This window comes from Gouania willdenowi, chromosome 3, assembly GCF_900634775.1.
Source record: "Gouania willdenowi chromosome 3, fGouWil2.1, whole genome shotgun sequence".
Taxonomy (NCBI): Eukaryota; Metazoa; Chordata; class Actinopteri; order Blenniiformes; family Gobiesocidae; genus Gouania; species Gouania willdenowi.
Window position 1 is genome coordinate 11453250 of NC_041046.1, and position 122120 is coordinate 11575369.

At 38.9% G+C, this 122120-nt stretch overlaps 1 protein-coding gene and 2 long non-coding RNA genes across 4 annotated transcripts; 1 reads left to right on the forward strand and 2 right to left on the reverse strand.

The window, feature by feature from the left end:
- Positions 1-32535: 32535 nt before the first annotated feature.
- minar1 (membrane integral NOTCH2 associated receptor 1) lies at positions 32536-82876 on the reverse strand. 2 transcript variants are annotated; one of them, XM_028438460.1, is made up of 5 exons: positions 82547-82876; positions 81487-82371; positions 73689-75134; positions 48416-48679; positions 32536-34303 (listed from the first exon to the last, which is right to left on the reverse strand). In XM_028438460.1, exons 2-5 carry the CDS (start codon positions 82315-82317, stop codon positions 34106-34108), a joined length of 2739 nt encoding a protein of 912 aa, XP_028294261.1. In that variant the 5' UTR covers positions 82318-82371; positions 82547-82876; the 3' UTR covers positions 32536-34105. The 2 variants fall into 2 exon arrangements, with proteins under 2 accessions (XP_028294261.1, XP_028294270.1); XM_028438469.1 differs by lacking the exons at positions 32536-34303; positions 48416-48679 and adding an exon at positions 60121-60218.
- LOC114456612 (uncharacterized) lies at positions 71095-84622 on the forward strand. Its single transcript, XR_003672855.1, has 3 exons — positions 71095-71107; positions 76313-76318; positions 84489-84622. It is a non-coding gene; the product is annotated as an uncharacterized LOC114456612 (long non-coding RNA).
- Positions 84623-111533: 26911 nt separating this feature from the next.
- Positions 111534-113432, reverse strand: LOC114481135 (uncharacterized). The gene is made up of 3 exons (XR_003676214.1): positions 113398-113432; positions 112701-112753; positions 111534-111612 (listed from the first exon to the last, which is right to left on the reverse strand). It is a non-coding gene; the product is annotated as an uncharacterized LOC114481135 (long non-coding RNA).
- Between the last annotated feature and the right edge of the window lie 8688 nt (positions 113433-122120).

Below are 122120 nucleotides of genomic sequence, written 5' to 3' on the forward strand. Positions count from 1 at the left end.
CTGATGCTACTATGATAGAACATGTTTTCATTCATCAAAAGACAGTGATGGAAAAATATGAAATTTGTTTTGAGATTAAAAATGTTCTAAGAACCATATGCATTTTCTATTTCTTGGTGCATTGTTGTACTGATTTCAGGATAATGTGCATCAATGTGATGACTTTGTATGTGATTAAAGAGCAGTGTTTGTTTAGATCACAGGTAAGTCGGTTTGAGGTAAAAGTGTCATTTTGCACAAGATGTCAGAGGTTTTGAAAATAGTGCTTGAAGCTGAGGTTTTGTGTTGTTTTCAGAAAAGGGAGCAAGGTTTCAGAAATAGTGTTTTAGGAATTGAGAAAAACTGTAAATTGTTTAGCACTAGTGACATTAGTTTGCCTTCATCAATACGAAACAAAAGCACCGATGTAGGTTTTTACTGGTTACCAAATGTTATCATTCGTGATGATGTACAGCAGAATCAATATTGTGTAATGTGAGAAAGAGTAGACTAAAACAGTTATGAAAAGTTAACAAAATAAAAGAGAACACATCTCTTCTGCCACATACTACTATTACTGCCGTATGAAGCTTGGTTTGAATTTAAGATTTCAACAGAATAAGTGTTGTGTGCGGTGTGTTGTGAGTTTTGTTGGTGTGAAACTGCTGAAAAAATAGAGGTGATGAAATAAAGGAGCAGCTGTGAGAGCAGGTGTGAAGAAAGTGCTTCAAAAATTCAAAGATAAAGATAAAAGATTATTTTAATTCAGAATAGAAAGAAAAAAAACCCTTTCCTTCCAAGATGTAGTTCAGTTTGATGAAGTTTTGTGTCACAGTATGTTTTAACATTAAAAAAAATGTGTTGGATTAGCATAATTAGCTTCTGTGGAGTTTTAAAGATTAGATAAAACTTGGTCCTAAGTCGTCTGAGAAACAGCAAGAGATTCTAAACTCCATTATTTCTATAAAGGACACCTTTAGTGGAAACATAATCCCTCATTTTGACTTTTTTCCATTTTCTGTGCCATATGCAGAGAATTCTGGCTGTACTTGTGGCTATATAATCACTAAGAAACACAACAACAATAATAATAATAATAATAATAATAACTTCAACTTCAACTTTTTTGAAGATATCAAATCAACCACATTGCTTAACTTTCAATATCTACCAGGGTTGGGGTCAATTATAATTATAATCACGTAATTGGTAATTCATTACAATTATGAGGTCATTAAAATAAAAATTTTAATGGAAAAAAAATATGTTGCCGTTGTAATTGTAATTGGGTTCACATACTTGACTTTGTAATTGTAACTGGCTTGAATGTTCTATAGAAACTCTCAGTTACTCTCAATGCAATTACAATGCAACTGTGGAACCATGTTGAAGTTCTTTGTTTCACACTTAGACCTATATAGCAAACCATGATTAAAATATGTTTCATATCAAATTTACCTGTTTGTTCTCTTGAGGACACCATTTTTTTTAAAAAAGTTGAAATCTAGGGGTATACTGACAAAAAAAAGGGTCAAACGCCGACAATTAAAATGGTAAAACCAATAGTTTCATTGATAAGAAAGCCTAACAATGTAACCAAGAGATGAGAAACAAATCATATGATGGATAATATATTTTAGTGTATTTTACAGCTGATTTAAAACATGCGCCAAAAGTGACCTGTTATCATAAGAGATGCTAACTGAAAGCTAACACAAGAGGAAGGTTAATTTTTATGGGCTTATTTATTAAAGGCTCAGTAATTGTGATTCGTTGTAATTGAACTTTAGTCATTTAGGATGGACTTAACTGATTTCAGGGGGAAAATCACTATAATTCTAATTGGAATTGGAAAAATGCTGGTCAAAGTAATGGTCATTGAACATGGATAATTGAATATGTAATTGTAATTTAAAAATCTAATTGACCCCAACACTGAGATCTACCCAGTTTTATACCTTTTTTTCCCCAACAGTGTGTATTAGATCTACAAGAAGAATTCTGAATGACACTGGGATACACCAACAAAGGGCTAAGAACCTGTGTGACTTCAGCTTCCAGACTGAAAAACAGCTGCAGGGTCACCAAGTGGACATAGTGATGGTTGAAAAACACCAGAAGACAGTGGTCATAGTTGTGGACATAGTTATGCTGGGAAACCCAAAATACAGGACTATGGTGGCTCGCCGCCGATTTTTTTTAATATGGACTTGTTTTGGAATAGAATAGACTTTATTGTCATACAGTGTTATGGCAATTATTATATTCATCATCATATCATCAAATGTGTGTTCATGTGTACAATTTGTCATGTTTTAATACATGATGACTGCATTACTCTTTGCACTTTTGAACAGCTGAATCAGAACTCAAATACACCTCACGGTGATACTTGGACACGTCATCAGTGATGAACCTGGGGTCATAGGGTGTTTCGGGTCTTTAATCATCAGACACCCTCGCCTGGGCGACCCAGCCGGGGGTGATCAGACCACAGCCTGTGTCCAAGTGGTTCACCACGGATCCCCCCTACTAATCCACAGCCACCTGGAGGCCTTTTCTGTGGCCTCATCGATGTTCTTGGTGGCTTTTCTCAACTGCTGTCCTCTAATGCCTAGGAGTTTGAACACTCGCTGTAGTGAGTGACCTGCAAAACCCCTGCACCCGATTTTGATTGGTTCACAGTGGGCTCTCCAGCCATTGCTCCGGCACTCTGTGGTGAGCGCACAGTATTTGGCCCTCTTTCGCTCATTGGCTTTGTCAATCCGGTCCTCCCAGGGGACCTTCAGCTCCAGTAGCACCACTTGCTTGGTTGAATCAGATGTTAACACCATGTCTGGGCGGAGTGAAGTGGGGACGATATTTGCGGTGAACTTGAGTTTCGTTCCCAGGTCAACTTGGAGCTGCCAGTCACGAGCGGTGGCGAGGAGCCCTCCTGAGGAGCTCGGCTGGTGGTTTGCTTTCTGTCCTTCTCTAATGAAGGTGATTGATTGCTTAGGGGTGACCTGGACCTGAATCATGTTAACACACAGATAAGAACCCCGGCCTGAAACTTCAAGGCCGAACTCACTCACATTCACATTACACACACACCAACTGACGCAAGCACACTATCAAGGACAGATACCAGTGATGCAGGCCTTCCTCATAACATACACGTCTTCATCATCCTCCATCCCTTGGGCATCTGACCCCCTCCTTCTCCTCTCTTCAGGGTTGGGACTTTTTCTCATATCTGTATAAAGCTTAAACTGTGAAACTGTTGGTCAGTCCTGTATATCCTGAGCAGGGGACAAGACCTTTTGGACCATCCTGCTTAGTACCTGGCCGCCTTTCCTTCCCACAGGATGGGACTCTCTTTTTTGTATTCCTTTTCATTTAGTTTTATAATAAATCATTTTTTTTTATAAAATCATCAAGCTTTGACTGGACATCATTCAACACAGAGCATAATTCATGTCACCAAATGAGGTCAACCGCAAATTTGCCGTGAGAACAGTATATGTACAGTTACACAAACAAAATTTGTTCTCAGCATTTACCCGATCCCTGAGGAGCAGTGTGCTGCCACAGTTAGGGTTAAGGGACTTGCTCGACATTCCACAGTGATGTCCCAGGTGAGATTCAAACCAGCGACCCTCCGATTACAAGCCCGCTTCCTTAACCACTAGGTCACCACTGGGTGCTTTCCACGCACCCACGTGAGAAGCCCAGGGCAGGGAGAGTATTCCCTTTCCCTCCATGAGCCCTCATAGAATGTCTGAAGCAAGGAGCTGTCGTCAAGACCCCTGAGAGACAGAACTATGCTGGCTGGCAGCTGAGCAATATTAATAGCTATGGGTCCCCCTAAACCAAGTAGAGCAGAGTACTCTTTGATTTTCCACATTTTCCCTGTCCCTGAAAAGCTGAGGAACGTAGGACTTGATGACTAGAGACCCCTCGCCTTGACCTCTGTGGTCATGTCAGCGCCGCGGTTTTGCTCAGTCAACCTCCACCTGGCTCACAAGGCACGCTACGCTGCCTCGTGAGCCAGGTGTATTCACGCGACACCACGTGATCCCGCAATAAAACATCAACAAACAGCTTACTTTGATTATCCGACGTGGAAGAACTGTTTATCTGGCTCAGATATCCAAGTTTCCGCTACTAACATGAGTATGTTCTTCTGCCGCTTCTTTTTCTTCTTCTTCTTTGTGGGTGTGTTAAGGCGGCGACCAATCTAACTCTGCTTTCTTCCTCATATTACATTTTCTGTCCATACCTAGTAGGATGCCAGGCATCACAGGACTAAGTCAAAGGAATGCAGTCATAATTATTATATTGTAACGGACTGAGACCCAATGTACTTTATTCAACGAGTACTGTGGTTTCCCATTGGCATCATTATTACGTGCAGCTTTCTCTGCCAATGTTCATCTTTGTTTACATGTGTTCTGCGTGTTGATTGGCTGGGTGGCTGGAAAAGGGCGGGCGTAAGCAGAGCACGGAAGAACATTTGGTTCCCATGGGTGTTGAGATAAATGATTGAGCAAGACGTTTCAGTTTGTGTTTTGTTTATTTTGACTTCGGCGGGCCGGATTAAAAAGACCAACAGGCCGGATGTGGCCCGCAGGCCGTAGTTTGCCCACCTATGATTTAGTGCATGGGACATGTAAGTAAGCCGCTGGGCTCAAGAGGGAAGCTGTTGGAGGGAGCTGAAGCGGTTCAAAGGCTTGGATGTGAGAGCTGATGCTGGACAGAGCAGACTGAATGTTACCCAGGGTCCAGAAGACGGGGCATCAGCTGAGACCCGAGTTGTTGGCCAGCTGCGTGTCGAGCACCGTGCATGTTTAGCCAAAGCACCTGGTGTTTGGGGCTCGTACTGCAGAAAGATGCTTCATTTTCTCCACAGCTTTCCTGTGGAGAATTGTTGTGTTAGTTTGGGCGATGATTGAGCGAATACTTGCTTGGCGAGCACCTCCTTTTTTCGGGGAACAGTATGCTTGCAGATGGCTTCATTTGCTTCAGAGTCCTCTGTTTGGTCTGCCATGGAGCTTCGTCATGGCCTAGGATCTTCTGATGAGCAGCAAGGTAAACTGAATGATGCATCTGATGATCTGAGCGATATCATCCGAGATGCTTGCTGAGGAGGTATGAGGCAGCTGTCATGGTTTAAGTAGTGCCTCCTGTATGCTTTGGCCAATGGGAAGCCAATCTGGGCTGTTGGTTGATTGAAGGTGTGGCTGGCTTGACGTCCGCGGCCTGCCTGAACTTCTGCGGCCTGCCTGAAATTACATGACACATGAAATACAATGCTGACACTAGAGCAAGAGAATTACTTATAGTAAACTTTGGAGCATGTTAATACATAAAACATTTACTTCAGGTGGCACTTTTTTCTAATAGAAATGATAATTGTTACTATGTTGTGTACGTAACCTTTGTAGCTATAACTATAGAACTAGTTTGAACTGACATATCACTTTCAGGTGGCTTTTTTAGTTTTACTTATATATGACAAAACTGTAACAATAACATTTATTATATACTGTACAATACAATAGTCATTATAGTATGGTCTGTGATCTAGGTCAATGGTTCAACTGAATTGTTCATAATTAATGAGTAAATTGATTGACAATCTTTCAACACCTTATTTATTTAAACTACTATAATTTATCTCAGTCTGTGTTAAACTAAAACATTTCCTTTTAAACTGATATCCGGAATTTCTGAGAGGACTTCTCAATGCCCCACCCTCAACAGCCTTATTTCCTCCCCCTGCCTCTGCGATCTACCAGAAGCCACGCCTTTACTTTTCTGCATGCACATCGTGGAACATAACAAGGTTGCATTGGGTCGCATTGATCTATGATCAAGGGATCAGGTAAGAGTCAAAATCACTTTGATTGGCAGTCACGAAAACAAAAGTCGGAGCCTATTGGCTGGTCGCGCTTGGCGATCGTTTCCATTGTATAGGGGTCTATAGGACAAAGGAGGGAAGTTAATGTATATGAATGACCACCGGCAGTAGACCATAGTAAAAGTTAGGGATTTTTTTTTCTCATTTCAAAAGACTCAAACATAAACATAGTGTGACGAAGGACTCAATGTATGTGTCTTTAATAGTTTGATTGACTGTTGTTATGTAGCCAATCACAAGCTAGAGAGTAGCAAGTTTGGTAGTAAGCTCTACGTCTGCAGCGCGTCCTTGGGTTTTAGGCAGCCAATTACAAGTCAGGCTGTAGCAAGTTCGGTTGTAATCGCTACGTTTGCAGAGAGTTAGTTTCTCTTTAGTTATCGGGTGTGGAGCGGACCTTGTGGTTGTGTACGTGTGCGTAAATGATAACCGTAAGTATTGGTGAGAAATCAAGAGTACACCCACCTCAGATTAGCTCTATACTGCTTCAACAGCATGCACAAATGATACATATTATACATAGATTTCTCAGAAACTTGGGATATCAGCTTTAATGTAGTGTGACTGTAAAAGGCAGTGACGTGCCGTCAGGGTAGGCAAGGTAGGCAGTGCCTACCCAAGGGTCAATTGATATTTTGATTATTTGTTTTAATTATAATATAAATGAATTATTTATTTTTCCATTTCCAATAGCCTACAGTACCTATAAGTTTGAAAGTGTCCGCATTTTGTGCGTTTCATGGCCAAAATTACTAAACAGCGCTATTTCCTGGAACAGATGCACAGTCTCACTCCACTGTAAGGCAGAGGGAGGCCACGCCCCCTCCCAAAGGCACGTTGCTCCTGTGCCTTCCTTCCCATTGCGTGTTTTTAGGTGTTTGCGCATGCGCAGTCAGGTCCCCAAGATGACAACCATTGTCCAACGGCAGCGTAGAGAGCTGCCTTTGGACGTAACCGCGCTATGCTAAATGCTATACTTAAGTTCACAGTACATTAGTGAATAGATGCCATGTGACCGCTGCTGCTACATTCTCTAGCTAGTGGGCGGGATAACACTACAAGCAGGATGACAGCGCCAGAGATGATAGAAAAACTTTTCTTTGAGGAAAAACGACAGCTTTTAAAAGATGGGAGACCAACACCTGAGCTACCAGAGCTTTAGCAACGGTAAGGTCAGAAAATGTTTCATACTTTCCACAGTGAATGGTGCAAAAGGAAGGATTGGATTTGTGGATGCTCCTCACTGAGGTTGTTCTGAGTTGTTGTTGTTGTCTTTTTCTCCGTGTTTCTGTGTTTCCAACACAAACAACAGATGCGCTGCCGTGTCATGAGATATATATTGTTGGGAGAGTATGGAAGTTATATTGAATAGTGGTTTATGTTTCTTAAATGGTGTTTCACAATGTTGATTTTGTTAGATGGCTAAATGCTTATTGCTCAGTAAGTTACTGATTCCATTTTTAACAGGTAACTTGTAAATGTATTGGATTACCTTTTTTAAAGTAAACCTCCTAACCCTGTTGATAAGATAGTAAGGAAATGAAATAAAGCAAAATTATAATCAAGAACTTTGTGGGGAACAACGGCTAAGTTCAGTTGAGAGTTGTGCAAGAAATCTACAATGTATTGAACCTTTTTTTTATCTAAAGGCACATTTGAAAACCTTCGACAAAGGCCATCCTCCTACCTGTCATTACTTCTGCTACAATTACAGATATCTGCAATATCAATTTGCCGAGTCAAAACTCTCATTCAAGATATCTGTAGTTGCATTTTGACTAGCTATACTTAAAGTTAAAGACATCTCGAATTGAAGATATTGCTAACCACAATTCATTTAAATATATCTCTAACTCAATAATCAATATCTGCAACTAAATCATGACTATCTATAACATTATGTTGACTAGTTAAAATGTCAATAAAGATATAAGATATCTTGATTTGGAGTTATGAATAGTCATACTTTAGTTGCAGATATCCTTATCTCACATTACGCCTATCCATAACTGAATTAAAGATGTCTGTAATGTAACCCCATACCCCAATGGGGAAAGTGACGCCATTTGTCCTAGGAATTACGTTGTGGATATCTGACATTAAAATTGTGGATAGGAAGAATGTCATTGTAGAAATCTGAAATGTTAATTTTGACTTGGCTTAATTAAATTGTGGATATCTGTATTACATATCCAGACAAGCTATTAAATATTAAAAGGGCTTGCCATAGGTGCAACTAGTACTACCACTGTCACTGTCAAAGTAAAGAAATGAATAGCCCTACTATGAGCTGACTGAACAGTGACTATTAAAAATGTATCGCTTGTAACATGACTAAGTCATTTGTTGCAGCAATACTGAGTCATCTTCTGTGATGTAATTAACTCTTGATTTTACTGCTTTTGTTCTTTCCACAACTAAAGAAAATCTCAAATGAAATAAATGTGTATCAATTGTAAATTAAACTCTATTTGCATACTTCAGGAGGAACGTGTTGTATGGTGGAAGAGAACAAACGGCAAACGCATGTAACACCCGTCCCAGGTAACCACTGTTTTAATTCTATTTAAGGTGGTGGTAGACAATAGGCGGGGTCCTGGGTACTCTTACTTTGTAATGAATAAATAAAATAGTAAACAGGAGATACAAAAAAAAGAACCCAAAGAAATAGTCCTAAAGCTACTAAATATTTTTTAAAGAAGGTGCCTCCACTCAGCAAAAAAAAAAAAAAAAACAGTTAACTATACAGTTTTAATTTTTACTAAGAAAAATCTATATTAAAGTATAAACATTTAACTATCGATCTAATTAAATCTAAAATACCAAAAAATAAACCACACACTTACGGGAAATTAAATTGCAAAAACAATTTAAGTTTAGTACAAAAAAATAAAATGACAACATGAATAAAACAATGGTTCATGTATTTTGTTCAGTTTTACAATCACTGCTTGAATACTCCCCTAGTATTTCTGTGTTTAACCAAATGGATCTCGGTTCAGTTCGTTTGTTGCAGGCCTGATGTTGCTTGTGATCGTTGTGGCCTTACAAACATAAAAATGGCCTCTTCACTTGCCAAGCAAGCTTTTGAAAAAAATAAAATAATAGCAAGTGCACCTTGTGTACTCACAAAACAGCTGCACGAGGCCCAAACCTTGATAATGGCGGTGTTGAGTTCAGCTAACAGGCTTTCACCTGAGCAGCAGGCCTTCATTGAAACAGCAGGGCCTCACCGGAGCAACAGGGCAGATCCAGCAATGTACGAACTACTTTATACTTCACAGTAGGGTCCAAAGAGGGTGTCTCTGGTCCATTCACAGGTATCCACAAAATCCAACCCAAACTGGTAGACTCTGCATCCACTGGATTAAACAGTGTTTTTTTTACCAGACTGGTTCACTCACATCTGCTTTGCTTCAGTGCTTAATGCTGAGTGACTGGAGGACTACTTTTTCTCCTACTTTCCAGGTATGGCTCCGCCCATCTATCTCCTGTTGGTTGTTATAGGTACACGTTCAATAAAATAAAAATAAAACAAAAGCCTTAACCTAAATTAGGTGCATTGAACATAACAAATTTATCAAATAATATAGATATTTAAAAAAAAAAAAAAACATTGCTTACGCAATTTAGCTTTTATCAACAACCACTATAACATTTGTTTAACCGTTTTTTAATTATTTAACTGTCCTTATTCAGGTAGGTTTTACAAAATTTCAACCACATTGCATACTTTTTAATACATTTTAATATCCAAATTAATTAATTAACATTTTAGTCAGCTTAGTCTAAAGTGCCATTATTATACTGGGCTACACGCAAATGAAAAACCTGACAAGGTATCGAAGAAAATACAAAGATTCATAGCGTACGTGCAAAGTGTCAATGCATTTAATCTAAAGGCAAGTCTCCATTCTAGTTTTGCAATATAAAATTAAAAAAAATGGAAAAGAAGAATTAGAAAAGAAAACATAGATGTTGTTGCACAGGGATGACTCTAACAGTTCCCCATCACTCACTGAGCATCATCTGGTCTAGAGCAGTGGTTCTCAAACTTTCTTGGCTCAAGTACCCCCTTTCTTTTATTTATTAATCCAAGTGCAACCTTTGTCCGATTACAACATTTTGCTTGGAAAGCAAACAGCTATATAGCATAATGATCTAATGAGCTAGTGATAACAAACATTTTAAAGAATATCATTTTATAAATAATTGGAATGAAACCGTATTTAGTGTAACTGTAGTTTTTTTAGTCATCTCCCTCCTGATATGGGACTTAGACTGATCCTTATATTTTCAGTTCATGTTCTAATCAAGATCATTTTCATCATCAATACTATGATTATTATTTTTAACTCAAAATAAACATTATGGATCTCAATATATTTAATGCTTTAATTTGTTAATTTATCACTTTATTTCTCTCAAGTCTCACTCTTGCTTAGAAAACTATTTAAAACAACTATAGAGCATCATGAACTAGTGAAAACACACATTTTAAAGGATCTCAGCAGTGGTTCTAAACCTTTTCGGATCGTGACCCCATTTTGATATCAATAATTTCTGGTGACCCCAAAGACATTTTCTCTCTAGAATTAGTTTTTGATCATGTCTGAACTCAGATATTCAGATTTTCTTTCTTTTTTCTTTTTTTTCACTGCATTTTAGTTTAGTAGATTTATATTTCAAAAAGTGAAAGTATAGAAATACAGATTGTGTTTATTTTAATTCCAAAAAAGAGTAATAATTTAAAAAAAATTCGTAGCTCCTGAATTGATTTGTATTTATAGTTTTTTATCATTTCCTGTCATCTCACGCCTGGGGTGGGACCAAGACTGACTCTTTGTTTGTTAATTTTCCTCTCTCTCTCTCTATGTACCCCATTTGAGACACACCGGTCTAGATAACCAACACCATCACCTTTTAGTCGTCTTTGAAAGGTCAGTCTATTTCCTGCATGATCACAGAAATCAATCTGACAGCAGGAACAACTCTGGCCTCACACATTCCAGTGGTGATAGACAGCCTGCTGTCTGCAGGCACTTCAATCAGAACACACACAGAGTGACAGAGTGAGGCAAAAAAAATCTCCTCATATAACACCTTCGCTGTGAAGTTTGGCTGCTTACCAGTAGAAATTGGCCTTGGAGGCAAACTGGGTTTCATTATGAAGTGGTCCCAGTGCTCTCGCTCTTTTCTTTACTCAGCACTGCTCTGCAAGACCAGCTCCATTTTCTTTAGGATTCTACAGAATGTCCTTGAAATGAAAAACTCAAGCAGTTTCACTTTTCCTGCCAGGATTCGCAGTGAGTCTGCTGTAGCTTCCCACAGTGCTGAAAAAATCACTGTGTCACTCGTTGAGCAAACCATTTTTCACCTTTTAACTGCTACAACAGTTCTCCATGATAGTCTGGTTACCTGATTGGAATTGTACTCAAGTACAAGTAAGCCATACATAAAATACCCAAGGAAAACTTTAACCGAGCTCAGATAAATAGTACTCTAAGTTAAAGTTACTAGTTACTTTCACCCCCCATGTTTATTTATGGTATTAAATCCTGCCATGGTTCCTTTGCATACAGTAAACATCTTATGTATAAACTTAAAAAGGAAGAGAGGAAATCGGTTACTTCTCCGGTGGTTTGGGGCGCTGTCGATCGCCTGGTGGGTCTGTCTTGCTATCTGCGGGCCGATGGGTGGGTCCGAGCGCCTGGGGCTACTATACCACACCAGGTGTGTGCCATTGGGGTGCCTCATTCTTGCGGTGGCAGTTGTCGGTCGGTCGCGGGCCGGTGCTTGTGCGGCCGGGCCTGGACTGCTGTCCTTGAGCTGTCTGGGGCTGTGCATTTCTGCTGAATGTTGGCTGGTTCGTGGGCTGGGGGGGGGGAGGGGGTGGTTTTCCCGGGTGCTGTGCCACCCGCTTTAATTTCTCCACACTTGTCCTCAAACTGGCTGAACTGAATACACAGCAGAATATGCACAACTATAACATCACGTCTCACTCTCACTTTAAAACAGACTCTTTCCCACCCCTTCAATTACCTACCTTGACTCCCTCTTCCCTGTTCCCTTCCCCCTCACCTAGGTGTAACAGTGCCCTCTCTTTTTATACTCTCCCTTTAATAATGTATTTCTTACTCTTTCTTAGGGAATGCTGGTGATGGTCACAATTATGCAATAAAATTAATTAATGTATTTAATTGCAATAAGAAAACATGCATTGCTGTCTTAACTCACTCACTGCCATTGATGTAAATATACGTCATTTCAAATCCAAACGCTTGCTGTCAGTATATAAGTCAATTGTGTTTTTCAACTGGGGTTGCTAGGAGACACTGTGGCAGAGTTTTCTCATGAATATCAGCCTTATACTATGAAGTAGTGACCGACTGGTGCCATGTAGGTGGTAGCAGTGCACCTTTGGATGAGCGATTAGCCGTGATGAGCAGAGCACAGAGGAAGAGGAAAAGAGTTGATCAGCGAGAAAATGGCGCATCAAGGGAAGTCAGTGAAGCACACAGCACCTCACAGCAGTGCACACAATCAAAGCATGTGTGGACCTGAGTGAACTATTGACTAATTGATCCACAAACCGGGTCAAACGGGTCAATTCGGCATGTCGGGAGGAGGAGGAAGTTGCGTGTGTGGGATGAGGGGATGTGTTTTAATTCAGAATTAATTATTCAGAAGTAAAGTATTAAAGTATTCTGCTTCATGTATATAATAATTCTGAATTTTGGTTTACAAAGATAACGCCTTCATTCAATTCTACTATAGGTCTGGGTGGGTTAGGAAGGGTTCTGATTGGACAGGGGGCAAATGCGACACATTCACATCCATTGCAAGAAAACAAACTCCAGGTCCCTCTTGTTTTCTTTTTGGCTCCAACATGGAAGACCACATAATAACAACTATTTTCACTTTAATTGTGATTGTAGTTTCAAAGCAGCTCGACAATAACATACTGTTTCACTTTGGTCAGCTGAGCAGGAGAAGGAGATAGAAGGCTTGGTTAGTGCAACAGCTGTTCTACCTCCACTATACGGAATTTTAATCATTTTAAAGAAGATATAATTTTTATTCTGAATTACTCATGTAAATGTATAACCAAAATCAAATAATTTTAAAGTGAACTCATATCTGTGATATATTGCTTTGATATTGTAGGGTGCCATACAAACTGGATGGAAGTGCAAACTAGGGCATCCCGCTGCCCACTTGAGAGCTAACTCCTTTGTATTGGCTCCTGAACTAAATCGGGTCTGACACTCCTGGTCTTGGCAGTTCTGAGGTGAGAACGAGAAGCTATCACTGTGGATATCTCAACTGTACAGGTGACAGTGACACTGATTTATTCACCTTGTCATTCACATGTAGACTTGTAGTAAAAGCACAACACATGTAAGGCAAAGCAAGGCAAATTTATTTGTATTGCACATTTCATACACAAGGCAACTAAATGTGCTTGAAATGATTGAAAAATGCAACAGAAAAAAATTAACAGTTTAAAAATCATGAAGAACATTATAATCAGCAGTAAAAACTTTTAAAATCTCCCTCTCAGTCATACGCAGTAGAGAAAAAGTGTTCCCATGTGATGCTGACTTCAGCTCTGCTGCAGTTTGTGCCACTTCTTTGCAGCATAACAACTAAAAGCAGCGTCACCATGTTTACTGTGAGCTCTGGGCTCCACTATCTGACCTGTGTCCATAGATCTGAGAGACCTGCTGGGTTCATACCTGACTAACATGTCACTGATGTATTCTGGACCAAACCCATTCACAGATTTATACACCAGCAGCAGAACTTTAAAGTCTATTCTGAGGCTGATGGGAGCCAGTGTAATGACTTTAACACTTGACTAATGACCTCTGACCTCTATGTTCTAAACCAGATGTAGATGTTGATGAAGACCATTACAATAGTCCAGTCTACTGGAGATAAAAGCATGGACCAGTTTCTCCTGATCTTTCTGAGCCATTAAACCTTTCACTCTGGAGATGTTCTTTAGGTGGTAGAAGCTGTTTTTGTGATAGATTTGATCTGACTGCTGAATGTAAGATCTGAGTCAATCAGAACACCAAGGTTTTTGACTTGGTCTTTAGCTTTTAAAGATCGAGACTCAAGATACTTGCTGACAGCAGTCCTCTTTTCCTTGTTACCAAAGACAATCACCTCCATCTTGTTATGGTTTAGTTGAAGGAAGTTTTCACTCATCCAGAAGTTTACTTTTTCTAAACAGTCACACAACACCTCAATTGGACCATAGTCACTGTGTTCAGTGATAGATATAGTTGTGTGTCATCTACTTAGCTCTGATAATCAACCTTATAATTCTGTAAAATTTGTCTTAAAGGGAGCATATAAAGGCTATACAGAAGGGGTGCAGGAACAAAACCCTGAGGAACCCCACAGGACATTGCTAATATGTCAGATTCAAAGTTTCCAAAGCTTACAAAATAACTTCGCTCCTCAAAGTAGGAGTTAAACCATTGCATTACTTTTCCATTTAGTCCAACGCACATTTGCAAACTTTGCAACAAAATGTTCTGGTCCATAATGTCAAATGCAGCACTGAGATCCAATAGAATGAGAACAGACACTTTTCCTAAGTACTATACTGTATAACAGGCTATTTGGATATAAAATAATTCGTTTTTCAAACTGTAAGATGATTGTATATATTAACAATGAAAAGTTGTCTGAAATAGCTTCACGTATTGTGTGCTGGGTAATGTCCTGTCCCTGATCCTGGTTCTGATCCTGGTTCTGATCCTGGTTCTGCCTGCATATGAGCAAAGTTAAGACAGACCTTGTTGACAGTAGTTTTAGCCTCCTTTTAAACGTGTTTATTATTCATAAATCTGATAGAGTGTATTACAGTCTTATCTCTACCCCGAAGCTCCAAAATAAGCCCATTGAGCATCCTTCAGCTTTGCATGTTCACTGTGACAGCCAGTATTATTTCAGGCAACAACAAACTATCTATTTTGATTAAAAAAAAAGTAAATAAATAAATAAAAACATTGTCCCTAAACAGCAACCTGAAATCTGTATGCAACAGCAGGTGTGCATGCCCTGCACCTGCCTCCAGTACAGGAGCCCGAAATAAGCTCCTCCGTCGAATCCTCATGGCCCGTACACAGCACACAACATGGAAACATCCATCACACCTTACCACAGGGTCACTGCATGGTCAGCATTGTTGCCTCTCAATGCAGGGATTGTGGGTTCAACACGAGTCTTTCCACACAATGACTGTGCTGGTTGATTGTACAGCACAAGCTCAAAACATGAAGAAAAAAAGAAAGATTCACTTTGTCTGCAGAACTCAATGAATCCATTTATATAAGCCGTCATCATTAGAGTGATAGAAATAGATAGAGGGTGATTTGATGCTTTGTTCTGAAATGTGGTGGCTTTATCTTGTTTATCCATGATTCTTATTCAAATACAGACTATATATAGCTACTGGGGAATGTATTTGTACAGTTGGAGCCACAGTGGCTGAAACTCTCAACATACAACAATCAAATCATGTATTTTTAACCTCATGTCATTAGATATCACAGCTCACCTTTAGAGACATAATGTCAGTAGAGGTCTGTACGGTGGCTGGGAAGTGTCAGATGAATGCATTTACAGAAACGAACACAAATGCAAACAGGTCACAACACGAATGCAAACCGGCCACAACGGAAGTGTTTCCGACGGACCGGTATTACACTTACTTTCATACGTATTTCGGTCTTCTTCTTGTTCTTCTCTGTTCTGGTGAGTTAAAAACATCTGCCAGAAACGTGTCCGTCTGTAATACCGGTCCGTCGGAAACACTTCCGTTGCGGAAACCCGGTGGCCAGGAAGTGTCAGGTGAATGCATTTAAAGAAATAAACACAAATGCAAAAAGGTCACAACACGAATGCAAAATGGCCACAACGGAAGTGTTTCCGACGGACCGGTAAGGCTCACAAAGTCAACACAGACACAAAAAAGGATTATCCCAATGCGCTTATTTTGATAAGCCCATTGAGAGGACTTTGTTGTAAATTGTGCTATACAAATAAAGTTCAATTGAATTGAAGTGAATTAAAGCTTTAATTCCCCTTTTATTCAGAATAAAAGTTAAATCCTCTTTAAACTGACCTTGTAAACACTTAATTCCGAATGAAAAAGGCCATTTTGTATTAAACCTAAATCCAAATTAAGTGGCTGCTTTATTCTGATTTTAATTCTGTATGGAATAATTCCTCGATCTTGTATACATTAATTCCGCTTTAAATTAATTGTGGTCGCTCTGCGCATGCTCGTCCTGTCCTGATGACGCGTTGGTGACGACATAATCCAAGATGGCCGCCCGTAGTAAGAGCGGAACTCAAGCTGAGATTATTTATTTTGATAAGAGCCATAGAAGACATACAGTAGATATACTGAAAATAGTGAATGGAGGGGAACATAAAAATGCGTACTGACACAGAATTATTACACACACATGGACATCAGCAAACAAAACAGGTTTCATCTCTGACATGGGGTTATCATCAAGTTCTCCTTCCACTCAAAATCCTGTTTAGTGGAGGTAGAGCAGCTGTTGCATTAACCACTGGCTTTGATTGGCCAAAGTATGTATTCTATTCCCTCAGCTGACCAAAATGAAACAGTATGTTATTGTCTAGCTGCTGCTTCAAAACTACAATCAACATAAAAATGGAAATTGTTCCGATTACAGTATGTGGTCTTCTGTGGTGTAGCTGAAAATAAAGGGTTTGTTGTGTGTTTTTTCTCGATAGACGTGATACGTTTTGTTCAACCCCTGTCCAATAAATAATCAATAAATAATAGATCAATAAAGTATATAAAAAAATCAATCAGAACCCTTCCCAACCCCTAGACCTAAAGGTGAATTGAATAAACCTCAATTCGGAATTACTCTTTCCATGTAAACACGAAGAATAACACTTTGATTCCGAATAATTAAATTAAAAACATCACGTACCCAAGGCCATTTTGGATCAGAGATCAACACTGAATCCTAAACTCAAGTTAAAAATAGAGCTAACTTGAGTTAATAACTTCCTTCCTGCTGGTAATGAACTAATTACCAATCACACACAAGTTGTTGAGCAAAGACAACAGCCCCAGATTAAAAGTGTTGATTGTTGTTACAATTATAGCACAGAATCAGATTGGGTGAATCTGATGGAGGTGTCATCATACAGCTTTGTAGAAAGGCTGAGAAGAAGCCACTAAATAAAGCTGCATTATGTAAAATTGTGAGACTGGATTGGAAACAACTACGCTCCCCCCTCCCCTCTCTGTTTTGATTTTACATTATTTTTACATTGCTTTGCTGTATACATTATATTCCTGCTGGAATGTCCACCATTGCACCTTCATTATCTACAGGAGGTGAACGTGCACCTTTTGTCAAGCAGCCAATTGTAACACCCTAAAGAGTTCATTAAGCACTCTGTTTGTAAAAAAAATTCTGATTGGCTGTAAACGAGCATAACGCTCCTTGTTTTCTAAAGCTCAAATACAAAGCCAACAGTGTTGTGGATGTTTAGATGAAGTAGATGGAGTCAAGCTTTACCCCCAATTTCCACCAGATCCGTGACTGCTCCAAAACAACTGCGTAATCGCCTGGTGTTAGCTGATAGAATTCCATTAACGTCAATGTGCCAATTTCCACCGCATGTGAATCTGCTCGAGCACTGCTCCGTAACTGCTGCAGCATGCTGGAGCCCTCTGCAGCAAATACGCACTACTTCCAGAAATAAGAATCAGAATAAAATAGCACTTTTTAAAAAAATCAATGGGATAAGCCCTATCAAAGCTGGATGGCTTTGTGCGTCTCTTTGTATTGACAACAACTCGCGATTACATGTGAATTAGCTGGATTTCCTTAGTCCTCGCTGGAATAGATACGCAGCAAAACTGGAGGCGGGTATGATGGAAATTGCAAATGCAAATTGCGCTGCAGTTTTGCAGTGCAGCAGTTTCTGAGCTGTTACGGATCCAGTGGAAATCCTGTTAGGTTTGCTGGTCAGATGCAGACACAGGGTTCACTATGTCAAAGAGTTTTGAGGAACAGATCTCAGAGGTTAACCAGCTTTCAGTGTGTGCATACCTGTCAAGTATCCCGTTTTGCCCGGGAAACTCCCGTATTTTACCCCTCTTTCCCACCATCTTCCCGTGAATATCCCGTGTTTTAATGTAGTAATAATTCAAAGATGCCTTACTGAACTGAATGGCGTCACTAGCCTCGCGAGAACTGCCTCTTGAAATGGCCTGAGTGACAGCTCTCGCGAGATTAGTGCTGACAGCGGCAACAAACCCAGAAACAACTCAGAACAGAGATGATGGATGAAGACGTTCCGGCGAAAAAAACAAAGAACTGGTGTAAATACGTTGTAAAATGTGACAGAGAGTTTATCTTCCTAAAGAGCAGCAGGATGTGACACAGTTACACCTTCTGTTAGATTAATAACTGAGATTTTAGCGTCTACCACAGCGGAAGGAACACGTAAGTCACCATGAAAAATCAGCCAATTACAAGCACCACAAATATACACTGCTTTAAAAAAGTGTTAAAGAATGTAAAGTCTGCAACAAATGTGTCTAATAAGTCATTAGTGAATACCAGAGAACCACATGAGTGAGCATGAGAAATTAAAAGAAAACATGTAATAAAATAAAATGTTAATGTCTAACTTAAAGACAAGCAACGTGAAATTAACAGTAAATATGCAACGTGTTGACTTGTATAAACTGTAAATATATTAAATAAACACATGTGCTTCATATACACATTAATGTTTTTATTTAGGCTGTTTTATAATTTAGGAAGTAGGGCTGGGCGATATATCGAGATTCAAGATGTATCGGGTTTTCTATTTTGGTGATATAGCAAACTATAATATTTCATATATCAATATATATATATATATATATATATATATATATATATATATAGCTTATTATGTATCAAAATACTAGTTTTAGGAGTCGCTGCTTTTACTTCTCAGAACAACATGTAAAGCTCAGTTAGATGGATTAATGAGTGTCACATATTGTGCAGCTGTTTGTTAATAAATGTCCCTGTGTGGCATTTTGCATCAGCAAATTTAACCCAAAATTGTTTTTCTGGTCAGACTTTATTTAATAAAATTATCTAGATTTATATCATATTTCACCATTTTGAGAAAATATATTAATATATGAGTTTTGGTCCATATTGCCCAGCCCTAGTAGGAATGTTCACAGCATTTAAATGTTAATAAATGTCGACCTACCAGATTCTAATCACATAATTGTATTTAGTAAGTGGTTGATAAGTGGGTATTTTAGATTTCTTGTACACCTATCTTAAAATATAAGGGATAGTGGAGCTTGGTTGGGCGGGTGGGACGGCTGGTAGTGGGCGCCAGAAAATTTCCCTTATTTTCAAATCCAAAACTTGACAGGTATGAGTGTGTGTGCCTCAGTGAGTCTGCTGCTGCTCAGTGCTCTCAGTGTTATGTATGTTGTACCAAAATGACCTTATGGAACTCCATAAGGTCATTTCATTCTGTACATGCTCACATGCACATGAATGACAAAAACAACCCTTGAATTGAGTCAGCCTAACTCAGGGCAGCATGTGATTATGTGTGAGAAACAGCAGCTGAAAATAGGACAGAACACGACTGTGCACCCTCAGCCATATGTTGATTGTGTTGTTGTTGTTAATAATTTAGTAATGATGCATGCAGGGCCACTGGAGTTAGTAATGATTTAGTTTAGCATCATTAAGTTGAGGAAGACTGACTTGGGCTAATTATAAACAGAGAATAACATGTACTACATTAAGAGGATTTTCCTCAAACTCTCAGGGCTAATAGTGAGGAGGCAGCAGCACTATTTCATTAACTGAAGCCGATTATTACCTGCATCCATGCTGCCTAAAAAGCACATTCAAGGTAATTAATCCCCACTTATGGATCCCAGTGGTCACTTCCAAAGTGGTGTGTTGTGGGATGTCTTTACACAGGAGTCAGCAAAAACACAACTTCATCCACATCCTTACTTATAGAATAGCCCAGCTTTAAATGCAAAAGTTTAGGGCTGGGACCAGAGGTGATAGTAACAAATTGAGTTGCTTTTATGGATACTTGTAGTTTTTCAAGTACATTTTTAATTCAGTTATTAGGGTCCGAAGGCGTAAAGGCTGTAGGAACCTATTGTTCTTGCATTTATGTACTATTACAGTAGTCCCTCTCGGGATCGCGGTTCACCTTTCGCAGCCTCTGTGTTTCGCTGAATTTTTTACAGTGCAATTTTGGATGCATTTTTTTTACAGTGGTATGAACGCTCATTGTGTTCTGCGTTCTGATTGGCTAATGCTGCATTCACCCAGCCTGCTGAAGTGAGGAGCTGCGCTCCTTTTTCTCCTCTCATAAACATAAACAACTAGGGATGTAATAATTAATCGTAAGGCAGTTAAAAATCGATTCATAGGTATCATGGTTCATATCAATACTCTGAAAATTGAATCGCAGTACTTTTTTTAAACAGCAGAGGGCACTATCTATTTATCCTTCTCTTGTCCAGAAGTGAAGGCAACGATCGAAATCTGCTATTACTCTCTTTCTGGCTGCCTACTACTCTTAAACATGTTCATAAATGATTTCTTACCCCTTTAGCACCAAAAGAATAGCTGTAATATTACGTGAATATCTGTAAAAGTTGCGGTTTTCTATTAGCTCTGTCTGCTAGCGCATAGCATCTCTTCTTCACTACAAGAATATATGCATACCAACCGACCACTGGGTTACCAGCGCCCTCTGCTGGTCTAAACAAATATCTGACGTAAATACAGTGAAATCACTGTTTTTTTTTCCAATTGTTAAGGCACAAAATACATTTTCAGTTGCACTTTTAAAAAGAAAAAGAACTATTATGCAGTTTTGCATTGTTACTATAGAACCAGAATTTAAATTTTCTTTATTTGTATTATTCCTTTATTTATTTCATTCAAGATTTATTTTTAGTTAAATTGCATTGTTTTTGAATAGTTTATCAAGCGATTCTTTTGACAATGAAAAATAAAAGGAAAATAATACAGCATTTTCTAGTTTTTTTCCGAAAAAAATGAAAGAATATTTTTCAGTCATCATTTGTCTACAGTCCCATTTTGTAAAATAAATCGTGAGAGAATCGTATCGTGAACCCAGTATCATGAATCGAATTGTATCGGGAGTTGAGTGAATCGTTACATCCCTTTAAACCACCAATGAAAAAAGCCAGTGTGATTAGCGGCTAATGCTATGCTAGATCAGTGCTAGAGAGAGAACTTTTACCTGCTACTACCACCTCATCTCTGATTCTCCTTCAAGCCAAATCCATCCTAGTCCGGTCCCGGTTATAAACGCCATGTCCTGCAGCTCCAGGTGGTCACACACAGCTTCTACTCCATGGTTGAATGGGTGAACAGACCAGTGTCCGTGTTGATGGCCTGACGTCATCGTCAACAAAGACTCTGATTGCGTTCAGCATCAATGTCTGATCACTAACAGTGTGACTCTGAAGTGCTGTACGTTTGAAAACAGGTTTATGTTTTAAAATCTACAAAGGTTTGAACTTTGAGAGTGTTTAAATAAGAGAGAAATGTGGTTTTACAGCCTTAAAGCATGTATAATAATACTAAAAAATAAAGCTGACTACTTCACAGATTTTGCCTATTGCGGATTTTTTTAGAACGTATCCCACGCGATAAACGAGGGACTACTGTATTATTATTCCACACCTGCTTACCCCCTTAGGATGCCCAAAGTCTTGCCAGGCCTGTCTCAGTCTCAGGCCTGCTGAAAAACGAGATAATTTGGCGCAATGAAAAAAATTGCTTAAAAAATGGCTGCACGTCGGGCATTATAGACGCCAAAAATGCGATGGAACCACACAACCAGCAGTTTGCCTGATTCATACGAATTTTGCCACATGTTTTCAGCCATCTTGAGTCAAAGGTCAAAAATGGCGAAACGCATTTTTTGTCGAACGAGTCTGAGGCGCTCCATCCCATCCACCAAGTCAAATACCACCAAGTCAAATTCCTTGTACTGTCCTCAAAACTGTACATGGCAAATAAAACATTTCTGATTCTGATTCTGATTCTGATTCGCTTCAAACTCAGCCAGAACACTTAGGACCCACTAAATATTAAAAATCCTCGAAACAATGAACTCTAACTGTTTGGTCATGGCGCCGCCGCAAATTTGCAATGCTAATTTCTGAAGCCTTCTTTTATATGGCCTAATTTTGCATTGGCATGTTTTCATGTGCAAGCCTTCAATAATTATGATCAAAGTAATTTACAGTTTACGCCTCTGTTATTTAAAGGAAATGTGTTTTGTCTATTTTGTTGCATTTGTGATTTATAAATGTAGGCTACTTGCATGGATAGGACCATGTTGTTACGTTTTTAGAGGGTAACTGGCTTTAGGGTGCTCGGCCTCATTGGGAGGCTATTGTGGTGCCAGTGCAATTTCTTTTTGATGTGTAGTCTTTCATGAATATTTCTTTTTTTTTTTTTAACCAGGAAAAAAATCCCATTGAGATTAAAAACCTCTTTTTCAAGGGAGTCCTGGAGGCAGCAAAGTTACAACACACTGAACAGAAATACATTTACATTACATTAAAATGACAGGATAACATAAGAATCAAATAAAACAATTACAGACAACTGAGGCAGTCTCAAATTCTCTCAGTTTCGTTTTAAAGGCATTCAAGGATAACAACTCCGTCAGCTTCCAGTCTCTTTGCAGCATGTTCCAAGCACAAGGAGCTGCATGTACAAAGGCTTTTTTCCCCAGCTTTGTGCGGGCAAAAGGAACCGTGAGCAACAGCTGATCATTGGATCTCAGCGCATAAGTGTTCGTACTTCTCTTTGTAAGTAATGTACAGATGTAAGAGGGCAGTAATCCAAGAAGAGCCTTATAAATAAAAGTAAACCAATGACACTGCCTCCTAGTGTACAGGGAAGGCCATCCCACCCGAGAGTACAGCTCACAGTGATGTGTCATGGCTCTACAGTTTGTGATGAACCTCAGAGCAGAACGATAAACAGAATCCACCATCAGAAGACATGTACAAGAAGCATTCATATAAAAAAGGTCACCATAATCTAACACAGATAAGAATGTGGCAGAGACAAGGCGCTTCTTTACACCAAAAGAAAAACATGTCTTATTGTGGAAGAAGAAACCCAATTTAAGTTTTAATTTCCTCATAAGTTTGTCAATGAAAAGTTTAAAAGTGAGGGAATCATCAATTGCGACACCAAGGAATTTATATTCATGTACCACTTCAATGACATTTCCTTCAAGAGTGGACACGACCGGGGGAGTTAGAGGCACCTTCTTATGCTTAGAAAACAACATTAGCTTGGTCTTCTCAGCATTGAGAACCAGTTTTAGATTAATCAGCGAATGCTGGACAGAAACAAAGGCTTTCTGCAGGGAATTAACAGCCTGTTCAAGAGATGATCCGAAGCAATAAATAATTGTATCATCGGCATAAAAATGCATATTAGCATCAGAAACATTTTGTTCAACATTATTGATGTACAAGATAAATAAGAGGGGCCCCAAAACAGATCCCTGCGGCACCCCCTTGTGAACAGTAACAAATTCAGAACAATGGCCCTCATATTTAATACACTGGGTCCTGTTTTCTAAATAATTTGAAAACCAAGTGACAGTGTGCTCTGACAGTCCAATGAGATGTAGCCTGTGTTTTAAAATAGCATGGTCTACAGTGTCAAAAGCTTTAGAGAGATCAATAAAGAGTGAAGCACAGTACTGTTTTTTATCAATTTCAAGCAGCATATCCATGTGTTGAGTCAGTGTTTGGTCTTTCAGGCCGAAAGTGTAATTCGGCCCCCTGAGGTCTCGCTTGAAAAATAATTGGCCCCCTGACCAATTTCACCCTGGCATTACTGATTTAGAGCAACCAAAAGCAGTACAAATTGGCATTTTGGCTGAAAAAGCTGCTAAATGATCTAAAAAGAAGGCTGAATGTTTCACTCTAAATAGCAAACAATGAGATGTTAAGTGTTTTTTGTTGTTTTTGTTTTATTCTCCTTTAACATCACAGCAGAATTTCAGCCTTGGAAAGATGTTTCTTGTTTAAAGCTGCTTGAGACAGTATCTCTACATAGTCCTCATAGATAGTGTTGTAGTAGTCAAGACCGGTCTTGATCTCGAGACCAAATTTTAAAGGTCTCGGTCTCGTCTCGGACTCGGAAGCATTTTGACTCGGTCTTGTCTCGGACTCGGAAATTTCCGTCAAGACCGTTGGAGACCAGCACTAATTCCTGCTATTTTTAAACTTTTTTATAATGTGATAATAACACGGAGAAGAACGGGATAAAACAATCCTTTATTCATTATTTAATCCACCTCGTATAATGACCACAACCTTCCTTAGTGTGACTCTAGTGACGTGTGTGTGCGTATGTGTGTGCGTGTGTGTGTGTGTGCGTGTGTGTGTGTGTGTGTGTGGCTAAGGTTTCAGTTTGGACCGCGGAGCGGAAGGGAGATAGAAACTAATCACCGGTAAAAAGCCTGCCATCTGGTGAAGCCTGTTCCGTTTACCGTGGTCCGTGTGTGTTTAATAAATCTGTGTGTGTCCGTGTGAAAGTCTGCATGTTTATGCCTCTGTCCACCCACTCTTTTCATTATATCCATGTCTTTTAAGGCTTTATTACATAGTGTCGACTGTAGTCCGGGCCGCCGCCATCTTGGATTATGTCACCATCGCCGCAAGTCGTGCAAGCGCAGAATGACTCAAATAACTGTAAAGACGTTTTATATTAGTCTATTTTCTTTTTAAAGTGGTGTTTTTTGTGGCTTTAGACTCCAATGACATATTTGTATATAATATCTTCCCTACAATATAAATAGGTTCACAATATAACTATTTTTTATAGTTTCTGTATCCAGAATAGTTATAGTCATTCTCAACAAGAACAGTTGATTGATTTGTCACATGACTGTTCCAGGGTTTGAGTTTGTTTTATTTAGTTTCACTATGTTATTTCTCTGAGCAGAAATACTTTTAAACACTTGCAGGCACCTTTTTTCTCCGTCAAATGTATTTAAAAGAAACTAAAATTAAAGAGAAAATGTTATTTAACTGTCATACCTTGTCATAATTTTATTTATTTATATATATTTTCTAAATTAAAAAAAACAAAGTTTATGGTCTCGGTCTCGGCTTGTCTCGGTCTTGGTCTTGACTCGGTCTCGGCTCCCGGAAGCCTTGGTCTTGTCTTGGTCTCGGTGCATTCTGGTCTCGGGCAAGTCTTGGTCTCGGATAGTGTGGTCTTGAACACAACACTACTCATAGATCAATAAATCAAGGATCCTTTGCTTTCGTAAAAGAAGTAAAAGGTTGAAATTGTTGCCCGAAAGTTTGTTTCGTATTGATATTGTCAGAAAAGTTTGGTGCATTGCATTGTGGAATGTGGAGTTCCGTAGATGATGGATAGAAGTGTTTTTTTTTACTTCATTCTTACTGTGATTTCTTGTGTTTCTTTACCAGACAAAGAGGACAGTGATTGACTTGACACCATTTTTGTTGCAGTTTGTTATTCTCCGTGATAACACATCACTCTACCAGACATTCAATTTCATCCAGATTCTGATCTTTCCGTGTAAACACCACAGTAAACATCCGCCTTTGTTTAGCTGTGAACTTCAGTCTGTGAAAAAAATGTGTTGGAAAGTCACTTTGACAAAGTTTTTGGAGGCAAACACGAGAACTCACAGGAAGAATGAAGTCAAAACACTTCTATGCAGAAAGAAGCAAAACTAACGATCACCAGCATGCCACATTAATTATTTCCGGGAGGACGTTAAAGAGAAGGATGAATGAACAACTGTGTTTTTCTGAGAAATTATTATTTTTACTCACTCAAGGCCTTTCGCTTAACAACCCCATTATAGCTGGGAAACCATTCCATCAGCTGTGTGGGGAGAGAAAGTGATCTCTGATGAGCCATAAAACAGGCTCAGAGCAAAGTCTAAATGCTGTAGGAAAGGTCACAACCTTTAGTTTGTAATATATAAGAGGCGAGGGAGGAGGAGAGGGAAGAGGATGTGAGTGGCAGCTCTACAGGAGGGCCACGATGGTGGAAAGACAGATGACTAAAGATGGAGTCATTCACTTATGAGAGCCTGCATAGAAATGCCAGGGGGGCGCAGACCTTTCACAGCATGTTGCATTTAGATTGAATAGCTTCACTAACAGAGATGTGGAAGGAAGATTAAGAGAAAACCAAAAATGGATAGAGCATAAAGAGCATATTTCTCTGGGATGGAAAAAAAAACATCCCTGGCACCCCTTATCGTTAACATTTCTTTAAAGCTACTGGAGGCAATACTTTTTTTATTATCCGAAGACAAAGTGTAGGCCTTATAGATCAATACATTGAAGAGCATTTGTGTCAAAGAAAAAGATGTAAATTTTCCTCTCATGATGTTTGTTTTCATCTCCACTGTTAACACCCTAATGCAGACATTGTTGAAAGAGTTTAATGCATTGCATTGTGGGATGTGGAGTCCTGTAGATGGATGCATTGAAGTGTTTTTATTTCATTCTTACAGTGATTTCTTGTGTTTGCCACAAAACTGCCAAAGTGACTTCCCAACACATTTTTGGTGTTTTTATGGACAAAAATAATGATGGATGTTTATGGCCGAAATTGAATGTCTGATGGAGTCTGGTGAGACTAGGGAAGTAGTGGGAACAAACCAGAACAACAATAATGTCAAACGAATCACTGTCCTTGACTGGAGCTAAAAACACAAGAGATCACAGTCAGAATGAAGTAAAAACACTTCTATGCATCCGTCCACATTGCTCTACGTCCCAAAATGCAATGCATAAAACTTTTCAGACAATGGCTATGTTAGAGCTGTCACACTAACATACTATACATTACAAACTCATTGAGTATATACTGTCTACTATACACTATTAGTATTATTAGAATGATGAGCGTTCCCACTGAAGTATACTGTACTTCCAAGTTTCCCAAGATGCATTTCAAACATACAACGACAAAAACCTGAAACACACTGAGGCTTTGATACATGGATTATGTAAATAGATCCGATGAGTCTCTTGCGTGCGCTGCTCCTGTTTGTTACCAGTGCGCTGATCTGATGTTGACATTAACAGTTGTTTGTTAATAAAATTGGTTCTTACCACTAAAACAGACTAAATGTGTAATTTCTTTGAGATAAACAACGAGGTTCTCACTGTCGGGTCGGACTCGAACGAGAAAATACTGCCCGAGCCGCGCTCCAACTGTGACACGGTTATTTATTTACTTGCGGTTAATGTGACTGTTTACTGTAAGACCTGTGCACATGCCTCTCTCTGCATGCATCTGTGGAACCACACAGTAGTTTAGTCCACTGTGCTTGTCTTCTTTCAGTCTCCAAGCCATCATCTTCTCATTCTCTCTTTTTTATTTCCAGTATTAGGCCACCTCTCCAAGACATCGAGAATGTGCACCAGCATCATTTGAATTCATGTCCGCATCGCTGGAAATTCACACCCAGAACAGCAGTACAAAGTATATCACAATCTTTCCAAAGCAATAGGCAGAAATGTGTGTGGGCTCATTCTCTTTGGTTTAGGGCGCTTCATCATTATTAGCATTAAAAAAAAAACCCATAAAATTAATGTTTATTTTTTCTCAAATCCTTCCCTGTGCTCCTTTCAGGGAGAAAGTGACCAAGTAGAATATCAGCATGTGCTCATTTGATCCATAAAACTCACGTATACACATTTCATGCTGACATTTCAGAGACCTTCCATTGTGCTACTGACTAAACTTCCTGTTAACCTCAAAACAAGAGCCCTATTTACAAAAGCGTTATAATAGAAGACAAGAAGAGATGCTTTTGTTTTGAAAAGGATATTTTTGATTTTTAGCTTGAAGCTGGTCCCAGGACAATTTTACATTCCGCTCGCAATGCATCATGGGAGGGTTAAGTATGACACTAGTGTGCCCACCGTCCATACTTCCCATATATTATACATCCGGGTATTTCTTGCATTCTCAATCTTTTAATAATATCTAATGCAGCAATTCTCAACTGGTGGGTCAAGACCCAAAAGTACTGGGTGGGTCCTAGATAGCTGGTCAAAAATAAATAATGTCTCTCATGTTGGACTGTTCTTTTTATTTTGACAGGCATGCTGTGAAATGCATGTTGCACAGGAAAATATATAGTTTTATGTTTGGTTGGTGGGTCGCAATTTAATCAACGTGGCAAAATGTGGGTCCCACGGTGAAACCAGTTGAGAACCCCCTGATCTAATGTGAACGCACTGCATACTAATTATGACATCAAACTTAGTATGAGCAGTACGCTAGTATGACATTTGCAACATGGCTAATGTCAATAAGACTATTTACAGTAGAGATAAAAACAAACTTTCGAGTGACAATTTCAGTCGTTTCCATCTTTTTAATCAAGCAATCTTATCTAAATTGTAATCCATATTTTAACCTACAAGTCTTAGAGATTATTACAATTTGATGCTTTATATGACCGTGGAGGACAAGTTACTGAAGAAACAATGTACAGAAGACGAAATAATAATCATAAAAAGAAGCAATCTCAAAAGTGAGAACATTCTCACTAAAGCCACAGAATAAAGAAAAGTCGCAGGTTTCCAAAAGTGAAGATAAAATTGAAACAAACTCAGAAGTTTTCATTTGTCAGAACAAAAGTTTATTGAAGTGTATTCCAGTTACAAGCCTCAAATCTGAGACTATTTACAATGCGCTGCATCACAAATCTCCAGTGCTGTGGCCGATCTAACGCAGTGTCTACAATCTAACCTGCAACACAATTCTTGCAACATCATCGATGGAGAGGAAAGGCAAAAAAGAGGTGAAGATGGGAAACAGTAGAGCTTGTTCGTAGTATAAACCTCAACCAAACATGAGCACCAAAACAATACTTGTTTATCCATTGTAGACTTAGCCCCTACGGTATATTTAATCTGGCTAAAATTCATGTCATTGAAGAACTTCAATTGTACTTTTCTCTAAATAACTATTGGACATTCAGTGCAAATATCTCTTATTAAAAAATAAAAATAAATCCTAAACTGCTAAAGAAAAAAACTGGTGCATTGCCATTTTATGAATAATATCCTGGATGATAATAATATCCTGGATGCATATGCATATCTATTAACATTACACTACACATTCTTTTTATCTATCTAGACATTCTATTGACAGATCTGCATCAGTAAAACATTCAGGTGAGGATAAAAAGATGATCTCTGAAACGTTAGATGATGTGATTTTATTCTGAATGGTACAGGATGTTGTATGCTCACATCTCTCCTATGTTCATCTTGTGCAAAGTTATGATTGCATTCATCAATAAGCCACAACATTACAACGACCAGGCTGATGTGTAGGTCCATGTTTTGCCTGTGATTACATTTTCGAGGCCACATCAACACCTCCGTTGGGTTTTTGCGTTTCTAAAATGATTCCTTGATTTCTGTTGCTGTTCAATAAGTTGAATTATCCGCGACATAAATAATTGCGGTTCCTGTTTCTAACAAAGTTTGTAGTTGTACATTAGGCATCTCAAATATAATTCTCAATGTGACAGTTTTATGTATTTTGGATGTCTATGTGCTTAAACAAATCACAATTCAATCTCTAATGTTCCAGATGGCTCAGGGGCCACATGCAGCCTTAGGTCTAACTTTGTGCGGACCCCAAAATGCACAAAATAACTCCAAAAACACACATTGAGACAGAAAGTTACATAAAAAGAGAACAAAAAAAAAAAAAACACAACCGAAAAACTATATTTTCTGTATTAAAGCTCAGATTGGTCATTATTCTAGGAGACGACCTTTTGTTGTAATTGGCGCTATGCAAATAAAGATGAATTAAATTGGCCCCCACAGTGATAAAAGTTGCCCATCTTAGATCTAAATTTACAGAGAGCTACTGTGATATATGTTCCTAATAAGCAAAGCAAACCTCATTATCCTCAATATGCTAAAAAAAAATCAATGAACAAAAAACTAAAAAATAACTTCATAGAACCGTCCACCGTCCATTGTGGAAACTACTGGTCAGTTCTGATGTTAAATTATTGTTTTGTTCACACGCCTACATGTTTATTGATTGTAAATGTCCACCTATGACACCACCACAGAAAAATGTTGTTTATTTTACCTGTTGGTGTCAAAAATAGCTCTTCTATCAAAAAATGAAAAACTGCAAGAAAACAAAAACACAGTCCAGTTTTCAAACACATTAAGATATTAGTCTGAAGGACTTTCCAGGGTTCAGTTTTCTTCTAAAGAACCAACAAATAGGCAATTTAAGCTTCTATATGTATATATATATATATATATATATATATTTATATATATATATATATATATATATTTATATATATATATATATATATATATTTATTTATCAGAAATAAGACAAAAGTGCAGATTTACTAAAGGTTTACACCAGTAACAACGTGTGCAAACAACAGTACGTGTGCTGATAAAACTGCATTGTGTATGTCAAGCACGCAACATAGCACGCACAATTAATTTAGTACGTCTGGGACCCAATGGATCAGGTCAGGTTAGGGCAGATATTACAGATATTAACAGCTGGTCATGTTTGGTAAGACAGTGTCTTTGCGTGAAACGTTCTTTCCATTCCTAGCAGCAGCAGCAGCAGCAGCAGCGAGCAAACTTCTGCGCTGCAGGCAGGATCATGGAGCAGAGGAGGACAGCCTGGAAGCCATCCACCACTGATACATTCCTTTTTCTGCACAAGAACATGGATTGTGCTTATCTTTGATACATGGATTATGTAAATAGATCCACTGGGTCTCTGTTTGTGTTTGACGTTAGCTTGTTACCTTGTACGCTGATTAGTTCTGTTGATGATAACAGTTGTTTGTTAACAAATGCGGGTCGGGCTCGGACAAAAAAATGAGGCCCGATCCCCAGGAGCAGATCACCTCAGCGCACTCCATGCACCAATTTGTGCTGTGTTTGTAATAAATGAGGAGATAGTGCTTCCAAAGTATTTAAGCACTCAAGCAATTTGGCACCCTTTTTGAATTTCTTTTTTTTTAGATCGGTGTAAATCTGCCCCATAGCGTAGACCTCATATATTTTTAAATCAAAGGTCTTTGCTAAAAAAAAAAAAAAAAAAGATATAAAAAGTTTAAACTGCTGCTGGAACATTTGTTTTATTTCCACTGTAAAACATTCGGAAAAATTTGGTGCATTGCATTATGGGATGTGGAGTTTCGTAGACGGATGCATAGAAGCGTTTTTTATTTCATTCTTGCTGGGATTTCTTGTGTTTGCCCCAAAAACTGTGCAAAAAAGTGACTTCCCAACACATTTTTTCTGTTTTCACTGACAGTTGTGGCAAAACAATGACGGATGTTTATTTTGGGGTGGTTTACAAATAGAAAGATCATAATCCAGCCAAAATGTATTGTCTGGCGAAGTGAGGAGATATCACGGAGAATACAGAGAACAAACCCGAACAAAAATCATATCAAATAAGTCACTGTCCTCCTTGTCTGGAGTAAAAACCCAATAAATCATGGTAGCAATTAAATAAAAATGCTTCTATGCATCAATCTATGGGAATCCACATCCCACAATGTAATGCACCAAACTTTTCCACTGCAGCAGCAATTTCAACTTTTTATGTCTTTCCTTTTTAGCAAAGGTCTTTGATTTATTAATATATGAGGCCAACCAAACTTCTCTGACAATGTCAATAAACCGAGTATTTACAGCAGAGATCAAAACAGACTTTTTAGCCTTGAACATCTTTTTGTTGTGCAAATGCTCTTTGATGTATTAATCCACGAGGCCTACACTGTCTTTTTCTGATAAAAATAATATATCAAAACTATATTGGTTACAACTGTGTAAAATCACTTCACAAATGGATCAGGTGAGCCAGGCTAGTTGTCATGGTTATGCAAAACATTTTCCCACTTTGAACAAATGGAGCTAGGGTTAGGGGCAGGGTTGGGGTCAATAATAATTGTAATCGCGTAATTGATAATTAATTACAATTACGGTGTAATTGTAATTGTAATTTGAATAATCTGTTGCTGTCGTAATCATAATTAAATTGTAATTGTGTTTAGATAATTGATTTTGTAATTGTAATTGCCATGAAAACTCTATAAAAATTGTCAATTAAAATTTAACGCAACCATGTCACAGTTGTACAGTTCTGCACAGCTTTCCCACATTTTACTATTTAAAAAATTGAAATCTAGGAGTATACTGACACAAAAAGTCTCAGATGCCATAACCAAAAATATTAAAACCTATATTTTCATTGATTAGGAAGCCTAACAAAGTAACCAATAGATAAGAAAGAACTTAGAATATACTGTGGATATTTGTGTTTAGTGTATTTTACAGCTGATTTAAAACCTGAGATGCTAACAGAAAGCTAACACAAGAGGAGGAAGGTTACATTTTATGGGGTTATTTGTAAAGGTCCTATATCATGGAAACTTTTTTGAGCTTTTAGTCTTGTTAAAATGTTTATTCCTTATCAAAAACACCCCCAAAGTATTATTGGGATTCCTTCCTGCATCTCTGAAAAATCCTCAATAATCTCTCTTCTGAAAAACGAGTGGTTCAAATTCTAGTGACGTCACTAGAATTCGGAAGTGTCTGCTGCTGGTGCCGCGCCTCCACAGTGAACATACACGCCCATTCTCTCTGGTGCTAGAGGCATGCGAGCGGCCAAAGAACATGTTTGGATGGTCATAGTCCTTTCTTATCCAGTCTGCACAGGGAAAAGAAACAGTCTTTGTTTTTGTACCAAATGATAAAGTCTGGTAACCGAATATGCGTGTTTAACCGCAAAAGTCCTCAGAATGTGTTCAGTCTTCCTAAAGAAGAGTCTACTCGCCAGAAGTGGTTGGGATTTATCTCTGGGAGCACGTGACACACCATCCAGCATCTGTTAGTCTGTGACCGTCACTTTACAGAAGACTGACTGCTTGGTGAACCTTGGCCAGTTCCAAAGTGGATTGTCCAGTAAATTACGTCTTCAAAATAAAACCCACTGATGGAGAGGCCACAGCCGTACGTACAATAAACCTCTAGCCAAATGTTAGTCATACTCACATTCTCTGGAACTATTTACAAAGCTGCCGGGGCTCTAGGGCTACATCATGAAATGGGAGGCACACATGGGGAGAGGCAGCGCTCCGCGGAACCGTGAGTCTCAACTTCAAATATTACCCATATGTGGCTGTAGTTGATTTGGGAAGGTCTTAATATAGCATCATATAGGACCTTTAAAGGCTCAGTAATTGTGATTAATTGTAATTCATCTTTAGTAATTGAGAATGTAATTGTAACTGACTTACTGAGGATAAAAAACAATTGTAATTTAATTGTAACTGGGAAAATGCTGGCCATTTAAATTGTAATAGAATTGTAATTGAACATGGATAATTGACAAAGTAATTGTAACTGAAAAATGTAATTGATCCCAACCCTGGTTAGGGTTAGAATGCAGAATGTTGGGCATTTCACATTCACTAAAAGAGAAAAGACAGGCAGGACTCCAACATTCAAATGAGAGAGAAGACCAACACTTTGGCTGTACACTCATCTCCTGTACACTTGGTCGACTTCAGTGAAAGGATCCATAATATATTTGTTATAGAAAAATGTGGCACAGTTGTTATTATTACTCCAAATTCTAGCTGTTATCAATAAAAGACAACTCTCACATTCAAACAGATTATTCATCAAAAATAACTTTGATCAAAATAGAGAGTATTACTTACTGTACAGTAAATATACGAAAAATAAAAAATATTCAGGGTATTACATACAATATTACCAATAATAACAAACTCAGTTTAATTCTAGAGTTAAAACATTCAGTTTACCCAAAAACCTTCAAACTGTTCCAACTGTTACGGTGAACAGTAGAGTTCAATGGGCAGGTACGCATGAGATACAAGGTGTTTCTAATGCATACGATGGCTATTCTAAACATATTACACAGAAGAGAGAACCACAGAAGAACTGAAGCCTAACATGTTAGGTTCGTAGGTGACCGCCCTGCACTCACCTACCTACCTACGCTAGCTGCAAACCTCCATCCTCTCATGTTTTCATGATTTCATGGTGCATATTGGAACTACAATGACGAGGATCACAGTGCACGTCGCAGCCATAATCAGTGCTCCGATCTTACACGCCTTGGCCCTGCGGAATTCTGCTTCCTTCTTCTTCAGCAAGGAGTCGTAGCCTGGTGTGTAGATGTCCTCCATCCAGTACTCAAGGTTATTGGGGTTCAGGGACTCCTGAGCCTGAAGAGGCAGAGGTGTTAACAAAGGGTTAACAGAATTATCTTTAAGGAAACACATAGATTTAAAAGGGTTCCTTCACTGTTTTTAGAAAAGTGAAGATCTATTCCTAACAAAATGCATTATTTTGCACCATACTTGTTTTAACTTGTGTTTTAACTTAAAGTGGGACTATTTTACAGATTTAGAGCCTGAGTTTCTCCATCTTGAAATGACGTGATTGATGATGTCACACAGCCCCACTGCTTGTAAACATCCCTTTGTTTTCTATTGGAGTGAAACTTTTTAGATCATTTAACAGCTTTTTCAGTCAAAATGGAAACTCGTGCTGCTTTTGGTTGCTTTAAATGATGAGGAAAAGTTAAAGATGTTGATGTAAACCTCTTTTGTTTACCGAAAGAAAACAAAAACAGTGATGACCCGAAAAAATAATCTATGACCACAGGGGGTGACAGTTCCCACTCTGTGGTTTGGTAGGAGACAATGAAGCAGAGAAGAAGAGCTCCCCTAAGGGACCTTTACTCTCCCTTAAACAGTGCACGGCTGACGCTCTGGTTGTTGAGGTTAGCGAGTAAATGACGGACTATTGAAGGACTCCCACCCAAAAGAACTTCTATCCTCAGGGTTTTCTTTCAGTTTCCTGATTATTTAGAGCAACCAAAAAGCATAAGTTGGTATCTTGACTGAAAAGCTGCTAAATGATCTAAAAAGCTGCTAAATGATCTAAAAAGCTGCTAAATGATCTAAAAAGCTGCTAAATGATCTAAAAAGCAGGCTGAATGCTTCACTCCAATAAAAACATGTTGCATGTTTACAGGCAGTGGGGCCGTGTGACATCATTAATCACGTGATTTTAAGATGATGCTACTCAGGCTCTAAAACTGTAAAGTAGTCCCATTTTTAACAGGCATGTGAGGGCTGACTCCACCCACACACTGGAAAGCTGTCACTCATTCAGCTCCTGGATGTAACTTCCAGGCTCCACCCCTATGGCCTGAACCATGGCAGGCCATGAGGGGAGATCTGGGATGTCAATTTAAGTTGATACTATTTACAGTTTATACATAGTTTGCTAATATTATTATTTGTCAATGTAATTTACTTGCTAAATCTTATTTGCTTATTATTTAGATTTAGCTAATATACTAAACACTTTCCTACTTTGATCCTCGGTCCCTGACAAGGCAATTAAACAAATATGGTAAATAATAGTGTGTTTTCTTAGGCATAGGTCTTCTAATAAGTAAATTTCAGGTTTTAGGCCACATTTATAAAAAACAGTGGAGGATCCCTTTAAGATGCAAAGCTAGATCATTGATTGGTTGAATGCGGTGCGTCCAAGCCTTATTTGTCTCATGTCCCCCCTGAGCCTCTTTTCAATTTACGAGTACCTGCTCATCACGACACTAGTACCTCTTGTTTTATTAAACATGTTTACATGATGGCTCCTCTTCTGCAGCTTAAACAAAAATAGTAACTCATACATGTCCACAAATACATTTACCCTTTAGGTTCTAGTTATTTCCAGTGAGTACAAGCATATGGTGAATTGCTACCACGGTCTGACTTTTAAAGAGATTTATTTTGTTTTTTTTAAATTTATTTTTACCTTGTCTGCACATGCTGTCGAATGTCAAAACTACATGTAGTGCAATCTTTTTACGACAGCAACTGTATGCATGTTTTATTATTGCAATGAAATAAATCCAATTGTTTGATTGCATATTTGTGGCCATCACCAGCCCTCTGAGAGTCCAGTGTGATGCTACAATTGTGTGTATTGTGCAAATAGTGTTGTGGGGTGTAATCAATTAAGTCAGTCTGGTGACAAATGTGGAAAATGTATTTTGTTCAAAATATTGTTAGAAACAGTTTTATTGTTTTTACACAACGGCTGCACAATTTGAGCATCATTATCGCAATGTCCGTGTGCGCCAAGGTAAATTGTTTAGCGTTTTTCCATTAATTTTAGTTCTAATTGACTTTTTATTACTAAATTCAGTTAATGTGTAGTAGTTTTTAGAGCGGTTTTACTCGTTTTTATGTTTTCTGAAAGTGCTTGGTTTTGGTTTAGTTTCTATTAGTTACAGGCTGTGAATGTCATACTGTATTACTTGTACTAAGTCTGACGTCAAAATCAGTATGTAGTGCTTTCACATTAGACAGTATGAAAAGACTGAGTATGTGAGAAATACCTGGATGTATACTATAGGCAGTGGTTCTTAAAGTTTTAAGGCTCAAGTACCCCCTTTGTCCAACACCGATTACAATATATAGAGCATAATGATGGATAAATGCGTAAGAAAAAACACATTTTAAAGAATCTTGTTTTGTAAATAAGTAAAATGGAAAAGCATTTAGTGCCTCTTGAATATTATTAATTTAATAGTTTTTATCATTTCCCGTCACCTTCCGCCTGATGTTGGACCAAGACTGACCTTTGTATTTTCAGTTCATGTTCTAATAAACATATTTTTTATAATTTTATATATATACATTTCTTTTGTAACTCTTTTGTAAATAGGGCTCTTGTTTTGAAGTTAACCGGAAGTTTAGTTAATGGTTAATCTCCGAAATGCAATGTGTTTCTGTGAGGTTCGTTAGTAAATGTTGATATTCTACTTGGTCACTTTCTCATTAAAAATGTTTTCAGAACTTTCAAAGGTGGAGAATCAACTGAGATATTTAGCCTCAGTGTACTGTGTTTTTGTCGTTGTAGGTTCCAACTGCATCTTGGGAAACTTGGAAGTATAATTCAGTAGAAACAGTCATTATCCTAATCCTAGCCATATAATTTATAGTAGACAGTATATACTCACTGAGTTTGTAGTGTATAGTACCAAAGTATGCCATTTGGAACAAAGCCTTAGTGTTAGTTTTCGGTTGGTTTTTGTAAATTGGGATATTTATTGCATATGATACTCCAAATCGTCAAAACATATGATGTACAGCTTTCCAAAAATCAAGTGCAACAGTCCACAAGACAGCAGCCTAAAGTAAAAAAGCTTAGTAACTGGAAAAATTGCCCCTTAAACTGCTTACCAACGGAAAAGACATGCAGACATTGCTTTAGCACAAAGAAAGAAGGTTAACAAACCTGACCTGTAATGCGAGGTCAGGTGGGGAAACCCACGCAGTATTATTTTCCACAAATAAGTAGCACCGTAACACCATAAATAAAGTCAGTAACACAAATCTGTTTTGTAATATTTGTGAACAAACAGATCCGCTGTCAGCCGATATTCCATTTTATGACAATTATTGTCCAATAACATGGCCTATCCCTTTTACTAACCATAGTAAATAACAGAATGTGAATAATGTGGCACCTCTAGTGTGAACTGTGCTCAGTTTGATTGGTATTCTTTTTATCAGCATGAATCAATAGACACATTGTAACTCTTAGTCTAAAACAACCCCCTGAGATTTCAGACTTCTCAACATTAACACTGAAGCTAATCCCAGTCCTGACAAGAGATGCTTGATATTTTAGGAGCAGATCGATGGAATACTACAGAATCTTGTCTTTCCTGGCCTCGTATCCTATGAGACCCTAGAAAAAGCAAAAGGGGATAGATGTCCAGGCGTCATAGTGGCTGCCTCTGTAACGGTGTGTTTTTGATTGCTTTGGAATAAGACTCCTAAATGAAACGAGGCTGACTCATTGATCAAACTCCTAACAGAGAGAAAAGCTAATGGCTCAGCGGTGCCTGCAGGCTCAGGAGAAGAAGCTTTACCATGGAGCTCAGCTGTATTACTGTCTTATAATAGATACTCTGAGTAAGCTAGTAACCTAGCAGAGTATAAAAGCATTCCCCACTTAACTGACTAAAATAAAACCTTGGTTTATTAGCTATCTATCCTCAAGGTTGCTAACTGCTGCTAAAGGAAGATTTTTTTTCACTGAAAGTTCAAATTCTCTAAAAAATTTAAATAAGGTCTTCCAAATGATTCCATGACCATTGGTGTATAAAATGAAGCAGTTAGGCATGCAGGCTCCTTTCACAAAGGCAGTTGAGCCTGATATAGTTTTAGTTAAGGGTGTCGAAATCCAATATTAATATTAGATATCAGTATGATATCAGCAAAAAAACTAAAATTATATATTGTTGTGTATCTAGAATCTGTGATATAAATAAACACTATCCTATACAAGCAGTTCATTCCAGACTCTAACAGACTTCTATCATCTTCTATCTTGTTGTTTGATATGATTTGATTTGGCATTTTTTCTTACTTATTTATTTATTTACTTACTTACTATATATATATATAATTTTTTTTCAGGTATAATATATATATGTGAGGTTAAAATGTGTTAAACCCATTGGTTCATTCATAATAACATTCCACACTATGGAATAAGTAGGACTGGGACTTTAAGGGGTCAATTGTGATTCATTAATTACAAAAAAATAATGCACTAAAAAAAACAACACAGTTAATGGGTTTTTTTTGTTTTTGTTTTGTTTTTACTCCAACCAGCTTGGAACCTTTCTCATTTCATGACTTCCCGAACTACGGTAGATCTCAAGGAGAAGTTGTTGCTGTGGTTCGTGGACGCTGATTTAGTTCTAATAAAAACACCAGATGGAAACAAAAGCCCAGTTGTGTGCAAATTGTGAAAGAGAGAGCGTGTCAATCACCGAAGCTCTTCTAGTCATCGCTACCACCTCAGTGCTAAACATGTAGCAGCTAGCACCTCAATGATAAACATGTAGCAGCTAGCACCTCATTGCTAAACATGTAGCAGCAAGCACCTCGATGCTAAACATGTAGCAGCTACCACCTCAATGCTAAACATGTAGCAGCAAGCACCTCAATGCTAAACATGTAGCAGCGAGCACAGACACTGATTGACAAATGAACAAAAGTCAGTGGATAAATGATTGTAGTGGACAGTCGACCACTCTCGGTGGTAAAGGATGTGGGTGAGGCTAGAAGCGCTGCCACAGATAGCATCGTCTGACCCAACTTATAAACTGCTATGTAGAAAGTCTATTTCAAACTAAATTCATAACATTCATCAGTTTATTTCATGTCACAGATATTCTAATGATTTTGCACTGTTCAGTTTCCACTTCTCTGGAATGCTCTGTACTAAGTTTAATACACAAAAACGCATTTGCTTTAGAAAGTTTACAAAAAATCCATAAAAGCATGAATATAGCTTACTAAGATTAATCGAGATAAATTAACTACAAATCTGTAATTAATTAGATTTTAATTATTATTCTTTTTAATCGAGTCCCACCACTAAAAATAAGTAATAAAATTGGATAGGCATCGGCACAATATTGGTATCGTATCGGAAGTGATAAAATATTATCGGGACACCCCGAGTTTTCATTTCAGTGAGGAAAGCATTAGTAAAAACCCAGCTTTTGCTGATCAATTATTACGTGTAGTTACCTGACTTGACATATCAGTATAAACCGACATGTTTTTAATTCTGAAATGCTGAAGGTTTCACACACATTGTGTTGATTGCACTATTTTCTGTGTGTTTCTGTATGGCTGATGCTTGCGTACATAGTTCACACACTCCATGCACACACTGCTATTCCATAACTGGTATCTGAGGGACAGTTATTGTCATTGTGCATGAGTCTTTGTGGTAGCCTCACTGTCAGTGAGTGGGACAACTGCCAGCGTCACCTGTGTGGACGGGAGTGACGAAGTGAGCTGTCCTGATAGGCCGTGAGCCAAGTGCCATCGGTTTAAGATCTATGCTCTAAAACTTTATTCATGCCCCTTCATTTAGAGGTGTAAAGATTACTAATATATCGTACTCAAGCAGAAGTACTGTTACTTGATTGAAATGGAACTCAAGTACAAGTAAGTTATACATAAAATACTCAAGTACAAGTCAAAAGTTGCTCAATTTAATAGTACTCGAAGTAATAGTTACTAGTTACTTTTACCCCCATGTTTATTTTTGGTAATAAATCTTGCCACATTTCCTTACATACAGTAAACATCTGTATAAAGTTAAAAAGTAAGAGACCAAATCTTACACAATTGTACCTTAATTTATTTTCCACAAAGGCATCTGTATAAAATAAAAGGTTTGTCATAAAGTACATTTTTTTTTTTTTTGAAATAAAATAAGACCAATAAATTTGATTTAAAAAAAAGTAAATCCTCAGGCTCTAAGTATAGATACATTTATGAAACTAAAACTGAGAAAATAACCTCCATTCAATGCTGTTTTGGCACGGTGCATTACTTTTAATCTGATTGGTCGAATAAGATGTGATGCATTTGATTGTTGTCTGGTTATTTAATTTTTTGTTGTTTCACAATGTCTGTTGATCTTTTTAAAACAGAAATAATAATTTACTCAGTAACGGTTGGCTGTAGAAATGTAATTAATTACTTTACTTTCTTTAAAACGTACTTAAAGGGGAGGTATGATGAAAAAAAATCACTTTCTAATGGTTTTGCTACAGTGATATACATCCCTTTAGCCTGACTCAGAGGGACAAAGTTGAAAAGTTGTTTCCTCCTCTCTTGTTATTCCACATTTTGTCAAAAGTCAGCTCCAAATGGGCGAGTTCGATGTTGTAGTTTTTTGCAGTTGACGTCACCTGCCAAAACTCCTCCTACTGACAATCCTCCCTACTCCTAACATGGACATAATACAAGCTAATAGCTAAAACAATCACTGCGGTTTAATTTAGAATATATATTATACTTTATTGCCATAAATGTAAATGCAAACTGCACTACTAGACGCCCAAACTGCACTACTTTTTCTGCTGCCGATCGTGTTGGGAGTCACTGCTTGGAGCCACGGACCCATTGTTTACACACGTCAGCTGTTAGCACTCTGTGCTAATGCTACACCAGCCTCTGCAGCAAGACCTGGTGTAGTGTAAGGAGGGAATGATGGGGATGTTTACAGATTTGTGCCTCACAGCGCTAACAACGGACTCGGTTGTGGAATTGGACGGCTTCCAACTTTTACGTGGTGACGGACGACGGAGAGCAGTAAGGAGAGAGTCTGGCTGTGTTTGTGTGCAGAAAGGAGGAGCTGCTGCTGCTCTGGTTCTGCAGCAACGCGCACACACTTTTCTGACTCAAAATCACAATAGCTGCTGAAATAGCCATGTGTTTTACTACAATGTGCAGTTGTTTGGCTGAAAACAATAACAAGAGTGTGTGTATAGACACACCTACTCATGAATATGCATAAGTAGGCAGTGAATCAGCCCGTTTTGAGAATTGCTCTGAAAGTGGTTTTTCAGAGGGCTAAAACTCCAGAAAACAGGTGAGTTTGGGGGAAAAAAACTGAAATACTATGTTGTTGGTGTTCTTAGAACAAATGGAAAAAAGCATAACACTAGACCTTTAAGTACAAGTAAAATTACTGATTTGGAAATATACTCAAAAAAGTACAAGTACCCATAAAAGCAACTCAATTACAGTAACAAGAGTAGTTGTAATCCACTATAAAAGAATGTAAAATAGTGTAACCAAATTGATTAGTTTGGATTATTAAAATAATTTCACAAATTAAGGGAGCTTCCACGTGCCTCAACTAAGTCACAAACCACTGACCTAATAAAGCACATACAGTTTTCAATGCTGGCAAACATTCTGGAGTCTTTTCTGAGCTCTTCTATGCATTTAATGTGTAAAATTGAGTTTAATTAACCTTTCCCACTAACTCCAACCAGTCCAGGCAGATCATTTCCACATCTGAGCCTTTTTCAGCACTGGAGCTGGCAAATTAAATATTGTCTTGTGTTTGGCACTTTACAGATAGATCATTTGAATAATATGGATAATTAAGTCACTAAAATGATATACATCGTCTACATAATTAGACTCGGTAGCGGAAAGACCCACGGCTGGAAATGTGCCTTCAGCATGAGGTGATTTATTTCAGTGATTGAACTTAAGCTTACTAGAGAGTAGCCCTGTTTAATGATGAGAAATAGCACATTAAAGGCATCTGAGCCTTTGTGCTATTTTTAATTTAGTACAATTTGACTTTCTGGCCAACTTCTCTCTGTGTGTCCCTCGCCCTCCTCTTTCTAACGGACATCCACACTGGCACACGTTCATAGAGCGCTGACATTATTGAACGGATTGTGAGGGATAATAGACTTACAGACTCATATCTGCATCTCTAATTCTAAAAACTGCATTCAGTGACTCAGACCTGCCATATAAGTAGACACACTACATAATTAATTCACACAATCTGAACTAATAAGATAATTAATAAAAGGGCATCTGCGGCATTTTTCAAAAGCAACTTTGTCTCTGTTTTTTTTTTTCTTGTAAAACTATTTTTTTGGGGGAAAAAACATCACAAGTTTATATCGTCTCGCTATTTTAAGTAAAAATATTGAGATGTGAATTTTCGTCCCTATTTGCTCACTAAAGGAACACATCTATAACACTGCAGGCTGATTTCTAACTCTGATATGTGAAGACATTGAATTATCAGGGAGCTTAAGCCCAAAAAATAGGTCTTTGACTTCAACTCATGATACAAAAGTCTCCTTTGGTATGGAAGTACATTAGGGTCATTCAGATAAATGTATCCTAAAACACCAAGTGAGATCACACTTTGTATTAGAACTAAACACATTTTTAAAAATGTTTTTTTTAAAAATGGCCACCAATTTGCCAATCTGCCTATATCTTTGCCTTTGTTATAGCTATAACAAATTTGGTGTCAAAATGTATTTTTCAAGGGTCAAGGAATCCAATAAAATAGGTTTCAAGTTAAAAAAAACAAACAAACAAACAAACAAACAATAGTTTTCCCCTCACTATGACAAAGTAAGGGTGCGCGAGGCACACATCAGTCCCTCCCCCCCCGGATCACCACCTACATGAAGACATTACCTATATATATATTTATATTCATCATATTTATCCTTTATTCTCTATCTATACTTTATTTATCCCTCATCCTTTATATTCATCATTATTGTTATTATTGTTGCTGGCTTGTTTCTTTGTTTTTTGTTCCGCGCACCGACCACCAAGTCAAATTCCTTGTGCTGTCTTAAAAACTGTACTTGGCCAATAAAACATTTCTGATTCTGATTCCGATATGCACATTTCACATAAAAGTCCTGTCATCAGAGACTTTACTTATCTTTTCATTATCCCCACAGCTTCAAAAACGTTTGTACACTACGGTCATACTTAAAGCTGCAGTATGTACATTCGTGAGACTGGAATGGAAACAACCACTCCCCCCTCCCTTCCCTGTTTCGAATCCACCACCATACTCATGAACACACACGATTGTGGATTTTTGTAGTGACTGTCTCTATCTACGACTTTTTCTTGTGTTATTGGAGAGGTTTTTTGTTTTGTTTTTTCAATGTTTTAAAACTATAACATGAAAACATGTATGATTCTGTAGTGACTGCCAACGCCCCCCGCCCCCCTCCCAAAGTGCTCATACAAAACGTGAATGCGCATAGACTTCTGTTGAGCAGCCAAAAAAGCTCATGGAGCACTTTGTAATAGAAAGGTCTCTGATTGGCTGTAAAAGAGTGTCACCCTCCTTGTTTTCTAAAGCTTAACTACAGAGCCAAATGATGCAAAAAAAAAAAACAAACGCACATACTGCAGCCTTAACGTACCAGTGTGCACATTCTTGTTTCATTGTTTTTACAAATCGCAAACTTTGCATGGGAAGGGTAATGCATGTGCAACGGTTCTGTTCCTGTAGGGGGCAGTGTTATGCACATTTGCCTGTGCTGATAGGTAATTAAACATTGCATTCCACAACTGCAGAACATAGGAAACATGAATGCAGTTTCTTATTACTAAAACACACTCTTAAAGAACACATTTTCCCCTCTAAAACTACATAAAAAATAGAAAAAAAAAAACCTTTTCCAAAAACAGTCTTAGTTTAAGGTTGAAAATGAGCACTTATCGCATACATTAGGACATTAGGAAATCAACATCAATTTGAAGGAACATAACATTTCTTTCTTGTGATAAATCTCATGTAAAATTAGGTGCTACTTGAAACGAAACAAAAGCTGAAATCCTTGGGAATCGAACTCGCATTCGGCCCAGTGAATCACAGCAACAGTGAAGTGATGGAAGTAAATGGAAACCTTTGAAAAACATACTCATACTGCAGCAATTCTTAGCGCTCAAGGCTATTCTGCAGCTACAAGTTTATGATGCCTCTAAGACATTGAAAGAAGTCGTCCTGGTGCTATCATAAATTTCATGGCAAAAAGGTTTCTTGATAGCAAAGCATCAAAGCACAGCAGATGGGAAAGGAGCAAAGTGTGCCTGCTTTTCACACCCACACAAAGGTGTCTCATAGTACAAGTAAGCATTGCATGCTAATTAGGGGGAGGAGAAAAACTAATTCCTGCTTGAGTGGATTTGTTGTATAACTGGAGACTTTTAGGAACTAAAGCAGGTACAGAAACAACTTCCAAACCACGTCTGCATCTGTGCACATGTAAGTCCTATCTTCATTAAAGAAAAACAAAACCCATGAACCACTTTTTTTCTGCCGAAAACAAATGTATTTTGGTATGAAGTAGTGCTGTTGGCCGATTCTAGTCCAACTCTTTACATTTTATTCTTCTATTGGCTGAGAATGGTGGTTTGTGATGTCACCAACCACCACTGTTGGCTCCGCCCCTACTATAGAAAATACCACCTGTGAATTCTGCAACTTGTGGCAAGTAGTTTGGATCAAGACAATTGTGATTAGAGAGGTATAGTGAGTATTGAGATGGTAGTTAGCATAGAGTAGATTATTCTTTGGTTTTATAGCATAGACTGGGCTTGTCTTAACTAATCAAAAAGCCCCGCCCATAATCAAGGCATTTTTTTTTATTTCCAGCCTAAACCTCAGAGTTTAGTTACACTTAAAATTTTCTATTTTTGCCATCAACCTTACATTAACCCCCCTCTAAAACAACAAACAAGCCTTGTTTAAAACCCTTTCAGGTTACTGCCTCTTCCTGGGGCCTCATCATCATCATCATCATCATCATCATCATCATCATCATCATCATCATCATCATCATCCCTGTTTACTTCCTTAACATCTGACTGTCAGTGTCCAGTCTTGTTAAGGATGATTCTGTGTCAGGCTCAGAGAGACTTGGGTTTGCTCGAATAGTCGCTAATATTTCTGACATTCTCAAGTATACTTGCCCTGAAATGTGGGTGTTCCCATTCAAATCTGGCTTTAGGAGCATTCTCTGGTGTGCGTACGTCCCTTTCCTGTCACGCGCTTCTAACCCTGGAATAAGTGCAGCACCCCGATAAGGTGAAACATTATATTGCACTAGAAATATGGACTTTTAAAGCCACACGGACTCGTGCGTCGTACAGCAGCAGCTGTGATCATTCAGCTGCTGCTGCTTGATTAATTAAAACTCTGACAGATGCAGACTTCTGTCCACGTTGGTCACAGTGATTCAGCTATTTTGATACTATGTCCAACGTAAAGTCAGAGTTTGATCCACTACTAAGTGAAACACGCTGTCATATGTGGATGAGGATGGAACACAAACTGTTCCCACACATATAATAATGAAGCTCAGCTCAGGTCGTTTTAAACAATTTATATTTAAAACTGCGTATTATGGAAGCCAATAGTTCTGTTTCACTGTAAACATCCCTCTGTATTAAAGCAGGACGATATGTGGCCATGTTATTTTCTCATATCTCTAGCGCATTTAACTCAGTCATGCTTTACAGCGATGATGATGATGATGATGATGATGATGATCAAGGAGAGAGATTTTAACTGTGAATCAAACAGAATGCGGCAGATCCTCAGTCACACTGTAATAATCTGATCAAATCAACCTGTTATATTGTTTATCAAATTAAAAGTGAATTTTATCATTTTCACAGATTTCAATGACATTTACAAGTGTTGGGAAAACTCCATGTTTTGTGATTTCTAGACAGCCCAAAAAAATTACATCACCGCCTCCTTTCCTTCAGCCCGCCTTCATTCACACATACGCGCTTTTTGGCTCCTTACGCGCGGTAGGCGTGTCGGCAGCCTGGACCCCAGAATACGCGTAGGAGAGAAGTGCGGAACTGCAGGTGCGCAAGAAAGCGCTTAAGTCCAGATGGGAGAATAGACCCCAAAGAGAGCTATGTGCTAACAATTTACAATTAACAATTGAATAATAACTGTTTTCATTTGTTTTTATCTGTATATGCATTTATCTTGTGAATACGAATTGCATCTATGTTTTTTTTAAATGGACTACTGAGTTTGAAATACAGGATGATGATGATAAATTAAATACATTTTTCTTCTTCCCACTCCCTTTTGAGCAGACGTATTATTACTATTATATATATATATATTTTTGAACATCTCTGTTTTTCTCTGTTGGAGTTTAATTTTACACAAAGAGGTTTTTTGTTCCTTTTGTTTTTTTGTCTCTGCTCGGAAAAAAAACAAAACAAATAAATGAAAATGAAATGATGATTAATTCACAGTTTCTTACATTTCAATCACTAAAATAAAATGCTGTTGTTTATCGTTTATTATCAGTGTTTGTCTGCAGTTAGGGTTTATTGTGCTTTGTTTGATGTAGTTTGTTTGTTTTGTTTTAGGATGTGTTGTTTTTGTTTTGTTGTTTGCTTATTTGTGTATTGTAAGTGTTGTGTGGCTTATTATAATAATAAAAAAAACCTAAAACTACCAAAAGAAAAAAGAAAAAAAATAAGAAAAATTACGATGCTAATTGTTTTTTGCCTCCCAGGAAACAAAATAACCTTGTTCCAAAAAGAGATATCTCTAATAAAATTTATTTTTACTAAGTAATATATTATATACAGGTCTAATGTCCTGATGAAACAATATTATCACCACATCCCATCTCAACAATTTCAATCTGGATTCCGCACCAAACACAGCACTGAAACAGCCCTCCTCAAGGTCACCAACGACCTCCTCCTCTCATCTGACTCCGGCCTACTCTCAATTCTCGTTCTTCTTGATCTCACTGCTGCTTTCGACACCATCAACCATTCCATCCTACTTTCCCGCTTAAAATCCCTCCTCAATATCACTGGCGATGCCCTCACCTGGTTACAGTCCTACCTCACTAACAGAAAGCAATTTATCTTCATCAACAACTGCTCCTCCTCCACTGCCCCCCCGTCCCAAGAAGTTCCCCAGGGCTCTGTGCTTGGTCCTCTCCTCTTCACCATCTACCTCCTCCCCCTCGGTCAAATCATTTGTCGTCATGGTCTCCGTTTTCACTGTTACGCCGACGACGTCCGATTATACATCTCCACCAAGTCTATCACCTCAAAAACATCCTTCACTTTCCTTCCCCGCCGCTGAAACTCTAATTCACGCCTTTATCACATCCCGCCTTGACTACTGCAATAGCATCCTCTTTGGTACAACCTCCACACTCCTAAATAAACTCCAATACATCCAAAACACAGCTGCCCGCCTCCTCAGCCACACCCGCTCCCGTGACCACATCACCCCTGTCCTCCAAAACCTCCACTGGCTCCCCGTTCCTCAGCGCATCAAATTTAAACTCCTCCTTCTCACCTATAAATCCCTTAAGAATCAGGCCCCCTCCTACTTCACAGATCTGCTCCACCCCTACACTCCCTCCCACAGCCTCCTCTCCGATGCAAACCTCTTCACTGTCCCCAGGACCAAGCACAGAACCTGGGGTGACAGAGCTTTCTCTGTAGCTGCCCCCACCCTATGGAATTCCCTACCAAGCCACATCCGCACAGACCTCCCATCCTTCAAATCACTTCTAAAAACTCATCTGTTTCACTCAGCTTTTAATGCTTAACCACCCACCCACTCACTCACTTGTTGTCACATTTTCTTCTATCAATGCTCTTGTTGTTTTGAGGCTGTAAAGTGTCTTTGAGTGTCTCGAAAAGCGCTTTTAAATAAAATGTATTATTATTATTATATTATTGTCTTTCATGCATTACAGCTTGCTACATAGTGGCACCTATTGACATGGAGGCCTATTCAATTATGCTGCTTACAAATGCTGAATGCATTTTATATCAGTATTGGTATTTAGTATTTAGAACAAATTCACTAGAGATAGACCCATTTACTCACATCAGGTGAAGGGAGTTTATTACCTTTAGTTCTAGAGTGGTCAGCTGCTTTCCCTTCTCTCCAGCGTGGCGTTTATAGTCCTTGCTGGTCCAAGGCGGTTGGATGCGCTTTCCATCAGATAAGTTAGTTGGTCTGAGATCAGTGTAGAGAGGGCTGCCTTTCACATGGGTTTTAATGGTAGGAGTGAACGGATGTGGGGAGAACACCTGTTCAATCAGATACGTCTCCTTTGGAGGTTTGGGAGGCCGATGAGCCTGGGGAAACTCATACTGACGATCTCGCTCTGCCTGAAGGGGGAGGAGAGAAATAAAAATCATTTTTCATTCAAAGCTAAAAGATATGGTAGATGATGTTTGGAAAATATCACACTTTTATATCAACATTATTTATTTATTTTTTTTACAGAATTTTCAATTTCACTCTCATGCTAATAATTGTAGTTAAAACAAAGATGGCATTTTTAAACACCAGTTTTTCAACATATGGAGCCAACATCTCCGTACTGTCTGATTTTTGTCTTAATAACGATGTTTGAAATCTGCCTTAAAACACGAGTGCCTGCTGTTTCGGCCCATCAACAGCCTAATTCCCTGATATATGATTATTCATGAAGCTTAATATTGAATAAATCATCTGTTTTTTTTAGTCATAATACCTAATATTTGAAGAGCTTTACAAGCCTCATCTGAGCATAGGCTTCTTTACTGTTCTGAGATAAGCAAGAAACACACATCTGAAGGTACTGTAAATCACAGAATCATCATGTTTTTTGTTAGGTTTATCTTCAATAATTTACTTGTTTAATTTTTTTTGTTAGCTTTTGGAACTACGTATGGGCAAACTAAATGATCTTGTCTGTATCTGTATATTATTTCACAGAATATGTTTTTTATTTCAAAGGAATCTGGTTTAATAACCATGGAAGCCCAAAAGAGTCATAATTAAATAAATGAACACAACATTTTGAAATAAATATTATTTTGATAAATAACAGACAAATATATAATATGGCCAATAAATTGTTAAATAAGGTCATATTATTATGAAACACGTTTTATTATTCTTAAATATCTATTTCCACAATGGTCTTTTTTATTTCATAATGTCGTTTTTCAGCAGAATGACTTCGGTCTGTCAATCAAAGCTAGTGGGTTGGACCTCAGCTTGATCCTTTAAGATCGATTAGTTTTCCTGGACATCGGTCATGGCCGTTCTTTGACCGACACAGTGGTAGCAATGGGAGGGAATATAAATACAATTATTATTAATAAAAAAAATAAAAAATAAAGCAGGAAAAGTGCAGTGAGATGTGTCTAGCTTGAATGTATTCATTTTGAGTGAGGGAGCAGGTGCATGCGCGTTGCCGATGCGCACGTGTGTGTGTGTGTTAAGACCTGGGTTCAGTCCAACACGGTGACTGTGACAAGTAGTGAGGTTTATGTTTACAGTGCAGGTAGTTAATAAATTACAGTTCTCCAACACCAACGCAGCATGTTGTTTCTGCGCGGTTCCACTTTTATCTGAGGATTTAACACCGGAGGAGGAGCTACATTCAGCTCTGAAGAGTAAGGACCTCCCCTGTGGCCCCCAACCACGGTTAGGAGATGAAAACAGTAAAGGTTTTAACAAGAGAATTACACCATTACTCTGTCCGTGAATGGATATTTATCTGCTTTTGGCTTGCAGTTTTTTGGCGTCAAAGGTTGTCATAGCAACCACAGAAGAATGTTCATTGTAACAAAAAAAACTACAGATTGTTTCCATAAATTGAATGGATACTATGAAATTTAAAGGTACATTTCTCAATAGAAATGTCATCAAATCATTTCTAAAGCCACACTCTTGAAATAAAGCAATTTGCTATCAAAATATACATGTCCGCCATGTTTTTCATTGCCTGTAGGTGGAACACGGACCCTCAGCGTTGAAAATAAACACCAAAGGGGTACCCCGTGCCTCGAACAGTGACGCTAAGGGGTCCTGACCGATGGTCAACATGTGAGGAGTTGAGAATGAGACTGTGTGGCGCTCAGGCTTCTCAGCATTAGTGATAAGTGCTGCTGCTCATGTCTGTGTAAAGGATCAGCCAATCATTTCACTGCCTCCGCCTTATGTTCTTTGATTGACAGACCGAAGTCATTCTGCTGAAAAACGACATTATGAAATAAAAATTGTGGAAACAGATATTTAAGAATAATAAAACGTATTTTATAATAATATTACCTTTTTTAACAATTTAATGGCCATATTATATATTTGTCTGTTATTTATCAAAAATGGTATTTATTTCAAAATGTTGTTTTTATTTATTTAATTATGACTCTTTTGGGCTTCCATAAATTGCTGGTTTAATCTGGTTTAACAACTAAACATTGTTTAAATAAACTATTCTTTAATAACAACAACAATAATTATACATATGTCTCGTAACTTTTTTTCTCCAAAAAAGCTTTACTTACAGTTCATCATTACAAGGTTTTAAAGACTGTAAGCCTAGTCAAAAGTAAAGGAATACAAATAATAATGATAAATACATTAATCATGTAAAACCAACATAACAACCATCGTATCAACAAGAAGAACCGTAAAAATGTTGGGTGAAAAAGTAGGAAGAATTTACATGACATGAAAAAACTGGATCGTATACATAAACTGAATTTAGGCTATGAAAAAAGTAAACATTTGCCGGTAGAAATTATTTCAAAACTAAGCTAAAGCTAAGCTATCTTAAAATGTGGCAATTTCTAGTGAAAGTAGAGCAACTACGTTTTGTGCTTTGATACAGAAGAAACTATGGATCATATGCATAAAGGTCAAAAGTTATTTTCCTCTAAAATGCTTCTGAACCTGGATTCAGTGCATTTTATTTCAGGGGCCAAATACGGAGCAGTTTGATCTCAAGTGGGCCACAGTTTTCATGTGAGAAGTTATTTCAACATTATTGTGCCCTAGTTTGCACTTATATGTATAAATAAAATACAAAATATGTAAGAAACCGACAATATCCAAGCAGTAAGTGACAGATATCAGTCCCAACAGGATCTACACTTTACATTTCAAAGATTTTCTGGCCAATTTTGATTTTATTAAGGGAAATATTATGTCATAATTTGAGGAACTAGTTTGACACATGTGATTTAGAGTGAGACTGGGTCGTCTGGGTCGCACAAAATAACGTCCAATGCATTACTTAAAAATAATGGCGTTGGCACGTACAAAACATAAATAATGAATAAATCCTGTGACACTATGATTGTGATTCTGCAGGTTCCGTTTTTTCCAATAACGGCCTAAGGAAAAACTAAAATACAGCAATAGCTAGATTTCAAGCTGCTTGATTCCAAGCTGCTCAATGAATCTCTCTTTCCAGAAGTTTCAGGCCTTTCTTAACAGCCATTTTGTTTCCCCCTCAGCTTCACTTTCTCATCTATTTTATAGGCCACAGGGTTCACGTTGTCAATCTTTATGTATCACTTTTAATCCAAAGTGAAACATTTACAAGTACAATTAAACACCCACCTTCATTTACAAAACAAATGATAGAACATAAAACAAGATGTATATGACTTCAACTTCCTACACACAAACAAAGACTATTGCAGTTGCTATTGTTCCTTAGCTTGTATAAATCTACAATGTAGTGGGACAACTTGTTATTGTACTCTGATTTCTCTCAGCCTGCTCGTCTTTATGCACCATTACCACAGCATTTAATGGGATTCCAGAGCAGCTGGAAGTTTTTCAAACAAATAATAGGGAGCTATTATGGTGTCTTGATAAATAGTAATATTCTGGTAAACTCTAAATGAGAAGTTGTGTACAGATTAAATAATAAACCATATGGGAAAGATTCCTGAACACTAATATTGACTGTATCATGTCTTATTTTGAGCAGTCCTCAATACTACAAACTGACTGAATTATAAAACAGCAATCCGTGTACTGTTCATTACTTGTTTTTTCCATTTTAAAACCAAATCAAACCTACAAATAAACGGTGTGGTTATTTTGTTTTACTGACTTAAATCCAAAACACAAATACAGAAACAACAAAAACCAGATAAGCAGCATTTTTCTGTTTTAAAATTTGAAATATCAATTTTGTTCTGTTTGTGAGATATCTGGATATTTATGAGGAAATTACAGCGAGAGCTGAAGTCATATTCTGTCGGAGCGAACCGGACTAGAACTGAAGTCCACTGCACATGGTTTCCCTCCACAGGTCCTGGACCAGGTCTCCTCACACAATAGGACTGTTGAGGATTTATTTCTGCAGTTTTCTGATTCTGCTCCTGTTTTCATGAAATCTGTGGATGTTTCAGCTTGTAAAAAGCTGCTGATGTTTGAGTTTGGTTTTGTGGTTTTACAGTCCAAATAATATCCAAATGGCTGGTGCCCGGCTGTGCCATCTACCCTCTCCATGTGGATGGGCCGGGCTCACACCAGACAGGCTGAGGGCTCTCTTGGCGGGGTATCTCCGGGCGGTGTCAGCCCGGCGGGGCTGTGGCTGGTTCATGGGCTGGGGTGGGGGGGCGCCCTTGGGGTCCGGCAGGCTTGCTCGGCTGGCTGCGCTGGCGGGGATCTTCCAGGGCGGGTGGTGCGGGCCGCGCCCTTGCATGCTGGTGGGTGCAGCGTGGGGTGGCCCCTGCTTAGGCGGTGCCCTGCGGCTCTACTGCCTCGGGTCTGCGCGCGCCCCATGCTGACTTTAGCAAGGCGGTGGCAATGTCAAAAAAAGGTTACCTGGGGCGCTCTGGGGGGCTCGGTCGGTGCGCCTGGGGGCCGGCGGGGTGGCATGCAGGGTCCCCTTGTTGACCTGGGCGGCTGGGGATGTGGTCGTTTTCCCTGGGCGGGCTGCTCCCGGTGCTGCTTCTGTTCCTGGTCCTTCTGACCTGGGGTCCGGTCCCTGCTGGCTCTGGGCCTGCCGGCGTCCGCCTGCCGCCTACTGGACGGGCCCCAGCTCCTCTGCAGGGGTGGGGGTGGTGGAATGGATGTTGGTGGGGGGCTTTGGGGTTGGCGGTTGGGGTCGGTGGCGGGGTGTGCTTATTTATTCACTTATGTATAAAAAATGTTTCATTTCACCAGTTCATCAGTAATGTGACTTATGAGCTGCTTCTTTTTTTGCTCAGGAGTAAAAGTCGGTCCCCGACTGTGGGTCCCCTCTGTGTGGTGAGATTAAAACATGAAGCTCTCATCCTAGGTTTTCCGTAAATATCCAAATATCGCACAAACAACACACGATTTAATTTTAAAACAGCAAAATGCTGCTTATCTGGTTTTTGTTGTTTCTGTAATCCTGTTTTGGTTTTAAAGGAGACATATCATGGTTTTAAATCCTTCCTTTTTACATATAAATCATACCGAATTCCTCATTATTATAGCTCCCCAGACCCCTTTTCTACCCCTTTTCTGATGTGCTTCTAAGAGCAACTCGTTTTGGTGCGGTCTCTTTAAATGCAAATGAAACACTCCATACCCCGCCCCCTCTCCAGGTTCAACTCCACCCTGCTCGGCCATTTTTGTAGTTTGATAGAAGAGATATGGCTATGTAGTGGCCCAGAAAAAGTTTATTCACACGTTATTTACACAACGTCAACAACAGAAGACTTGTCCATCCAGCCTTACATGTTCGAGCCAGAGTCTGACCCAGCGGAGCGAGATGAAAATGAAGATGATGAACCTGCAGAATCCTAACAAGTGAGCTAACACAAGCACCGAGCTAATGCTAGCGCCAAGCTAACGTCACGAAATGCATTTTAATACAGTCTTTTCGGAGACAAAAACGGCAAAATGAAATGACTAATGAAAACTTTAGACTTAAATTAAACCACGTAGGCCATATCATCAAGGATCTAAAACTAGCACACAGCGCTAACATATGAATTCTGAAGACGGCGCAACTGCTAATGCTAACAAAACAATGACAGGGACGTCTTATCACACTTTTTAGCGTTATTTACAGCTAACCGAAGTGCTCTATTCGTCGTCTCCAAAGATAGAAGGAATTGAACCCTCAATCAGAAAAAGTCTTTCTGCAAATCCTTCTTTATACTGGCGGAGGTTGCAGAAGCAGTCATCCTTGAAGTGCTTAGCGCACACAAAAATGACCTTACCCACAGATGTGGGTACATTTCCGTGAAAAATAAAACTCAACCAGGCACTTTGAAAAGGTTCTGATGCTGGGAGACGGTGTAATGAAGCGTGTGGGTTACTACATCCAACAACCGAACAATTTGACTTATCCTCTCGTAACTTCTGCATCCTTGAGCTTGGACTACAAAATAAAAGCGAGAAATAAAAATGGCGGATTGCTCGAAGTGTTGGGCCTGGAGTCGATGTCCTAATTTGGCAGTTCCGCTGACGTTATTGTTCAAAAAACGTAATAGAGAATCGAAAAATCGAAACAGATTGAAAAATATGACCAAAACAGAATATAAAGATATCAACGGAGCACCTGAAGAGATTAATTTGAACTTTTCTGTGCTTCTAAACAATCTACATATACATCAAAAATGCATTTAAGGGCTAAAAAAGTGGATTTAGCATGATATGTCCCCTTTAAGTCAGTAAAACAAAGTAATCATGCTGTTTATTTGTTATTTTGATTTGGTTTTAAAACGGAATAACCAAAAAACGAAGGGGAAATGGATTAACAGCCTTTGTCTATTGGAGGGGTTTCATTCATGACTCATGAACATTCAGCACATCACATACTTGTAGTCACAGCGGTCTCACTACTATATTCAGTCATTTGCAGATGACCTTTACTGTCAACAGGGCCAGCACAGGGAGAAGGTCAGAGCAGAGAGGGAACGCATTAATCCTGACCTATGGTTTAACGTGTCCAGTGTGCCCACAGTCACCCACATCTTAACGTCAGCTTTAAAACTCACTGACCTTCTGTATAAACACACTCAATGCTGGATAGATTTTTCCTTTCAATGAAGCAGGCTTTCTTAATGGACGTTAAATTGTGTAAATATTACTTCTATTCCAAACATAGACATTTCGAATTTCCATGATCCCACAAAAAAGGTGGAAATAAATGGAGTTCATGTTGTGAAAAGAAAAAATCAATCTGACCCATAAAATTGGGCCCCAACGTGATGCGTAAACACCTCACATGCGTGTTTAGGGATAAAATCACACATTTAAATTCTATTTTTCACCAGAAAACTGGCGAATAAATGTCTAGAAAGCGTGACAAACAGCTATATACTTCAAAATTCAGACATCACGGCAGAAGCATGGCACCTCCAATTACATGGCTGCATTTTGTGCACATTATTCGCTGGTTGATTTTTAATGGTAAACAAGGTCAAAAATTGTTGCAAACGGACACAATAATCAGGGGCTTTTCAACCTTGGGGTCATGACCCCATGTGGGGTTGCCTTCAGTTAAAATGGGGTCATCTGAAATGTCTGGCAATTCATAAAACATGTACCACACTCCTCATGGATCCCTGGAAGAGTCCTCAGAGACTGCAGTACATCCAGAACAGCAATGGCATTGTCCTGATGAGGGTGCAGAAGTATGAGCACATCACCCCATCCTCTGGCTCCCCATCCAGCAGAGAGTATAGTTCAAAATCTGTCTCCTTGCCCACCAATGCCTCCACGATTCTGCCCCATCTTATGTCACTGAACTCCTGACCCCCCACACCACCACCAGAACACTCTGCAGCACAGGCAGTCACCGCCTACGCCCACCCAAAACCAATCTCCGCAACATGGGAGACGGCTACAGCTCCACAGCTCTGGAATGCCCTTCCAGAATATCTTAGGGCACCACAGTCACATGCTATTGCTGACTTTTAAACCATAGGCTGCTTTTACTCTTTTTGGTTTTTATTGCCTTTTCACTGTAGCACTTTGAGATTTGTTCGTCACATATAAAGTGCATTATAAATAAAATGTATTATTATTATTATTATTATTATTATTATTATTATTATTATTATTATTATTATTACTGATTAGAATTTATTTTTTAATCAGATTTTTTATTACTATTATCAATTTCCAAATTAAAACACCACACAATCTCAAACACATATTTCTCAAATATAAATCTCCTACAAATAAAATGTAGTATAAAATAATCTGTCACTTTGCGCACTAATCATGGCTACTCTGAAATTGTAACAACATTGTATAAAAAACTTGAAAAAAAAATGTCTCCGGGGTTGCCATATCAAATTGGGTCACAACCCAAAAAAAACTTGGGAACCTCTGTGTTATTCTCCATTGACATAATTTTGCTGAATATCAACACAACAATCACCTCTTGTAAGTCATGTGAAGCATTTAAAATGTAAAATTAATGATAGCAATGATAGATTCCATTAACCATATTTAGCGTGTTTCCTACAATGTTGTGAAGTATGATAGTCAGTAAAGTAATCTTAACAGGCAGAGAGGACGAAGCTAAATGTAGAGTGATGCGTACATGACACGGAAATGGAAAAACTCTAAAACTGACTTGAGGACCTACTAATATCCTGTTCGACAACTATTATGAAAATAAAGTTAGAAAATACTAAATGAAGTGCACATTTTATTTACATTTTTGTCTATATATGAAGCATCTGTAAAGTCGAATCACTGCATCAGAACCCGGCCCGAGCCCATGGTATAACAATCGAAATTAAGAGGGAACCCGACCCGGCCTCCTTTGGGCTCCTCTTTGGTTTCCATGTGGGTCCTCGTCCACTAATTTACACAGTACCAGGAACACAACCATCCTTCTTTTTCTTGTTCTCCTTAACTCCTTTTCTCTTGTGCAGTATTTTCCCCTTCACTCAGATGTAACCAGAGCTGCCAGAGCAAGACCCCAGATTTGGACCAGCACTTATTTGATTGGATCCAGCACCTCATTTTTTTTCTTTCCAGCACCTCATTTTCTTTTTTTTTCTAGCACCTCATTTGCTTTTAGGTGTTTTGATTACATTTTTAAGCATTATATTTGGACAGCTGTGTCTTTTAATAAGTTGAAATCATTGGAAATGTCATTGTAAACACAAAATTAAATGTAAAAACTGAGCGTGTGAGAAAGAGAGGGAAACGTCAGGCCACGCCCACGCTAAAATTGTGTCGTGTCAGCTTGGAAGACAGTAGAAAATGGCAACAAAAAAAAAAGGCAGTTGAATTTAAAGAGCTTTTTTAAGCCAATATGTGAAGCTAAGCCTGGGGTAAAAAGCACCTGTAGCGAAGATGCTAATGCAGGAGAAACTGCTTCCAACAGACAGGACACAGGAGGAGAACTATCCAGGGACATGAGGAGGACTCAGGGACAGAGAGAAGAGAAGGAGACGACAGTGAAAGTTCTGCTATGGACATTTAGACCAGGGAAGTTTAAACAGAGGCTCAGTTTAAAGCCAAGATGAGCTGCTCTGCTTGGCTTATGAAAGACAAGGCAGGCAAAAAAAGAGTTGTGAGGATACAAAGGGCTCCATTTTTTTGGCTGTTTTGACAAATAAAAAGGTATGCACATGTTATATTTTCATTTTCTGCTTTGCAGGTGATTCATTAGATGAGTTATGGTCTTATGGGTGTATATGTTTGCACATTTATGCTGGAACTACAAAAAAAACCCAGCCTTCAGAGACTGCAAGTGGCTTATAATGACGCACTCAGACTCTTTTAAAAAAAGCCCAGATGGACCAGTGCCAGTGAACTCTGTGTATCTGTTGGAGTCAACACATTGAAGGCCATCTTAAGAAACATTATGTATAATTTTTTCATTGTGATTTTAACCAACATTGTATACAGTGGTACATGTTACTCCTCCAAACTTTGGAAGCACTGGTATAACCTCCTAGCACGTCTGCCTCACAGCAAGAAGGTCCTTGGGTCCTTTCTGAGTAGTTTGCATGTTCTCCCCGTGCTGCTCCGGGTACTCCGGCTTCCTCCCACAATCCAAAAACATGACTGTAAGGTTAATTTGAGTCTCTAAATTGCCCGTAGGAGTGAATGTGAGTGTGTGTGTTGTCTGTCTGATGAACTGGCGCCCTGTCAAGGGTGTACCCCCACCTAGCACCTAGTGTGAGCTAGAGATAGGCACCAGCAGACCCCCCGCAACCCTGAAATAGGACAAAGCGAGTCAGAAAATGGATGGATGGTAAGCCCTCCCGAAAGGATAGGGGACTCTTTTTGTGATGTACTCTTTTAATGTCTTCTTTTTTAGTTGTTGTTTTTTCTGTGATTTGTATATATATATTGTCTGTTGTATCATATGGACTACGAGTCTGAAATAAAGCCTATCTATCTATCTATATTATGTTTTTGTGTTATGAAAGTTTAGTGGCTACATTAGCTGTGATTTTGAGCTGTCCTTGGTGCTGAAACATGGTAGATTTTGACATTTGTCACTCAGAGTGAGAGACGGATGCTCTCCGTAACGGGCGATTGTCTGTGCTTCTTTAAGGCTGATTAATCGTTCTTTTATTAAACATTTGGGTTAATTGGTTGTGTTCATGTGATATTATCCACCCATTTAGTTAGCAAAAATATTTTGATCCTGTGACATTTAATTTGTCTCTCTCTGACTGTCGGAACAACACAGGGCCTGTGTTACTACATCTGATGATTTAAAAATTAGGCACTGGATGTAACGCTGATCTTGGTTTTTATATCTCTCCCACTAATAAAGTCTGGTTTACTTTGCTGCGCTGATAAATGGTGCAAACCTCACACAATCACGCAACAGCGCGCACAATGCATTTCGCGCGTTGGCCTCTGTTGAACATGTAATGTTGTAGGATCAGCTGTGAAGTGCAAAATTGGGAGAAGATGTAAATGCATTGATGCAGTACGTGCAATCACATTAATCAAACCTGGAGCTGTGTGCGGTGCCTGTCTTTGCTCATTAACAAAGGAAGGGTTTAACTGTCACAACTTAACGCACAGGGATCAGGCTGCAGTGAAAAAACACAAAAGAAAATGAAAATAACAAATGTTTAATGCGCACAAGTGAAGGTAACAGATTACAAGTACTCACATTACTATACGTAATTGGGTTGCTTTTATGGGTACTTGTACTTTTTTGAGTATATTTCTAAAGCAGTATCTGTACTTGTACTTAGTACGTTTTAAAATAAGTAAAGTAATTCCTTACATTTATACACCCAACTGTCAATGAGTAAAACTACTACTACAGACATTGTGAAAATACGGAAATTTAAATGACCAGACAACAATCAAATGCATCACATCATAGCCGACCAATCAGATTAAACGTAATGCACCACACCAAAACAGCATTGAATGCTGGTTGTTTTCTCAGTTTTAGAGTTCATCAATGTAGCTATACTTATTTTGAATTAATTGGTGTAATTCTATTTTCAAAATAATTGTAAATTTTGACAAACCTTTTATTTTATACAGATGCCTTTGTGGAAAATAAATTAAGTTCCAATTGTGCAAGATTTGGTTTCTTTTTTTTTAAGTTTATACATGAATTGTTTACTGTACGTAAAATAAACGTGGGGAGTGAAAGTAACTAGTGACTTATGTATTTTATGTACGACTTATTTGTACTTGTATTTAAGTACAATTTCAATCAAGTAACAGTTAAGCTTTTTGATACAAACATAATTTAAATCAAACCATATTTCATATTAACAGCCATTAAAGGAAAAAACAACAGTGTGTGAGGTACAGTGTGTGGAACCCTCAGGTTTTCTTTTTTAGGAGGAGGAGCGGAGCGCTGTGCATGGAGGTGATGTGTGGAACTCATCTTAGAGTGCCGCTGACTGCTTTCTCTGTGGTGCAGTAACTCAGATCAATGTCATCTATCGATCAATAGGACGGTTTCCTTTGCCTTGGGATCTGTTTTCAAAGAGCAGATATGAGCAATACGACGGGGACTGACAAAGTAGCCTCATTAAATTATTAAAAAAATGGCATTACATTTTTAAGTCTATCAAGAAACAGTACATTGTGGCTTTTAGAAAAATGCAAAAAAAAAAACACAAGAACAATTTACAACTGAATTATTTGGAAACTTACACAATGATTCATGTTTTTTCTGTCATTTTCAATTTCTCATGTGGGCCGAATCGGATGCTCTGAAGGACCGGATTTTGCCCCCACGCCATGAGTTTGACACTTGTGCTTTAGAGACATGTAATCAAGTAAATGTACTTCTTTTCTTTTATTTCTCTCTAAAGTAAAAGTAAAAGGCAACTAAAAAGGGAAAGTAAAAAATTTCACAAGAGTCACTTAAGTTATATTACTTACTGTAAGCTTTAAACTTACTGTAAACACAACACAACACAGAGGCAAACCTCCAAATTCAGAGTTAAAGAGGGGGTTTAGACACTGCCCTAAATAGCAGAGTCATCTTGGTTTTACAGATGGTGGGTTTGTTGGTGTTTTAATTTATTGGCAGAGCAGAGGCATGTTGGTTTTTCAATCATTTTATTACAATATGGGTTATGGTTAGTGGTAGGGCTGCAGTGAACGGTATCTTAGTGATAGATGTATCTATCCATTTTCTAACCGATTACTAGATTAATCATATAAAAGAAAGCGTATTATGCAGTCTTCATGTTTCTTGATCTTATTCCAAATATTCCAGCAAATCAAGTTATTTGCAATGTTTTCCTCATAAAACTGACCATGAATGATATTAAAATGCTTAAAACAAACACAAATGTGACACAATTAGCTTGACATGCTTTTGTTGACATGTAATCGCAATAATCCTAAAATTCTGATTATCTATTTAATAAGAAATGATTCATCCCATAGGCGTAAACTACAGGGGGATATCAATATTCAAGCCTGACTAATGTAAGTCCGCCAATATTTTTGTCCAAACATAAATTCCAAAACATTTAATTTAAAATGTTCTATGTTGATGTGTGATGTATTTTACAACCATTTAATGACAAAATACATAACGCATGTATATGTATATGGTTATAGTCTTCCTGGGGCTATCCCTGCACTCTGCGCCTCTCAGTGAGATGGGTGAAAAATCAGTGTATCCTTCGTTCTTTGGTTATTTAGTGTCAAAACCAAATTACAAAATAGAAAAAAATGATTTTTTTTTTTGCTTTGTTTTGTTAATTTAAAACCAGAAACAGGAAAACGTAAAAACCAAAACCCAAACAGGCAGCGTTTTTCTATTTTAAAATTAAATCTGGTTCTGTTTGTGTGATATTTGGATATTTACGGGGAAACTAGGACGAGAGCTTCATGTTTTAATCTCACCACACAGAGGGGACCCACAGACGGACTTTCACGCTGCTGCGTTTGATAAAAAATGATCTTGTATCATGTTGTCCACGTTTCGTTAAAGAGTTATTGGTAAAGGAAGTTCGAATTTGTGAATATCTGCCAACTTTACCGAACGGTGTTACGGTCCAAATAGTAACCACATAAAGTAATGACTGGGCGGACTAGGGCTTCCGATCCAGACATAAAAAGAAGCAACGCATAGGTCGCATTATTGGTGAATTGAAACACAATTTGTTTTTACTCTCTTTTTAATCTGCATAATTGAGAAACACATTAACCATCTATTTAATACAAGGCATCTCGCTCGGATGCAGCCGTATTTACCTGAGGACCCCTTCAGCCCTTTACCTGGCCCTGATGCTGCCTGTGTACATCCTCTGCATACGTATCCGTAATAACCGTCCACATAATTACAGTACAATGAGCCAAGCCTATCAAATATGGAAAAATGTATTACACTAATCATTTTATACAGGACATGTATTTTTAAGTTAATCTTTGAGTTTAACTAAATATGTGGGCACAAAATCCACTGGTATTGTTCAGACAAATAAGCTACTGTATATGCTGACCTGTGTTTTAGAGGACTGTTTTCCCTGTAATGTCCTCTTGCAATAGGAGGCGCCGCAGTGCACATATGTAATAATAAATCATAATTAAACATAAGCACAGTGTTAAAGTTTTCCCCCATAGGTTCAACAATAAAAAAAAATATTTGTCATTTTGACAATCCCACTTAAAAAGTAAAACACAATAATGTAATAATGTGAGATGCTTGTGGCTAAGTTTTAACACTAATATCTGTTAGGGGCGTGTCCAATCACAAATAAATCCAGAAAAAAATACAGATAAATTCCTTCAAACATTAAGAATCGGGGTATCATTTGTTCTGTTTTATAAGCAAATTGGTTATTTGATTTATGAATTTAAATCAAAACGGAAATAAAACATTAATGGCATAATCTTATTCCATTTCTGTAATATTAGGATATTTATGGGGGAAATTAAGGAGAGAGTTTTATCAGGTGAGAGATTTACTAATTAAACCATGCATCAACTTGTTTTTGAACGAGATTATTCGGTTTACGACAAATCGTTTCAGGCCAAATTTAAAACATAAGTGTCAAGCAATCATATTACGCTTCAGCATCCTTAAACCATAACATTCTGCAGCTTGTGCTTTATGATCAAACCAGTAGAATTGCATCAAACAGTGAGTCTCTAAAATCTTTAGTATTGCAGGCCTAACAAGCCTCATTAACCAAGAGACAACTTTAGAAACATCGTGTTCAAATGTCAGCAAATCTCAGCAACTGTTTAACACACAAGTCAAATGAATTTTCAGCAGGAAATCTGTTTACCGTTGGAAATGTAATTGTGCAGCCACTGATATTTAGGATTTCAGTGAACCACAAAAGCCATTTTTCAACCACAGGACAGAAACAGATAGAACAAACTTTACACTCAAGGTTAAACTCCAATCTAGTGGCAATAACAGATTTTGGCAAAATCTTTAGAATTTTTTTTTTTGCTTTGTTGCCAAAATTGTTGATTGTGAACTCAATCAAAGGCATTGTCAAATTGGGCGAGCATACAGATTAAGGGTGTAAGAAAAAAATTGATTTGGCGATATATCGCAATATTTCACCGCACGATTATCGTGCCCAAATCAATTTTTTAATCTTTTTTTTTTATGACAAAAAAAACAATGCAAACATATGCATAACACATAAAAGCTCAGTCACTAGATGTCAGTGAACCACATCAGACATTGTTAAACTACCTCACTCCTCAATGCATTTTAGCTTGGAAGCTTTATTTTCATAAAACATACTGAGCACTTTTATAGATGTAGGTGGTTACTTTAAAAAATTAAAAAATAAGAACTTAACACAATCAGAATCTGTTGTAGAAGCAAAAGTTAAACTTTTTTGAAAAATGTAATTTGACAGTTTGATAAACATACCACTTGTTTTTGATATTAGTGCTTGAATTACAGTTAGTTATCATTTACTTATTCTTTCAAATTAAAATAGATAAATAAATAAATGGAATTACATGCCATTTTGTACTTACTACTGTAAAGTTGAAATTTGTTAATATTGATATTGTAATATACAGTATATTGTATTGATTAGTATCTGGATATTTCGTATTGTGACATACAAATCGTGAATTGCATCGTATCGGGAGATTCATGGCAATGCACAGCCCTAGTACAGATGTACTTTCAATCTTTGCCAAATATCAAGCCTCCTGTTTCTAGATGTCAAAGAAAAACTAGTGAAATATATCTGTTATCTGTAGGGGCGTTTAAACACCTACAGTAGCTTTATAAACATATTTCACTCTACAACAGTGAAGCTTATTCTAGACAGCTTCAATGCTGTCGTTTACAATATTCAGTTGGTATTAAATTACATTTGCATCAAAATGATGATCTTGTTGTGAATTAAATAATTGTCACAGTTTCCAGTTGTTTTGCAGATTTCAAGCCTTGAGTTTTATTTGAGCAATTCTTCAACGCAGATTAATAGCGTTGTATGTCATATTAATGTAATTTCCTGCTTTACTGTTGCTGCAGTACCTTACATTAACTGGGTGCAATATTGCTCCCACCGTTACATTCTGCAAGTAAACAGTGAAGACGAATGGTGTAAGAAACAAAAAAAGAGGCTCAGCCATATACAGTATAACATAGAAAAGTAGAAACAACACGCTCCTTGAGATGTGTGCCTACAGCGAGGCTAAGCTAGCCGGGGAAAAGTGACAGGGATTGTTTCACTGTTTTATTTATATATAATTCAATTCAAGGACGCCTGTACGTTCTGCTGCTTACGGTTGTTTCAAACAGAAACTGAGAATAACCTTTCATAACCTCCGTTTATATTTTTATTTATATATTTCTATATTAACAACACATATTTTGACTTAGACAATAGAGTAAACCGCATGAAAATCGGTTGAGAAATTAACAAGTTATGATTAATTTTTTAATGTACATTGCCTTTAATGGGAATGTTGCTCCAACCAAGATGGCCCAATGTAGGCTTCTAGTCTTATATTAGATAACTATGGACTCTATTCCCACCTAAAGTTTCCAAAGTTTGATAACATTTCACTGAAAACAAACCAGCAAAACAGTTTACGTATAAGCTCTGAAGTTCAGCTCTCATCACAAAAAGAAAAAATGAAATGACATGGAAGCACAACGACGACGCACAAACGCTAAACACAGCAGAGTTGCTGTTTATTCACGTAAAGCCCTATTCTGTGGGTTGGACTTAAGTGCTTTTTGTACGCGCCTGCAGTTACGCGCCTCTCTCCTGCGTGTGAGTAGACCAAAAGCGCGTAGTCTGTGAATGAAGGCGTTCTGAAGCCAAGGAGGCGGAGTGGGCCATGATGTCATTTTTTGGGGCTGTCTAGAAATCACGGAACATGGAGTTTTCCCAACGCTTGTAAATGTCATTAAAATCTGTGAAAATGATGAAGTGCACTTTTAATTTGAAATGCCTTCATTAATAAACAATGTAACAGGTTGATGTGATAAGATTATGAATCAGAGTTTTGCATTGTGAGGATCGGCCACATTCTTTTGTCCACAGTTAAACCTTGTCATACTAATGACAGAATAACATTTGTTTGTGTGGAAAGCCTAATTTCATAAACTTCTTCCATTCCTTCATTCAGAAATGATCAGCGCATCAGCATCATCTAAAGTGCTCTAAAGTGTGACCAAGTGTGATGCATTGGAGGTTTAAGGAAATCACCCCCGTAGAGCGTCCAGCTTTCATACAGAGGATACAGATATGTTTGCAGTGAAACAGAACCATTGACTTCCTAATACGCAGTTTTAAATAAAATTGTTAAATGCCTTATGGAGCTGATGTGAGTGAGTCCGAACTGAAGCTGAGCCTCATTTAAATACGTGTGGGAGCAGTTTCTGGTCCGTCGTCTCATGCGCATTTCTCCAACCTCCGCATTAGTGTTGTAGTAGTCGAGACCGGTCTTGGTCTCGAGACCAAATTTTAAAGGTCTCGGTCTCGTCTCGGACTCTGAAGCATTTTGACTCGGTCTTGTCTCGGACTCAGGATTTTCCGTCAAGACCGTTGGAGACCAGCACTAATTCCTGCTATTTTTAAACTTTTTTATAATGTGATAATAACACGGAGAAGAATGGGATAAAACAATCCTTTATTCATGATTTAATACACCAAGTATAATGACCACAACCTTCCTTAATGTGACTGAGTGACGCGTATGACACACTCGTGTGTGTGTGTGTGTGTGTGTGTGTGTCTGGCTCCGGTTTCAGTTTGGACCGTGGAGCGCGAGGGAGATAGAAACTAATCACCGGTAAAAATCCCAGTAAAACTCCAGACAACAATCATCAGGAATAAATAATAACTCCCTGGTAAAGATAGTAGCTAAACTGATGATATTACAGCCTGTGCAGCAGTATGAGGACACATATACTCCGCCTCTGGGTCCTAGTGCCTGCCGCCCGAAGCCTGTTCTGTTTACCGAGGCATACCTGTCAAGTATCCCGTTTTGGCCGGGAAACTCCCATATTTTACCCCTCTTTCCCGCCATATTCCCGTATTAGTATTTTCCCATAAATATCCCGTATTTTAATGTAATAATAATTAAAAGATGTCTTACTAAACTGAACGCCGTCACTAGCCTCGCGAGAACTTCCACCTGAAATGGCCTGGCTTGGTGGCAGCACTCGCGAGATTAGTGCTGACAGCGGCAACAAACCTGGAAACAACTCAGAACAGAGATGATGAATGAAGACGTTCTGGTGAAAAAAACAAAGAACTGGTGTAAATACGTTGTAAAATGTGACAGAGAGTTTATCTTCCTAAAGAGCAGCAGGATGGGACACAGTTACACCTTCTGTTAGATTAATAACTATGATTTTAACGTCTACCACAGCGGAAGGAACACGTAAGTCACCATGAAAAATCAGCCAATTACAAGCACCACAAATATACACTGCTTTAAAAAAGTGTTAAAGAATGTAAAGTCTGTAATAAATGTGTCTAATAAGTCATTAGTGAATACCAGAGAACCACATGAGTGAGCATGAGAAATTAAAAGAAAACATGTAATAAAATAAAATGTTAATGTCTAACTTAAAGACAAACAATGTGAAATTAATAATAAATATGCAACGTGTTGACTTGTATATGAACTGTAAGTGTAAATACTAGTTTTAGGAGTCGCTGCTTTTACTTCTCAGAACAACATGTAAAGATGATTATTTCTGAGTGCACATATTGTTCAGCTGTTTGCATCAGCAAATTTAACCCAGAATTGTTTTTCTGGTCAGACTTTATTTAATAAAATTATCTAGATTTATATCGTATATCACCATTTTGAGAAAATATATTGAGATATGAGTTTTGGTCCATAATGTCCAGCCCTAGTAGGAATGTTCACAGCATTTAAATGTTAATAAAGGTCGACCTACCAGATTCTAATCACATAATTGTATTTACTAAGTGGTTGACAAGTGGGTATTTTAGATTTATTGTACACTTGTCTTAAAATATAAGGGATACTGCTTGGTTGAGCGGGTGGGACGGCTCGTAGTGGGCAGAAAATTTCCCTTATTTTCAAATTCAAAACTTGACAGGTATGTACCGAGGTCCGTGTGTGTTTAATAAGTCCGTGTGTGTCCATGTGAAAGTCTGCATGTTTATGCCTCTGTCCATCCACTCTTTTCATTATATCCATGTCTTTTAAGGCTTTATTACATAATGTCTGCTGTAGTCCGGGCCGCCGCCATCTTGGATTATGTCGTCACCAGCGCATCATCGCCGCAGAGTTGCACTAGCACAGAATGACTTAAATAACTGTAAAGAGGTCTTATATTAGTCTATTTTCTTTTTAAAGTGGTGTTTTTTTGTGTCTTTAGACTCCAATTACATTTATGTATATAATATGTTCCCCACAATATAAACAGGTTCAAAATATAACTATTTTTGTTGTTTCTGTTTCCACTGTATCCAGAATAATAATAATTCTCAACAAGAACTATTGATTGATTTGTCACATGACTTTTCCAGGGTTTGAGTTTGTTTTATTTAGTTTCACATCTACCTGTAGCTCTATGTTTTTTACACTGCTGACAACTTGTTTGTAGTTTTTTTCAGCAAGTTACACTTTTACAGTTACAGTTGGAAACCTTTGTTAATTGAATATCCTAGTTATATTACAGCAACCAAATTAAACTATATCAACTAAGTGAATTAATAAAAATAACCTGTGTAAAGGCTTTTTCAAACTAAAAAATTATCTTGTGAAATCTATGACCTGTTGACCTGCACAACTCAAAAAATCGGAATCAAGAATCATTATTTCTTGGCAGAAATACTTTTAAACACTTGCTGTACATTCAGCTGACATAAAAATATTGTTTTCAAATATGTAGAATAATTGTGAATTTATCAGTAGCAGTAGTAGTTCTAATATTTTAGTTAATTTTTTGCAGGCACCTTTTTTGTCCGTCAAATGTATTTTAAAAGAAACTGAAATTAAAGAGAGAATGTTATTTAACTGTTGAACCTTGTCATAATTTTATGTATTTATATATTTTTTTAAATTGAAAAAAAAAATGTTTATGGTCTTGGTCTCGGTCTCGGTCTTGGCTTGTCTCGGTCTTGGTTCCTGGAGGTCTTGGTCTTGTCTTGGTCTCGGTGCATTCTGGTCTCGGGCAAGTCTTGGTCTCGGATAGTGTGGTCTTGAACACAACACTACTCCACATATGACAGCTTGTTTCACGTATTATTTACTCTGTAGTGGATCAAACTGTGGCTTTACGTTGGACATAGTATGAAAATAGTTGGACATCACTGTGACCAACATGGACAGAAATCTGACGTCTGTCAGACTCGAGCAGCAGCGGCCGAGGCACAACTCGGGTGCGCACCGCTGATCAGCTTCACGACACAGCACCTACCGCCTCTGCAGAAAAAGGAGTGAACGGCATGGATAATATATAATGAAATGTAACACATTTATTCCCGTCTGGAACTGTTAAATGTGAACATATTGAACCGCGTGACAGTGTAACAGTGTGACAGTGTCAGTTTGGATAGATTCTTTCTGGGAGTCTCTTTTGCATTATGAGTCTGTGTGGTATAAATAAGGATGAACTCGCCATAGCTGACAGTGTAAACAGCGAGTTTGACAGAGATTTAGATAATTTTTTCCCCGTTAGAGCATTGATTCTTTAAAAAAAAAAAAAATGCGGAAACGTGGTATTTGTCTTCATGGTAGAAATGCCGAGTTAGCTGCTAAAGCTAATGCTGCACACGAGCTAAAAATTCAGGTTTTTCCTGGTTTTTCAGCAGTGATCAATCGGCTAAACAGCGCTAATTCACTTATCGGCCTGTCCATCTGGTGCAATTCCTTCAAATTTGTAAAATAATAGTTTAATAAAAATAATCGTGGACCCGGTTAGGGAATGGTGGACCTTGTAAACTTTTCAAACTGAGAACGCTATCCTTTTCACACACAATAACAATACATTTTATTTAAAAGCACTTATGAAAAAAACTCAAAAACACTTTACAGTTGTTACAACTACAAAAATCAAAACAAAAAAACTACCAACAATAAAGGTAAATATAGCCACAAGCCGCGATAAACGGCCCTCGCCTTCACCGCGCCGCTTTGCCGCGCTGCCTTATTTTGCATCTATACAAAATAGCACGACAAAAAATAAAGCATGCGTCTCATTGACTTTTTTGACCGAGAGGCCAAAACAGAAGTTCGTGAAATGTTCCAAACATTTTTGATTTTTTTTTCTCCATATTAATATTGTCTTCACTCTGTAGGGGACGCTAACGCGCCAATTTCTGTATTTCCACATTGAGCTGGTTTAGGGCCAAGAGTTTAACAACTGATTTACATTTGACGCAAACCAAAGTTTGTATGTGCAAATGAGAGCATTTTCAAAAAAATTTATTTTCAAAAGGTTTTGGCCAAAATGCAAGTTATTAAAAATCTATAGATAACTGTTGATGTTCCATTTCTCTAGATGATCTCCAGTGATTTTAAGTCCGTCAGTGAAACGTCCCCAGAGGAGTGCATTAAAATACATTTGCCTCATATTAAATTGTCTGCACTCTGTAGGGGGCACCATTGTCCGTTTTCCACATTGAGCTGGTTTAGGGCCGAGGGTTTAACAACTGATTCACATTTGAAGCAAATCCGACTTTGTATGTGCAAATGGGAGCAATTAAAAAAATAAAAAATTTAAATTAGGCCACGATTCACGGCTCCGCCCTGCAAACACCGTAAAAGTTATCAAAAGTTCATGGCTAACTTTTGATGTCCCACTTCTCTAGATGATCTCCAGCGATTTTGAACCTCGTCAGTGAAACACCCTAGGAGAAATGCATTAAAATACAAGGTAAGCAAAAATAGCAAATTTTGCAATTTTCAATTCAAGATTCTGGACTTCCTGTGTATTTTTTGGCGTGGTCTTAATAATATTTGTAACCTGTCTTGTCATGATCTACGTCTGTGTCAATTTTCATGATTCTACAATGAATTAATTTTTGGCAATAAAGAAAATACAGGAGTAGGAAGCAGAGGAAGTCGTTTGCTTTGATGCTGTTTCTCTCATAGGTTTTACAAAGTGCTTGGATATGTGCATCATTCCCAGGTAGAGTCCAACTACCGCCAGCTGCAGATCCAGGTAGTCTGTGTTTTTGTCAACCAGGGGTCATCTGTGGGGAAGTGAGGGGACTGCCCTTGCTTCCATACTGCTGCTGAGCTGCTTCCATCGTTTTTTAAAAGTGCTTGGATCGGCCGAAAGTGGCTTCAGCGGAAAACCCTGGACACCTCCTTGAGTCCAAATATGTGTAATTCAAGGTTTCAAGGTTTCAAGGTTCTTTATTGTCAAATATGCCCCATGTTAAACATACAGCACAGATGAAATTGCAATCCCCCCCAACCCCCAGTGCAAACCTGCAGTGCATAAAAAGAGCACTTAAAACACACAACAAACACACAAAAAAAAAACAACTAGCAATACTATACAACAAATAACTTAACTAAAGACATACGGACAACAAATAACAAATAACGAACAACAATGAGGTAGAATGTGGATAAATTACTATGAGGTAGAATATAAATAAATTACAGTATTAATAATATAAACAGAGTGCAGATGAAGTTAAAAAGTGAGGTAGCGTGCAAATATTAATTATATTAATAATATAAACACTATTAAAACACTAGATCTCTGGAATAAAATTTAAGACGCCGTTAGGTTGGAAATATAGTGAATGTGCTTGTTTACGTTTTTATCCTTCTTAACTTATGACCCCCCCACGTCACGGATATGCACTTCCAGAGTGTGAAAAGGCTTGTTGTAACTGAGTCCAAACTTCTAGTGCAATATAATGTTTCACCTTATCACAGTGCTGCACTTATTCCAGGGTTAGAAGCACGTAAGAGGAAAAGAACTTAAGCAGATGGGAGAATGTGCGCAAGGCCAGATTTTAATAGGAACGCCCACATTTCAGGGCCGCTCCACCCAGAGTGCGTAACTGGGATGGAGGGGCGCAGTGACTGACTTAAGTACAGGGAGAGAATAGCACGCAGACAAAAAACACGGCTTTTCTGACTTACTTGCATGGGAGAATAGAGCCCGTAATGCAGAGAAGTAAGAACACTAACATTTAACTTCTGATTCATTTTTAATCAAACGCAAATTTAACGATTCATATGGTTATTACGTCTGTTTTAATCACGTTATTTACAGCACTAATCAGTGAATTACTGACGTAGTCTGCTTTGAAATGTCTTTTTCCTGCCATCTGCTGATACTAACATTTAATCTGATTTATTGGCAACTGTGTGTTTTGGTTAATATTTATAAGACATTTATTCATCAGTAAAGAATTTGTGATCAAACATACGATAACCATCCTGCACAGGAATCTGAAATACAAATGTGTGTATATGTGTTAGTGTGTATGTATATCCTTATATAACCTATGCTAAGTTCTGTTTGGACGTTAAGAAATGCCAACTCTCACAAAGGTTGTTATTACTCTGTCGTTGGTTTAAATCTCATTATCTCCAAAACCTGTAAAAAAGCTTAGCTACAGCTTTATTAAGTTCCTTTTTTTTTTTTTTTTGTTACAAAGCTTTTTTGTTTACAACAAGTTTGTCCTATTTCTTTTTTTATTTTTAATTGCGATCACGATAATGTTTTATGCAGAAAATATAACAACCATGTTACAAATGCATGTTTTGTGTGTCATTGTTTTAATTTTTTCTGTAAAACATGATGTCAGACTCAGAGTACAACAGGGTAACTGTCCCGGGTGTGAAGATTTAAGCAGGCACTTTAAAACAGCAGTTAAAAAAATGTCATATAAATAGACTAATCACAAAAAATAATTGATTGATGAGTCGACAACGAAAAAAAAAAAATCGTTAGCTGCAGCTCTAACGCAGTATGAACTTTCTCCTTCGGAAACATGATGAAAGGTTACAAACAGAGCCATGATTTCTCATACATCCAAAGACATTTTTAGTCTCCCTAATTTGACAGAATGAATTCCTCCCTCACAGAATGGTTGTGAGTACATCTCTTGGCAGTGAGTGATGCCATGTGGAGCCACAGAGCATGAAAACAGCCGCCTGTTTGAACTGCTTCCTCTTTGACTTAAGAAAAGAAAAGCACGTCCAGCAAAAATGGAATCAAACAAATGGAGGGAGCCAATCTGCCAACTGCTTTGTTTAGATACACGTCATCTAGAGTCTATTCTCAAATGCTGAAGGTCTTTGGAGGCCAAATGTATATTTTTTTTAAAATAACTCTCTAAAGACCAACTCTCATTCTATAAACCAACACGACAACTTCAAAACGCAGGCTTAGCTCAGAAAAAAAGCCACAGCCATCAAAATAAATTAGTTCAATAAAAAATGGTTGAATAGATGAAACCTGTGAAAGGACTAATTCCAGCAAGTTTTATTTTGTCTTCTATATAAAATCAAGTCCATTTTACCATTCTTTTCAAATGATGTGTTAAAGTTTTCTTTTGTTCAGACAACTTTTTTCAGGAAATGTACTTTGATCTCCTAATCTGGTTGTTTTTGTCCCGATTCCGCCCTTTAATAACCAAGGACAGAAAACACCAGGTTATCATATGTTTTTAAGATGACCCTATCAGATGATCCTGTGTTAAGAGTGAATTCGTCCCGAATCAGCTCCGAAACGAGTCGGGGCCACAACAATCATAAATATAAAACCTGTTCAATATTTACGACCGAAACTCCTCATGTGTGAGGAAAGCTGACGACTCCAGACTCATGAGCCCATGATTTGTGACGTGGAATGGCATGTATCCAATCAAAAAGCTGCTGACATAAACACATAATGCTGCATTTAACGAGTTAAAAATTCTGATCTCTGTGTTATCCGAGTTTGGTTGCAGCTCGTCAAAATATCAGAATGAGAATCAGAATTAAAAAAAAAACTTTATTATTCCTGGAGTGGTAAATAGTAAGGCAAAGGGCACCATATTAAAAAACAGCAATAATTACACAAATGCAAAAACAAGGAGCAAGACTACACAAAGACTTTGTTAGGAAAACTAAATGACAATTTGTAAAAGAATGAATGTTCAAATGAATAATAAGGTACAACGATGGCCATGTGAGTACCAAATGCAACATGGCTGACCAGTATGGTCTTAGATTTGTTTCCCCTGACTTCAGGTGGCGTTCCAAGTCACTTCACCAAGAAGGAGGTCGGAAAATCTAAAGTTCCGAGTTGCTTGGAATGCAGCATTAGATCACTAGTTAAATCTCGTTTGATCACGCAAGAGTTCTGGCTTGAAGGAAAATCGGAGGTTGAACAGAATGGTTGTCTGTGTATGGGTGTGCTGTGTATCTGACACACACACACGCACACGCACCCACACACACACACACACACACACACACACACACACACACACACACACACATACTACCTAACTTTACCACCGTAATATGGAAAGATTATTTTTTTTGTACCTCTTTGGATTTCCGATGTCGGTCTCTGTCTCTGTCTTTGCCTTCGTCTCCAGGGTGGCAGGAGTAGGACACAGTCCTCCAGTCCCGAGGGGAGTTGGTGATACTGGCAACCTTTGACTCAGTGGCACTGTTCTCTTCGTTAAGAGAACGTGACGACCTTCTAGTGAACATGCTTTTTCTCAGGGCTTTCATCCTGAGGCTGTCGCTATTGCTTCCATCCGAGTACCAGCCTTCCCCTGCATGGCCGGTGTCTGTTTTGATATTGTGACCGGTGGTGTGGCACTGGAACACCAGAGGTGAGAGGGTGGTGTCACTGTGGGGATGTGGACGGAGCTTATCCGGAGTGGCGTGTGACCCGCATGCTGACGCTGTGTCGCCATGTCTCCCGTTGGACTCAGGCTCCACAATCTTTTCATCGAGCTTGTTAAGCTTAGAAAGTACCTGAGAGATCTCACTACGGACCCCCGACAGAGACTCAAGCTTCTTCTCAATCTCACCAATTCTTGACACTAGCTTACACACACTAGACTTGAGCTCATCGTCTGTGTTGTCCAGCGAATGGAAGAGGCGATCTAGTTTGGACTTAGCAAGCCTGACAGTGTTGCGTTCAGGGGAGCTGTCTTCCGACTTCAAGGTTCCCTGGGACAGAGATCCATTACTATTGCAGCAAGACGACTGAACAATACCCAGAGAGTCACAAACACTCATATCGTCCAGAAAACGAAAAATGTCACTTATATCATCACTTACGATTTCAGAAACTTCGTCTGAGTGTTTGAAAAGATGTTGTTCCCTCTCAGTGAACTTGGATGAGTATTCCTTAATGGTCTTTTTCTCTGCTTGCTCTGTTTGAGTGCCAACACTGGAGGAGCTGTCCACTCCCTGAAAGGAAGCACTGTTCATATTTTTGTCCCTGAACCGTTTGGCAGCCTCTCTTTGTCCACTTGCCATCAGTGCGATGTCCTTGGATTTAGCAGCATTAGTTTTCTTAATGAAGGCAGGAGAAGCAACCACATTTTCCTTTTGGTTGTGAAAATGCTGATTGTTATCAGTGCTGATGATGTTAATCTTGCACAGGCGATTTTCCTTGAGTGGTTTGTTGTTGGGGAAAGGCCTCTCATAGGCCGAGTGCCCCTCCTCAGTGTTCAGACTGAAGCTCTTCACAGGCCAGCCCAGTTGCTTCCCAGTTCTGGTGGTTTGCTTTTTGTTGCTGACACACTCTGAGACGGGGGTCGGTCCGAAGTAGGTGGACGCCTGTAAGTCGTCCAGACTCTCGTGCTTTACCTTCCGTCTGTCCTGAAGTGGAGAGTTGAGCACTGGTTCATAGTAAGGGTTACTGTAGGGCAGTTCAAAGCTGTGGTTGAAGAAGGTAGCAGGCTTGTGCAGCTCCCTCCTGTGGTAGGCGTTGGCTGTCTTGCTGTTCTGTTTGCTCTCAGTGGTCATGACCTACAACAACACAGACATGGTTAAAGGTGGACTTTAGACATTAACCCTGCAAATACAGCATCATATACAGCAGTGGTTCTCAAACTGTGTAGGCTCAAATACCCGCTTTCTCTTATTTCTGAATCTAAGTACCCTCTTTGTCCGACTACAACACTTTGCTCAGAATACTTTGAAAAAACAATTGTGGAGCATAATGACGGAACTAATGAGTGATAACACACATTTTAAAGATTTTAACTTTGTAAATAAATGGAATGAGACAGTATTTAGTGCCTTCTGCACTGATTTATTTCTATGGAATTTAAACATTTCCCGTCATCTCCCACGTTGTGTGCGACCAAGACGATTCAGTTCATGTTCTAGTCAAGATCATTTTCATTATTGTTTTCAAATAGGAATAAACAATTCAAAACCCCATGTTTCTATTGCTTTTATTTGTTATTTCTCTCTCTCTCTCTCTCTCTCAAGTATGCCCTGCAGTACCATCGCGTACCCCTAGGGATAACTAAGTCAAAGCCTATTGAGTGGGCGCACTCGGCGATCATTTCCATTTGTGTAGGTGTCTATAGGATGAAGGAGGGCCTTATATACAATCATGTATATGAATGACCACCAGCAGTAGACCATAGTAAAAGACTAGTTAGGTATTTTTATGAATTTCAAAAGCATCATACATAAACATAGATTTCTCAGAAACTCCAGATATCAGCTTTAAGTATGTTTTAAAAAACAAAGTAATTCATTACATTTCTTCACCCAGTTGTTACTGAGTCAATTATTATTTTTGTTTTTAAAATGATCGACAGACATTGTGAAACTACAAAAAAATGAAATGACCAGAAAACAATCAAATGCATCACATCATAGCCAACCATTCAGATTAAATGTAATGCACCACGCCAAAACAGCATTAAATGGAGGTAATTTTCTCAGAGCATCAACAGAAGATTCTATAATCACCATGTAACCCATCACAAGAAAGCATCTGCTATTGGTGTTATTTTATTGAAAAAAGAATTATACATTTTATTTTATACAGATGCCTTTGTGAAAAATAAATTAAGTTCCAATTGTGCAAGATTTGGTCTCTTTCTTTTTAAGTTTATACATGAGATGTTTACTGTATGTAAGGAAATTGTGGCAAAATTTAATACCAAAAATAAAAGCGGGGATGAAAGTAACTAGTAACTTTTACTTTGAGTACTATTTAATTAAGCTACTTCTTACTTGTACTTAAGTATTTTATGGATGACTTACTTGTACTTGAGTACAATTTCAATCAAGTAATAGTCTTTACATCTCTGCTTATTGATAATCAAAAGATGTTCACATTTGTTCAAAACAAACATTTAATGTACCGTATTTTTCAGAATATAATATAAGGCGCACTTAAAATCCTTTAATTTTCTCAAAAATTGACAGCGCGCCTTATAATCAGGTGCGCCTTATGTATGAAATTAACTACTGTGCTTCAACATACTGAACTGAAAAAGTGACTGTATTGTTCTGTATATGATGTGTTAAACCTGAACAAAGTTGAGAGTTATTGTTAATGAGTTGAATAAAGTTTGACTTATCTGACTATTTTATTTCACTTAATGCATCTTAATAATAACAATAATAATAATAATAATAATAATAATAATAACAAACCAGTGCGCCTTATAGTCCGGTGCGCCTCATGTATGAAAATAGACCCAGTCAGACCCATTCACTGATAGTGCGCCTTATAGTCCGAAAAATACGGTACTGTTTTTGTTTAATACATTTTACAGCTAAAAATATGATCCATGGGGTGTATCCATATTTGATGTAGAGTAGTTGATTCCAGCGCTTCCATTGTCTATATTAGCTCACACCTACTTTCATCGATTTTCCTTTTCAATACATTTTTTTAAGGCTTCCATTTTTCCACAATGGTGGAAGCTATCTGACCACTTTTTTTCTCTCTCTGTCTTAATTTAAAATCAGTGCCCAACATTTTTTAGTTTAGTTTGGTTTATTTCAAACCTTTAACACACCAAACTGTATACGGAAATATCTCACATGCATGTTGGGGGAGGTGGAGGGGGAAGCGAGCAGGGAGGAGAGATTCAAGGTAGAAAATAGAAGAGTGGGGAAGAGTTGATTATTTTAAAGTGAGGGTGAGATGTGAAGTTGTATTGTGTACATTGTGCTTATCGTGTTGTGTAATCAAGCCAGTCTGGTGATAAGTGTGAATCTTAGGTATAATAGTGGTGGCTGTGGACAGAGGGAAGGAGTGAGTGATAATACCTAAAACAGGTATTTGGGATCAACGTGTCTAAAGTTAAGCCCACTATGAGTTTTATCCCACATGTCCAGGCATCGTAAACCAGTGTACGTGCAAGAACCGCCACTGCAAACCTATGCGCAAGGGAGAGGCTCGGACCACCCGCCCCGGAAGACCTCCGCCAGGACTGGCACAGCCAGCCGGCTAAGCCCGCCGCCAGGACTGGCACAGCCAGCCGGCCAAGCCCGCCGGACCCCAAGAGCACCCCCCCGGGACCGGGAACCCCCAAGGGCGAGCCCCCGGGCAGGGGGCCAGCAGGACAACAGCCCAGGCCCTGCCGCTACCGGACAGTGCAAGCCACAAGGCAATGCCCCCCACCAGTGGGCGAGCGACTGGCGGCTGCCACAGCAGGATGGAGGTACTCCAAAAAGCACACACCCGGTGCAGAACAGCAGCCCCCAGCCAAGGGCACCCTGGACCCACCCACCTGGTCTGCAGATAGCAGGACAGAACTACCAGGTGGCCGACAGCGACCACAACCACCGGAACAGCTAGCGCCGACCCCCAGCAAACAACATCATCCCGAAGCGCCAAGCAACCCTGCCCCAACCCCGCTACAGACGGCAGCACGCCCCAACGCGCCCACCCCCCAAATCGGCGCGGCAGGCCTTCCCGGGCCCGCACACCACAAGTACCACCCCCAAGGCAACTAGGAGACGAGACAAACACCAAGCCACACCCAAAGCGAAGAGGCACCCCCACGCCCCGCCGGGCCGACACCGCTTGGAGAGCCCCTGCAAAGAGAGCCCCCAGCAACACCCCCCCATGCCCCCCGAGACCCACCACCCTGCCATGCCCGACCGCACCATCCTGATGTATTTGTACTCTACACAGACATCTAAGCTTTTTAAAGGAGGAAAATCAACGTTGTGCATCTGTGGTGAGCAAAATGGCAGCCTGTCGAGGAGGCTCCATATTTACTCCTTCAATCAGTTTCAAAGATCCTGCTAACCTAACGTACATTTATGGCTATTGTATTGAATTGGTGAAATATCATTTTTTTTAAAAACAACATTCACCAGAAAGAACATGAACAAACTCTACCCAGAAAGACAGTGAGCTGGGTGGATTCTAACCCACAATCGTTACAAAAGTGTGAGGAGGCATTACTACAGCGCACCACTGACCTGCAGTCACTGTCAACTACAGACATAATGTCATACATAATACTCAATCAAATTAGGTGCACAATGTCAATTTGATGTGTACATTTTTATTGTGAGATAAGTGTAATAATTGTTCACTACATAAGCAAAACATTTACAAATATATGAGAAGAGGAAAAATGAAATTACAAAGAAAAAGCTAGAAAAAAAACAGTGGGAAAACGAATTCATTTATTTAGTCATTCAAAAATAAAGGGACAAAATATGAATACTCAAATACTTCAAATTACTTATTTTATGATCTGACATTAAATTAACATTAAGAAAAATTCCTTGGTGGGACGGGGCTCTATTGTAATGTATTAATGTATTATTATTATTAATGTAAATATAGCGATACCTCAGCATGTTTAATGGAAGTTAAATACACTTATTTTAATTAGTTGACCACAGCAGTGAAGTCCTATTTTAACGCAGGGAAATTTTCTTCAATAATAAATGTTATGGAAATGATTTTCATCACCACTGTCAAAGAAAATATTCAGCAGTGATTACTCCTCCCTTGGTATATGTTACACTTGTCATTGCTCATGTCACGAATACAGAGAAATAAAATGGGACAGTTATTACTTGTAAAAGCACGTGAAACTAAATTATATGAGAGGACTTTTTATTTCAGTTAACCTGAAAGACACAAGATTTTGCTGACTTGTGTGAGCAATGCAGTCACCTTCATGACCTTTGTCTTAGGTGTTATGGTCACACTTTACTTGAAGTGTTATACATAAGGCTAACATTACGTTGTCATTATCTGTCATTAGCATGAATAAGGTGTCATGAAGGCTGTCATTATGTGTTGTTGCTAAATTATGACACCTTTGGAGCTATTTGGCATTTTTTGGGTTAAGTGGAGTGATATAGTGGGAATAGTTAGGGTTACGGTTAAAGTTAGCGTTAGGGCTAAGGCTAGGGTTAGGGGTTAGGGGTTAGGGTAACGAACAACACTTAAAAGGCCAATGTTAAGCTAAATCAACTTTTCTGTGCTTTAAACATCATAAAAGTGCTTATTGGGCTTCATACTAGGGCAGGGCGATATGGTCTTTTTCAATATCACAATATTTTCAAGCTATATCACAATATACAATATATATATCACGATATTTTGCCCTTGCCTTGATGTGATGCTTTGATGCATAAAATCAAACCAGAATGGCAATACTAAATATGTATTAATGTTTTTTCTGTAATTGGGGTTTCCCCTTTACAACTATTATAGCATAGCATACCTGTGAGTTTCTTTTTTCAGAGGCAAACCCTTAAAATAACACCTTTATTAACAGAAGTGTAGAGAACAATATCATAATGTATAAAACAAATTATGTGCATTTGTGCACATTTTAAAAACAAGTTCAGCTGACCACAGTGCAGAACATTTTTTTATTATTACTATCATAATTAACTTTCATTTATTTATTTATTATTATTTACTGACAATTGTGAATTTATCAGCTACATAATATATAAACAGTCGCCATTACTAGCACGCGCACGCACAGGCACCCGTGCTGTAATGATCGCCTTCTGAGGACTGTCCCTTTAAGGGAGCCATGGCAACATGAGGTCAGAGTTGAGTCAGACCTGCCTACTTCCTGATACGTACGGAGCGCATGGACAGAGCTTTATGTTCCTTTTCTGTTACCGTCCCGTCTGAAACAACATAGAAGCAGTGTTTGAGCTGCTTACAATAAACGTGCAGTGTGACAAGTTGTTTTGAGTCCTGTTTGTAACGTTATCGACCCGCGGACACCTCCGGATCTCTACAGCGCGCACACACACACAGTGATTTACTGAGCATTTTGCCTGTCATAGACTTTCTTATTATGGGGACCATATTCTTTAGCGATATGGTAGGCTACTGCTTTGGTAATCTCGCCCCACTTTCATAGGGCACAGCACGAGTCATTGAAGCTTTCAGTGTGGTTTGTTTCGGCTGCGAGAGAGAGGCTAGGTGGGGTTGAGAGGGACAGATACAGGAGAAAAAAGGCATATTGGCTGCTCTACAGAAGAAACTTTTAATGTTACATGAATTATATTGATACTACGATATAGTCCTATGCTATATCTCCTAGATAAATATATCGATATTTATGAAAAACTCGATATATCGCCCAGCCTTACTTCATACACATGCCCAAAGTGTTTTTTTCAATAATTCTGTCAATCGTTAGTTAGAGGGTGATTTGCTCCTTTCTTACTGCAGGGTGAGCCCAAACACCTCGCTCCAATTTGATGACATGTTCCAACTTTAATGATGAATTTGACGCGGCACTGAGTTGGAGAAGCCGCGCCTCCAGGAAGTTCTCTACCGTGATTCACATATAAACAGACACGCCCACGAAGGTGAGCATTTCAACGTCCTTCACACAGTGCTATGTATGTATTTTCTACAGTCTATGTACAGTATGTACAGGCAAACGCCACGCCCCCACACTCTGCCTCGTGTTTATAAAGCAGCATGAGCTCAGCTACTGAGTGGGTGGGAGGAGGGCGGGCCGTCCTCTGGCCCTACGTCACACCGTGTGGGAAGGAGGAAGTCAGTGTCCCGTCTATAGACACGTCCACTCATGAATGTGCATAAGTAGGACACAATCAGCCTGTTTTTGTAGAGTTGCTCAGAAAGTGACTTTTCAGAGGCTAAAACTCTGGAAAACAGGTGAGTTTGGGAAAATAAACCTCAAATACTATGTTTTTGAGGATCTTAGAACAAATGGAGATGGGTGAAAAATAGCATGACGTGGGACCTTTAATGACATTCTTCATGACACCTTATTTATGCTAATGAGTCTGACGATAATGACAGTGTAATGTCAGCCTTTATGTATAAAACTTCAAGTAAAATGTTACCTGTGTTTCTTTACATAAAACAATCTCAAACCTTTGGGGAGAAGGCCACAAAGTTGTGAAAGTCCTCTTTAAAAATGTTCCTCTTCTGGAGGCAGGAGTGGACGGTGAAGGGCTCTGGGGGGCCCAGGTGCTGCAGGGACTCCTGGTCTGTGGTGGACTCGCTGTCCATGTCCATGGGAAAATATGTGCTCTGCATCTCACAGGGTGGTGGGGGAGGGGGTGACGGGTGGGGGTACTGGGGCAGATGGTGCAGCTTGTCCAGAGATGATGCTCGACTTTTCAGGTCTTTGCGGATGCTGAGAAAGAAGTTGGGCTCTGAGGAAGGAATGAACTGCTGACTGTGGTTGGAATCAGACGCTTTAGAGCGAGGAGAACCACTGTGGGCCACAGGGTGCTTCTGTGGGTGGTGGTGATGCTGAGGATGATGATGATGATGATGACGATGATGGTCCAAGTGCTCATAATCCTGCCCTCGGTCACAGTCTTGATAGTTGTAAGCTTCGTCCAAAGACTGGTTCTTGTGGATCTTGGCTCTATGCACCACGGGGAGCTTGTCCTTGGCCATTCCTCCGTTCATCTGGATCAGGTTGAACATGGTGACTACATCTGCTGCCACCATCAGCTTCTTGGACTGGGGGTCCTCGTTGGAGCTGCGCATCTTGTCCTTGAAGAGGGTGGCTGGGAAGGACGGGTCCAAACAGGCTGTGTGGAAGAGGAGGCTGCGGAGCTTGGCCAGGTGCACCAGGTCACAGCGAGCACACAGGGACTTACACAGGTCCTGGTAGGACATGGTGCTGCGCTTAGCGTCCAGGTCCTCCAGGATCCGGACCAGGAATAGGGAATAGTCTGGGATGGTGTCCATGACTGCAGGAGTTGGGCCTGAAGACTCAAACCATAGACTCAGACTAGTCTGTACCTGTAAAAAAAAAAAAAAAAAAAAACACACAAACATTAGGATCTTTTGGTGGGATTATCTGTGCATTGGTGGAGAAAGAAGGATTCTAGTCTATGGAGATCATGGAGCACATTATTAGTCAATAAAGTACACACAACACAGCCTGGACAGGGACTGGATGGGATCGCTTTCTTACCGCTCTGGCTGCACAGCTTCAATCACATCTTTCATAGCGGACACCGTCAGTGAAACACGGGGAGCGGGAGGTCATCTGATCGGATCGGTGCGACACAGAGAGTCCCTGAGCAGCTCCAGAGCAGCTCGGAGCAAACAAAGAGGAGGAAACGCTCTGAGCATCCAGAGCTTCATCCGGGAAAAACACAGGCGTGATCAGCCGCGTCCATCCAACCGTCCAACCGTCCGTCCGTCCAGACTCTCACACACGGTGATGGACGCACCGTGCACGCACACACCGACCCACCGACACGTCCCACCGCGCGGAGCCGCCGCTGCCTGCGCTGCTCACCGCAGCTGTGACGCGGAGCTCCGGCAGCTTCATCCCGGCTATTCACACGCACGCGCGCGCGCACACAAACGCACATGCATTATGAATTAGAAATGTTTTTGTCAGACTCACAGATTTTATTTTTTTTTTACGCACACAATATCTTTATGACCCTATTTTGATCCCATAAATGAACACAAATTAAGGCAAGGCAAATGTATTTCTATTGCACATTTCATAAAATTAAATGTGATTTACATGATTAAAAGGTGCAACACAAAAAATTAAACAGTTTGGAAATCAATAAGAACATTAAAATCAGCAGTAAAAACATGAAATCAATAATGACTTAAATCTCCCTCTCAGTCATACGCGGTAGAGAAAATGAAAAGCCTTTAACTTGGATTTTAAAATGATACCATGTGATGCTGGCTTCAGCTCTGCTGCAGTTTGTTCCACTTCTTCGCAGCATAACAACTGAAAGCAATTGTTATGCTAAAGCAAGCATATTTTGAGAAATAAAGGAAAGTTCAACTAAATTACAGTACAATGTATTCAAAAATAAATATTGAGAACAACGTGAAACATGTCAACTGTTGTACAAATCTATAGATTACTGTAACATTCTTTCACCAACATCATTAAGTTTTTGCCTTCATGCTTTTCTTGAAGCAAAATCATCGATTCAATTGAAATAACTTATTTTTCCATTAGGAACTTAATTTGTGCCAGAGCATCATCCTTACAAAAACAAAGCAAAATGCTATATATAGATGATTGACAGACTGTAATGTCTATGCAGAGTGTGACTAATGTCTGAGGCTAAATGTGTTCCTATTAGTTTTCTACTTCTGTTGTAGATGCTGATGAGTGATTCTTTGTCCATTCTGATTATTTTACTGCACATTGTTATGATTTTGTTCTGTGAAGTGTGATGGATAGATGGCAGAGACCCAAACCAGGCTGAGATGTTGAAGGTCATGACTGAATCAATGACACATGAGAAGAAATCAGTCAGAACTGAGTGGTGAACCTGGAGTTAAAAAAAAAAGTGGCCAATGTTGACATTTGGAGAAGATGCTTTTACTGTTTGGTTTGAAGGTGAGATTGTAATCAATAGTTGTCTTGAAGTATTTTAATGACTTCACACTCTCTAACGACTGGTTTTTGTCAGTGGGGATGATGGGGGGTGATCTTTGCGAAAATCCACAACCAGTTCTTTAGTTTTTGAGGGTTTGAGCTGAAGGCAGTTCTGCAAAGCCGTCCATTTCACCCAGCAAGGCTTCCCTCAATGATCACAGTGTCATAAGAGTATTTAATGTATGTGATTCCTGGGCTTGTTTCTACAGTCATTTGTACATAATGTGTACACTAGTGAGATTTCAGAGCCCTGTTGAAGACTGTTCTACATGAGCTGAACTGTCTGTCAGGAATAAAATGATCCAGAGGAACGGATGTGGGTTCAAATCCATTTGGAGCTGAACATCATTGTAAGATACTGTACCTATCTGCCAACCTTATTGTTTATTCTAATAATGGTAAGTCCTGTGAGGCGGTCTTGTGCCATTGATAATCTTGGATCTTTATCAGCTTAAACTTTGAAAAGCTCCTTTCAGCTGATGCCACTGGTAAGGTAAGGTCTAAGTCAGGGATCTGCAACCTTTCCTCTCAAAGGAGCCATTTTGCCTCATCTCACCTGGATTAAAGTCCTCCTGGAGCCGGAAAAAAAACCTTCTCAATGAAGACATTACAGTGAATGAAATTCTATACAGTTAAAATGACATAGAATAATGTTTGATTTCATGATTTGATTTATATTGATCATGTAAATGGCAACTTAAAAACAGATTTAAATAAAATGAAATAAATTAACATCAAGAAAAAACAACTAAACAGTATCTTGCATCTTCAAATTCTTACACATCTCAATTTACATGAACACAATGTCAAATAAAGAAGATTATTTTTAGTTAATGCATTTAAAGGGCCACAAAAAGTAACTTGAAGTTTGATAACACATGATCATGTGATCAACACATGCTAATTTCTCATTTCTTGCCACACATAAAACCTGCATATTTAACTGGCACATTGGTGGTTAAATGAATCTGTCCCCACACAATTAAAATCTCTATTTTCTTCCAGAATAGTGTTTTTGTTGGTTTAATTATCTTACCAGGGATTTAAAACTTAAGGTTAGCCACAGGTGCAGGAAAGTTGATGTTCTGTAGATGTTGCAGGAGGTGAAGTAGGAAGGTGCTGAGTCATTGCACAATGTGATTTATTTTTAGGTTAACAAATTGTTATATCTTGATTTCATTTGTCATTAATCAATAATAGCCTCTGTAGGAAAATAACAACTCTTTATTTCAATAGGTTTTTTTTAAAGCTATAGGGAGCCATTGCAAAAGAGTCAAAGGGCCACATGAGGCTCCAGAGCTGCAGGTTGCAGACCCCTGGTCTAAGTAATGTCCAATGATTTGTTTACAACTCTGTCTGTTCCTTCTCATGGACAAAGTCCAGGAGTTGAAATACATCATGTAAAGCATGGAACACAAATGGATAGTCTGAAACTATTTGAGCCAATTTGGACACTTCATATCTTCTGCATTAAAATAATAAATAATGCAAATTCAATGTGGCAAAAAAGTTGCTCATTTACATTTACTTTGTGTATTGATGCTTCAAAACGATGAAAGATTCAATGCTACATGTAATGTGTGAATGAAAGAAATCCACCAAATGGGGATAGAACATTATTATTATTATTATTATTATTTTTACACATACAATAAATACATAATCAATAAGCATAGTCTGATTTCCCACTGGAGGTTTCACAATGATCCACACACACCCACGTAAATGTTAATAGTATATATTTATTTCTTGTAACTATCTATTTTAAGATAATTTCTTATCCCACATTATACACCAAAGGTCTGATATGATTAGGATTATACAAAGCATTCTTATTATAAAATATAATTTACCTTGCCAAACAGGGTCTGAAGCTTCATGGAGACTCTTTTACAACGTAGACTATAAAATTACAGTGGTTGGCCAAACTGACTCATTAGGAATTGAAAAAATAAAAATATTATAGGAATATTTCCCATTTCTGGCATATTAATATTTAATGCAGTAATAGGGATTTATTTTTTTAAACTGTTTGATTGAACCATCATCATAAGTGATATGTAATTACAGAACTCTCTCCTGGTCAGTTCTGATCAGACTGCCCTAAGCATTGTACACTGATAGCATTCACATAGGCCTTTGCCTGAAGAGGCTCTGCTATTATTCTGACTATTGCTATCAGCAACGTACATAATACTGAGAATACTGAACAGCAGCAGATTCACTGAGGCACGCACACTGAAAGCTGGTTAACCTATGACTCTCACACTGGTCTGTTCCCCAAAACCAGTGCTTAATTTGTAAATCATCAGGTTCCGGAACACAGGCCCCTTGTTGTTCCGGTAGTAAGAGAGAGACAAAAATGTCACAGAATAAAGATATTTTTAAAGCACCTTTTGCTAACTAAATGGGCTGATAACGTGAACACAAACAACCAATTATCCCAAATGTTTAATGAAAGAATGATGAATCAGCTTTAAAGAAGCACAGACAATGGCCCGTTACGGAAAGCATCTGTCTTTCACTCTGAGTGACAGCTGTCAAATCTGCCATGTTTCAGCACCAAGGACAATGCAAAACCACCACTGATGTAGCCATACATTACACCCATAAGGAATCAGCAGCACAGCAGAACATGAAAATATAACATGTGCTTACCTGTTATATGTACAAAAAAGAGAAGGAGAACTTTGTATTCTCGCAACTTTTTACATATTTCACAGCCAAGAGCAGCAGCTCATCTGGGCTTTAAACTGAGCCTCTGTCTCAGAACTGTCCCCGTCGTCTCCTTCTCTTATTTCTCTCTGTCCCTGAGTCCTCCTCATGTCCCCTGGATAGTTCTCCTCCTGTGTCCTGTCTATTGGAGGCAGGTTCTCCTGCATTAGCATATGTGCTACAGGTGCCGCTACCCGCTACGCTAACTGCTGCTCCGTGATTTCCACAGAAACAACCTTGGAGTTCTTCACCTCTGGGCTGAGCTTCACTTATTGACATAAAAAAAAAAAACTCTTTAAATCCAATTGCCTTTTTCTAGTCATTTTCTACTGTTTTCCAAGCTGACATGACACAATTTTTGCGGAAAAGTCACGCTTTAGACGTAGCGTGGGCGTGGCCTGACTTTCCCCTCTCTGAGTTATTACATTCAGTTACATTTCATATAATGAAATTTCCAGTGATTTCAACGCAATAAAAGATGCAGCTGTCCAAATATAACAGTTCAAAATGAAATCAAAACATCTAAAAGCCAATGAAGTGCTGGAAAGAAAGACAAAAAATCTCTTGGTTTATCCCATAATAAACCATGTGTCCGAATCTGACCAGCAACCCTAAAGCTTGACTCTATTTCATTCATCAAAAATCGCCACAACAATAACTTTCCATAAGATTTTATTCAGAAATATATCATTCATTCAGCAACTGATCTGTTATTGTATTCCACCCAATTAAATGCACTTATAACAGGCTGTGCATTATCAGTCATAAAATGGAATTAAATTTTGCATTACTTAAAATGAAATTTTCTGCTGATGAAGTGACTTGACCTCATGGGAGGATTTTAAAGTAGCACATTTAATTTTTACTTTCAGAATGGGAGTAAAGATTGAAGACATCCTGCTGACCTGAATTGGCCACTCAGTCAACTCCATTAGACTGCTAAAATCCCTTTTGCTCCAGAGGGATGAGAGGTAATTGGTATTGACCAAAAATTTCTTCCTACTGTGCAGTTTTTTTTTTAGGGATCGGTGGAAAAGTGAAAGGCATTCAATGTGACGGAATCTATTCTGACCTACTTACAGAGTTAGAGTGTTTGCAGGTTGCGACCATGTTTCTGTAACTTAAATTCAAAGAGTTTCTCAAACTGTTCGCCCTCCACTCCAAAACTATGTAAATTCAAATTATGTCAGTACTAAGGGTGACTATTTTATGGCTATTTGGTGACACTTCCTTATAGCTACGCAGGTGTGCGTTTTATGATTTCATGTCAAAATGATAATCACGGCCAACAGAAAAGGGATCAATTGGTTCAAGACGGTGACGGTTAAAAGAAAAATAAATGGAAACTGACACAAAAGGAAAAGTGCATCATCCTGATTTATGTGATTCAGACGCCTCGAGTGGTTCAGCCATGATTCCATGCTGCATGCTGAATCTGAAGAGAGCCAGCAAGCGACAACCTGGCTCAAAGTTGTGAAAAGCGACATGAACACAGAAAGAGCAGCGCTAAAGTGAAGAGAAAATACCATTAACAGATTTTGAGATTCTTGCCAAGGGGGTCAAAATAGAAAATAGAATTAGATACATCGATTGTCTTGAGATTCGTGCCAAAACTATCGGTGTAACATAAACAATAATGCAAAAATTTTAAGTAACATGATTGAGATTGTTGACGACAAAAATTTGCGCCGCGTGTCGTTTAACGTCCACCGTCCTAAATACAGGTCAACATGCATGTTCTCACTCATTCACGCTCTTAAGGGATTAAATGCTTCTCAAATACAGCAGCAGATCACAAGTATCATATACCCTTTGAAAGCTTAGAATCTTCCGTTTTTTAACCATATACAGTAAACCATTCTAAGACACAACTATCACAGCCAATTGTTTGGTCAAACTTGGAAGAAAAATGGCGACATAAACAAGCCAGCACTAACTCACCTTTAAAGCGATGCCATGTCTAAAACTCAATCCATATGTTCCATCAAAAGTGGTCTCAAAATATTCCTAAGACAGTCAAAAATCTAATGAATCTCAGCATTTAGTCCAAAACACAGTCAAACTGCTGTAAAAAAACAAAAAAATGTAACATCTTATTTACAAGAAGAAAGCAGTTGTGTGATGGTTTTTTTTTTTTAGCTCTGAGAGGCTGACTGTATCATTAAAATTCCTAATTTTTAGATTAATGTTGTAAATTCATGATAAAATCAGGCCGGCGGCCATTTTCTGCTTCATTTTTGATGTGTTACCATACATGAACTGCTGGATGCAGTGTTGCTTCACATTTACATTGTGAAAAAGAATTGCGCAACAGAAGAAAAATCAAGTCATGTGACTTTAGTGTAAAAAAATAACCTGTATTTTTAAAAGAACAACAAATAAATTAATATATATTTTGTAAAGTTACTGGGTTTTATGGCACTTAAAATATTTGAATATTTGGGAAAACTATAATGAAAACTTTTGAACACTCGGGGGGGCAATGCCCCTCGCCCCCTGCAAACTTTGCGTAAGGCAGCTACATCAAATTGGATTATTTTAGACTGGGAATGAGAAGGACCTAAATCGACACTGTGTTTTGTGCTATGAATCGTGAGCGACCAAGTCTATGAAACCTTCTAAACTCAAACGACATTCGGAACAATGCCCTAAATGCTAAAACATGATTTCTGTATTTTTCAATGTCTGTCTGGTAAGCCCTGTTGCTTTGGTGTGAACACATCAAGGTCACAGAGGAGCTAGACTGCCCTGTAATACATCATGTTCATACCAGACTCGGCTGGGTGCAAGGAGGGTCCAGCCATGAAGACGCACAGATGGACGCAGAAATACATAAATACAAACAGAGAACAGAGACAGATAGAGAGACATACTGTCGGTTTCTTCCTCTGACCACCTACGCGTGGGCTTAGTTTACTAAACTTTTCTTGTGAATAAACCATTGAAATTATACTATTCTTGTCATATGTCCTTGGAGCTGTTTAATTAAAAGATCCAGGAATGTACATTATTTATATATTTCTAACTTATATAAGTGAAAATACATGATTATATTTTGTAATACACTGTTGGAGTTATAAACAAATCTATTAGTTTTGGATATAGGTCGAGTTGGTCTGGGATTGTCTTTTATTGGCTGAGTGTTCCTTGGTCTGAAACAGTTTGAGAAATACTGATATAGATTATACATTGAATGGAAAAGTTTGACAGTCTGAGCTATAGTTTGTGTGTATGGGAGGAGGAAGGGGATAATTACAGCACCCACCTGTCCAGTTCTGCTCTGTTTCCTAATTCAGACGACCGTTGCTGAGGACGTGGCCTGTGGCAATAATAGAGATGAACATTTTAATGTTAAAGCACGTCCCTCATGTCTTGGAGCACAGCTTGTCCTCACACACTTTTTTATGAAAGAAAAGTGAAGAACACAAAAAAAAAATCCAAGTTAAGTTCACTTCAGTTCAGTTTTATTATTGTCAGCTTTTACTAAGCTGAGGGAGAAAATAGGACAGCAGCTGTTGTCCTCTTTCTATACTGTTCTCGCTCATGGAAAAATGAAAATGTAGGCAACAAACAGAACAATCAACTTTTGATACTCCTGTAATAGCCTGAAAGGAAAGGCACACACTGGAAACTGTTAGCTGTCATGTACTGTAACTCAAATATTAAACTACAGTCAACACAAAACAATATTCTTAGCATTCTTTAATACATTTAAGCTGAAAGTTATGAGATGATGCATGACTTTATGTCCTGGAAAAGAAAGAGCAACAGCTTCTCTGACAAAACAATAAACACGTATGTAAAAAAAATTTAAGTTTTAAAGATATCATATTGATTATATAATTAATATCAGAAATGAATCAGTTGGTTGAAATTGTGACTTTTTCACACACTCCTTCTGTATATCATTTCTAACCATAGGAGTGGGTTTCTCTGGGCTCTCCTGAGCTTGATCTGGAAGTTTCTAGTCTGTACTGCGTTTTCAGTCTGCAAAACAAACAAGATTGCACAAGTACGGAGCAGATTAGGGCCAATTTTGATGGAGGAAATAATTTTGGGCAAATCAAGAATAAAGACAAGATGTCAAGATTAAAGTTGAAATTTCAAATTTTAAATACAATATCATGATAAAAGTCGAAGATTTGCTCAAGTCAAATCTACAGAAGGTGGCTAAGGCCAATTCACCATATGACAACAAACAGCAGATTGTGGCCATCTATAAAAGGCTGTGTATCTGAGTGCGTTAAACTACGCTTCAAATTTGAGTTTAATAACAAAGAGATTCTTTCTTTTTTAGCTCATAAACACTATGTTGTATTTTCTTCAAGGACTTTGAAGACTATCGAGACTGATGTTGTATATAGTGAATTGGTCCTAGTCAGCTTCCACAGATTTGACTTTATTAGCAGACCTTCAACTTTTACCACGGTATTGTATTTTGAGTTTATTTTCAAAATTTCGCCTTTAATCTTGTTTTTTGAACTTTAATCTCAACCTTGTATTTCAACTTCATTCTCGAAATTTCAACTTTATTCTAGACATTTCGACTTTATCCTTTATTTGCCCAAAATAATTTTCTCCATCAAAATTGGCCCAAATCCACTTCCGTATTGATACAAACCCCAAAACCAAAAGGAAAGAGAGGTTAACAAACAGGTTTAACAAACTCTGGAGTCTGCTCTGAAACTAACGTATCACTCTCTGCAGAATGTGACAACAAAAGGCTCAAATCAATGGAGATAACCATGGCAACCAAGAAAACCTCTGCAGATACAGCATCACGCTGGAGTCACTACTTCTTAGGTGCTTTGAGAATAACTTTTTTTGATAATTTTTTTGAAGCAGATCTTTTCACCTTTGGTGAGAGCATTTTTTGAGACTGGCAGAAGAATGAGAGCCAGCATTCTAATATCTAATATACAGTACGTCTGTATTTAGGTATTTAAGGTTTGACAATGTTTGATCATTAGGTGTCCTCTGCAAGAAATATTAAAGTTTCTGCTCATTCATGAGAGGAAAGGTATGAAGGTCAACAGAATTTACGCCATCAACTCAAGGCATTATTCCAGATTAATGATATGCGGAAGCTTTTCTAGGCCAACATTGATCCACAATTTGTTTCAGGTGAAACTGGAATTATCCATTACTGTTAATAAGAAAACAAATAACGCTATGTGAAATTACATCAATATGTATTATATTCAGAAAAGGAAAAAAGAGAGCTATTGTTTAAAATGGTAAAGCACTGAGATCAATCCTCAGACTTTGGTCATTAGTCAGAATTTGTTCTGTTTGTGCATCTCATTCATTAATCACGGATCCTCAGTGACATTCTGAACAGACCTAATTCACCTTAGAGTGACTCCAGCCGTTCACTGTAGCTTAGACCAACCAAAAAGTAAAGGTTCCAGAGACCGGGGACCCCCACTGTACCTGAAAGTGGTTCAACACAAACATGAACATTGAAGAACAGTCATGTGGAGACAAGGGCAGAGATGTCAAAAAATAAATAAATGAATAAAACTCATGGTGAGTTGCTGCTGCTGCGCGCCGATGACGCACGACACCTAGGGTGGTCGGGGGCATGCCCCCCTGGTAATTTTTGCAAAAATGATGCTATATGGTGGCTTTTGGTGACTATATTAGTGTAATTGTGGCTTTTCTTCTGTCTATTTTGTAGCACTTTTTTTTAGCATGATGTATTTTCTCACCTAGATGTATTTACAAGTTGAAATCTGGTATCCATGATAATATTGACAAAAAATTGAGCTAATAGAAAAACCTTACTTTAACAGATATTCAGGTAATATTACAGACATTCTTTCAGTGCTCAAATGGGTAAAGAATTATTTATAACATGTTTAAAGCTGTACATCTTTGAGCATATTGTAATCAAAGTGTTCTGAGTAGACAGTGAAGCTATTCTCCTTCTCATGGCTCTGTACAATTACATATATATTGTTAATCCAGAAGCGTGGCGCTGGATTTCCGCCAATCAGAGATCTTTCTACAAACACGTGTGCTCCATGAGCTGTTTTTGGCATTACTGTTGGCTGCTCGGTGTTCAGGTACCCTCGGTAGTAAAAGTGTAATGACAGACGTCCCATCAAAAGTCTCCATAACAGTGTTAAACACAACAGTAACACAGCAAATCAAGAGGAAAAAGGCAGACTGAAGTGGAGAAGCAACAGTTTAAAGCCACAAACATACTGAGGACGAACAGATCGCTTTGTGTCCTCATGGATCCCCGTAGTGATAACAGATGCGTTATAAACCAAGATAAGCTTATTCAAGGTGAATTCATTCTATAGTCTGGAAGCAGAGTGATGATTGTCATTACGCTCAGAGCGGCAGTCAGCAGGAATCACAGCTTCCTCTGTGAGCTCTCGGGCTGACGGCAGCAGCCACGTTGCTCCGGACAATAACTAGAGTGATACGTGCGTTCATGTTAGGGTCTCTAAAAAACCAGAAAACACTCCAATAACACAAGATAAAGTACATACATTTGTCTCTAGTCTATATTGAGAAAAAAGTTTCTACAAGCAGAAAATATACCGGTAACGGAAGTTCAGTTTCTGTTTCAAGACAAATCGGAGAGAGGATTCTACGAACTGCAGCTTTAAGAGTAGAAGGCGGCCAGAAAGAGAGTAGTTGGCGATTCCGCCCGTCGTATCCACTTCTGGACCTCCATGATAAGGGGGAAAAAAGGGTAGAGCTTTTTGGGGCCCATCCATAAAGTGAGCAAAATATGGTCCAATTGTTGTATGAATTTAATAAACTGGCAAATAATGGGCATGACATATGAGGAATGTGGTTAAATTGGCAAAAAAAATAAGCATGAAATATGGTGAAAAGAAGTTAAAAGCAACAACATGTGTGACATTAGGTAGAAAAAGTGATGGAAAGGGTTTATAAGTGCTGAACACGTCTTGAAAGTGGGAAGAAATGTGTAGAACATGCATTGAAATTTAATGAAGTGGCAGAAATTGGAGTAATGTAAAGCAAAAATGTATAAAAAGGAGCAAAATATAACAGAAATAGGTTCTGTAAATTTGGTGTTATTGCAGAAAAATTAGCAAAAATGGGCTCAAATTGTTCGAAAAAACATTCTTAGTTTCTTGAAGGCATCTGGCATCCCTCCACACACATCCCCAAATGGGGTCCTGACCCAAAGGTTGAAAACATCTGACTTAAAGGGTGCCTGTACTCATCTTGTATATAACATCCATCTTCAAACCCACTTGCTCCTGTCTCACATAGTCACGGAGGTCTGCCGGTGCCAATCTCTCACTGGGCGCTGAGTGGGGGACAGGGCACCAGTCCATCGCAGGGCAACACAGACAAACAACCACTCACTTTCATGGGCCTTACAGTCATGTTTTTGGATTGTGGGAGAAAGTCAGAGTACCCGGAGGAAAACCATTCAGCAGGGAGAGAACATGCAAACTCCACACAGAAAGGACTCACGTGTCCACCCCAGGGCTTGAACCCAGAACCTTCTTGCTGTGAGGCGGACGTGCTAACTACTAAGCCACCATGCGCCGTTATCACCAATAAAGAAAATATGAGCACATTATTTTTTTTAAAACACACCTGAAGTGCTTTCTTTAAACAACAATCCATGCAGTATTTACATTCTCTTCTCCCTGATTTATCTAATTCTCATCCTCATTTAGCTGTTTTAAGTGCTTTTCTCCAGATTTTCAAAATAACTGTGAGCTGTTGCACATCAGAGCAGCCACAGCTGGCAGTCGGCTGCACAATTTAAATATGAAACACCACGCAGATCTTTCAGCACGACACAATGAGTAGGAGTTAGAGTGGACTTACCGGGGGATGAGTCTGGAAGGATATTGAAGTGATTTAGTGGAATAACATCCTCTAGAAGCCACGGCACAATTGAGGCAACAACATCGGGTCACTGCGTGACACACACACACACACACACACACACACACACACACACACACACACACACACACACACACACACACACACACACACACACACACACACACACACACACACACACACACACACACACAGGTGTCAGAGAGAGAGTGATAACAGATGAGTGTAAACCAAGATAAGCTTATTCAAGGTGAATTAGTTCTATAGTCCGGAAGCAGAGTGATGGTTGTCATTACGCTCAGAGCGGCAGTCAGCAGGAATCACAGCTGCCTCTGTGAGCTCTCGGGCTGACGGCAGCAGCCACGTTGCTCCGGACAATAACTAGAGTGATACGTGCGTTCATGTTAGGGTCTCTAAAGAACCAGAAAACACTCCAATAACACAAGATAAAGTACATACATTTGTCTCTAGTCTATATTGAGAAAAAAGTTTCTACAAGCAGAAAATATACCGGTAACGGAAGTTCAGTTTCTGTTTCAAGACAAATCGGAGAGAGGATTCTACGAACTGCAGCTTTAAGAGTAGAAGGCGGCCAGAAAGAGAGTAGTTGGCGATTCCGCCCGTCGTATCCACTTCTGGACCTCCATGATAAGGGGGAAAAAAGGGTAGAGCTTTTTGGGGCCCATCCATAAAGTGAGCAAAATATGGTCCAATTGTTGTATGAATTTAATAAACTGGCAAATAATGGGCATGACATATGAGGAATGTGGTTAAATTGGCAAAAAAAATAAGCATGAAATATGGTGAAAAGAAGTTAAAAGCAACAACATGTGTGACATTAGGTAGAAAAAGTGATGGAAAGGGTTTATAAGTGCTGAACACGTCTTGAAAGTGGGAAGAAATGTGTAGAACATGCATTGAAATTTAATGAAGTGGCAGAAATTGGAGTAATGTAAAGCAAAAATGTATAAAAAGGAGCAAAATATAACAGAAATAGGTTCTGTAAATTTGGTGTTATTGCAGAAAAATTAGCAAAAATGGGCTCAAATTGTTCGAAAAAACATTCTTAGTTTCTTGAAGGCATCTGGCATCCCTCCACACACATCCCCAAATGGGGTCCTGACCCAAAGGTTGAAAACATCTGACTTAAAGGGTGCCTGTACTCATCTTGTATATAACATCCATCTTCAAACCCACTTGCTCCTGTCTCACATAGTCACGGAGGTCTGCCGGTGCCAATCTCTCACTGGGCGCTGAGTGGGGGACAGGGCACCAGTCCATCGCAGGGCAACACAGACAAACAACCACTCACTTTCATGGGCCTTACAGTCATGTTTTTGGATTGTGGGAGAAAGTCAGAGTACCCGGAGGAAAACCATTCAGCAGGGAGAGAACATGCAAACTCCACACAGAAAGGACTCACGTGTCCACCCCAGGGCTTGAACCCAGAACCTTCTTGCTGTGAGGCGGACGTGCTAACTACTAAGCCACCATGCGCCGTTATCACCAATAAAGAAAATATGAGCACATTATTTTTTTTAAAACACACCTGAAGTGCTTTCTTTAAACAACAATCCATGCAGTATTTACATTCTCTTCTCCCTGATTTATCTAATTCTCATCCTCATTTAGCTGTTTTAAGTGCTTTTCTCCAGATTTTCAAAATAACTGTGAGCTGTTGCACATCAGAGCAGCCACAGCTGGCAGTCGGCTGCACAATTTAAATATGAAACACCACGCAGATCTTTCAGCACGACACAATGAGTAGGAGTTAGAGTGGACTTACCGGGGGATGAGTCTGGAAGGATATTGAAGTGATTTAGTGGAATAACATCCTCTAGAAGCCACGGCACAATTGAGGCAACAACATCGGGTCACTGCGTGACACACACACACACACACACACACACACACACACACACACACACACACACACACACACACACACACACACACACACACACACACACACACACACACACACACACACACACACAGGTGTCAGAGAGAGAGTGATAACAGATGAGTGTAAACCAAGATAAGCTTATTCAAGGTGAATTAGTTCTATAGTCCGGAAGCAGAGTGATGGTTGTCATTACGCTCAGAGCGGCAGTCAGCAGGAATCACAGCTGCCTCTGTGAGCTCTCGGGCTGACGGCAGCAGCCACGTTGCTCCGGACAATAACTAGAGTGATACGTGCGTTCATGTTAGGGTCTCTAAAGAACCAGAAAACACTCCAATAACACAAGATAAAGTACATACATTTGTCTCTAGTCTATATTGAGAAAAAAGTTTCTACAAGCAGAAAATATACCGGTAACGGAGGTTCAGTTTCTGTTTCAAGACAAATCGGAGAGAGGATTCTACGACTGCAGCTTTAAGAGTAGAAGGCGGCCAGAAAGAGAGTAGTTGGCGATTCTGCCTATCGTATCAGAGTACCCGGAGGAAACGCATGCAGCACGGAGAGAACATGCAAACTCCACACAGAAAGGACTCAGGTGTCCACCCCAGGGCTTGAACCCAGAACCTTCTTGCTGTGAGGCAGATGTGCTGACCACTAAGCCACCGTGCGCTGTTATCACCAATAAAGAAAAAAATGAGCACATTGTTTTTTTTAAAACACACCTTAAGTGCTTTTTTTAAACAACAATCCATGCAGTATTTACATTCTATTCTCCCTGATTTATCTAATTCTCATCCTCTGAGCTTGAGGTGAGCAAAATGGTGGCGAGCGTGACTCCCTGATAACCAGGTTTCTTCTCCTCCTGGCTGTTCTACACATACTTTTAAAGAAAGTTTCTCACCTTATGTGTGGGTCAATCAGCCAGTGTTGTTACATCACCTTGGTCATGCTTGTATCAGGAAAGTTGCCATTCATCCTGTCCATGGAAAGTTGGCTGTGAATATTCACAGACCACTGTGTTGTTCAGCCTGTTAGCAGCCCACCACAGATCGCTGGCAGGTGAAATAATAATTTCATTGGTGAGTTCACTGGTCCTCCCTCCACACAAGGACAGGCTATAGCAGAATGACAGGAACACTTCTCAGAATAATGTTCAGGACAGCCTGAGTCCTGTTTCATTAGTATAATATTAGTGCCACCCTGTGGTCGCCTTAAACCGTTTGGACTGTTACTATTTATTTATAACAGTGAGTAAAGGGCTGGGGGCCAAACCTGGGCTAGGAGCAACATAAAGTATATGTCTCTGACATCATGAGTAACAATCAGCAACGACTCAGGATCTGTCAGCCTGTTAGAGACTGATCAGCTCAGACACACACACACATACGCATACACACACACAGGCGGTGATTGTAAAATTGCACATACTAAACAGGTAATGGCCATATCTAAAAGGGCCTTATTTGGGGAGATACCCCTCCCCATGGTAGAACAAAACACAACTGTATGTTTTTCAAAGTAAGATATATAAGGAGTAAGAAACAAACTCTTCTGGTGAGCAGAATTGATGGCAGGGGTGTTTCTTTAGAGCATTTTATTATACACCCTGAGGAAGATTGTTGCGATTTATCAAAAACACTAAATTGTCAACTACATTTACTTCAAAACATTTGTTTATGTCATATTTGGTACCAAAATGTCAACAATGATGAAACACATCTTCAACAAAACATTTTGGGTTGCTTCTCAATCTATTTTCGCCGTCAATGCGCAAAATTGTCCATAACATTGTCAATATATGGCAGAGTATTATTTAAGTCCTTAAAATCCTCCCAGTCCATTCCCCAAACTTAGAAAATTAAAGATTTTGGGAGGAAAAACAATTATTGCTTGACTGTAGTCCCCCAAACTGAAAAAAATTTGGAATGGACTGGGATAATTTTAAGACCTTAAACAAAACTCTGCCGTGTATATTGACGACTTTATGGACAATTTTGTGCAGCATTAATTGAAATGTCAAAATGTTTTTGACTGTTAATATGTCACTCTTTGTCATCTGATGGCCAAAATAGATTTCAAAGTGAAGGAAATAGTTTTATTGAAGATGTGTCTCTTCATTGTTGACATTGTTGGATATCAAATATGACATCAAATACATTTTTGAAATATATTGTTTTGATAATTATGTGTTTTCAATAAATTTGCACTTCTTATAAATTATACTTTAAAAAAAATATGGTTGTGCTTTGTTCTACCATGAGGAGGGGTACTGCAACAATTAGCAACAAACCACATTTGAAAAACCTCTGTGATTTTTTTTTACTTACTTTTGACCAGATATACAGCAATATTTGTGATTTTTTTTTTTCAGAAATAGAAATAGAATATCAATGTTCAATCTAAATCTAATTGTTTAATCTAAATGTTAAATCTAAGTTTCATAGTTGAAACTAAATATTTTTTAATATATAGATTAACATTATAATTATATTTTTACGAGAAAAAAAATTCACAAATTTCAAAATTTAACAAATAATTCTACTTAGAGATTGAGAAATACCTCTTTCTGTCGTAATGTCCATGCACCGCTGCCTCCACCACCACTGGTCCAAGATGGCGGCGCTGTTGACGTGTGCCTCCACAGTCAATGTGGCATCTATGTATGGTAAGTGGTAAATGGACTTGATTTATATAGCGCTTTATCAACACACTGAAGCAGTCTCAAAGCGCTTTACATATCAGCTCATTCACCCAATCACTCTCACATTCACACACCAGTGGGACAGGACTGCCATGCAAGGCGCTAGTCGACCACTGGGAGCAACTTAGGGTTCAGTGTCTTGCCCAAGGACACTTCGACACAAAGTCAGGTACTGGGATCGAACCCCCAACCTCTCGATCAGAAGACGACCCTCTACGTATATAATGTCTATGCCATTTAGTCCATTGAGTTCTATAGGAGGTGAAGCATTCCCATAGCTTCTCCTCCCATAAAACTCAATGGACTAAAAGGGGCGATTTACATCATCAATGATGTCATTTCAACATGACGGCGCACAGAAAAGTAGCCCCATTTTTAAAAGTTAATAAATCAACTTTAAAAATAAGAAAAATATTAATTGAAATTTTAATTGTAATAGGAAAAAATGCCAGTCATCGTAATCATGATTATGTTGTAATTAAACATGGATAATTGAAGACGCAATTGAATGATGTAATTGACCCCAACCCTGATTCAGGCAACTTTTTTTCAGGAAGTTTCCTTTGATCTCCTGACATGTTTTGACTGTTAATTGCCAGTCTTCCTCAGAGGCGTTTGCTGATTGCTTTGACGTGTCCAAATATTGGAAATGAGACATGTTTAAACCTCACAGAAAAGTTATTATGATGCTAAACTGTATTTCTTTGACTCTTGTGGTCATTGAAGAAATCCTTTGATCATCCTTATTTTCATCAAAGCTACATGCTAGGTCAGAGGGTTATTGATTACTTTGAGGAGTCTTTGTGATTGTTGATGAGTTTAAAATGCAGTAGAATTGATTATGTGAGTTTTCAATGTAGGAACATGTGTTTTAACACACACACCAGGGTTGGGTTCAATAATTATTGTAATTATTAATTGTAATTGAGTTTATGTAATTGACTTTCTGATTGTAATTACCATGAAAATTCTATAAAAACTGTCAATTATAATTTACTGCTAAACTGTTGAACCATGTTACAGTTCTATGTACAGTTCTACGTAGTAAACAATTATTAAAATGTTTCATTTCAAACTTTGCCACATTTTACCATTTAAAACAATATATCCATCTATGGGTATACTGACAGAAAAATGGCTCAGACACCCACACCATATGTATTGGCTAAAAACCATATATCAATCTCAGTACAAGGTAAACTCAGTCCGTGAAGCCGGCCCAATCATCAGACCGGCCCATCGGGAATTGTCCCGGTCCTCCCGATGAGCCACTACCTCGTACTGAGATTGTTTATCAGCATATATGCACATGCAACCCTAACTCTAACCCTAACCTAATCCAATAAACTAATAACACACGTGTCCGTTCACTTTGAAAACAAAAATAAAAAAACAGAATTATTGTCTTTTTTATGAAAAAAAAAAAAAAAAAAACCTTTTCCAGTAATGCACATGCGCATATGCTCACAATCGATCTCTACGAGATAAACTCAGTCCATGACACTGGTGTTGACGCGCAATCAACTCTTTCCTTTTTATGCAGACGCATTACATCAGTTTCAGGGGTGTCCAAACTTGGTCCTGGAGGGTTGGTGGTCCAACAGGTTTTTATAATGTCCCTGCTCCAACACAGCTGGGACACTCCTGAGCAAAGCTGATTCAGGACATCATAAGTGTTGGAGCAGGGACACATTGAAACCCTGGTGGACCGCGTTTAGACACCCCTGGTATAGACATATGAACTACAGATGCATGAGGTGTGGCCACACCCCCTCCCATTTGCACCCCCACAGCCCATCAGCCTTGACTCCCTACTTAAATATGCTTTCAGAAAATTAAGAATCTGAATTCAAATTCAATATGTCTGAATAATTAATATTGAATAATGAATGCATTTATCTATGCATTTGATATGATTTGCCATCTTGTTTTTAATAAATGAAGCAAGTGATTAATTATATCTTAAGTTAGTGTAGTGGTCATGTCCTAAAGATCTCATGTTCATCCATTCTAGTTCTCTTATAAGTGATGCTGATATAAAATACATTTTAATGAATTATGAAAAAAAAAATTTCTTTGCAATGTATTAATAAAGAGCTGTATTACTGTTCTAAAATGTTGCAAACTGTACAATATTTTCTATGAGGTTTGAAAAAGTCCAATTTGTGTTTGTTTGTTTTCAAAAAAGGTTGCACTTTTTTTAATTTATTTTTTTAGCATTTTATCACAATGGGGGGACCTGCTATCTTTGAAAAGGACGTGTTGTAAAGACTAATGTTGGAGATGTGCGCTCATCTTGAAATAATTCTACATTTTGAAGCAACCCTCACCTGCACTGACGTGAAATATTTTAGAACAATACACTGAAATACAAGGCTTTACAGAACAGCATGCTATTGTAGACTCAACATGTAAGGTTAAAACATGATTATTATAATAATATGTATACAGGGCTGAAAATGAGTCCCACTCAGGCCCTGGGTTAAGGTTAGGGTTATAATCTCAGTACGGAGGTAAATTCAGACCGTGACACCAGGATGTACATGACATAATGACTCCAAAAAACATACATTACAGAAAAATATACCAAACAAAAAAATATAAAAATGAGTAAAAAAAACCCAACACATTTACCATGTGCATGTCCCATAGAATTAAACCAGATAAATCACACACGCTATTTTACTTTGCACCCACAAATATATCCCTTTCTAACGCTACAGAGTACAGAGTATGTACTGTACACCTCTTTGTACATCCAACCTTCAAACACATACTCATTTGGCCATAATTGACAACTGTACTTAAGCTCCTAATATATGAATACATACTTCCGACTGGCACTGTACTAGTAAGATAAAATATAATAAAAATTAATACTACTAATACTACTTCATACTTATTTTCTTTTTTTTAAGTAACTAATGTGCTGCAAGTTTTGCATTTTGCTAAATGTCTAATGGTTCTTTACTGTGAGGAATGTATAGCTAATAGTCCTGATTACATGGACAGAAGCCAGCTGCTGCTGTGTGCAGTTGGCGTCCATTTTAGGCTGAATACTGAACGTTTCCTATCGTTTTTCTATCTCTACTTTATCAATGAGCAGCAACTGTTGTTGTGAACCAGACCCCCGTCCCAAAGCACTCACAGGCCCAGTTCTTGTGTAAAGTGCTACAGTTCTGATTTGGCTTTGGTGAGATGTCCATGTAAACAAGCCACTTTAACCCCCACCGCTATCTGAAAATATACAAATAAAGTCTAAAAAACATTCAATAATTACAGAAGATTAAAGTTGAAATTTTGAGGATAAAGTTAAAATATAATGTCGAGACTAAAGTTCAAAAGACGAGTCGACATTTCAACTTTATTCTTGATTTGCCCAAGTTTGTTTCCTCCATCACAATTAGCCCTAATCAGCTTCCGTAAATAATTTATATAAATGTCGTTTTTGAAATATGAGCAATTTTATATCTAGCACAGTGGTGAGAGATGATTTGTTTGTCCCTGCGAAGCCTCGTGTGAAATTATTGCAATTTTTAACATTTCACAGTGAAGAGAAAAATCTACATTCTTTAGTGAGTTTGGAGGTTTGTGGGAAGCTGGATCTGCTCACTAAGAACCTTCAGTCCTGTTTATGAGTGCGTTTCCTCACGACAAAGTGCTGATGCACTAAGGCTGCAGAGGTGTGTGTGTGTGTGTGTGTGTGTGTGTGTGTGTGTGTGTGTGTGTGTGTGTGTGTGTGCGTGTGCGTGTGTGTGTGTGAACATGAATTTTGGTTGATCAGCTGATTTCATTGGACTCATGTCTCTGCTCTCTCAGGTATAATTACAGAAGTAAACAGTGCTACACCGCAGTAGGAAAGCAAATGATTCCCCTTAATCATTGTCAGCCTCACACAATGGGATTACAATTGTATGACGTGCAAAATATTTGGGAGGAGGAGATCAAACAATTTAGCGCACAAAGGGGCAGATTTACTAGGATCTCAAATAAATGGTGCAAAACGTCTTACATGCTTAGATACTTTGGAGGCATTATTTCCTCAGCGGTTGTGCCTCACTAATTGCAGCACAGATCGGTGCGCTTGCAGACGTGGTTGAGGACGTCCTTTTTAAATGAGCATTTGTCACGTTTATCATGGAGAATGCAGCCGTTGAATTAGAGGTGACAGTGCAGTGGAGCAGCAGGTGCACACACCTCTTTCTGCTATGAGCAGATAACACAAACTCATTTATTTTAGTTAATAAACTGAATGTATTAAACAATGTAGGCCTATGGGCTACAAAATGAATATTAATGAAAGTGCTGTTACTTGAATAGTTCCTGTAGGTGTTTTCTGATTGGACTCAGCTTGAATACAGGGGGCACTGCTCTGTAGCAGGATTTGTCAGTACAGTAAAGTTATCACATATTCTTGAAGAAAAACCAAAAAAGTGGCATCAGTAATAGCGTGGGCTTAATTCAATTTGTTTTGTTTAATTTGTTTTATTAATCTGAATAAGTAGCTGCTTATGCCTAAATGACAGCTGATATTTGTTTAATAAACAAACGGGGCAGTGGTGGCCAAATGGTTAAGGAAGCGGGCTTTAAATGGGCGACCATGGCTCAGGTGGTAGTGGGTCGTCTTCTGATCGAGAGGTTGGGGGTTCGATCCCAGTATCTGACTATGTGTCGAAGTGTCCTTGGGCAAGACACTGAACCCTAAGTTGCTCCCAGTGGTCGACTAGTGCCTTGCATGGCAGTCCTGTCCCATTGGTGTGTGAATGAGAGAGTGATTGGGTGAATGAGCTGATATGTAAAGCGCTTTGAGACTGCTTCAGTGTGGTGATAAAGCGCTATATAAAATCAAGTCCATTTACCATTTAAAGGTTGCCGGTTCAAATCCATTGTGGGCCATCACTGTGGGACCATGAGCAAGTCCCTTAATCCTTAACTGCTTCCAGGACTCTGTTGAAAAAAAGTCTTTTAATCGCAATTAAACTTTCCTGGTTAATTAACGGTACAAAATAATAATAATAACAATATTTTCAGTCTCAGTCAGATTTTGCTGTAACACAAATACACACACAGGTTGTGTTAAAAATGTTACACTGTACTATGCACTACAAACTCAATGAGTATATACTGTCTACTATATTCTATAAGTATGACCAGTGCGTTACCGCCCCCACGTTACTTTTGACAGTAACTAGTACTCTAACGTAATTTTTTTAAAGAAATAAACGCTGTTACCGTTACAATATGGTGCGTTTGTCCATCACTTTACTAGCTGCAGTGTACTTCCTGTTTACAGTGGCGCTACATATTTTCGTGAGATGCTGTGCAAACCTCCGTAAAACAGAAGAAGAAGAAGCATTGTGGGCGTGTCTCTGTTACATCACCTGCACCAATCATGGCGAGCCAATGCGAGAGCAGGGTAAGCTTCTCAGAGTTGAAATACGTGCATTATTTCACCAATGTGTTACATGCATCAGTGAAACTCTAAGCTAAGGCTGCGTTGGTGGACGTGAGGGAAGCCTCTGCACCAAACAGACTGTGACTGTTATCCAGGGACAGATCAGCAAAGCTATTGCACGGTATGTTGTTGTAAATATGCAGCCTGTCGCTACTGTTTTCAGCAGCTCGTTAGCCTGAGAAAAATGCTGTGAATTAGTTTTTCCTCATTTATTTTTATTAGCATTTTTTTCAAAAACAGAATGTGTACCTGGAATACGCACAGCGTACTTTACATCTGTGATAAAGTTAAAAAACTGCAGTTTTAATTTTTGAGCAGCTGTTTTGTGCTTCATATGCACATCATTTATGGTTGTTTTATAGCAGTTTTTGCAAAGCAGAGTTGGTCAAAATGTATTCCAAATGTTAGATTGCTTTCATTCATATATTTTAGAAGGTTTTTTGTTTTGATGTTGTGCATTGTTGCTAGTTTTTGTACATAAGCTGTAAAGTTACATTCTAAGGGCTGAACACAACCATTTTTATGATGCTGAAGCCACTTTAATTTTTCATCTTTGATTCTGAATAATATTCAGGTTGTTTTGTGTTTTATTTATTTCACAATTCCTTGTAATGTAAAATGTTTTTCAGTGGACCCCAGGAAGAGTAGCTGCAGCTAATGGGGATTCTTATAAATATACAAACAAATAAACAAATATTCCAGATTGTGTCTCCACCTCCCAGTGATGTCAGTGTGTTTGGGTTGTGAGTGATTAGCTGCCTCATGTTTTGCACCCAGGCGTGGCCCATTTCTAATCAGGCCTTCTGCACTATTTAGCTGAGTGCTGAGGGGTATTCCATAAAGCAGGTTATGTTCAAACTCTGAGTATGTTCAAACTCCAATGAGGGAAACTCTGAGTATCCCATTCCTAAACACGATGTATGTTCTTCTCTGAGTATGTTACCATGGCAACATTGTCCGTGAACTAAACCTGGTCACTGGCAGGTTTTATCAAAGAAACCCTGGGTTTCTACCTGGCTCCGCCCACCTGAACACCGTTTCTGAACACTTTAATGAACCTTAACACTTTTCTCTGAAACACATTAGTAACATCACACACCACAGACGTGCTCACATCATTACTAATGTTGTGTTGCTTTACGTCTTTTTTTTTTTTTTGTGAGAACGGTAATTTTCTTTATAACATTGTAGAAGTAGATCATTAAGTGAAAGTCACTGAGAGGTTGATCTACATTAAAACATCTACTAACGTCTGTAGTAAAGTTCTTTGGATAAAAACCTGTAGATAATATAAAGGAGGAGATGAACATTTAAACAAATCAACTTTTAAGGCTTGATTGTTGTTTTATATTGTTATACAGTTAAATCTGTAGATCACACATTTTTGAAGGTATGATGGTGCAGTGAAGTGTGATGCTGCTCTTGAAAGTGATAGGTTGTGGGTTCGCGTCCCACTTCAGTGTTTTTTTATGACATTTTTTAGGATGTAGAGATGACTGTGGCGACAATATTACATTAAAAATCAATATAAATGATGCGATATGAAGCAGCAGCCACTGTCTTTATATCCAGTGTAACAGGAGGGCTCTCTATGCAGACATCCTATGCTGCTGACACGTCTCCTCAGACACACTTTATTCATATTATTCACCGCTCATCACATCACTGAAGCAATAAAGTGATGGAGTGACCAAAAAGTGTGACTAATTATGGGTGATTTAAGCCACTATAATCACTGAAGACTGAACGCACCTTTAGAACAGGCTCATGTTCCTCAAACAACGGCTTATTTCACCCATCAGGGTGAATAAATGACTATCTTCCGTTTGGTTGTCATGGCAGTTTGATTATTCTTTGATCCATTGATGATGGCTTTTTATTGCGCGCGTGCGCGCAAGTAACCCAAGGTTTACATACTCAGGGTTGATTAACCCACTTCATACCAGCTGTAATGGAATCTGATACCCAGAGTTTCCCATCACGGGGTATGTTGACCCAGAGTTTATGGATAGACTCAGAGTTTGTTAACCCGCCTTTATGAAATACTCCTCTGGACACTGATTGCTGGTTTGTCGTCAATGTTACTCTCTTCGAGTCCTGCTGCGTTTTGTTCCCTGGTCCTTGGTTTCCTCTTGCCTTTTTGGATTTTGGTTTTTTGTTGTCTCTGAATTAAATATGGACTGCAATTACCAACATTCTCCCTGGCTGCTGCCTCCATCTGTCTCTGCATTTGGGTCCTCATCCCCACACCGAGACACTAAAGTTCCCTTTAACTTTGAAAAAAAGCCCTGTTTCCAAAAGTGTTAAACTAATGGAAGTCAAGAAGAAATGTTTTTGTTTTTGAAAGAGGATGTTTGATTTTTAGTTGAAGCTGGTCCCAGGACCATTTTATATTCATCATGGGGCGGTTGAGTATGACTAGTGTGCCCACCATGCACACTTCAAAAATGTCCCCATATAGTATACATATGCGTATTTCTCGCGTACTCATTCTTTCCATACTATCTAATGCACATCAGAGCCGTACGGAGAGAGAGAGTTGCGTCACCTCCGTTCACTCCAATGGTTTGGTTTTTTTACAGCAATGGCGGCTCATGGAGCCTCACAATTGTTCCCGGAAGTGAGCAGTTTACTATTGTAGCCAATGGAGCTAGAACGGACGATTTGTGATGCACTTTTGAATGGTAAGACGTTATTATTATTATTATTATTATTATCAGCATTTCTAAACCCATTAATATGTGCATTAAGGCATGTTAGTGGATTATCCCCCTCTAAACTAGTAAACTTTTAATTTTATTTTCATTTTTTGTATTTTTATTTTTTATTACTATTATTATTATCTTTTTTTTTTTCACTCTGAGATACTTTGCTGTTTTCATGTTCAAAAGAAAAAAAAATCAAAATTCTTCTTATAAAATGAAGGGATCATTAGCTATCTACCCACATAGGGGTATGTTATTTTTTCTTATCAAACATAAAAGCTTTTCATTTGTGTTATTTGTGGAAAAAGTGCAAATGAAGTGTTTGAATATGATCGCCTCACAGATCTTTTTATTGTTATAATCCTGATTATTATTATTTATATTTTAGAATACTCCTGCTGACTATGGCTAACCATTTCTTTCTCCTCTTTGGTTTGGTTGGGAAGCCATACATTTGAACTCCTTTTTCAGAACAAGTTTAGCATCTCCATCACAGCAAACTGTATGACAAGTTATTAATGTTTCTGACTTTGTTAGACATTTATTTAATTCATTCAACTAAAAATCTAAAAATCTCTTTTTATATATGTATGTATATGTTCATACTATGAACATGATAAATATGTTTTCAATGTGTCCTGTTTGTTTTTTAAGAAAATTAAAGAAATTCAAAGCAATACATCCTGTATACGATACATATTGACACATTTTTTTTATTTTTTAGGAAAAAACTGTTTATGGAACTACATAAACTTATTGTATATACATATGACGGTGTATTGTATAAATATTGTCAATCAATGCAGTTATTGATGACAAATAACCGAAAATCCCAGTTATGTCACTAGGAATAGATGGATTTGAATGGCCCGCCACTAACTTTCGGGAACAAATTCAGTCACGTGACGGTCAAGTATTTTGGACTTCCGTTGTCGCAACTTTCTCTCTGATGCACATGTGTCAAATTCATGGCCAGGGTGCCAAATCTGGCCATTTGGAGCATCCTATTATGCCAGCAGGAGAAAGTAAAGATGACAGAGAAAACATTAATTATGTAAATTAAACTCGACATTTGCAGAAACTCACAGTTTTCCCGTTGCTTATATTGCATGTTTGCAGTCATTTTTCACGTTAAACAGTAGAAAAACCTCAAAATTCTACAATTTTCCTCAAATTATGACATATTTCCCAATAGAAGTTGGTCACAAAGTCTAGGAAAGTTAAAGTGAAGATCCTGTCGGGACTGATATGTCACTTATTGCTTGGATATGGTCAGTTTCTTACATACTATGTTTTTTATGTATACGTAGAAGTGTAAGCAGGGCACAATAATTTTCAAAATACTTGTTTTCCTGCATAAAGTCTGTGGCCCACTTGAGATCAAACTGCTCCGTATTTGGCCCCTGAACTAAAATTAGTTGGACAGCCCAAGTCTAATGTGAACGCACTACATACTCATTTTAACTTTAGATTTTGTATGAGTAGTACATTAGCATGACATTTACAACACAGCGAGAGAGGGCAATCAGGAAGTGCAGCACATCTGGTGCTAGACAGGAGGAATCACTCACTGACATCAGTGCAGTGAGGACAGGAAGACCTGGGAACACAACACAAGGGTTACACAGAAATGGACAAGAACAGAAAACATGATGAATAGTTTCTTGAACTCAGCACTAAACATTAAATTCAAATGAACAGAGGGAGTGAGTGCAGTGTTGGAAATAACTAGTAGGCCTACTTGTTACTTTCACCCCCTCACGTTTATTTTAGGTAATAAATCTTGCCACGGTTCCCTTGCATACAGTAAACATCTCATGTAGAAACCTAAAAAGGAAGAGACCAGATCTTGCACAATTTGAACTTCATTTATTTTCCACAAAGGCTTCTGTATAAAAAAAATGTACAATTATTTTTTAAATATGTTCAAATTCAAAATTAAAAAAAACATTCTCAGGCTCTAAGTATAGCTACATTTATAAACTGTAAAACTGAGAAAATAACCAACATTCAATGCTGTTTTAACGCAGTGCGTTACATTTAATCTGATTGGTCGACTATAATGTGATGCATTTGATTGTTACCTGGTTGTTTAATTTTTTTCTGTTTCCCAATGTCTGTTGATCATTTTTAAAACAAAAAAACCAGTGGTGGCCTATGGGTTAAGGAAGCAGGTTTGTAATCGGAGGGTCACTGGTTCAAATCTCACCTGGGCCATTACTGTGGGATGCTGAGCAAGTCTCCCAACACCAACTGCTCCCCACTGCCACCCCTCGGGGAAAATAGGTTAAATGCAGATAAATAATGTCACCGTGGTGATTAATAAAGGATACATTATTATTTACAGTGCTGCAGATCTTTTCAAAACTTTAAGTTGGATCGATACAAGGTGGTATAGCGGCTACTAAAAATAGAACTGATTGTGAACGCTCTTCTGTTTATCTATCCACTGGATTATCTATTTACTGAACTAAGATATTAACTGTAATATCAACCTGCCTTTGCAGTGTTTGTTTTAGCTGTGAGGTAGTTTGAGAGGGAGGAGCTTACATTCTTAGGGTAGGAGGAGCCAGAATTGTCAGGAGGAGGAGTTTCCATGTTGTGATGTCACAACTCGCCCGTTTTTTAGTCGAGTTTTTACAAAATGTGGAATAACAAGGGAGGGAGGAAACAGAACCTTTTCAACTTTGACCCTCTGAATAAGGCCAAAGGAATGTATATCACTGTAGCAAAATCATTATAAAGTGTTTTTTTTTCATAATACTGCCAATTTAAAGCAAAAGGAACTAGGATTGTATTATTTTAGATGTGGTTTCATATGAGTGCATAAAGCCTCCCCTAAACCTGACTGGGAGCAGGATTGTGTTTCCATGGCAACTAATAGGTTGATGAAACGGCCGTTCCAGTTTCATCCTGGCTTAACTGAGCCAGACTCTAGATTTAACCTAGGAAAAAAACCTGGAGTCTAGAATGTAAGGCAGAGACCAACAGTAAACCTCTTAGGTCATTATTTTCTTACAATTTATTCATATTTTAATGTTGATATGATTATGATCATGATTATTATTAGACACCTAGGTGGAAGAGCAAGTGACTGCACCATTCTAGATCATCCATTTGTTGTACGGATTAGTTAAATAATTAAGAAAGATTAATTGTTTGCACAAAAGTGTTCGAGTCAGACAATGTCTCATGTTTTGGTTTCCAGAGAGAAACAGTGAGAACATGCAAACCTTTTATTGCTGCTGCAGTCTGGCTGGTTGTGTTACTTGATCACCAAGTCTCATTCCTTGTATTGTGTAAAAACTCTACATGGCAATAAAACTTTTCTGATTCTGATTTGCATTGAAATGATATTTTGGTCATAGTTTACACATGGATGACCCATTCTAGTCGGGCTTATGTCACAGATGACTTTAGCGGCCAAGTTATCAGTGCTAGGGATGTCTCTACAAAGTCCCAGCCAACTCTTGGATGAACAATCAAAAACATAGTCCCAATTTCACCTAGATCACCCACATCTTTACAATTACCTCATAAATTAACCCTGTGAGTATATAACTGTTCAAAAGTTGTTCTAATCACCAGTACGACATGGATTCTTGAAATTTAGTCAAAAACATTTGTGTACCTGTAGTGCTTTTTTTTTTTTACATTGTATTTCCATCAAAATATACATGCATGATGCAAACTTTGCCTGATAAAGCCCATTTTATGAAAAATAATTTGGTAAAATCCTTACACGCCATTAATCACAGTATATTTTACAATGGATATAAGTACAACGTATTGCAATCTAGAATGAAAACTGAAGCCACCGAGATGCCTCTAAAATCCTCATTTCAGATGTTAACTGTTCACTTATTTGTTATAAACTGTGATTTTTGTCTTTTCCAATTATAAAAAAACTTTAAATCTGAATTATTTTTGCCATCGGACGAACAGCCAAGCATCCAGCAGCTCTTTGGCATGGTGAAACCTCTTCTAATACAACGGGAGACAACACGTTGTTGTTATTACCCAAACAAATGTGACGACGGCATTGCTAGGCACTACTTACCCAGATGCCCGACTTCCCAAATGGGAATATTAAAGATTGTTTAAGATGAGACATTCTGTCTGCTTCTCAGACGACATTACACACCTTTTATTACACACAGATACACAGAAACACACATTCATGGTTTTAATGGGAGGAGCTTACCCTCCTGAGACATTCTTCCCTCCATCCTTCGGTCGGATGATTAATTGTCCGACTCTGTTAAAGCACAACGCAGCAGCAGCACTCTGAGCAGCAGCAGGAGAACAAACAAACACACGTTTGATTAAATCTAACTCTGGATATCCTTGTGATCTTCTGTTACACACACACCTTTTCTGAACTATTTAGATGAACAGCTCTATTACAAACACACTCTCTAATTTAGACCTTATATAGAAATATAATAATAATGGCTTAGATTTATATAGCGCTTTTTTCAAAGCTGAAAGTGCATACAGAAACCATCATTCACTCACATCAGTCATACCGGTGGTGGTAAGCTACATTGTAGCTACAGCTGCCCTGGGCATGCTGTTCTGTAAAGCCTTGTATTTCAGTGTATTGTTCTAAAAAATATTTCACTTCAGTGCAGGTGAGGGTTGCTTCAAAATATAGAATTATTTCAAGATGAGCGCACATCTCCAACATTAGTCTTTACAACACGTCCTTTTCAAAAATAGCAGAATCCACACTTATCAATGAAAGCAGTGGTTACAAACCTTTCTGCTGTACCCTACTTAAAAAAACATTAAAAATTCTCAGGTCCCCTCATTGTGATAAAATGCTTAAAAAAAAAAAAAAAAAAGTGTATCCTTTTTTGAAAACAAACAAAAAAATAGGACTTTTTCAAATCTCATAGAAAATATTGTACAATTTGCAATCACATGTTTTAAAACAGTAATACAGCTCTGGATTGGCAGACACTATACTGTATTTCGTTTTTATACCATTATATTTTACCTTAGTACTTTTTTTGCACTGTTTTAAATTTTTACATTGTACTTTCCCTGCATGCCCCTGTGTTCCCATACCTGTAAGCTGCTGGAACTGTGAATTTCTCTTGGAGATGAATAAAGTATCTATCTATCTATCTATCTATCTATCTATCTATCTATTAATACATTGCAAAGAAAAAACATTTTCTATTTTTCATAATTCATTAAAATGTATTTTATATCAGCATCACTTACGTATAAGAGATCTACAATGGATGAACATGAGATCTTTAGGACATGACCACCACTACACTAACTTCAGATATAATTAATCACATGCTTCATTTATTAAAAACAAGATGGCAAATCATATCAAATGTGAGTGGGTGTGGCCACACCTCATGTATCTGTAGTTCCTGTGTGATACCAGGGGTGTCGAAACACGGTCCACCTGGATTAAAGGAAATTAAACAGAATATCATGGTTAATGTTTTAATATGATTTTAAATCCATACAATTGATGACAATCATTGTCTTATTACATGTTTAATATGTACTGTATTTTTAATGAGATATCACAGTCTCCATGTGTTTAAACCATCAGTAATAATATATATGGATACATGCGTATCCATAGCCTCTGTTTACCGCACGGTATAAATGTGTCCATTCATTGATCAGAGATTAATAATGAGAAAGCTGTGAATATACAGAGAGGGAGGGGCTTCAGGGACAGTCACAGGGCACAGCACTAAGGCTCCCCAGTGACAAAGATACACTATCGCTGACAGGTGTTAAAAAACTTAGCAATTGTTCGAGGAAAAAAAGATGATCATTTTAGTTAAATATAACTCATGGGGAACAAAAAAAAGAGCTTTCTGCTCCTGAAACATCAAAAGTATTTGAAACAAAGCTTAGACCGGTGTTATTTATCACTGTGATATAAATAGTGTTCTGGACCAAAAGTAATTCAAAGTAACTCAAAGTAGTGTAACTCACTTACATTTTAAAAAACAGTGATATTGTAACAAATATATAAAATGTTTATCCCAGTAACTAGTAAAATAAGAATATTACAAGTTTAGAGTAACTTACCCAACACTGGTTATCACTCTACACATTTTACAACAAACCTAAATGTCCCTGACATCCCACCTTCAAACACAACCTCATGAAAAATCTACTTAACCTCCCACTTTCTATAGCAATACATACTTCCCACGAGCACTGCACTAGTATACTCAATGTGCTGCTGGCTACGTTAATGTGTCACCAGCTCCCGATGATGTCATCGTGACAACCAAAAAGGAAAAAAAGGCATGATGTCATCGTCACACTTTAAAGACAGGAGTTCTACACCATTTACTTTAATAGTCATTTTGGATTCTTTTCACTGCACACAGACTTCTACTGCTTGAGGTTTTTTGAGCCAAATACTTGGATCATTGAAAATGCAGAGAAAATCACCCTACAGGAAGCCTCCTCAGAAGCATATCACAGAGAAACCAGCCAGTCAAAAACCTCAAGTGGTTGTGAAGGCTTCAACCAACTGCAAGGGTAACCCAAACAAATCTAACTGCAAACATGTTTTGGGCAAAACTTATCCAGACTGTATCCCATGTGCACAACGGCATTACAAGTCCATAGTGGAAGAGAACGATAAGGAAATCGTCGAACTTAAACTCGCTCTTTCAAAAAAGGATAAAAAACAAAGCGGCCGCATCATTAAAAAGCAGACGGAGGAAATCGCCGACCTCAATCGTTCACTGGTTGAGACACAAAAACACCTCAAGGAGAACAACTGCATCATTGAAAACCACAACATTATTATCTCCAACCTCAAACATTTACTGGAGGAGTTAAAAAAAGAAATAGAGGAGACAAACAAGCAGTATAATGAACACCTGAGTGAATTAAATATACAAATGGAACAAAGACTAATGTACCACAGAGAACAAAGTACCAGCCTCCAGGCTCAGAAGCAGAGAGCTTATGCGAAGACCATTCAAGAAAAAAATGATGATTTAGAAGGGAAGAATCTTCTCATTTCAGAAATGAAGGCCACTCTCGAGAAGATGGAGAGTAAATTAAAAATCCAGAAAGACCAATGCAACCAACTGGTGGAGGAGAATAAAATATTGAAGGAAAATCACCCCAATAATGAGAGCCAGTCCCAACAAAAGTTGGTGCAACTATAGACCAAGCTGGATAACGCCGAGAGAAAACTTGAGGCCAAAAATGCTAAAATATCCGACCTGAAGGACACCCTCACTGAAACAGAGTACGACCTCGCTCAAACACAGGACACCCTCGCTGAAACACAGGACACCCTCTCTGAAACAGAGTACGACCTCGCTGAAACACAGGACACCCATGCTGAAACACAGGACACCCTCTCTGAAACAGAGTACGACCTCGCTGAAACACAGGACACCCTCACTGAAACACAGGCCACCCTCGCTGAAACACAGGACACCCCCGCTGAAACACAGGACACCCTGGCTGAAACACAGGACACCCTCGCTGAAACACAGGACACCCTCGCTGAAACACAGGACACCCTCGCTGAAACACAGGACACCCTCGCTCAAACACAGGACACCCTCGCTGAAACACAGGACACCCTCGCTGAAACACAGGCCACCCTCGCTCAAACACAGGCCACCCTCACTGAAACACAGGACACCCCCGCTGAAACACAGGACACCCCCGCTGAAACACAGGACACCCTCGGTGAAACACAGGACACCCTCGCTGAAACACAGGACACCCTCGCTGAAACACAGGACACCCTCACTGAAACACAGGCCACCCCCGCTGAAACACAGGACACCCTCGCTGAAACACAGGACACCCTCGCTCAAACACAGGCCACCCTCGCTGAAACGCAGGACACCCTCACTGAAACACAGGACACCCTCGCTGAAACACAGGACACCCTCGCTGAAACACAGGACACCCTCACTCAAACACAGGACACCCTCGCTCAAATACAGGACACCCTCGCTCAAACACAGGCCACTCTCACTGAAACACAGGACACCCTCGCTCAAACACAGGACACCCTCACTCAAACAGAGTAGAGCCTCGCTCAATTATCGAACGCATTACAGAGCTTGAAGCAGCAGGAGCAGGAGAAGGCTTCTAAACTGAAATCATTCTTTAAAAAGTTCCATCGCAGGCTAGATATTCCAAAATAAATCATTTGGAATTTTAAAATTCTGCTTTGTGTTTACATGGAAATAGTAATTCCGAATTGAGCTTTAGATGGATAACACGTTTATTCTACTTTATTTAATTCCACTTCAGGTCTGGGGGTTGTGAAGGGTTCTGATTGGACAGGTTAGAACGTCTATTCACGTCTATTTGGAAAAACACACAGCAAACCTTTTATTATCGGCTACATTACCAAAGACCACATGTGAGAATTGTTTTCACCTTTGTTTTGATTGTAGTTTTGAAGCAGCAGCTCGACAATAACACAGTTTTGCTTTCGCCCGCGGAGCAGAACTAACCTAAATAAACTAAACTAAATTAAGCCCAGTAAAATAAATATTTGCTCCCTGGTAAATATAGTAGCTCTAACAACAGGTACAATGATAAACTTGGTGATATTACAGCCTGCGCATGCAGTACGGTGCAGAATTTACTCCGTCTCTGAGTTAGTGTCACCCGTCCGATGGAGCCTGTTTCGTTTGCCGACATCCGTGTGCGTGATAACTCTGTGTGTCCATGTGAAATGTCCTCACGTTTATTCTATACCCAATGTGATGCATGGAGCTGGAAACATTAAGCGTTGGGGCTGCTTTTCTACAAAGAGAACAGGATCTCTGTATTAAGGAAAGGATGAATGGGACCATGTATCGTGAGATGTTGGCCAAAAGCCTCCTTCCATCAGTGAGAGCAGTGAAGATGAAATGTGACCAAATATTCATTTTCTGCACCATTTTACAAATAAATTATTTTAAAATCATACATTTCTATTTCCTGGATTTTTCTCTCCATATTCTGTCTCTCACAGTTGAAGTGTACCTATGATGAAAATTACAGACCTCTCGCATCTTTTTAAGTGGGACAACTTGCACAACCAGTGGCAGCCAAATCCTTTTTTTTTTCCCACTGTTTATTATTTTTGCTTTAATTCAGGGATGTCAAACATTTAAAACCAGCTTGAGACACATAGTGTACATTTAATTATTTTATTAAATGTAACTGCATTCCTAACATCCAAAGGGCGTCGCACTGATTTAGTGATCACACAAAACCAAGTAAAAAATATTAATTTAACCGTAAAGTAAAACATTACATTCTTAACTGAAAAAAAAACTATCACAGCAGGGGCCACAAAAGGGCATGCGATTACAAGTTTATATTTTTAATTAAAAGATGTTTTACATTTAGAAATCAATCAATCAGTTATTGTAGTTAATTAAAGATGACATTTACTGGTGATTTAAAGGGGCGGTATTATGCTGTTTTTCACCCATCTCCATTTGTGTTAAGAACCCCAACAACATGGTATTTGAGGTTTATTTTCCCAAACTTGCCTGTTTTCTGGAATTTTAGCCTCTGAAAAGTCAGTTTAATGACGCTTCTAAAAACAGGCTGTTTTGGGGCCTACTTATGCATATTTATGAGTAGGGGTGTCTGTAGATGCTGACTCCACACAACAGCTGATCACTAGCGATTTTCTTTTGCTATCCACACACTTTTGTTATTGTTTTGAGCCAAAAACTGCACATTACAGTAAAACACATGGCTTTTTAAGCGGCTATTGTGATTGTGAGTCAGACAAACACTGTTTCAGGGTGTGTGCGCACCGTGTGGCAGCAGCTGCAGAGTCAATCAGCTGAGTCAACATTCACCAGAGCTGCTACGTCACTTTCTTGTCATCTTTATCACTACTTGTTACAGGAATAGTCCATTCAAGGTGATAGTTTACTGTTTTGTCCGACAGCTGTGTTGCATTGGGTCACAAACACGTCACATCTTCTCAAAGGCAATATAACAAATACAAAAAATTTAACTGATTGCAGCTGCTCCCTGGGCACTACACCGTGACTGCCCACTGCTCCTCAGGGAGGGGTTAAATGCAGATAACACATTTTGTGTATGTAGCTTTACAAATATGACAAAGTATTATGTATATTCTATATTAAACCAGTTGTTTTACCTGTGAGGTAGTTTGAAAGGAAGGAGCTCACATTCTTATAGGGTAGGAAGATTCAGGATTGCCAGGAGGAGTAATCTCCGCAAGGTGACGTCAAGTAGCAAGAAGGGTAGCAAGGGAAACTGAACTTATTCACTTTGGCCTTCTGAATGAGGCTAAAGGGATGTTTATCAATGTAGAACATTCATTAGAAAGTGCATTTTTCATAATACTGCCCCTTTAAAGCAATACAAATTACGTACAAATTGCTAGCATGGCTGTCTACAAGGGTACCTGTTCATGTTGATATATTTGAGAGCATTAGTAAAGACAGCTGGCCTTGCTGAGAAAGTTGCTGAGAAGATGTTTCATTTCTATGTCTCCAAACGCATCATCCACATTTTCACAAGAAGGACTTCAGGTAATCAAGATTTGGTTTTTGTCCCATTTTCTATTTTCCCGACCACACCAAATGTGGTCTAAGGTTTATTGAGGGTGCCTTCACACCCTAGAGCGGTTACAACGTTCTAAGATTCAGTTGCTCTGATATTACTCCTCGTTTGGGTCGGTGTGAACACGCAAACAGTCTAGAGCACATCGATAGTTTCTGCCGGTCTCTGAGCAGAAGTGTGGGAGGTGACGTCAAGGGAAGTCGGACTTACATCACAGATAATGTTAGTAAATAAATAGGCACCATCTTAAAATGGGGGACAACAACTTGTTCCGCTTCCTGTTTGTCCATTGAGAAAAACGTCTTTATTTCAATACAGCAGTGATTTAGTAAGTAAGTAAGTAAGTAATTTATTTAGAAAGCGCTTTTTGCAGATAAAATAAAATAATAAAACATTGGTGCATAAATATCATAAGAACAGCAACATTAAAGGATAAATAAAAATTAAAATCCAGTTAACTAAAAGCTTTACTGAAAAGTGAAGTCTTCAACAGTTTTTTTAAAAGTGTCCACACAGTTGAGCTCCCTGAGAGACTGGTGCAGGTTATTCCAGAGTCTGGGAGCTACAGCCTGGAACGCCAGGTCTCCTCTGGTTTTAAATTTAGTTTGTGGGGTCTTTAGGCGACCCTGACCTGAAGACCGAAGGCTTCACCCTGAAAAGTAGGGGCACAACAAGTCAGAGATATATTTAGGGGCCTGACCATGTAACGCTCGGAATGTAAGAACTAATATTTTGTACTCTATTCGAAACTTAGCTGGAAGCCAGTGCAGAGTAGAAAGAATGGGGGTGATGTGGGATGTTCTGGGAGCAGCAGTTAAAAGTCTGGCAGCAGTGTTCTTGAACGATCTTGAGTCTGTTTAGGGTTGACTTATTAAAACGCAGTAAAAACAGAATTTATACCCGGTATGGCATACAACTATCAACAAACACTAGCAGAAGAAGCCAGGGGACGATATAAGGCTAAGTTTCTATTTCATAATATTTTGTGAGATGTCTCACTATGGGATACACACTCCCTGTAGCCCCCAGAAGCACTTTTCTCAATCTGCCAAGGTCTGGTTGGCTGGAAAAGAATTGTCCATCTGCCAGGGACATTCCCACCCTCTATAAGAGGGAGGGCGGATGTACAGTTCCTCATTCAAACACCTCTTCTGTCTCTCATGCACATCTTGCGTTCTTATCAGCTAAATTGTCCACAGGCGGATTCCTTCGGGTTTTCCAGTCGCCAGGCACTGGAAAGTATAAAGGCATTGCATGGACCACAACAGGTCGAGAAGTAACCAGCGCTTACCTTGCTCTGCTCGGTAAGTGCTGCTCCTTCACAGGTATGTGAAATTCAGAGCCCCAGCTCTGGCTGTCAGCTCTCCTCCAACGTTGTCGCTTTGGGGCACGTTGGTCCTCAAGTGGCTCTCTCACTCCGGTGTCTGTTAGCCGCTCCGAGCTCTGCACCGACAGGTTCAATCCTCCCCGTTTTCCCAGAGCGGTTGCTAGAAGTGGCGCATCTATGGAAAGACCGCCCTTTCAGTGGAAAGTCTCATGACGGGCTCCTCCACCCTCTACTTTGAGGATATGAAGAGCCTTGGACTGCTCAGAATGCCGACGGTGGAGCCGCTGAGAGTGGCTCACATAATGCCACGTCAGCTTGCTCCCCAAAGACCCATGCTACCGACCGGGACAGACCGTCTTCAGTTGGATCTATTGGGCAAGGCGTACGCTGCAGAGGCACTCTCAGTGAGAGCTCTAAATGTCCTCTCTCTGCTCACGGCTTACCAAGCTGAACTGTGTGAGGTTTTCACTCGGTCTCAGGACCCAGCGACAGTGGAGGAAATTTCATCCACAGCAGGTGTGTGTCTCCGCACCCAGCGCGGGCCTTGGGTAGCGTGATGAGCAACATAGTGCTTCAGGAATGAGCGCGTTGGCTCGACCTCCCTTTCTGATGCAGAAAAGAGCCACATCCTCGATGCACCGGTGGTCCTGGATGGGATTTTCGGCCCGGCACTGGCTTTTGTGCAGCGATGCTGCAGAGAAATAAAGAGGGATGATGAAGCTTTCCGTCTATGTGTTCCACTAAAGCCCCCAGTCCCATCTCCATCCTTACGGAAGAGACCGTCTCAAACTGCCCCTCAGCATCCACAGTTTAAGTCACCGCGTCCGGCCACTCCGCGATCCGCCTCGCTGCAGCCTCACCGAGGCCCACCGGGCTGGCCCGCGGACGCTACTATGCCAGCACAGCCTGCTCGGCTTACGCAAAGAGGAGGAAGGAAAAGACGGTCTGTCGGCTTTCTCCTCCCTCAGTGTTGCAGCTGGGTGTTCCTTGTTCACCAGCTCCACCTGTTACGCTTTCACGCACACATCCATGCGCTCCTCACGGCCCATCCTCCCCACCACCAAAGTACGGTCCTCTGACGGTCGGAATAGGACATGTTTCACGGGATGTTTGGTTCATGCCCCCCTCTTCATGTCCACAAGCATGCATCCACACACATGTTCAAATAAAGATGATGTGTACATTGCCAAAGCACCCCGGCCTTCAGCATGTGAGAGCAAAATCCTCTACTATAAGCAGCGTGGTAACGGTACCTGCTGTCTCCACTCGGTGGTAGGCCTCTATCCTCTCTGGGTTGGATGCAGCGGAGCTCCCGTTACCACACTGCTCCACCGGCAGAGGGCGGCACCGCCTTCTGGTGGGGCCCCCTGGCAGTGTGCGATTTGTTTTTTTGCAGGTGTAATACACACTCAGGCTCAGGGAGACACAGCCCGTGTATTACAGGGGGAGATCGGCTCTCAGCTGAGCAGAGGAGCAATCTCTATTGTTCCACCCTCACTGTCCCAGAGTGGTTTTTACTCCAGGTATTCTCTGGCTCCCAAACGAGAACTTGGCAATTCCGAGTTGAAAGTTCTGATCTCTGAGTTCGATGGTAGCACATGGAAATATCTCAAACACGTCTTATTTCTCTTACTTTAGATGGCGTTCCAAGTCACTTCTTCAAGTAGGAAGTCAGAAAATCCAGAGCTCCGAGTTGATTGGAAGGCAGCATTAGTTGTCGTTGTTAGATCTCATTTGATCCGATGGTGGTGGGACAGAATGGCTATGTGTGATCTATCTGTACCTGATTCTTTATCTTTATGTGTGGAGTCTGTAACAGATTAAAAAAAATCCACATGCTTTGAATGACCTCAGCTTTTTTATCATCTGCTGTCCTTGTTTGTCCACATGTTTCATGTTACTGGGTGGATCGTGGCCAATAGAGACAACAGCCAAAAGTCAACTTCTATTGTTGATAAGAGTGGTGGGCAACTCTATTACAGCTGGGCCACAAACACATGATTGTATCTGATCCGAGGGCCACACTATCAACATTCATGTCAGCATTTAGAATAATGACTGATCTGAGCATTAATTCAGGGGGGAAAAGGGTTTTGTGTTCTTTTGTCTTTGTGGTTTTGATGTTTTGTCAGGTTTATTATTTTTTGTGTTCTTGGTGTAATTTTTCTGTCATTTTCAGCATTTGGGTTGTTGATTTGTGTGTTTTTGGGGTCACTTTCTGTATTTTTGTTGTTTTCTGTATTTTCCTATCATTTTGTTTGTTTAAGTGGTTGTTTTGTCTGTCTTTGTTGTTATGTTTTATGAGTCATTTTGTTCATTTTTGGAATTCATTTTTTTTGTGTTTTCGTGTACTTTGTTCATTTGTGTACATTGTGTACTATGTTGGGCTTCATATTCCTTCCAACTCCTTGAATTACAATTTTTGGTGATTTGCTTTCGGGGCCGCAAAAAAGTAAATTGAGGGTAGTGATCGACCTATTCATCGGCCGGCCGATTTTTGCGTGTTTTACGTGTATCGGCATCGACTGATGCGCGCTGCTGCGTTCGCCGATTCACTTTATTAACAGAGCGGCTGCTCGTGTTGCAGAGGCTGCACAGAGCACAGTGCAGAGCCCCTCCCCCCACTAGCAGAGCGTGAAGCAAGCTCTAAAATCCCAGGCAGGTTTTAAACTTTCTAAGCATCCTTTAACTGTTTAACTTAGCTGTTCCGAAGGACTTCTGGTGAGCAATTGAAGATGGCAGCTTAGAAAACTCTCTTGGTCAATTTAAGAAAAAAAGCCCCAACTAAAACACGAAAATTGCTTCTACACGAAGCCAACATGACCTTAAATGAGTGGGGCTCGAAGCAAGAAGGCTCTGGGGAAAAACAAAGATCACGACGAGAGAAAAG

Excerpts from the sequence above, each read along its gene's own strand:
- minar1 (XM_028438460.1), bottom strand. The coding sequence starts at position 82,317 with ATGGACACCATCCCAGACTATTCCCTATTCCTGGTCCGGATCCTGGAG. Across the intron at positions 75,135-81,486 it reads TTGTGGCCTTCTCCCCAAAG|GTCATGACCACTGAGAGCAA; the intron begins GTTTGAGATTGT and ends GTGTTGTTGTAG. Across the intron at positions 34,304-48,415 it reads TGACCACTCTAGAACTAAAG|GCTCAGGAGTCCCTGAACCC; the intron begins GTAATAAACTCC and ends CTGCCTCTTCAG.